Source organism: Salmo trutta, chromosome 21 (assembly GCF_901001165.1).
Source record: "Salmo trutta chromosome 21, fSalTru1.1, whole genome shotgun sequence".
Taxonomy (NCBI): domain Eukaryota; kingdom Metazoa; phylum Chordata; class Actinopteri; order Salmoniformes; family Salmonidae; genus Salmo; species Salmo trutta.
Genome location: NC_042977.1, coordinates 35,527,804 through 35,649,699, shown reverse-complemented (window position 1 = coordinate 35,649,699; position 121,896 = coordinate 35,527,804). Strand labels below are relative to the sequence as shown.

Here is a 121,896-nt window from a genome sequence, read left to right as displayed (position 1 = left end):
ACAAAAAGGATCCATCAAACGCATTTGCTGTGTCATCATAGTGGTTTCAGGTGGAACAAACTTAAAAGTGCACCTTTTTTTAACACTGAATTGAATGTCATTGAGAAAGCAAAGGTTGCATAATGTATTTTTTCCACAAAAATCCTTTCTGAATTTAAAAGTAATCCAAGAAGTAATCATATACTTTTTCAAAAGTATCTGTAATCTGATTAAAGTATTTTTGCTGGTAACGTAACAACTACAGTTACAGGTTTTTTTGTAAACAGATTACATTACTCCCCAACAATGCCTACATGTAGCCCAGCCCTGTCTGCAAATTGCATTGGGGCAGAACAATCTGCGATTTAACAATAAATAACATACAATTGTTAGTTTGCTTCTCAATGACCAAGCAACACTGCACTATTTGATGGACAGCACATCATTGAAATTCGCCAGAGTAGCCTACTGTTCCACCTCTGTGTAATATGTCAATCATGTTGTTTATTATCAACAGACAAAGGTCGTTTATAGTTAGAACAGACAAAGAAGTTTGTACAACATGTCAAAGTTTGAACAGCAGACAAAGAGATCATTGCCATGAGAGGTGAGGGGAACAGGAAAGATGGGGAAGCAGCAGTGGAGGGATCAGCAGCTACGTATAAAATTGTGTCCATATAGCAGCACATGCTCAGAAGGTACGGTTGTTTAGCTATCGTTATCATTTTTCAATGTAGTATGCTATCTAATGGTAGTTGATCTTTCTTTGCCCAGAGGAATTCCTATTGAATCAGAATTCTGTACCTGCCAGATTCATGTCTGAGTGGAAGGGTCAGATGTACGAGAAGGATGTTCAAATCAAATTGAAAGAAAAGGTGAGAATGTTTGTGTGAAAACCGTCTCGCCAGCAGATTCAAACTGATTTTTCGAATCATGCTTTGAGATGGCCATGAGCAGGCTGGAATTCAATCAGACATCCCATAGCAATGTTTATGCAGTGTCTAGGCTTACAAACTTTCACCCAAACACATAGCTACTTTTTATTCAGAAATCTGTAAGCATCTGCCTGTGAGGATGATCTACTTGGTAATAAAAGTAGTAGTGAGTCTGGAAAGTACTTTAAACAATTCCACAATCTGATTCGTCCATGGCTATAAGAATAAGAGTTACGGTGTGAATACCACAATGATGGGTTCTGTGAACTCTGACAGTCTCTGTTCCTTTTTCACAGAGGGAGAGCTGTATTAAGGATGCAGAGGAAGCTGAGGGCATTAAAAACTACAAGGAGGCTGTGACTAAGAACTTCCTGTGTACAGGAGGGACAGAAGACAAAGTTGAGGACGTTGCCTGCAAAGGTACGTTCAATCAATGTATCAAGGAAATGTATCACTATGGAAACTAAACACAGTATTACAGGAAAATTCTGCATACAGTCATTTTTATATTTTCTAGCACATCCCATTGCTGTGTAATATTTATGAATGGTAATTTACATATATGGTATCTCACCTGGCAGTGTGCACATACAGGTAGGCTATATGACATTGTATTACATGTACAGTATGTGTACATTTAAAGGTGAATCTGGTGGTGCCCTGTAACTGAAAAATCAAAAATGTTGGATTCAGGTGAGTGTATATAACTTATACTTCCACATTTAAATACTATGTTTCTTTTATCAGCATGGTGCTGGTTGTATCAAGATAAACAGGAAATCGCACCGGTGACATTCTCCTGAGATTTGCAGGATTAGAAGTTATTTTTAGTTCATTCTGTTTACTTGTAACGTGCATGTATTATGTCTTTATATAAGGTCAGGTACAACTGTTTTTTGTGTGTTTTTGTGTGTTAATCTTGGCAACTGAAAAGAAAAATGCAAAAATTATGTCTGTATTATTAAAGCAATCAACTTATTTTTGCTTTAGATGTGTGTGATAAACTGGGGTTTAAGGACCTGTGTACGAGTAGTATTCGGCAACCCCCTTCAAGTGCAGCATCTCGAGATTACCATATTAACCTTTTCCGAATACAAACGTTCTTCAAGGAGCATCCGGGAGAAAAAAAAGATGAAATCGAGTATGAGCCTTTAAAATTTGTTGACTGATAATTTTTGGTGTAACCTGCATACCTACTACAAACAATTGGTGCATATAACACTTCTGTCACGTCCTGACCATAGAAAGATGTTATTTTCTATGGTAGAGTAGGTCAGGGCGTGACAGGGTTTGTTTCTCTCTATGTTTTTTATTTCTATGTTCCGGTTCTAGTTTTGTATTTCTATGTTGGGGTTTTGTTTGGGATGATCTCCAATTAGAGGCAGCTGGTCCTCGTTGTCTCTAATTGGAGATCATACTTAAGTAGGGTTTTTTTCCACCTGGGTTTTGTGGGAGATAATCTTTGAGTCAGTGTATGTTTCACCTCTGCGTCACGGTTTGTTGTTTTTGTCATTCAGTTTATTTATGTATTGCATAGTTTCACAGTGTAAATAAAACGTGGAACGACACACGCTGCACTTTGGTCCGCTTCTTCCTTCGACAGCTAAATATTATTTAGCCCATGCAGAAGTTGTGAATTATTTTAAGTTTGTGATTTTGTATGTGTATTGTAGGAATATGAAGCAAATTTCTGCAACAGTTTCAGTTTTTACTACAAATCAACATTCGGATTTGGTTTGTTGACAGCTCAGTCAAATATCTCATTGAAATCTGGCGTCTTTGACCTGTTGGGTAGTTGATTATGTGTCAAAACACAAAGATTGCCTTTGGACTTTGCTTTGGTCAAGAACCAAAAGATAGTTTTACGGTAAGAGGAATTTCCTTGTAATCATTATCCCAAGTAAGTATTGCGAGAAATAATTCGGGATTTTGCCAGGGTGAATGACAGTTGTGACAATTATCTTTTATTTTACAAGCTTCTTATTATGTAGACTACTGTGGAAATTGGATAAATACTTCTGTGTCATAGTACATCATGACACTGTACTCAACTTAGTGAAACCCACATTACAACCAGTTGCAAATAGGCCTTATACTGTAAATATAATTATTTGTCAAAAACTGTTTACCGGCATACCAAACTACTTTTTCAGTGTGTGTGTGTGTTAGTGAGAGAGAGAGCTGCTGCATAATTTGGGATTATACTTTTTGACAATCAACAGTGATTTTTGCAGTACGTGGTAGATTGATGGATTCATTCTGACTTCATTTTTGGACACGTAAGATTTTTTGTTGTTGAAAATTGTGGGTGCATGTTTGTCTGTCTCAGTCTGGTCCAGGTCATTCTTCCCTTGTTATGGTAAACAGTCGTAGCTTAGGTCCTCACTCCAAGTTAAAAATTAACACTGACTGAGTACATTAGAGGGGACTAGGCACTTCATCTGGACAGTGGTTACATTGCTGACAACATGGGGTGTTCAAAGCTCCTTGCAGCTCTCCTTCTCATCCTCTCCCTCTGCCGTTCATCTCTGGGTCAAACGTAAGTCTCTTGACCTTGTTTTGTCTCTCGGGTAAGTGGTTACATGATGACTTAGTTATGATCTTATACATTTCTATAATATATAAAAAAAAAAAAAACAATGTTTTAAGTGAGAATAGGCATTGGTCTGAAGCCGAAAAAGAAATACAATTTACACGAGCACCACAATGCCTACCAGGGTTTTACAGCACACAGCTTTGACCTACTACAGTAGCTATGTTGGTATTGTACTTCAAGCTATGTGTAAGCATGTTGCTTAGGATTCAAACCTTCTCAAACAGCCTAATTCATACTCTAAAGATGGATAATGGACTTTACAGTGTCCTGCTATTAAAATTATGTGTGTATGTATGTATGTGTATGTATGTGTGTATATATATATATATATATATATATATATATTACTACATGACCAAAAGCGTGGACAGGCTCATCGAACATTTCATTCCAAAATCATGGGCATTAATGGTCCCACCTTTGATTTTGGAACATTGCTGTGGGGACTTGCTTCCATTAAGCCACAAGAGCATTAGTGAGGTCGGGCACTGATGTTGGACGATTAGGCCTGGTTCACAATTAGCATTCCAAATCATCCCAAAGGTGTTCGATGGGGTTGAGTTCTGGGATCTGTGCAGGCCAGTTAAGTTTTTCCACACCGATCTCAAAAAAACATTTCTGTATGGACGGGGACATTGCCATGCTGAAACCGGAAAGGGCCTTCCCCAACTGTTGCCACAAAGTTGAAAGCACTGAATCGTCTAGAATGTCATGCTGTAGCGTTAAGATTGACCTTCACTGGAACTAAGGGGCCTAGTCCAAACCATGAAAAACAGCCCCAGACCATTATAACTCCTCCACCAAACTTTACAGTTGGCACTATCCATTTGGGCAGGTAGCGTTCTCCTGGCGTTCGCCAAACCCAGATTCATCCATCGGACTGCCAGATGGTGAAGCGTGATTCATCACTGCAGAGAACGCGTGTCCACTGTTCCGAAGTCCAATAGCGGCGAGCTTTACACCCCACCAGCCGACGCTTGGCATTGCGCATGGTGATCTTATGCTTGTGTGCAGCTGCCCGGCCATGGAAATCTATTTCATGAAGCTCCCGACTAATAGTTATTGTGCTGACATTGCTTCCAGAGGAAGTTTGGAACTCTGTAGTGAGTGTTGCAACTGAGGACAGATGATTTTTACGCACTATGCGCTTCAGCACTCGCCAGTCCCGTTTTGTGAGCTTGTGTGGCCTACCACTTCGCGGCTGTTTCCACTTCACAAGTGGACTTCACATTTCCACTTCACAATAACAGCACTTACAGTTGACCAGGGCAGCTCTAGCAGGGCAGACATTTCACAAACTGAGTTGTTGGAAAGGTGGCATCCTATGACGGTGCCACATTGAAAGTCACTGAGCTCTTCAGTAAGGCAATTCTACTGCCAATGTTTGTCTTTGGAAATTGCATGGCTCTGTGCTCGATTTTATACACCTGTCAGCAAAGGGGGTGGCTGAAATAGCCGAATCAACTAATTTGAAGGGGTGTCCACATGCTTTTGTGTATGTGTATATATACACATTACCAGTCAAAAGTTTGGAGACACCTATTCATTCAAGGTTTTTTCTTTATTTTTACTATTTTCTACATTGTAGAATAATAGTGAAGACAAAAAACTATGACATAACACATATGGAATCATGTCGTAACCAAAAAAGTGTTAAACAAACAAATCAACATATTTTACATTTGAGATTCTTCAAAGTACAGTAGGCACCCTTTGCCTTGATGACAGCTTTGAACACTCTTGGCATTTTCTCAACCAGCTTCATGAGGTAGTCAACTGGAATGCATTTCAATTAACAGGTGTGCCTTGTTAAAAGTGAATTTGTGGAATTTCTTTCCTTAATGCATTTGAGCCAATCAGTTGTGTTGTGACAAGGTAGGGTTGGTATACAGAAGATAGCCCTATTTGGTAAAAGACCAAGTCCATATTGTGGCAAGAACAGCTCAAATAAGCAAAGAGAAACAACAGTCCATCATTACTTTAAGACATGAAGGTCAGTCAATACGGAAATTTTCAAAACTTTAAAAGTTTCTTCAAGTGCAGTCGCAAAAACCATCAAGCGCTATGATGAAACTGGCTCTCATGAGGACCGCCACAGGAAAGGAAGACCCAGAGTTACGTTCATTGGTGTTAACTGCACCTCAGATTGCAGCCCAAATAAATGCTTCACAGAGTTCAAGTAACAGACACATCTCAACTGTTCAGAGGAGACTGCGTGAATCAGGCCTTCATGGTCAAATTGCTGCAAAGAAACCACTACTAAAGTACACCAATAAGAAGAGACTTGCTTGGGTCAAGAAACACAAGCAATGGACATCAGACCGGTGGAAATCTGTCCCTTGGTCTGATGAGTCCAAATTTGAGATTGTTGGTTCCAACCGCCGTGTCTTTGTGAGACGGAGAGTAGCTGAATGGATGATCTCTGCATGTGTGGTTCCCACCGTGAAGGCGTTGAGGTGTGATGGTGTGGGGGTGCTTTGCTGATGACACTGTCAGTGATTTATTTAGAATTCAAGGCACTCTTAACCAGCATGGCTACCACAGCATTCTGCAGCGATATGCCATCCCATCTGGTTTGCGCTTAGTCCCACTATCATTTGTTTTTCAACAGGACAATGACCCAAAACACATCTCCAGGCTGTGTAAGGGCTATTTGACCAAGAAGGAGAGTGATGGAGTGCTGCATCAGATGACCTGGCCTCTGCAATCACCTGACCTCAACCCAACTGAGATGGTTTGGGATGAGTTGGACTGCAGAGTGAAGGAAAAGCAGCCAACAAGTGCTCAGCATATGTGGGAACTCCTCAGCATATGTTGGAAAAGCATTCCTCATGAAGCTGGTTGAGAGAATGCCAAGAGTGTGCAAAGCTGTCAAGGCAAAGGGTGGCTACTTTAATATAGTGTAATGACCCTGGGTTTATAAGCGCAGATATCGACTCTGCCACTCGAGCATGCTTTTGGGGCACTGTCCATAGCGCGCTGGACTTCAGGCTAGAAGGTCGAGGGTTCAAGGCCTGCTCCCTGCCTGTTTCATTACAATATATTTTGATTTAACACTTTTTTGGTTACTATATGATTCCATATGTGTTATTTCATAGTTTTGATGTCGACACTATTATTCTACAGTGCAGAAAATAGTAAAAATAAAGAAAAACCCTTGAATTAGTAGGTGTGGACTGGAAACTGGAAACACTTATCTCCCTCACTAGCTTTAAGCACCAGCTCACAGATCACTGCACCTGTACATAGCCCATCTATAATTTAGCCCAAACAACTACCACTTCCCCTACTGTATTTATTTATTTTATTTTGCTCCTTTGCACCCCATTCTCTATTTCTACTTTTCACATTATTCTACTACAAATCTACCGTTCCAGTGTTTTACTTGCTATATTGTATTTACTTTGTCACCATGGACTTTTTTTGCCTTTACCTCCCTTATCTCACCTCATTTGCTCACAATTTTTTGCACATAGACTTATTTTTCTACTGTATTATTGACTGTATATTTGTTTTACCCCATGTGTAACTCTGTGTTGTTTTATGTTGTCGAACTGCTTTGCTTTATCTTGGCCAGGTCGCAATTGTAAATGAGAACTTGTTCTCAACTTGCCTACCTGGTTAAATAAAGGTGAAATAAATAAAAAAATTAAAAGGTGTGTCCAAACATTTGACTGGTACTGTATATAGTGTATATGTGGTTCATAACTAGCTTACGGTTTCTTAACAAAGCAAATTGTTTTCTCCGTTATGGTTTGTGTTGTAGTCTTGGTTGGTCTTAGTCGAGGAAATGTAGCGTAGCTAACTGCAATATCTTCCCTGTCACAAATCTGGCTACCTCGTCTTACCGTGGCTTGGTCTGTGCAATACAATTGAATGGGAGCAGCATGGCAGTTCCCCCAAGTTCGGTGGGTTTAAACTTAACGTAGCTAATGTTAACTAGCTATGTTTTGTGTAAGAAAGTATGATATATTGTGGTGCATACACGTTAGCTAAAGTTAGTCTTACGTTGGCTAACGTTACCTAGGTAGTTAACATTAACTTGCTTTCATAGCAGCCAAGGACATTCGCTATCATATTTGTTTGTGCTCTAATTTCAGGGAAGTGTGTAGATCAGCAGTTTACACATGGTGACTTCAGCCTTTATATGAAAAACGTTACTTGGCAAAATATAGCTAGCTAGCTTTCCTTGTTTGTTGGTTAGCTACCTAGCAACGTTAGCTCTCATCTGACTGGTATAAGGTATAATGTTACGTTCGCTAGCCAGCTACCTAGCTAACTAATCAAAACAAAAGCACATTCATTGGCTTATTTGCCTGTTCGCTAGTAGTTAGCTTTCAGGTGACTGCTGTTTCCTAGCTACAGAGGCTAGCTGCTGGACTTTCTAACGTTAGCTACCTAGCTAATTAAAATATATGCTGCATTTATTAACTTAAGCTTGAATACCACCATATAGCTAACTATATACAGTAGCCTAGGTTTGTTCGCAAACAATTCTTAAGACTGGCGGCATGGCGCAAGCAGCTGTGTTGTTGCCAAGCAACCGACCCGGTGTTAGAACTCTGAGATTTGGCTGAAAATATGTTTCAGAAATGTATCAGAAATGCTACATAATGGTAGCACATTTTTGGTTCTTAACAGACAAAAATGAGAGAGAAATTATAAATGTAATCAAAATTACAAACGTATTCAGACCGAAAGCTGGCAAGTCTAATGGTCACTTTATGGATGCTGTAGTCTCGACCGAGGTAAAGACAGATTCAGGTTGGATATTCGCCTGTAGTTTTCCTTACGTTCTCCAACAGCAGTTAGGGACCGTCAACATAGTGACAAATCTAATTTTTCAAATTTCAATAGCTCTAGCTAACCCAATGGCATAGACACACACTGCACACACTTTTTTGTTGTTGATTTACACCTCGCACTATTTTAAATCATTTATTTACATTTTTGAATTTCAGTAGCTCTTTGGTCATTTGACCTACTGACTTCAAACAAGGTTCAGAATGTATCAGTGGGCCTACACTTTGCACACCCTTTAGTTTGTCCATTTTCTTCTCATGCAATTTTACATGAATTTTCTATGTTTTTCAATGTTTCTATTTTCAATAACTCTTTGGTCATGTGACCTACTGACCTCAAACAAGGTACAGAATGTCCACTGACTACCCTTCTGTATTGCACACCCTTTAGTTTGTCCATTTTCATCTCACACGATTTTACATGAATTTTTCAAAATGTCAAATTTCAATAGCTCCTTGGTAATGTGACCAACCTACCTCAAACAACTTTCAGAATGTCCACGGAGTGGCGGTCACGGGCTCATGAGGCATCCAGTGCGGTAACGTGACCGATCCCGGAGAAGCTGGCGGGAGCCCGGGGAGAGTTCTCTTTTCTTTGTGAAGGGCAGGGCGCCCTGGAATGGGTTCGCCCCGAGAGAGGGGCCCAAGCCCTGGAAAGCGTTGCGATTTCGGTGGCATCCGGTGAGTTCTCCCTGGCCCTTGAAAATCCGGGGGAGAGGGTTTAAATCTCACGCCGGGCCGTACCCATATCCGCAGCAGGTCTCCAAGGTGAACAGCCTCTGGCATGTTATAACAATGTAGGTAAGGGAAGATGGCAAAAAAAGATCCATAACTTCGGGATAAGGATTGACTAAGGGCTGGGTCGGTCGGGCTGGGGTGCGAAGCGGGGCTGGGCCCGTGCCGCGGTTAGGGGAGCAGTCGCTCCATCACCCTCCTCTCACCACCATTGGAAGTTCGTTGTGCGGCCCATCTCGCGGTCTCTCGTATGTGGTCCCGCAAGGGGCTGCGTGCGGGGGTTCATCGGGGTGGTGTCCGTCGGCGGGCCGAAGGCGGACCGGTGGGGTGTTGGGTCCGGCGGTTGGCGGTGGCAACTCTGGACGCACGCAAGGCCCTTATCGAAGAAAAAAAAAAGCCAAATGAAACTAGTTCAGACAGGACAAACCGTTCAGTAAGGGAGAGGAATGGTTAAAAAAAACTAATCTCACTTAAAGGGAATGTTTTCGATTATGGGGGAGGGAAGAGCTTAATCTCCCCAGCTACCGCGTTCGCCGGCCCCAAACAATGTAGGTGGGGAGGTCTCCTCTACGCTCACTAGACTTGAGGCGGAGACTAAACCCATTGGCCCCGCAGTGATAAGGCATTGCATGGATCTGGCTCATGCCCTACAAAGTGGGGAGAGGTATCTCCAGCTTGTCTGGGGAGGGAGGCCTACATCTGATGTGGGTAGTACCATCCACGCCCATTGATTTGCTGCGGAACCATAAAACGGACGGAAGAAGCTTAGGTTCCCACTGGGCACGGATCACTGAATGTCAACTTGATGAAATTCAAAGGAGCGTACCCACCTGTTGCGGTCACACTCAAATCATCCATGGGGTGACTGTGACCCCCCCCCCCCCCCCATGTCAAAGTGAAGAATATCGATGAAGCGCTGGTAAAGGTGGTTCCTATGGTTCTGTCCCAGAGGGCTAAATCATGCTCTTCAACCGATCGCTACCAGCACCTGCCCGCCCATCCAGCGTCACTACTCTGGACGGTTCTGACTTAGAATATGTGGACATCTACAAATACCTAGGTGTCTGGTTAGACTGTAAACTCTCCTTCCAGACTCACATTAAGCATCTCCAATCCAAAATGAAACCTAGAATCAGCTTCCTATTTCGCAACAAAGCATCCTTCACTCATGCTGCCAAACATACCCTCGTAAAACTGACTATCCTACCGATCCTTGACTTCGGCGATGTCATTTACAAAATTCCTCCTTTGGCCGCCTTTCCTTCCAGTTCTCTGCTGCCAATGACTGGAACAAATTGCAAAAATCACTGAAGCTGGAGACTCATATCTCCCTCACTAGCTTTAAGCACCAGCTGTCAGAGCAGCTCACAGATCACTGCACCTGTACATAGCCCATCTGTAAATAGCCCATCCAACTACCTCATCCCCATACTGTTATTTATTTTTTTGCTCCTTTGCACCCCAGTATCTCTACTTACACATTCATCTTCTGCACATCTATCACTCCAGTCTCTATTACTCCAGTGTTTAATTGCTAAATTGTAATTATTTCACCACTGTGGTCTATTTATTTCCTTACCTCCCTTATCTTACCTCATTTTCACACACTGTATATAGACTTTTCTCTCTTGTCTTTTTGACTGTATGTTTTGTTATTCCATGTGTAACTCTGTGTTGTTGTTTCTTTCGCACTGCTTTGCTTTATCTTGGCCAGGTCGCAGTTGTAAATGAGAACTTGTTCTCAACTTGCCTACCTGGTTAAATAAAGGTGAAATACCTTTTTTTTAAAGGGCTGACTGGGCAAGCAAATGATTGAAAGGGGATGATTATTTTCTGTTGCTTCTTCCGACACCCGGTTGATGGTGCTGCTAGATACTGCGAGGGGTATTTGGTTCTCAAGCTTATAAGTATTGCGCTGGCACTTGATGTCGATTGGATGTAAAAACCCAGTTAAAGTCTGCTGAAGGTTAGTAGCGGCAACTGATGTCCAGTTTGTAAGACAGAAAAGCCTCTGATGATACCACCGGGCGTTACTCGGGCTGGGGGCAGCACTCAGGCTGTGGAGGTTGGGTTGGGGACTTAGTCTCTGAGTGGATAAAAGCGGAAAGGTCACCAGGTGCACAGAGCTTGTTTCAGGTTACCAGGTGCACAAGGAGGCCTCCATCAAGGCAGGGGGCACTCCGAGTCCAAGCAAGGGCAGCCGGACTCGGGGGCTGGGGGCAGCACTCAGGCCATGTAGGTTGGAGTGGGACTTAGACTGTGAGCAGAAAAATGCGGCCGGGTCACCAGGAGCACAGAGCCTGTTTCGAACTCCTGACAGCGGGACTATAGACATTTTAGTAATTCCAGGGAGTAAGCTATACTCCAAGGCCAAGGGAGAGGGGTGTTGACCGGATAGGGAGAGTAGAGGTGGAGGTCTGTAGTTCCAGGGAGTAAGCTATACACTCTCAGGCCCAGGGAAAGGGCAGGCAGGCGGGCAGGGAGTGTAGGCCTAGAGGCCAGGAGTCAGAGGTCACCAGGTCAATGGGGGCCTGCCTGGAGGTCAGGAAGGCCCCAGGGAGAAGGCCCAAGTGAATAGGTGTGTGAGTGACACTGCCCTTCAGGGGGGCAAAGCAGGCAAATTAATGTAAAATCATGTGAGATGAAAATGGACAAACTAAAGGATGTGCAATTTGTAGGCCCACTGAGTGTACATTCTGAACCTTGATTGAAGTCAGTAGGTCACATGACCAAGGAGCTATTGAAATGTTAAAACCTCTTACATCTAGACGTTCCGCTAGCGGAACACCTGCTCCAATATCCAATGATGGGCGTGGCGCGAAATACAAATTCCTCGAAAATCCGAAAACTTCAATTTTTCAAACATATGACTATTTTACACCATTATAAAGACAAGACTCTCCTTTATCTAACCACACTGTCCGATTTCAAAAAGGCTTTACAGCAAAAGCAAAACATTAGATTATGTCAGCAGAGTACCTAGCCAGAAATAATCAGACACCCATTTTTCAAGCTAGCATATAATGTCACAAAAAACAAAACCACAGCTAAATGCAGCACTAACCTTTGATGATCTTCATCAGATGACACTCCTAGGACATTATGTTATACAATACATGCATGTTTTGTTCAATCAAGTTCATATTTATATCAAAAACCAGCTTTTTACATAAGCATGTGACGTTCAGAACTAGCATTCCCACTGAACACTTCCGGTGAATTTACTAAATTACTCACGATAAACGTTCACAAAAAACATAACAATTAAGAATTATAGATACAGACCTCCTTTATGCAATCGCGGTGTCCGATTTTAAAATAGCTTTTCGGTGAAAGCACATTTTGCAATATTCTGAGTAGATAGATCGCCATCACGGGCTAGCTATTTTGACACCCACCAAGTTTGGTACTCACCAAACTCAGATTTACTATAAGAAAAATTGGATTACCTTTGCTGTTCTTCGTCAGAATGCACTCCCAGGACTTCTACTTCAATAACAAATGTTGGTTTGGTTCCAAATAATCCATAGTTATATCCAAATAGCGGCGTTTTGTTGTGCGTTCAAGACACTATCCGAAGGGTGACGCTCCCGGCGCGTTTCGTGACAAAAAAAAATCGAAATATTCCATTACCGTACTTCGAAGCATGTCAAACGCTGTTTAAAATCAATTTTTATGCAATTTTTCTCGTAAAAAAGCGATAATTTTCCGACCGGGAGTCGTTTTCGTTCAAAGACTGAAAATGTAAACATGGAGTCGTCTCGTGCATGCGCGCACCAGTCTCATTGTTCTCAGATCGACCACTTACCAAATGCGCTACTGTTTTTCAGCCATGGCCTGCAAAGTCATCATTCAACGTTCTGGCGCCTTCTGAGAGCCTATGGGAGCGTTAGAAAATGTCACGTTACAGCAGAGATCCCCTGTTTTGGATAGAGATGACAAAGAAGGTCAAGAAATGGTCAGAGAGGGCGCTTCCTGTTTGGAATCTTCTCAGGTTTTGGCCTGCCAAATGAGTTCTGTTATACTCACAGACACCATTCAAACAGTTTTAGAAACGTTGGAGTGTTTTCTATCCAAAGCTAATAATTATATGCATATTCTAGTTTCTGGGCAGGAGTAATAATCAGATGAAATCGGGTACGTTTTTTATCCGGACGTGAAAATACTGCCCCCTATCCATAACAAGTTAAAGATTAAAAAATTCATGTAAAATCGCGTGAGATGAAAATGGACAAACTAACTTGTGTGCAATGTGTAGGCCCACTGGTTGTACATTCTGAACCTTGTTTGAGTCCAGTAGGTCACATGAGCAAGAAGCTATTGAAATTCTAAAGTTTGAAAAATGCATGTAAGAACGTGTGAGATGAAAATGGACAAACTAAAGGGTGTTTAATATAGAAGGGTAGTCAGTGTACATTCTGAACCTTGTTTGAAGTCAGTAGGTCACATAACCAAGGAGCTATTGAATTTTTTTATTTTGAAAAATGTATGTAAAATGGTGTGAGATGAAAATGGACAAACTAACTTGTGTGCAATGTGTAGGCCCACTGATTGTACATTCTGAACCTTGTTTGAAGTCAGTAGGTCACATGACCAAGGAGCTATTGAAATTCAAATGTAAAAAAAAGTTTGTACTTTGTTTACGCTCCCTAACTAATTAAACTAGGAATACAAAATGCTGCTCACATTTCCGCATGTTTATTAGCTTTGCAAAGCGAATGAAGGTCCAAATCGTGAAAATAAGACCTGTGCAATTTTTCCAACATCATGACACTAATTTGGAGTCTGTGGCTCAAGTGGTTTGAAAGCGCGAATATCCGTCTGGCTTTACCTCGGTGTAGTCTCATTCTTATCCAAGGCTAGATATTGAGCTCATTCTGGGCAAAACATTGTCTGACAACCCTAACACTAAGGACTCTGTTTAAAAATCCGGTATTTGGTTCTCGGTAATGGACAGAAGGTTCATGACGAGAGGCGAGGAGTGTGTTGTGTATCTCTAATCAAGTTGATTTGCGAATTGTCATCAAGATTGGTGTCATATTGGTTTAGATATGATGGTAGGAAGATTTGAACACTGAGCTTCAACCAATGCCTATATTGTTCACCATAAAGCAATGCTGAACTGATCAATGGTTTGCAATTATCATCATATTAAAAAAACGAATTGACAACATCTGTCAAAATGTCACAAATATTTTAGCTGTTTTCATATTTTATTTCAAGCCCACCTACATTATAAACTATGAGTACTATTTTGGTAATGTGTCCGTTTGTTGTTGCAGGTACATAATGGTGGCCCCAAACATCCTTCGGGTTGGCAGTGAGGAGAACATATACTTGGAGAGCTCAGTGGGTGGTGAGGTGGACCTTACTGTGATGGACTTTCCTTTGAAAAGATTTAATCTCTATGGAAAAAAACAGATCCTTGGAGATAACAACCAGGCTCTGCATCAGCTGAAGGTAAGATATTGGATTTGGATGAGTTTCACATGCTCACAACACAGACCTAAGCCAAATGTATACCTTACGCAAGTTAACATTTGTGCTGCTGCACACTTTGCATATTTTTGTGGCGCAAGTATGCAGGGAAGACGTTTTGCATGGCTGCGTTCTTGCTTTGCTTACTTACATGATGTATACATTATTATTTTAAATTCCATGCATTGTTTACAGTATATATTTCTTTTTTCTTTTTTTAACACATCACTTCTCTCAAGGTAAGAATACAATTTAGATTGGGGTAAAAATCTCAAACTATCCCTTTAATTGTCCCTGTAAGGCTTTACAGTAAGGCACCCTTTATAAAGGCTTCATACAAGATTTATAAGTAGTTTATAGATTGTTCACAATTATTTCATTTATAGTTTATAAATCAGTTATAAATCCTTATTACAGCATTTAGCAAACTCCTCAATGGGTGCTCATTTTGGGGTTTTGCCCAAGCACTACACAGCTGATTCAAATAATCAAATCTTGATGAGTTGATTATATGAATCAGCTGTGTAGTGCTAGGCCTTTGGGGTCCCCAGAACCGAGGTTGGAGAAACGCTGCCTTATTACATATTGTTTAGGTTATTAACAAATGTGTGCTTGTCATTTTGGTCCTTTGAAATAGTGAGATAAAACATAATAAAGGGTACCTTATGTGTAGTGCTACTGTTACCATTGTGCATTTGGGGAAAGTGTTTTGTTAGCTATTAATAATTATCATGCTTTCGAACAAGATTCACTAACATCCATTCTCTCTCCCTCGCTCTCTCTCTCGGAAGCTTGATCAAAAAGACTTCAAAAGCAATGTTAGAGGCAATCAGTATGTGTACCTGAAAGCAACATTCAGAGGCAGACAATTGGAGACAGTTGTTTTGGTGTCCTTCCAGTCAGGTTATGTCTTCCTCCAGACAGATAAACCTATCTATAACCCTGGAGAGGACGGTAAGTATGCAGCAAACCCATCCCGTGCCTCATTTAAAGTGCTCCATCATTTTGCATATACAATATTTGTTTTTTAGTGTATTCAGTCAACAATGGCAGAATGTCTTAACACATACATCACCATTTTATTAAGGTGTAATGTATACAAAAAATAATCATAGGCAGTTATGAAGCCTACAAAGGTAATTCATATCAAGAGAGCTTCACATTAGGTTTCATTTTAGACTTTACTTGAATAATCCTCCCATTTGTGCACAATAAAAATGTGGTTTCCCGTTTTCAGTTAAGTACAGGCTATTTGTCACAAACCTTGAAGCAAAGGCAGCAAACGGTATTGTTGGTGTTGGTTTAAAGGTAAGATAAAATTATGCAATAGCCTACTTTACAGGTATCAAATATTTGGAAAAGCACAGTGAAATATACACTGCTCAAAAAAATAAAGGGAACACTAAAATAACACATCCTAGATCTGAATGAATGAAATAATCTTATTAAATACTTTTTTCTTTACATAGTTGAATGTGCTGACAACAAAATCACACAAACATAATCAATGGAAATCCAATTTATCAACCCATGGAGGTCTGGATTTGGAGTCACACTCAAAATTAAAGTGGAAAACCACACTACAGGCTGATCCAACTTTGATGTAATGTCTTTAAAACAAGTCAAAATGAGGCTCAGTAGTGTGTGTGGCCTCCACGTGCCTGTATGACCTCCCTACAACGCCTGGGCATGCTCCTGATGAGGTGGCGGATGGTCTCCTGAGGGATCTCCTCCCAGACCTGAACTAAAGCATCCGCCAACTCCTGGACAGTCTGTGGTGCAACGTGGCGTTGGTGGATGGAGCGAGACATGATGTCCCAGATGTGCTCAATTGGATTCAGGTCTGGGGAACGGGCGGGACAGTCCATAGCATCAATGCCTTCCTCTTGCAGGAACTGCTGACACACTCCAGCCACATGAGGTCTAGCATTGTCTTGCATTAGGAGGAACCCAGGGCCAACCGCACCAGCATATGGTCTCACAAGGGGTCTGAGGATCTCATCTCGGTACCTAATGGCAGTCAGGCTACCTCTGGCGAGCACATGGAGGGCTGTGCGGCCCCCAAAAGAAATGCCACCCCACACCATGACTGACCCACCGCCAAACCAGTCATGTTGGAGGATGTTGCAGGCAGCAGAACGTTCTCCACGGCGTCTCCAGACTCTGTCACGTCTGTCACATGTGCTCAGTGTGAACCTGCTTTCATCTGTGAAGAGCACAGGGTGCCAGTGGCGAATTTGCCAATCTTGGTGTTCTCTGGCAAATGCCAAATGTCCTGCACGGTGTTGGGCTGTAAGCACAACCCCCACCTGTGGACGTCGGGCCCTCATACCACCCTCATGGAGTCTGTTTCTGACCGTTTGAGCAGACACATGCACATTTGTGGCCTGCTGGAGGTCATTTTGCAGGGCTCTGGCAGTGCTTCTTCTTGCACAAAGGCGGAGGTAGCGGTCCTGCTGCTGGGTTGTTGCCCTCCTACGGCCTCCTCCACGTCTCCTGATGTACTGGCCTGTCTCCTGGTAGCGCCTCCATGCTCTGGACACTACGCTGACAGACACAGCAAACCTTCTTGCCACAGCTCACATTGATGTGCCATCCTGGATGAGCTGCACTACCTGAGCCACTTGTGTGGGTTGTAGACTCCGTCTCATGCTACCACTAGAGTGAAAGCACCGCCCGCATTCAAAAGTGACCAAAACATCAGCCAGGAAGCGTAGAAACTGAGAAGTGGTCTGTGGTCCCCACCTGCAGAACCACTCCTTTATTGGGGGTGTCTTGCTAATTGCCTATAATTTCCACCTGTTGTCTATTCCATTTGCACAACAGCATGTGAAATTTATTGTCAATCAGTGTTGCTTCCTAAGTGGACAGTTTGATTTCACAGAAGTGTGATTGACTTGGAGTTACATTGTGTTGTTTAAGTGTTCCCTTTATTTTTTTGAGCAGTGTAGATCAACGCAGAACAATATTTGAAAATAATCTGATGAATGTAGGATTATTTTATGAGAGCGATTTTGTAAGTCATTGTTGTTACTTCTAAAATATGTTGAATCAGTTGTTTGGAATCAGAATAAAAATTGATTATCTACCTAGCAACTACTTAGCTCTATTCTGATTGGTCAGATGTTTGTTAATTGTTGCAAGAGAAAAGGAAGTAGGGCAGTTAATTCATGACTGAAACAGGGTATTGACTAGATGGTAGTGCTGAGCGATAAATGCTTTTTGAAGTCAGTATGGTTTAGGTTCGACTCAATAAAAAAATCTCGGTTTTCAATTTCGGTTTAGATTAGTATTTTTTAAAGTAAATGCACTATCATTATGTGTGTTGAATGAAATAATTAATAAAATCCCATGATGGTAGTGACTGCCCATTACTGCAAATCACTTATTAACCATCATTTATTCACATTACTTTACTGTACTTTAATCAAATATTTCAGTTGTGTATATTACATTTGTTTTTTTTTTATTACTTTATTTAATTCCAAGTCATCTTATCTCTGTTGAGCTGCTGCCTATGCTGTCTGAAAAATCACAATTTTAGAAGATCTTCAAAGTAAATAAGGCATACTTGACTGCTGAATGAATATAAATCACTTAGATCATGTATTTTCAGGTAGAGATACCTCGCGAAGCAACTGCTCTCTATCCCTCTTGATTTAAGCGTTCTTCTGTCTCTTCTCTATGTGTCTGCCCCACACAGACTGGACAAGAAGGCGCGCAATGGATTTTGGTCTTTGTAGTTAATTACCACATTTATTTGCACTGAACTATGGAGACTATTAGCCTGTTGGAAACTACAACTCCCTATTACATCGCACAGATCGGGCATAATCTTATTTACAGTGAGCTCTAAAAGTATTGGGACAGTGACACATTTTTGGTTGTTTTGGGTCTGTACTCCAGCACTTTGGATTTGAAATTATACATTGATTATGAGGTTAAAGTGCTGACTGTCAGCTTTAATGTGAGGGTATTTTCACTTATATCGGGTGAACTGTTTAGTCCCCCCATTTTAGGGGACCAAAAGTATTGGGACAAATTCACTTATTTGTATTATAGTAGTCAAAAGTTTTGTATTTGGGCCCATATTCATAGCATGCAATGATTGCATCAAGCTTGTGACTACAAACTTGTTTGATGCATTTGCTGTTTGCTTTGGTTGTTTCAGATAATTTTGTGCCCAATAGAAATTAATGGTAAATAATGTAATGTGTCAGTTTGGAGTAACTTTCATTGTAAATAAGAATAGAATGTTTCTCAACACTTCTACATTAATATGGATGCTACCATGATTACGGAAAGTCCTGAATGAATCGTGAAAAATGATAAGTGAGAAAGTTACAGACTCACAAATATCATACCCCCCAGATATGCTAACCTCTCACCATTACAAGCAAAACATTTTTTGGGGGGTATGATATTTATGCCAGAGTAACTTTCTCACTCATCACTATTCATGATTGATTCAGGATTATCCGTAATTATGGTAGCATCCACATTAATGTAGAAGTGTTCCGAAGCATTACATTTACATTTTAGTCATTTAGCAGACGCTCTTATCCAGAGCGACTTACAGTAGTGAATGCATACATTTCATTTCATGCATTTGTTTTTGTACTGGCCCCCCGTGGGAATCGAACCCACAACCCTAGCGTTGCACACACCATGGTGGTGTTGCAAACACCATGCTCTACCAACTGAGCCACAGTTGGTGGACATCCCTGCAGTCAGCATGCCAATTGCACAACATTTTTGAGAAATACGCTTTTTGTGCGTATGAAAAATGTGTCTGGGATATTTTATTCCAGTTCATGAAACATGGTACCAGCACCTTACATGTTGCGTTTATATTTTTGTTCAGTGTTACACGAATATCACTACACAATTGTTCTGATCTCTGAACAGTTCTGAGCTCATTGTAACTGTCGGCCTACATATATATTGTTTACCGGATCAGCTGGTGTAAGAATAATTTCAAGGTGCTCCTTAAATATTTTTGTAATGTTAATAATTTTATTTTCTGCTTTTCAACAGAGTGTTGATGGCACTTTAGTCTCGCAGACCAAAATGGGTCTGAGTGTCAATGGACTCCTTGCCAAACAATTTTTGCTCCCAGATATAGTCAAGTAAGATTAATCACCTTGTTTGTGTGTGTGTGTGTGTGTGTGTGTGTGTGTGTGTGTGTGTGTGTGTGTGTGTGTGTGTGTATAAAGTACTTATTAAGTAAATATACTTGAAAGTACTCCTTAAGTAGTTTTTTGGGGTATCTTTACTTTACTATTTATATTTTTGACAACTTTTACTTTTACTCCGCTACATTCCTAAAGAAGATAATGTATGTTTTACTCCCAAAATTTTCCCTGATGCCCAAAATTACTTGTTACTTTCGAATGCTTAGCAGGACAGGAAAATGGTCCAATTCACACCTTTTCAAGGGAACACACTTGGTCATCCCTACTGCCTCTGATCTGGCGGAATTATCAAATTATTTGTTTGTAAATTATGTCTCAGTGTTGGAGTGTGCCCATGGCTATCCGTAAATATATATATTGTTTTACAAATTCTGCCATCTGGTTTGCTTACTGTAAGGAACAGGAAATTATTCATATTTTTGCTTTTGATACTTAACTATATTAGAGCAATTACATTTAGACTTTTACTCAAGTAGTAAACTCAGCAACAACAAAAAACGTCCCTTTTTCAGGACCCTGTCTTTCAAAGATAATTCGTAAAATCCAAATAACTTCACAGATCTCCATTGTAAAGTGTTTGAACACTGTTTCCCATGCTTGTTCAATGAACCATGAACAATTAATGAACATGCACCTGTAGGTAGGCAATTAAGGTCACAGTTATGAAAACTTAGGACACTAAAGCGGCCTTCTACTGACTCTGAAAAACACGAAAAGAAAGATGCCCAGGGTCCCTGCTCATCTGCGTTAACATGCCTTAGGCATGCTGCAAGGAGGCATGAGGACTGCAGACGTGGCCAGGGCAAAACATTTCAATGTCCGTACTGTGAGACGCCGAAGACAGCGCTACATGGAGACCGTCCTCGCAGTGGCAGACAACGTGTAACAACACCTGCACAGGATCGGTACATCCGAACATCACACCTGCGGGACAGGTACAGGATGGCAACAACAACTGCCCGAGTTACACCAGGAACGCACAATCCCTCCATCAGTGCTCAGACTGTCCGCAATAGGCTGAGAGAGGCTGGACTGAGGGCTTGTAGGCTTGTTGTAAGGCAGGTCCTCACCAGATATTACCGGCAACAACGTCGCCTATGGGCACAAACCCACTGTCGCTGGACCAGACAGGACTGGCAAAAAGTGCTCTTCACTGACGAGTCGCGGTTTTGTCTCGCCAGGGGTGATAGTCGGATTTGCGTTTATCATCGAAGGAATGAGCGTTACACCTAGGCCTGTATTCTGGAGCGGGATCGATTTGGAGGTGGAGGGTCCGTCATGGTCTGGGGCGGTGTGTCACAGCATCATCGGACTGAGCTTGTTGTCATTGCAGGCAATCTCAACGCTGTGCGTTACAGGGAAGACATCCTCCTCCCTCATGTGGTACCCTTCCTGCAGGCTCATCCTGACATGACCCTCCAGCATGACAATGCCACCAACCATACTGCTCGTTCTATGCGTGATTTCCTGCAAGACAGGAATGTCAGTGTTCTGCCATGGTCAGCGAAGAGCCCGGCTCTCAATCCCATTGAGTACGTCTGGGACCTGTTGGATCGGAGGGTGAGGGCTAGGGCCAGGAACTTGCAGGTGCCTTGGTGGAAGAGTGAGGTAACATCTCACAGCAAGAACTGGCAAATCTGGTGCAGTCCATGAGGAGGAGATGCACTGCAGTACTTAATGCAGCTGGTGGCCACACCAGCTACTGACTGTTACTTTTGATTTTGACCCTCCTCCCCCTTTGTTCAGGGACACATTATTCAATTTCTGTTCGTCACATGTCTGTGGAACTTGTTCAGTTGATGTCTCAGTTGTTGAATCTTATGTTCATACAATGTTAAGTTTGCTGAAATGAAACGCAGTTGACAGTGAGAGGACGTTTATTTTTTTGCTGAGTTTATTTTGCTGGGTGACTTTCACTTTTACTTGAGTCATTTGCTATTAAGCTAACATGTGGAATTTTAAGATGGTCATACCAAAGATCATTTAGCTATTTGATTTTGAATTTTAAGACCCCTCAAGTTATAAAAGAAAATACATAAAAAAATGATTGGATGCAACATTGAATTTGGCATTACTGATATTAGCCAATAGAAACACATTGAATAACAGAGTCACCACATGGAAAAACAGATAGTTCCCCCCAAAAAATCTAAAGGAAGTATGTTCTAAAGTGTCTTTCCTATATCTGAGAGATATAAGATCAGGAAACAATTAAAAAATGTATTTTTCAAAATGTATTTATCCCCTTATTTTAGTGCCTAAAATATCTCCATATATACTTCCATTCATTTTTAAACTGGTACCTGGACCTTCAGATTAGGTTTGTGGGTGCAAAATGGAGAACACCATCGTGTTCGTGAGAGTCTCAGCTTTCAATAGAGTGGTCATAGTAGTCAAAACCGTTTGTACGCTACAGACATGTTCGCGAGAAAAAACGATTTTCGGGATGTCTTATGTTTTGACAAACACCGCTCTAGCTCTGCCACCTTTCACCCCAGATGTGGAAGGGCGATATTGGCAGATGAGATGGATTGAGACGCAGCCCATGCAAAGAAAAAACATATCTCTCGCTTAAACACAGATTTTTAGGAGATTTTTTTGTATTATGTTAATTCAATTTCCGCCAGGCGTGACCATTGTATGCCAATGGTTAAGGGTATCTTTACTTTTACTGAAGTATGACAATTGGGTAATTTTTCCATTAGTGTGTGTGTGTCTGTGCGCCCATGAATGTGGCAAAAAAGTGTTCCATTTATTTTGTTACTGCATTTGCGAATGTGAAATTAGAAGTGGAACATTATTTACAATGTGTAAATAATCTAATGTATTCTATTCCCTTCAGGGAGGAAGGAACGTGGACCCTGGAGGTGAAATTACAGAGTGAACCTGACAGGGTCTTTAACACCTCATTTGATGTGAAGAAACATGGTGAGACATCCATTCAAACACAACATTATAGATTATCGATCTAACAGCAGGATTTTTTTATAAAAATTTTTACTGTCCGCTGTCATTATGTCATTGTATTTTTTGTTGTTATTATAGTGTTGCCAACATTTGAGGTCACATTGAAAACCAGGAAGCAGTATTTACATGTTCAGGACCCAGACTTTAAAGTGGATTTAGAAGCTAGGTGAGTTTGAAAAACAATATCCAGCCTGGGGTGCTTGATCTGATGCCCTCTGGGAAATGCATTTTATTTGACATTTAATTTGACAGATAGTGAGCGAAGATAACAATGGGGAGAGATAGATAGAGGTTGTGTCAAAGGGCAGTAGGCGAGATTTGAACCTATGCTAACACTGTAGACATGTCAGGCTAATATACAGTGCATTTGGAAAGTGTTCAGACCCCTTGACTTTTTCCACATTTTGTTACTTTACAGCCTTATTCTAAAAATGTATTCAATTGTTTTTTTCCTCATCAATCTACATACAATAACCGATAATGACAAAGCAAAAACAGGTTTTTAGAAATGTTTGCAAATGTTTTTTTAATATAAACTGATATCACATTTACCTAAGTATTCAGACCCTTTACTCAGTACATTGTTGAAGCATCTTTGGCAGCAATTACAGCCTCAAGTCTTCTTGGGTTTGACGCTACAAGCTTGGCACACCTGTATTTGGGGAGTTTCTCCCATCCTTCTCTGCAGATCCTCTCAAGCTCTGTCAGGTTGGATGGGGAGCGTTGCTGCACAGCTCTTTTCACGTCTCTCCAGAGATGTTCGATCAGGCTCAAGTCTAGGCTCTGGCTGGGCCACTCAAGGACATTCAGAGACTTGTCCCTAAGCCACTCCTGCGTTGTCTTGGATGTGTGCCTAGGGTCATTGTCCTGTTGGAAGGTGAACCTTCGCCCCAGTCTGAGGTCCTGAGTGCTCTGGAGCAGGTTTTCATCAAGGATCTCTCTGTACTTTGCTCCGTTCATCTTTCCCTCGATCCTGACTAGTCTCCCAGTACCTGCCGCTGAAAAACATCTGCACATGTTGATGCTGCCACCAAATGCTTAACCGTAGGGATGTTGCCAGCTTTCCTCCAGTCGTGACGCTTGGCATTCAGACTAAATAGTTCAATCTTGGTTTCATCAGACCAGAGAATCTGGTTTCTCATGGTCTGGGAGTACATTAAGTGCCTTGGCAAACTCCAAGCGGGCTGTCGTGCCTTTTACTGAGGAGTGGCTTCAGTCTGGCCACTCAAATTAGCAACAATTTCAAAAAACTGTTTTCTCTTTGTCATCATGGAGTATTGTGTGTAGATTGATGAGGAAATGTTTATATTTAATCAATTTTAGAATAAGGCTTTAACGTAACTAAATGTGGAAAAGGTCAAGGGGTCTGAATACTTTACGAATGCACTGTACGTTTTATATTTAAATAATCTGGTCAACGGTCATTTCAATTCTTGTTAATTACCCATTGATTTAAAAAATAATAATAAACTTGCCATGAGCTTAGCACACATTTCTTTCTCCATCATAACCCAAAGTAAGTCTTTACAACAATATGCCATTGATAATACACTGCTCAAAAAAATAAAGGGAACACTTAAACAACACAATGTAACTCCAAGTCAATCACACTTCTGTGAAATCAAACTGTCCACTTAGGAAGCAACACTGATTGACAATAAATTTCACATGCTGTTGTGAAAATGGAATAGACAACAGGTGGAAATTATAGGCAATTAGCAAGACACCCCCAATAAAGGAGTGGTTCTGCAGGTGGGGACCACAGACCACTTCTCAGTTCCTATGCTTCCTGGCTGATGTTTTGGTCACTTTTGAATGCTGGCGGTGCGTTCACTCTAGTGGTAGCATGAGACGGAGTCTACAACCCACACAAGTGGCTCAGGTAGTGCAGCTCATCCAGGATGGCACATCAATGCGAGCTGTGGCAAGAAGGTTTGCTGTGTCTGTCAGCGTAGTGTCCAGAGCATGGAGGCGCTACCAGGAGACAGGCCAGTACATCAGGAGACGTGGAGGAGGCCGTAGGAGGGCAACAACCCAGCAGCAGGACCGCTACCTCCGCCTTTGTGCAAGGAGGAGCAGGAGAAGCACTGTCAGAGCCCTGCAAAATGACCTCCAGCAGGCCACAAATGTGCATGTGTCTGCTCAAACGGTCAGAAACAGACTCCATGAGGGTGGTATGAGGGCCCAACGTCCACAGGTGGGGGTTGTGCTTACAGCCCAACACCGTGCAGGACGTTTGGCATTTGCCAGAGAACACCAAGATTGGCAAATTCGCCACTGGCGCCCTGTGCTCTTCACAGATGAAGCAGATTCACACTGAGCACATGTGACAGACGTGACAGAGTCTGGAGACGCCGTGGAGAACGTTCTGCTGCCTGCAACATCCTCCAGCATGACCGGTTTGGCGGTGGGTCAGTCATGGTGTGGGGTGGCATTTCTTTGGGGGGCCGCATAGCCCTCCATGTGCTCACCAGAGGTAGCCTGACTGCCATTAGGTACCAAGATGAGATCCTCAGACCCCTTGTGAGACCATATGCTGGTGCGGTTGGCCCTGGGTTCCTCCTAATGCAAGACAATGCTAGACCTCATGTGGCTGGAGTGTGTCAGCAGTTCCTGCAAGAGGAAGGCATTGATGCTATGGACTGGCCCACCCGTTCCCCAGACCTGAATCCAATTGAGCACATCTGGGACATCATGTCTCGCTCCATCCACCAACGCCACGTTACACCACAGACTGTCCAGGAGTTGGCAGATGCTTTAGTCCAGGTCTGGGAGGAGATCCCTCAGGAGACCATCCGCCACCTCATCAGGAGCATGCCCAGGCGTTGTAGGGAGGTCATACAGGCACGTGGAGGCCACACACACTACTGAGCCTCATTTTGACTTGTTTTAAAGACATTACATCAAAGTTGGATCAGCCTGTAGTGTGGTTTTCCACTTTAATTTTGAGTGTGACTCCAAATCCAGACCTTCATGGGTTGATAAATTGGATTTCCATTGATTATTTTTGTGTGATTTTGTTGTCAGCACATTCAACTATGTAAAGAAAAATGTATTTAATAAGATTATTTCTTTCATTCAGATCTAGGATGTGTTGTTTAAGTGTTCCCTTTATTTTTTTGAGCAGTATATTTACACAGATACCGGAACTTGTGAGTTCAATTTAGACTTTATTACAAACGTAACAGAGCCGAGCCCTTCCATGGAAAAGACTAAATTCTCATATTACAGAGTCCTGCCTTTATAGTATTCTGGCTTTGCATAACGAATAGAGTCCCCTCCCTCTATATGAAAATAGCTTCCCTTGACCTTTCTCCACCATTATCTTTCCATCTCAGTTCTTGCTTGTTAACGCCCACATCTGACAGCTGTATAGGTTATAATGGTAGCAGGACCCTGGTCCTATATGTTCCATTCCTTATATAGCCATTCTGTCTCAGCTCTTCAAAGTGGGCAGCCTAGATGCTGCTAATAATGGAAATGGAATCATAGTCATGAGTTTTGCTCCCATATGCACCAGAAGTACTTGCTCCTGTGATTCCTGATTCCTGAAATGCAGAGTCTGTTGGAGTATTTTTGGAATCCAAAATTATACTTTTGTTACATTACTTGCTAAGTCAGCTGGTTATCTAGCTAGCTCCCAGTCTCATTGACCTCCAAACATTGCATACGCTAGCTAGCCACTTAATATAACTTGTTTTCTCAAAATGTATGTTAGCTAAGTTAGCAATGCTATGAATACAACTCCCATCTGCTGTCAACATCAGGATACAATTAGAGAGCACTAGTTAGCTCCTAAGTGGTTATAGCTTTGACTGCATGCATGCTGACGGTGAATTCCGAGCAATTCAGTGGCTAGCCACACTACAAACATCATTTGACAAGGTTCCCGTGAATATATTGTAATGACAGTCCACCACAACATAAGCAAAAGTTTCCTGATTAGCAAGGTGTAGTCTGTGTTTAATTTCATTGTGTATTAGAAACACAGCTTGAGATCATTGGGAGGGCATTCCGCCAATGGTTGAATGGGGAATTGGGTTTCCCGGGAAAATGTTGTCTGAGGTTGCAACAGTAACTAAGGCGGCGGGGCTTAGCGAAGATTCAATTCCATTTATAACACTGCCACACACTTGTTTCTCAGGTACTTCTCTGGAACGGAGGTTATAGGCTATGCATATGTCATGTTTGGATATGTGTGCAAAAATGGCACGAAAATCCAGTTATCCACCTTACTACAAAGGCACCAATTACAAGTAAGTTTTTCTTGAACTGTGCTTTACTGATGATGCCCTTACAGCAAAGTTATTATGATCACTGAAATGTTTCCACAAGGTATGTTATGTATTATTTGGCAGCATATTATTGATCAAGTAATTGTAAGATCTCTCAGCAATTCAAACTCGAATTCAAAGCAGTGACTTAGGGCAGGATTTACAATACCATGAAAAGTATTTGCCCTCTTTCTGATTTTCTGTGTTGTTGCATATTTTTGATACTGAATGTTTTCAGATCTTCAACCAAAACCTAATATTAGATAAAGGGAACATAAGTTTATTTATTTAATTAACAAAGTTATACAACACCCAATTCCCCTGTGTGAAAAGTAATTGCCCCTTACACTCAATAACAGGTTGTGCCAACTTTAGCTGCAATGACTGCAACCAAATGCTTCCTGTAGTTGTTGATCAGTCTCTCACATCGCTGTGGAGGAATTTTGGCCCACTCTTTCATGCAGAAATGCTTTAACTCAGCGACATTGGGGGTTTTCAAGCATGAACTGCTCGTTGGATGACATTTGGCGAAAACCAAACACTGCATTCCACAGTAAGAACCTCATACCAACGGTCAGCATGGTGGTGGTAGTGTGATGGTTTGGGGATGGTTTTCTGCCTCAGGACCTGTACGACTTGCCTTAATAGAAGGAACCATGAATTGTGCTCTGTATCAGAGAATTCTGTGGGAGAATGTCAGGCCATCCGTCTGTGAGCTGAAGCGCAGCTGGGTCATGCAGCAAGACAATGGTCCAAAACACACAATCAAGTCTACATGAAAATAGCTAAAAAGCAACAAATGTAAAGTTTTCGAATGGCCTAGTCAAAGTCCAGACCTAATCCCAATTTAGATGTTGTGGCAGGATTTGAAACGAGCAGTTCATGCTTGAAAACCCCCAATGTCGCTGAGTTAAAGCATTTCTGCATGAAAGAGTGGGCTATAATTCCTCCTCAGCGATTTGAGAGACTGATCAACAACTACAGGAAGCATTTGGTTGCAGTCATTGCAGATAAAGGTAGCGCAACCAGTTATTGAGTGTAAGGGGGCAATTACATTTTCACACAGGGGAATTGGGTGTTGCATACCTATGTTTATGAAATAAATTAAATAAGTATGTAATTGTTATGTTATTTGTTCACTCAGGTTCCTTTTATCTAATATTGTGTTTTGGTTAAAGATCTGATAACATTTAATATAAAAATATGCAAAAGTAGAGAATATTACAACGGGGGCAAATACTTCTTCACGGCACTGTACCCTTAGAATACTGATTTGTAGATATTCTACATTTAACCATCTTTTTGATTTTGTCTCTCAGACAGGGACAACCACAGCCATACTGACAGTTGCTCAAATCATTGCTGCCGCTAAAGACGTTAATAACATTTATGATATCCTTGAATGTTCTCTCTATGCAAGAGCTACTGTCTTCACTAGCTCAGGTGTGGTAATACCTATTGTGAATACTATATGGATTCATCCATTCATATCCATCAGACCAAGGTCAAATACTTTTGCAAAATACTTCAAAATGCTAGAAAGTATTTGAGGTGTGCTTGAATTAGCTTTGTGTGTGCATTTTTGGAGCTACTCTATTGGTTCCATGGAAAACTAAATCAAGCACAGCTCAAGTATTATATAATAATTGTCATGTGTTCATAATCCCTTTATTACTGTTGCATGTTCAGTTTAATACGTTTTTTAAAAACATGGAAACACTTATTAAGGCCGCTTTGATTGTCTTTGTTTTTGGACGATAGGTAATTTAAAGAGCATCTTCAATCCAGCCTGTGATGGGCTGTTCTACTAGTGACTTTTACTAGTGACACCCATCTTTTTTTCTGTAAATATACATAAGAGCATTTAGAATGTGTATTTGACCCTAATATCCACAGATTATATTTGTTACATCCCATATAACACCTTGTTTTCTCCTGGTCCCTCTCTTTCCTAGGCAGTGACATTGTAACAGCAGAACTCACAGGCATCAAAGTGGTTATATCTCCTTACTCAATTTATTTTACCAAATCCTCCAGATTCTTCAAGCCAGGCCTACCATTTAATCTTCATGTAAGTTGCATACGTCACAAGGGTAAACTTTTGTCTTTAGAAAGAAGCAGAATTATACCCTTACCAAGTCCTTAAATGTATATTGTATGTTAACTAAAAAAACAACTAAAAACAACACATTTACTTGTATTATATGTCTAGGAAACACTTTACTTGACACCCAGCGTCATAACACGTTATGACACTGTCATAACCATGTCATAATATGTCATAACAGCCTACATGTGTAATAACCTGTTATAATATGGTCATAACACTGTCATTACATATTTAGACCTGTTGTGACATATATTGCGTTATTATATGGCTGGTTATGACACCTACATAAGAGTGTCAAAACTCACAAAACCTACCACACAAGTCAAAGCATTCCGTTACACCATAGCCTACGTATCAACAGTATGTTTGTTATATATACTTTTTAAAATGTATTTACCATATTAAATTATAATTGTAATTGTGCAAACATTGATGTCAGACATGCACCTACCCCAATGCTCTGTTGCTGATGACTGAGATGAATGCAGGAGCAGATTTCAGGAGCAGGACAACAAACCCTCTTTCTGACTGATGACTGATATAGGGCATGTACGTGATAGGCCTATCTGGGTTATATGGTTATGATGGTCATAATGCTTCTTGATAGTGTATTTTCTTAGTCCAAGTAAAGTGACACAGGATGGTCATAATGCTTCATGACAGTGTCATGTAACTCAAACACATCAACACAAACGGTCATGCAACCTTTCTAACACTCATGCCCTCTCAACCCCTGTTAAACACACCATCTCTCTTTCTCTCTCCAGGTGTATCTGACTGACACTTCTGGCTCTCCTGTAAAGGACATTGAAATAGAGAGTGAGGGACAGAAACAACACACAGACAGCCACGGAATAGCTGTCATCACCATTAACACTGTTCGCACAGACAAAAAAAAACATGTCCAAGTGACAACAGCTGTCTCTGATTTACTTGATTCTAGTCACCAGGCACGAAAAGATATCACACTTTTAGCATACGAGACAAAGACAGTCAAAGAGTACATCCACCTTTCTCTGGACAAATCTGTTGTGAAGAAGGATGAGACCCTCTCCGTTGCCATTAACTTCCTTGGAGAAAATGGGGTCCAGGTTTTTCAATATGACTTCATTTCATACATGGTAAAACAACTGTAAATTAACTGTATGTTTTTCTTTATCGTTTTGCAATTCTATATTTTTGAATTTATTACAGTCCGGTTTAAATGTTATATTAGGTGGTCAGCAAAGGGCGGATCATTGAAATGGGGAAGTGGAATTCAAAGGACAAAGCTCTCCTCAAAGAAACCTTGAAAGTAACTCCAGACATGCTCCCTTCCTTCCGCCTGGTGGCTTTCTACATTGTGCCATCGCAAGGTTATGACGTGGTGGCTGACTCACTGTGGGTGGACGTCGAGGACCAATGCATGGGACAGGTAACTCTAAACTATAACTTTTTTAACAATATAGAGTGAGCTCCAAAAGTATTGGGACAGTGACACATTTTTGTTGTTTTGGAATTGGAATGATACAATGACTGAGGATAAAGTGCAGACTGTCAGCTTTAATTTAAGGGTATTTCCATCCATATCAGATTAACTGTTTAGAAATTACAGCCCTTTTTGTACATAGTCCCCTCCATTTTAGGGAACCAAAAGTGTGTGTGTGTACATACAGTTGAAGTCGGAAGTTTACATACACTTAGGTTGGAGTCATTAAAACGCGTTTTTCAACCACTCCTCAAATTTCTTGTTAGCAAACTATAGTTTTGGCAAGTCGGTTAGGACATCTACTTTGTGCATGACACTAGTAATTTTTCCAACAATTGTTTACAGACAGATTATTTCACTTATAACTCACTGTATCACAATTCCAGTGGGTCAAAAGTTTACATACACTAAGTTGACTGTGCCTTTAAACAGCTTGGAAAATTCCAGAAAATTATGTCATGGCTTTAGAAGCTTCTGATAGGCTAATTGACATAATTTCAGTGAATTGGAGGTGTACCTGTGGGTGTATTTCAAGGCCGACCTTCAAACTCAGTGCCTCTTTGCTTGACATCATGGGAAAATCAAAAGAAATCAGCCAAGACCTCAGAAAAAAAACTGTAGACCTCCACCAGTCTGGTTCATCCTTGGGAGCAATTTCCAAACGCCTGAAGGTACCACGTTCATCTGTACAAACAATAGTACGCAAGTATAAACCCCATGGGACCACGCAGCCGTCATACCGCTCAGGAAGGAGACACATTCTGTCTCCTAGAGATGAACGTACTTTGGTGCGAAAAGTGCAAATCAATCCCAGAACAACAGCAAAGGACCTTGTGAAGATGCTGGAGGAAACAGGTACAGAAGTGTCTATATCCATAGTAAAACGAGTCCTATATCGACATAACCTGAAAGGCCACTCAGCAAGGAAGAAGCCACTGCACATCGGGACAAGGATCGTACTTTTTGGAGAAATGTCCTCTGGTCTGATGAAACAAAAATAGAACCATTTGGCCATAATGACCATCGTTATGTTTGGAGGAAAAAGGGGGAGGCTTGCAAGCCGAAGAAAACCATCCCAACCGTGAAGCGCGGGGGTGGCAGCATCATGTTGTGGTGGTGCTTTGCTGCAGGAGGGACTTGTGCACTTCACAAAATAGATGGCATCATGAGGGAGGAAATGTATGTGGATATATTGAAGCAACATCTCAAGACATCAGTCAGGAAGTTAAAGCTTGATCGCAAATGGGTCTGGGATTGATTTGCACTTATTGCACCAAAGTACGTTCATCTCTAGGAGACAGAATGCATCTCCTTCCTGAACGGTATGACGGCTGCGTGATCCCATGGTGTTTATACTTGCGTACTATTGTTTGTACAGATGAACGTGGTACCTTCAGGAGTTTGGAAATTGCTCCCAAGGATGAACCAGACTTGTGGAGATCTACAATTTTTTTCTGAGGTCTTGGCTGATTTCTTTTGATTTTCCCATGATGTCAAGCAAAGAGGCACTGAGTTTGAAGGTAGGCCTTGAAATACATCCACAAGTACACCTCCAATTGACTCAAATGATGTCAATTAGCCTATCAGAATCTTCTAAAGCCATGACATAATTTTCTGGAATTTTCCAAGCTGTTTAAAGGCACAGTCAACTTAGTGTATGTAAACTTCTGACCCACTGGAATTGTGATACTGTGAATTATAAGTGAAATAATCTGTCTGTAAACAATTTTTTGAAAAAATACTTGTGTCATGCACAAAGTAGATGTCCTAACCAACTTGCCAAAACTTGTGGAGTGGTTGAAAAACGAGTTTTAATGACTCCAACCTAAGTGTATGTAAACTTCCGACTTCAACTGTATATTTATATATGTGTATGTATATACATGTGTATTAAAGTAGTAAAAAGTGAAGTATTTGGTCCCATATTCATAGCAAGCAATGACTACATCAAGACTGTGACTCTACAAATGTGTTGGATGCATTTCCTGTATGTTTTGGTTGTGTTTCAGATTATTTTGTTCCCTATAGAAATTAATGGTAAATAATGAATTGTTTCATTTGAGTCACTTTTATTGTAAATAAGAATAGAATATGTTTCTAAACACTTCTACATTAATGTGGATGCTACCATGATTACGGATAATCCTGTAGGAATCATGAATAATGATGAGTGAGAAAGAGGAATTAATATTGTACCCCCCAGAAAGCTAACCTCACCTGTTATTGTAATGGTGAGAGGTTAGCATGTCTTGGGGGTAGGATGTTTGTGCGTCTAGCTTTCTCACTCATCATTATTCACGAAACATTCAGGACTATCCGTAATCATGGTAGCATTCACATTGATGTAGAAGTGTTGTGAAATATTGAAATTATATTCTTATTTACATTATAAGTGACTCCAAAATGACACAATACATTGTTTACCATTCATTTCTATGGGGGGACTATGTACAAAAAGTGCTGTAACTTCTAAATAGTTTACCCGAAATTGATAAAAATACCCTCAAATTAAAGCCGACAATCTGCACTTTAACCTCATAGCCATTAACCATTTCAAATCCAACGTGCTGGAGTACAGAGCCAAAACAACAACAAAATTGTCACTGTCCCAATACTTTTGGAGTGTACTGTACATTCAATATGTCACATCACATTTTTTTGTTCTCATTAATGTTCTTTGCATCTGTCCATGTTCTGATTTTTAGCTAAAACTATCCATAAAGAAATCTAATAAACGTCCAGACTTCCGCCCAAGAGAAGAGTTCTCTCTGAACGTGGAGGGAGACCCAGGTGCCAAGGTTGGGCTGGTGGTGGTTGACAAGGCTGCTTACATGCTGAGTAAAAAGGGCAATCTCAAACAGGCCAAGGTGACTCACTGAAATCTTGTTACATTTTAATATTCTGCTGCTTGAACCATTTTGACACCCCCCTTCCACCTCACTTTATTTCAGATCTGGGATGAAGTAGAGAGGAGTGACAAAGGGTGCACAAGGGGAGGGGGCCGAAACAACATGGCAATTTTCTCAGATGCTGGCCTCCTGTTTGAATCCAATCAAGAAAAAACAGCACCTAGACAACGTAGGAGCAATCTACATAATATTATTTTATATACTATTACTACATGCCAGATAAGCATACACTTGTTGAGATGCACTGATTACTGCAGCATTTGAATACTAAGCTACTGGACAAATACTGTAGTTGATTTTCTCTTGGTTTCTTCAATTATGTTAGTTAAGATTTGACCCTTTTATCAGCTTCAGTTGCTTTTCAATTATCTCTTAGAACTCAGTTGTGACACAGAGGTACCTAAAAGGAGGCGACAGGCAGAGTCTTTACAGGAAGCCAAATATGAGCTAGGTGAGTAAGGGCTGATGTAACAGATAATAAATAGAATGAGGGTGAATTAACCAATATAGCTGCGTTATGTTATCTACTTCCCAAGCGAGACAGTATGAAGAGGATGCGAAGAGGTGCTGTCATGATGGCATGATGGACTTTCCCTTGGACTACTCATGTGAGAAGCGCTCACACTACATCACAGAAGGGCCGAAGTGTGTGGAGGCCTTTCTACGCTGCTGTCAAGGAATCCAGAAAGATAAGAAACGCTTCACCACCCCAGAACTGATCCTCGCTCGCAGTAAAAGCATTCTTTCTCTCTTTTTTCAGTCTGTCTTTGTCTGACATACATTTCATAGGCAAATCGATAGATTGTGTAAATCTAAATGTCTGTCGAGTTCTCTCACTCGCTTTCTCTTCTTCAATCTTGTTTCATTTTCCTGAAGCAAATGAAGATTTCTTTGATGAGGATGAGGAGGACATTATTATCCGCTCTAAATTTGATGTCAGCTGGATGTGGACCACCATACGGCTGAGTGGTAAAGAAACTGATGCTGGGTAAAGACAACATTAAACAGACAGTAAAACATGATTGTTCCTCATGTGTTACTGATTATGTAAAATTGATGGATTAATCAGGTATGGGTTTCAGAATTTGGGAACCAGGTAGGTATCTCACATACTCGAGATCTGACCAACCAAAGATAAGATATTCAAAGGGCTTTCAAATGTAAGCGAAGCCCCAGTTCAATGCAATTGCATGCAAATGTTCTGTTTTCTATTAGACCTACAGCATGATGCACCATCTTCTAATGATGTGGAGGAAGTAGTAGTTTAGATACTTTTAATAATATATATAATAATTTCCCACTGGTTCTGCTAAAGCAATCCCTCACATGTTAACTGCATCCAGCAGATAGAAATGTATATCATTCTCTCTCGCTCCCTTATTCAGTATTGTCACAAATGAAAAGACTAACATGGTTCTTCAAGACTCCATCACACAGTGGATGGTCCTCGGTATCAGTACCTCTGAAACCAAAGGTGAGTGGCTCCAAGTACCATCTCAATTTCCAGCATGATGGTACGGTAAACATTTCAGATGGAGACAATGTTTTTTCAATGCGAGTCATCCATTATTGATGAATGATAACCGAGATGATGTCCAACAAAAAATCCACAATATATCTGCCTTTAAAGGGTCAATCTGGTTATGCTACGTCCATTTTTGTATTTGGTAAAAAACATATATATGAAAATACACTTAATTTTTACATTCATTTTTACTTATCTTATTTATTGTTCATTAACCTAAAAATCAATGGTATGCCTCTTTCTAACAATAAAGTAAATTATCATCTCTCAAGGTGTCACGTCCTGACCATAGAAAGCTTTTATTTTCTATGGTAGAGTAGGTCAGGGCACGACAAGGGGTTTTGTCTAGTTTATTTATGTCTATGTTGGTTCTAGTTTCTTTTTTCTATGTTGGGGGTTTTGTCTAGTTTATGTATTTCTATATGGGGTTCTAGTTTCTTTATTTCTATGTTTTTTTGGGGGGATGATCTCCAATTAGAGGCAGTTGGTCATCGTTGTCTCTAACTGGGGATCATATTTAAGTTGTTGTTTTTCCCACTAGGTTTTGTGGGAGATTGTTTTGAGGTAGTGTATGTTTCACCTCTTCGTCACGGTTTGTTATTTTGTTTAGTAGTTTATTTGTATGTCTTGCATAGTTTCACAGTTACAATAAAATGTGGAACGATACACACGCTGCGCCTTGGTCTCCTTCGTACGACAACCGTGACACAAGGTTTTGATTTAAAAATGTTATTTAGTCACAGCATAAAATAAATGAAACATGAACCACCATGGCTACACAAATGTGGACTATATAATACAATTAAATAAACAAGTTATTAAGATCCCAGCAATTATTATTTTTGATTATTACTATTCTCCATGAGAATTAGAGTGAAAAGTGGTTGATCAATCCCCTTAGCCCTCATAGGTAAACATGCCTGTTACATGTTAAGTACACTCAGCGACTTTAAAACATCCAAGTAATAAAATAAACTACCATAAGAGACTATCATATCCGTCACTTTACCATCCTGCAACCTCTAATCATGGTCACAATGATGTAAAAACTAAACAAATAAAAGATGTCAATACCCTTGACCCTCTCTATTCACATATTAACCTTCAAGAGCTAACTTTCTGCTGATTCATAATCTCAATCAGTCTTGACACTGGTTTAAATAGTCTTCCTGCCCTTGACCTAATATGACCCCGAGTACCTTCAACTGCATAAGGAGTGACAGTGTTGTGGACTGTTGCAATAGTGGGTCTGTCAACACAGTCAGTACGCAACTGATCAGGTAAGGAATGGTCAGAGTTTGGTAGGTCAGTATGGATATTGTACGATTTATTGGTGGTGACAGTGTTTCCTATGCAGTGGGCAGCTGGGAGGAGGTGCTCTTATTCTCCATGGACTTTACAGTGTCCCAAAACCTTTTGGAATTAGTGCTACAGGAAGCAAATTTCTGGTTGAAAAAGCTAGCCTTAGCTTTCCTAACTGACTGAGTATATTGGTTCCTGACTTCCCTGAAAAGTTGCATATTGCTGGGGCTATTCGATGCTAATGCAGAACGCCACAGGATGTTCATATGATTTGGGATGTTCTTTTGTGTCCTTCCATTTATTTTATTTCACATTTCATATGATATTGCCCTAGAAACCCATCAACTTACTGTCTCAGTTATTTTTAGCCATATATGCTTGGGGACAATGGAAACTTGAGCCCCGGTATCAACTAGTAGATGAGTGTCCCACCCACCTAGTTTAGCATTGTGGTACACCAAGGAAGTGTTCTTGTCACATGGAGAGACCAGTCTACTGGGGGGAGAGGCTTGGCATTATTTTTCCTCGATGTGCAAGGATTTGACCTCTTCTCGAAGCCCTTGTACTTCCCCAAGCAAAACCTCCATTTGAGCATCACTAGTTGACTTGTGATCAGACACGCCCCAAACCCTGGCATCGGGGGTTATGTGACTAAGTTCTAAACTCCCGATGACTTCCATCTCAGAAGCAATACTTATTGCCTGCTCCAGCGTAGCGGCCCTAGCAGACTGGAGACTGATTCAAGAGTCTCCATTACATACATATTCAATAAAATGATCATGTGTAAACAGATCTACAGTAGTGGCATCTGCAGTTGGGTACACTTTCTCCATTAACCAACAGAGCATTGCCAAATTCCAGGTTGTTTCATTATGCAGCCTCAATGGTACCCATTGTGACTAACAAGGGTATAATAATTTCCCCATAGCACTTTTCAACTGTGTGTAGTCACTTCTATCCTCAATGGAGATGCCGCTATAAATGTCTCAGCCTGCCCCAATAGCAACAAAGACATGCACCTCGTTGTCTGTATTATACACCCACGGGGAGAAATTATGGTGTCTGTAACTGTATTTCGACATAGCCAATTTAAAACAAGTTGTTTCGCTTTTATTAGAATTTGATTAGAATTATACAGTCTTTTTTTGCTTTTTGACTACATTTGGCATGTCCATGTCAAGGCTGCAATTTACAGTAGGCCTAGCCCATATATCTGTGAATGCTATGGCTGTAACGTCCGTCGTTCAAGGTAGACCAAGGCGCAGCGTGAGTTGAGTTCATCATCTTTTATTTTAAAGGTGAACCAGCAAAAAAACAATAAACAACACAACGAACAAAAAGCTTCGTAGTGCAAAATACATGCAACCAAACAAAGACAAGATCCCACAACTGACTGTGGGGAAAAAAGGGCTGCCTAAGTATGATTCCCAATCAGAGACAACGATAGACAGCTGCCTCTGATTGGAAACCATACTAGGCCAATCAAAGGAAAAACCAACATAGAATTACAACACATAGAATGCCCACCCCATGTCACACCCTGACCTAACCAAACAGAGAAAAAACATCTCTCTCAGGTCAGGGCTTGACAATGGCCTATGTTTAACAATACAGTGCCTTCGGAAAGTACTCAGACCCCTTGACTTTTTCCACATTTTGTTAGGTTGTAGCCTTATTGTAAAATTGATAGAATTCCCCCCCCCCTCATCAATCTACAAACAATACCCCATAATGACAAAGCAAAAACAGTTTTTTAGAATTTTTTGCTAATTTATTATGAATAAAATACTGAAATTGTCAGTGTCAATATAGTGGAGATGAGGAATAGAGTCAAGCGCAGGACACTGAACTGAGTAAAAATAACGCATTTTACTCTAGAAAAGCTCATCAGTCAAAATCCACGCAGGGATAAAACAATATTGACAAAACACAACTAACACGACAAACAGGAAAATAATAACGCACAAAACATCATGATAACCAGAGGGTTTAAATAGGGAAATAATCATAACGAAATGGGAACCAGGTGTGAACAATCAAGACATAACAAATGGACAAAGAAACATGGATCAGTGGCAGCTAGAAAGCTGGTGACGATGACCGCCGAACGCCGCAAGAACAAGTAGAGGCACCAACTTTGGCGGAAATCGTGACAGAAATATAGAATTTACATAATTATTCAGACACTTTACTCAGTACTTTGTTGAAGCACCGTTGGCAGCAATTACAGCCTCGACTCTTCTTGGGTATGACGCTACAAGCTTGGTACACCTGTATTTGGGGAGTTTCTCCCATTCCTTTCTGCAGATCAAATCAAATGTTATTTGTCACATGCACCGACCTTACAGTGAAATGCTTACTTACAAGCTCTTAACCAACAATGCAGTTTTAAGAAAAATAATTGTTAAGTAAAAAATAGATAAGTCAAAAATTGAAATAAAAAGTAACAAACCGGGTTGGATCGGGTTCAAGTCCGGGCTCTGGCTGGGCCACTCAAGGACATTCAGAGACTTGACCCGAAGCCACTCCTGCATTGTCTTGGCTGTGTGCTCAGGGTCATTGTCCTGTTGGAAGGTGAACCTTCGCCTCAGTCTGAGGTCCTGAGCACTCTGGAGCAGGTGTGACGTCCTGACCAGTATAAGGGGTTATTTGTTATTGTAGTTTGGTCAGGGCGTGGCAGGGGTGTGTTTGTTTTGTGTTATCGGGATTTTTGGGTATGGTTCTATGTTGTGTATTTCTTTGTGTTGGCCTGGTATGGCTCTCAATCAGGAACAGCTGTACATCGTTGTTGCTGATTGGGAGTCATACTTAGGTAGCCCTTTTTTCACCTGTCTTTTGTGGGAAGTTGTTTTTGCACTGCTGTGTATAGCCTGCAAACTGTCAAGCTGTCATTCGTTTTCTTGGTTTTTTGTTAAGTGTTCAATAAAAGTTTAAGATGAGCACTCAACCCGCTGCACCTTGGTCTACTCCCTTTGACGGCCGTTACAGCAGGTTTTCATCAAGGATCTCTTTACTTTGCTCTGTTCGTCTTTCCCTTGATCCTGACTAGTCTCCCAGTCCCTGCCGCTGAAAAACATCCCCACAGCATGATGTCGCCACCACCATGCTTCACCGTACGGATGGTGCAAGGTTTCTTGCAGACGTGACGCTTGGCATTCAGGCCAAAGAGTTCAATCTTGGTTTCATCAGACCAGAGAAGCTTGTTTCTCGTGGTCTAAGAGTCTTTAGGTGTCTTTTGGCAAACTCCAAGCATGCTGTCATGTGGCGTTTACTGAGGAGTGGCTTCCGTCTGGTCACTCTACCATAAAGGCCTGATTTGTTGGAGTCCTGCAGATATGGTTGTCCTTCTGGAAGGTTCTCCCATCTCCACAGAGGAACTATGGGGCTCTGTCAGAGTGACCATCAGGTTTTTGGTCAACTAACTAACCAAGACCCTTCTCCCCCGATTGATCAGTTTGTCCAGGCGGCTACCTCTAGGAAGAGTCTTGGTGTTTCCAAACTTCTTCCATTTAAGAATGATGGAGGCCACTGTGTTCTTGGGGACCTTGAATTCTCAGAAATGTTTTGGTAGCCTTCCCCAGATTTGTGCCTCGACACAATCCTGTCTCGGAGCTCATGGCTTGGTTTTGCTCTGACTTGCAGTGTCAACTGTGGGACCTTGTATAGACAGGTGTGTGCCTTTCCAAATCATGTACAATCAATTGAATTTACCACAGGTGGACTCCAATCAAGTTGTATAAAAAAATCTAAATAATATATATATTTTTTTTTATACATTTGCCAGAAAAAATTCAAACCTGTTTTTGCTTGGTCATTATGGGGTGTATTTTGTGTAGATTGATGAGGATTTATTTTTATTTAATCCATTTTAGAATAAGGCTGTAACGTAACAAAATGTGTTAAAAGTTAAGTGGTCTGAATACTTTCCGAATGCACTGTATATTTCCTTATTGAAGCAATGCAATTAGAACAATACTGAATGCAAACATGTTCAACATATTTAGCAAATATGGGGCAGGCTATTTAACGAATTTGGCTATAGACCTAACGGACTAACATTGAAATTGGAGTTGATGACAATGCAATACATAAAAGACTGAAAATACACAACTTGAAGCAACCACAGTGGTGTAGTAGAGGGTATACGCATATGCCATATACCCACTTATTTTGCAGTAGGGATAGCATATACTCTCTTCTTAATCCCCACAATGCGTGTCAAAGTAGTGTAGTGGAGGTAAACACCGTATCAATTAATAGGCTAAGGCTGATGGAACAGATCAGAATGTTTAGCTTAAAATGTTGATAAACTATTATTTATTCACATTTTAGGAGCAGCAATGGAAATATCCGTTTGAAATTTAGAAAGAGAGGAAATCTAAAGATGCAACAACTATCATGGGTTACTAAAATGACTAGGATAATGCCTTTGTCTGCTAGACAATGAAAGAAGGTTGAAAGAAAACCAATAGAACAGGAGAACGCATATGAGGAAGTCTTTATAAATAATTTCCTCCATGTTTCTATGGTCAGATTTTGGCTATAGGCTACTTTGAAGCAAGGGAAGACATGCCTCTTAATATGAATTAAAATGTCCAGGTTTAAAACAACTAAGAAACAGGAAAAATATAACGATGCTAATAATAGGCCTAACCGTCTTCTGGTAGAGGAAAAGGCTTTCCCAAAAACCTTCTCAATTAAATGTTAACTAGCTACCAACGCCTTTTGCAAAGTCAATATTATGTGCAGGCACATGTACGGAAAACGTACTCAATTGTCAAAGATACCTTAATAGAAAATGAATCAAGTAAAAGTGAAAGGTACCCAGTAAAATACCACTTGAGTAAAATACAAAGTATTTGGTTTTAAATGTACTTAAGTATCAAAAGTAAATGGAACTGCTAAAATGTACTTAAGTATCAAAAGTAAAAGTATAAACCATTACAAATTCCATATATTAAGCAAACCAGATGGCACAAATTGCTTTTTAAAATTTTTGACAGATAGCCAGCGACACGCTCCAACACTCAGACATGATTTATAAACAAAGCATTTATGTTTAGTGAATCCGCCAGATCAGAGGCAGTAGGGATGACCAGGGATGTTCTCTTGATAAGTGTGTGAATTGGACCATTTTCCTGTCAAAATGTAACGAGTGCTATTGGGTGTCAGGGAAAATGTATGGAGTAAAAAGTACAATACCACAAAAAACTACTTAAGTAGTACTTAAAAGTATTTTTACTTAAGTACTTTACACCACTGGCAGAGCACATGTCCCTTTGCCATTCCAGTCTCCAAAATGCACTTTTCGGTGGTGGTATAATTTCCACTAAAATGTTAAATTGTTTGTCTACATTTTTTGTCATTGTTGTTCTGAATCCACTGCCCGCAAGTCGTAGTTAAATTCTCATCTATGCTTCAGAAGCAAAACATTGTGTGTCTTGATTGTATAACAAAGTCCAGTGATCAGCATTCGTGCGTAAAGGCAGGCTCACATTTTGCGTTATATGACCACGTATCCTCCCCGACCAACCTCCCTCCTTTTGATTCTGTCTTAAGTAAGTATACCAAACATAACATATCATAGGAATTGGAGGGACACAAAAAACATCTACTCAGAGCAACCAGGCTGAATATTTATGTATTACTCAGTTTACAAAACCGTAGTTAATAAACATAATGCACATTGTCGAAGAAAAGTTTCAAATTATGTCACACTGTTAGATTATAATGAGGTTAAAAGTATTTGTTGCACTTTGCACAATTATTTTGCACTATGACAATGTTTCACTTATTTTATTTTGAAACCATACAATGCTGGCTTAAAGGACAAGTTAGCTTCTTTTTTTAACCTAATCTCACATTTTCTTTATGTAAATGGCATGTTATATAAGTGTCCAGAACCTTTTTTTAGCAATTTCACTTGGTTTTGAGAAACTTAGCCCACCAGCGATAGACTTCCTCAGGCTTGTTCTGCGGTGCCGGGGCACAGATAAAACATGATCAAAGGCTCCAAAAACACAACATTTCATCCTTTTAGAAACTTCAATGCACTCAGTATAGTGATGCAGGTATGTAGGTGTTGTACACATGAAATTGTGATACTTTTCCTTGTGCGAGCATGAGAGTGCTTTCTCATACCCATTGTGTTTATAGATAGCACGTGCATGCTCGCTCACGGAAAGTATCGGCAGTATTACTCGCTGGTGGGGTGTCTGGGCACTTCTATAACATGCCATTTACATAAAAAATAGAGATTTGGTTAAAAAAAGCTAACTTGTCCCTTAAGGTTGCATTTGGACCTATTTTAATTATAGTTTATTCAGATGTTAAATGCACCACCAAAAGGTTTGAGTTTGAGTTATGATGAAGTAAGACAGTTGTACTGCATAAGCTCATGAGGGACTTATGTTATATTTTTCAAGAATCAAAGGATTCATTGAAATGACCATCGAGCAGCAGAAAATATCACAGGTTGTATCTCTTTGGCCATTATCAAACAACCTCAGTTGACAATTAACAACTTGTTATTAATCATGACATGATCAGTCTGAAACACAGTCGTTAAAACTATATTTTTCTGTTTGCAGGTGTATGTGTTGCAGAACCTGTAGAAATGACTGTTGTAAAGAACTTCTATGTGGACCTGCGCCTACCATACTCTGTTGTAAACAGAGAGCAAGTGCAGATCAAAGTAGTTATACACAACTATGATGAAGAGTCTCAAAAGGTAGATGTCTTGTTTGAAGTCACTTGATCAGTAAGGCAGTCACTTTAGGCCGATGACTATATATATATGAATGGACAAAGCCATCGATCACGTGACACCATTCATTCCTATGTGAAGACTCAATAGCGCATTGAAGCCAAATGAATTCGGTTAAGGTTAAGATGGCAACATAACATGCGCAGTTTGACCTACTCCAGGAAGTGATGTTGCAGGCCATCTCAGTGCTGCCTCCTCTCATTGAGTAACTCAAGTTGAAGGCCGACTGGGGTAATGCAGAATGCCATTATCAACTGAATGATCCTTATAACTTCTGTATGTGATTTAAAAACAATCAGTTCAAGGACATACATCTGGTGTATTAGAAGCCATTAATGGTACCATCATTGTCTTCAATTTGTATTTTTACACAGATTGTCATTTTTCCATTCACTATAATGGGGGATCCTATTTACTCCAAACAAGGCCTGCAGTACCGCGGTCGGCGTTGAACTTCCGTGGCTTCAATGAGAGGGGACATTCTCCCCTTCTTTAGGCACAACTAAAATAACTTCTCATCTCTATTTGTAGGTCACAGTTTTGTTAAAGGCCAGTGAGAATCTGTGCACAGCAACGAATTACAGAGGATCCTACAGGGAAATAATTAATGTGGAGAAAAATTCACAGAAAGTCCTGTATGTCACTGTCATTCCCATGAAACCAGGGAAACACCAAATCACTGTAACGGCCCGGAGCGAGTATTATAGAGATGGCATAGAGAAACAACTTCTTGTTGTGGTGAGGCTGCCTGCACCTGCTCGTGATGCTCACAGTTTAGTTGAGGACACATAAAGTGTTTCTTTAAAATGTTTCTCTCTCTCCCCGTTTCTTCTCATATCATAGCCAGAGGGAGTGGAGAAGACCATACTACAGAAATGGATATTGCAACCAAATTTTATGAATGGTTTGGACCAAAACAGCTGTTGTACCCTCCATTAGATCTTAAAAATAACATGGCTTAAAGGTGTGGTTCAGAATTTTACAACTTGATGTTAGATGGTTCCTCACCTTGAAAGTATTCTATGGGCGAGAGAAACTGTAATCCATGGTGCGGTTTACTTTAAACAGCCACTAGAAAATTCAGCTAACTTCAGCCACTACAAACTAACAATCAATGGAAGTATGGCCAATGTATGTTTTTACATTAAAATGGCCATATCACCTGTAAGTAAGATCAAACCAAATATGGAGTTGATTTAAGTTGATTTCAGGCGATTTGTTCTGAGAAAAAAAAACATGCTCAAATGCCTCCATCACATCCATTGATTGTTAGCTTGTGGTGGCTAAATTTAACTGAAGTTTGAAGTGGCCGTTTAAAGAAAACCGAACTATGGATTACAGTTTCTCCTGGCCCATAGAATACTTTCAGGTTCAGTCTCCATCTAACATCAAGTTGTAAAATCCTGAACCACTCCTTTCAAATGTATTAATGCTATTGTCGAGAATGTGCCAGAATGTCCTCCTGAGATTACATAGAGGCCTAAATCTATGATATCAACAACATTGGTTGATATTATGTAGGTGTGAACATATATAATTGGTTATTTTTGTGCTGTTCCCTCTCAGATGAAACAGGGAAGCAGAATGGAGAAGTTTACATTAACCTGAAGAACATGCTTCCAGACACAGTGTCAAGTACTTACATCACTATAGAAGGTATCCTCAACCTAACAGATTGCTTATTCTAATAATAATAAAAGTGTGTTGCGACTACTATATATTTAAAAGAAAACATTAATGAAACAATCCAATGCTTTTTGATGTTTTGCTGTCAGTGTGTAGCCTGGTGGAACCAGCCTCATCGCTGAGTTTACCATTCTGTTTCATTTCATGTACCAGTCTGGCCTTCCTCCATTAGATGGGTATTTGGAATAAGTTAGCAAATGACCGGTCAAATCACCATCCTCTCAGAAGCAATGGGTGGGTTTAGGACAAAATGCCACGTGGCTAAACACTGTGCTTTGAATTAGGCCGTCCTCTGATTGGTTGATGGTGATCCAATTGCAGACAAGTTCGTTTTGAATAATGCCCCTCATTACAGACGTTGGCTCAAAACAGAAGTAGGCCAGACTGATATGTGAAGAGAAATGGAGTGCTGAAATCCAATCAAATAAAAATGTTCACATGCGCCTGAATACAACAGGTATTACAACACCTTACAGTGAAATGCTTACTTACAAGCCCTTAACCAACAATGCAGTTTTAAGAAAATACCAACAACAAAAAAAGTAAGAGATAAGAATAACAAATAATTAAAGAGCAGCAGTAAATAACAATAGCAGGGCTATATACAGGGGGTACTGGTACAGAGTCATAGTCAATGTGCGAGGGCACAGGTCTCGAGGTAATTGAGATAATATGTACATGTTGGTAGAGTTATTAAACTGACTATGCATAGATAATAACAGAGAGTAGTTGGGGGGGGGGTAGCCATTTGATTAGCTGTTCAGGAGTCTTATGACTTGGGGGTAGAAGCTATTCCCTGTAGCTCAGTTGGTAGAGCATGGTGTTTGCAACGTCAGGGTTGTGGGTTCGATTCCCACGGGGGGCCAGCACAGAAAAAAAATGAATGAAATTGTATGAAATGTATGCATTCACTACTGTAAGTCGCTCTGGATAAGAGCGTCTGCTAAATGACAAAAAATTTAGGAGCCTGTTGGACCTAGACTTGGTGCTCCGGTACCGCTTGCCGTGCGGTAGCAGAGAGAACAGTCTGACTAAGGTGGCTAGAGTCTTTGACAATTTTTAGGGCTTTCCTCTGACACCGCCTGGAATGGAGGTCCTGGATCGCAGGAAGCTTGGCCCCGGTGATGTACTGCGCTGTGCGCACTACCCTCTGTAGTGCCTTGCGGTCGGAGGTCAAGCAGTTGCCATACCAGGCAGTGATGCAACCCGTCAGGATGCTCTCGATGGTGCAACTGTAAAACCTTTTGAGGATCTGAGGACCCATGCCAAATCTTTTCAGTCTTCTGAGGGGGAATAGGTTTTGTCGTGCCCTCTTCACGACTGTCTTGGTGTGCTTGGACCATGTTAGTTTGTTGATGTGGATGCCAAGGAACTTGAAGCTCTCAATCTGCTCCATTACAGCCCCATTGATGAGAATGGGGGCGTGCTCGGTCCTCCTTTTCCTGTAGGCCACAATCATCTCCTTTGTCTTGATCACATTGAGGGAGAGGTTGTTGTCCTTGCACCACACGGTCAGGTCTCTGACCTCCTCCCTATAGGCTGCCTCATCATTGTCGGTGATCAGGCCTACCACTGTTGTGTCATCAGCGAACTTAATGATGGTGTTGGAGTCGTGCCTGGCAGTGCAATCATGAGTGAACAGGGAGTACAGGAGGGGCTGAGCACGCACCCCTGAGGGGACCCCGTGTTGAGGATCAGCATGGCGGATGTGTTGTTACCTACCCTTACCACCTGGGGGCGGCCCGTCAGGAAGTCCAGGATCCAGTTGCAGAGGGAGGTGTTTAGTCCCAGGGTCCTTAGCTTAATGATGAGCTTTGAGGGCACTATGGTGTTGAACGCTGAGCTGTAGCCAATGAATAGCATTCTCACATAGGTGTTCCTTTTGTCCAAGTGTGAAAGGGCAGTGTGGAGTGCAATAGAGATTGCATCATCTGTGGATCTGTCGGTGCGGTATGCAAATTGGAGTGGGTCTAAGGTTTCTGGGATAATGGTGTTGATGTGAGCCATGACCAGCCTTTTAAAGCATTTCATGGCTACAGACATGAGTGCTACGAGTCGGCAGTCATTAAGGCAGGTTACCTTAGTGTTCTTGGGCACAGGGACTATGGTGGTCTGCTTGAAACATGTTGGTATTACAGACTCAGACAGGGAGAGGTTGAAAATGTCAATGAAGACACTTGCCAGTTGGTCAGCGCATGCTCGGAGTACACGTCCTTGTAATCCGTCTGGCCCTGCGGCCTTGTGAATGTTGACCTGTTTGAAAGTCTTACTCACATCGGCTGCGGAGAGCATGATCACACAGTCATCCGGAACAGCTGATGCTCTTATGCATGTTTCAGTGTTACTTGCCTCGAAGCGAGCATAGAAGTTATTTAGCTCGTCTGGTAGGCTCGTGTCACTGGGCAGCTCTCGGCTGTGCTTCCCTTTGTAGTCTGTAATAGTTTGCAAGCCCTGCCACATCCGACAAGAGTCGGAGCCGGTGTAGTACGGTTCGATCTTACTCCTGTATTGACACTTTGCCTGTTTAATGGTTCGCCGGAGGGCATAGCGGGATTTCTTATAAGCTTCTGGGTTAGAGTCCCTCTCCTTGAAAGCGGCAGCTCTACCCTTTAGCTCAGTATGAATGTTGCCTGTAATCCATGGCTTCTGGTTGGGGTATGTACGTACAGTCACTGGGGGGACAACGTCCTTAATGCACCTATTAATAAAGCCAGTGACTGATGTGGTGTACTCCTCAATGCCATAGGAAGAATCCTGGAACATATTCCAGTCTGTGCTAGCAAAACAGTCCTGTAGCTTAGCATCTGGTTCATCTGACCACGTCATTATTGACCGAGTCACTGGTGCTTCCTGCTTTAATTTTTGCTTGTAATTTTTGCTTGTACGCATTTTGCTTGTACGCTGTGTGTGGAGTAACGGTGGTCTAGAATTTTTTTCCCTCTGGTTGCACATTTAACATGCTGATAGAAATGAGGTCAAACTGATTTAAGTTTCCCTGCATTAAAGTCCCCGGCCACTAGGAGCGTTTTCCTGTTTGCTTATGGCACTATACAGCTCATTGAGCATGGTTTTAGTGCCAGCATCGGTCTGTGGTGGTATGTAGACAGCTACGAAAAATACAGATGAAAACTCTAGGTATATGATAAGCTGTAGACCACACTACCTCAGGCGAGCAAAACCTCGAGACTTCCTTAGATATCGTGCACCAGCTGTTGTTCACATATATGCATAGGCCTTGTCTTACCAGAGGCTGCTGTTCTGTCCTGCCGATGGAATATATAACCCGCCAGCTGTATGTTCTTAACGTCGCCGTTCAGCCACCACTCGGTGAAACATAAGATGTTACAGTTTTTAATGTCCTGTTGGGAGGATATACATGCTTTCAGCTCGTCCCATTTATTTCCCAGCAATTTAACATTAGCTAGCAGGATGGAAGGCAAGGGCAGATTAGCCCCTCGTCGCCTGATCCTCACAAGGCACCTGGATCTTTTTCCATGAAATCTCAGTTTCCTTCTCCAGCGAATCACAGGGATCTGGGCCTGGTCGGGTGTCTGTAGTAGTATATCCCTCCCATCTGACTTGTTGAAGAACTCTTTGTCCAGTTTGAGGTGAGCAATCGCAGTTCGAATGTCCAGAAGCTCTTTTTGGTCATAAGAGACGGTAGCAGCAACGTTATGTGCAAAACATGTTTAGAACAACAGGGAAATGTTTTTTTAAAATAGCATGGTTGGTTGAGAGCCGATAAGATGGCAGCCCTCCCCACCGGCGCCATTGTGAACGCAGCGATCAGTCTGGTTCTACCAGGTCCAGTGTATATATGACAAAATAATGTACATGTGGGCTAATAAGCAAAATCCAGTATAGGCTGCATATATCGGGGAAACCTGATCATTACAATTTTGTAGCTAGCATGAACGGTGTCAAATTGATTACAGTATTTGGAATTTGCCTTTCTAAAACAAAAAAACATACAAGTTTAAAATGTCTTGGATTAGGGGACTCCCTGGCAGATACAGTAATCAACTCCATTGGTGGCGCAGTACTGAGTAAACTCATTAAGATGCCGGGTGGCTGTGTAGAGCAGAACCTGGTTTCAATGACTGCCCCCATCATCGCCACACACTACCTGGACCACGCCAATGCCTGGGAGGAGGTGGGAGTGGAGAAGAGAGCTGAGGCGCTTCAATATGTAAATCTAGGTGAATATACTGTACCATAGAGGCATCACCTGCTTTCTTTGGTGGACATGTGTACATGTTATACCCCTGAAAGGAGGAAATAGATCACATGGAGATGTAGCTTCGGCTTCAAGTCGCTTGTAATGAGTGAGCTGGGAAGCCCTGTGCGCCCCTATAGGAATTCCTAGGTATAACCAATCGAACTCAGATCAGACATCAATTGAGTACACAGATCGCATTATCAACATTCAGATAAATGAATAGCTTATTACTTACTGGTACGCATTATGATTCTCTTATTATTTAGTTAGAATTAAAGGTGCCTTAATAATATCACATATAATCAAATGTCCTTTTCTCTTCCTCTCTTTCTCCAAATTTCGCCCCCACTCTCTCATGTTGTTGTTTTCCATAGGCTATCAAAGACACCTTGGTTACAAAAACTCTGATGACACGTATTCTCCATATGGAAAGGACAAAAAACCAAGTACATGGTAAGTGAATTTATCAGTTTCGTCTCACTGGGCCTCATTTGTCATTGGTGCATGCAGTTGCATGAATGGTTGTGTATCATTGTAGAATGTCTATATACTCATCAGGTCTCAGATGGCTTGACCTGCATTATGGTGGTTAGTTACAATTGTTAAACACATCAGCCTTCTCTTGTGAAACAGAGAGCCACAAATCAGCGTTCTGATTCCTAAACTTATGAAAATCAACCCTATGGATAATCACATTTTAAAATGACACGATTTAAGTTTTTCAGTTATTTTAAGAATGTTCATACAATACAATTTAGTTCTCAAATTTAAGCTCTTAGAAACTGAGCCACACAGGACTGCTTACATCAAACCTACTGTATGATATGACTCATCAGGCTCCAGAATAGACAATACTGTGTCTTGGTCCCCAGGGTGACAGCTTACACTGCCAAGGTGTTTGCAATGGTGCATATGTTTGGGGGAGTGGAGGATGAAAGAGTGTGCATACCTTTGAAGTTCCTTGTAAAAAAACAGAACTCTGCAGGAATCTTTCAAGAAGAAGCTCCAATCAATAGTTGGAGGCTCACAGTAAAGTTGTTTATCTCATTTATACTTTTTGTCCACTATTAGAAATATAAAACATAAAATCATGTCAAGCAAACATGTTTGTTAAATCCCTTTGAAATTTACTATTTGTCCCGTAGGCATTTGTATATTAAGCACAAGTTTTAGCACAAATATTGTACTATGTTCAAAGCTATAATTTCCTTGACTAAAATCTGTTCTTCCATCTCCACTCAGGGTGGGATATATGAGGAAGGAGATGTGGCAACAACTGCTTTTGTTCTGATAGCCATGCAAGAGACCCTCGGGATCTGTAAGGATACAAGCACGGTAAATTAGGATAAATAACTTTAAGGGGATGCATTGTTGATGGTTTAAGTAGCCTACGTTTTGACTTAATTAGCAAAAATCTGTATTGATCTCTACATTTGTAAGTCTGTGTGATGGTCTGACAAAAAATTAGATCAGTTTTTTTTGCAGTGGACAATTGGGGCTAAGCTGTAATAGTTGGGTATACGGTAGCGTCAGTGAAGACTAGTGTGCTGCTCAGTAATGTGGACCTCTATTCTGCGATGAGTATGGAATTGTGGTTATTGTTACAGTGTTAAGATTAAGAGGTCAAACTGTTAACAAATAATTAGTCTCATTACAGTGTCATTCTTCTCCTGTGTATGTGGGTTTCTCATAGGACCGAGATGGAGCCATGAAGAAAGCCTCAGATTACCTATTTAATGCACTTCCTGCTCAATCCAGTCCCTACTCTGTAGCCATATCTTCCTATGCCCTGGCACTGACTAAAAAATATGAATGGAAAGATAAACTCTTAAAAGAATTAGATCGAACAAGCACAGGTAATATTTTCAGTGCTAATGTTAGTGTTTCTTTCATCCACTGTTTCCTCCAGTTATCTCTTAAAGCCATTTTACTGTGTTCTCTCAAATACACTGAGTCTACAAAACATTAGGAATACATGTGTAGGCCATTATTGTAAATAAGAATTTGTTCTTAAGACTTGCCTAGTTAAATAAAGGTAAAAAATAAATAATAATAATAATTCCATGACATAGACTGACCAGGTGAATGCTATGATCCCTTATTGATGTCACTTGTTAAATCCATTTCAATCAGTGTAGATTAAGGTTAAAGAAGGATTTCTAAGCCTTGAGGCAATTGGTTTGAGTGTGTCTAGAACTGCAACGCTGCTGGATTTTTCAGGCTCAACAGTTTCCTGTGTATCAAGAACGGTCCACCACCCAAAGTACATTCAGCCAACTTGACACAACTGTGGGAAGCATTGGAGTCAACATGGGCCAGCATCACTGTGGAACGCTATCGACAACTTGTAGTCCACGCCACGTTGAATTGAAGCTATTCTGAGGGTCAAACAGGGTGCAGCTCAATATTAGGAATATTAGTTTTATTAGTCTTGTCTGTAATGTCTGTTAGTCTTATTAGTCTTGTCTGTAATGCCTTTTAATCTTATTAGTCTTGTCTGTAATGTCTGTTAGTCTTGTCTGTAATGTCTTTTAGTCTTGTCTGTAATGTCTTTTAGTCTTGTCTGTAATGTCTTTTTTGTTATGTGTCTGACCCTGGTAAGACTAGCTGTCGCCATTGGCGTCAGCTATTTATTTATTTTTTATTTTACCTTTATTTAACGAGGCAAGTCAGTTAAGAACAAATTCTTATTTACAATGACGGCCTACACCGGCCAAACCCGGACGACGCTGGGCCAATTGTGCGCCGCCCTATGGGACTCCCAATCACGGCCGGTTGTGATACAGCCTGGATTCTAACCAGGGTGTCTGTGGTAACGCCTCTAGCACTGAGATGCAGTGCCTTAGACAGCTTCGCCACTCAGGAGCCCAATAATGGGGATCCTTAAACATCAAATTTGTATTTCTTTGACATTAAATCTCTCTCTGTTAGTTCTTTTTCTGTATCTATCAGACTTTCACCCTGTACCTGTCTCTTTCCATCTTTCCTCAGAGGGCACTCATTGGGGTGGAAATGATGATAAAGGGGTGGAGGCAACAGGGTATGCACTTTCAGCCCTCGTGACACTGGGTGAGCTTAAGAGATCAGAGGCTGTGAGTGACTGGCTGGTGGCCAAGAGTCGAGCAAATGGCCAATTTGGGAACACACAGGTAACAACACAATATAGACAGAAAATGGTACTACTCATGAAAGTAAACACAGTCTGTCATTTCAATGGTTTACGCTCTTGTCTCCCTCCCCCTCATCCCCACCCCACTCCCTTCTATCCCCTCTACTTGCTTCATGTTTCTCTCTCCAGTGCACCATAGTGGTGTTCCAGGCCCTTTCTCTGTTCCAAAAACAGAAGCCTGCCCCACCAGGTAATAACATAAGTGTAAGCCTGTCTGTCAACAGCCCTGTCCTCACGGGCAAAAGCAGCTCTATCAAATGGAATTTAGACCAGAGATCCAGGTTTTTGTCACGATCTGAAAGGGTGAGTTACATTGGACTAGCAAACCAATTTGAACAACACAGGCAAATATGGTGTAGTGGCTTTTGCATTCTAGTGGCTTTATTTTATATGCACTTGATTACTGCAGATACCACAGCTGACGGATTTCACTTTCGAAGCAAAGGGGTCAGGGAAAGCAAAATTAAAGGTGTGTGTGGATTTTCCAGCTGTATTTGGATATTTGTGCACAATAAATATTTCAGTTAATGTAGTATACTCGATGTGTTTGAATATTCTTCCCATACTCATGATAAAATGATATCTATGACGTACTGTAATAATTCAGATACTGTCATCATTGTGCTCTTTCAGGTGCTGACAACGTACTACGCCATGCTTGTGAAAGAGAAGTCAGTTTGCAAAGGATTTAACATGAGCCATTCAATAGAAAAGATCAGTATGTTCCTGTTTTTCTGAAGAATAGCTTTACTCAACCCCTTTTGTCCAAGTGTCTTTATGTTATCGCTGTTATTTGACCATATTTTAATTACAACCCTTTTTTTGCCAGTACACTTTGGATGTAACTGCTCTGTTTGTTGCAGATGAAGCAAAGGCTCCAGAGGGTGTTGTCGGTGTCTATAAACTGACCATATGTGTTAGGTGAGAACTAAGGGGAGTTAGACTATACTGTAAGTGCATGTACATGTGAATGATATGATCCTGTTATGTTAGCAGACAGTAGAGAGCAGACAGTAGAGAGGAAAACTACATAATCACACATTTATCTGCAGCTACATACAACATATAGGAAACCTCTCATAGATTGAGAACACAGATATTTGAGGATCTCAGAATTTTCCTTGTTGTTCCCTTGTGCATATGCTTACAGTATGTATTGTGGTAGAAGTTTTGGAAGTGACTGATGGGTATCAAAGTACTATATGTAAATGTATTTACAGTAGTGTTGGTGGTGTGGAAGATCTGAATTAACATTAAATATGTATCTATCTCTCTAAATGTAGGCCTCTTGAAGGGACCCCCAACAAGATGGCCATTCTGGATGTATCTCTTCCTTCAGGTTTTGTGCCTGACTATACAAGTCTTAATGAGGTACAGTCATCAAAACAAAGTAGCAAAACAAAGTAGCAGTATGTAGAAAGTATCCTTTTCATGTTTAGTATCTACACTATACACAATAAAATGATATACTCCTTCACTAATTGATCATGGAACTCTGCGCTACAGAACATTCCATATTTTTCTGTGTTTGTAGTTGTTGTCTCGCAAGGACAAGTTGATTGACTTCTACCAGCTGGACAAGGAGCTTTCTGATAAAGGATCTCTCATTATTCACATATACGATGTAAGTAATTGGGAAATCTATTGAGAACACTGGCAAAGGTAGAGAGTAAGGGGCATTCTAAATTAGATTAAAAAAACTAAAGAAACTATTCCTTATTTTTAAACAACCTGCGTTAGAACTACAACAACTAAGAAAGCACCATAGAGCATTATGGATGTAAAAATGTGATGTATTGGCATGCAAATTGGAAGGTACAGGTTACTTGACCAGGAAAAACACTGGGCCCTAAGGTAAGACAAGTTTTTCCTGACCATGTGAACTGATCAGTCGAAAACTTTGTGTCATAACCATAGCCTATACACTGAGTGTACAAAACATTATGAACACCTGCTCTTTCCATGACAGCCTGACCAGGGTGAATCCAGGTGAAAGCTATGATCCCTTATTGGTCACTTGTTAAATCCACTTCAATCAGTGTAGATGAAGGGGAGGAAAAAGGTTAAAGAAGGATTTTTAAGCCTTGAGACAATATTAGGAAGGTGTTCTTAATGTTTTGTACAGTGAGTTTATGCCTTTTTTTCCCATTCTCTTCAGCTATCTCATAGTCCTAACTCTGATTACTGCGTACCAGTGACTCTGTATCAAGAATTTACTGTGCGCCTCCTACAGCCTTCTTCAATTAAGGTGTCATCCTATTACCAATCTGGTAAGATCCTTTCAATGTACGGGTTGTCCTTGGTTCGGCCACAATTGATTTGGGAGTTCAACACAACTGTTTCAAAAAATGCTCTCAATTTCTATTTGAAGTTCTTGTGTCCAACCACTTATGTATCTTTATATTCCCAGTTTTTTTATAAAAACACTAAGTTGATTGTGTGCCCCACCAGTCAAAAACCTGGCATGTGCGGCTACTTTCCACCGCACTGATAGGGGACTTTTGAATCCCCTGGAATTTATGTAAAAAATCTTTATTTACAACTTCGTGTCAACATTTGAGTCTGATGTAAAATTTTGACTGTACAATTATTAAAGGTGCACTGTGCAGAAATCGCTCTGCCATTTCCTGGTTGCTAAAATTCTAATAGTGGTGGTGTTGGAGGGCCAGTAGGAGGCACTCTTTCCTCTGGTCTAAAAAAAATATATCCCAATGCCCCAGGGCTGTGATTGGGGACACTGCCCTGTGTAGGGTGCTGTCTTTGGGATGGGACGTTAAACGGGTGTCCTGACTCTCTGAGGTCATTAAAGATCCCATTGCACTTATCGTAAGAGTAGGGGTGTTAACCCTGGTGTCCTGGCTAAATTCCCAATCTGTCCCTCATACCATCACGGCCACCTAATCATCCCCAGCTTACAATTGGCTCATTCATCCCTCCTCTCCCCTGAAACTATTCCCCAGGTCGTTGCTGTAAATGAGAATGTGTTCTCAGTCAACTTACCTGGTAAAATAACGGTAAAATAAATAAAATAAAAATTGTTTGCCTAATTTCTGTTTGACAAAATATGTAAGGATAGTGTAGAGAATCATTGTACCATATAAACCATCTAAACCTCTGTGAAATATATTTTCCATAACCAAAATTATTGTTTTTTCAACTGTTTAAAGCTGGTGTAAAAAAAAACGAATTTGGTTGGGTCGCCCAAAAAAGTCACATATTGTAACGCCAATAAAACGCTTCCACTTATAGTCATACAGCCCAGCAACAGATATGGAACTCAAACAATATTGACGGAATGATATTCCTCTGTGTTTCAGAAAAGAGCTGCACCAGATTCTACAGCCCCTTTAAGAATAGCACAGACGAGGACATTATCTGCAGCAAGAATGGATGTGCGTGCATTGACAGTAAGACACTTATTTCATACCACCACTGTATATTGGTGGATATTTCAGGGATCTACTGTAAGATAACTATTGGGTGGCCATTGTTTAGCTTTACAACTGTACAAAATTCAATTAGCAACATAATTTTTTACATGTATTTTATTTAACCTTTATTTAACTAGGCAAGTCAGTTAAGAACAAATTCTTATTTACAATGACGGCCTACCCCGGCCAAATCCTAACCCGGACGATGCTGGGCCAATTGTGTGCCACCCTATGGGACTCCCAATCATGGCCGGTTGTGATACAGCCTGGAATCGAACCAGGGTCTGTTATGACACCTCTAGCACTGAGATGCAGTGCCTTAGACCGCTGCGCCACTCGGGAGCCCAAATCATTCCTACTAACAATTCTTTGCAGCCATTCATTATTTTTATAGTTTCATAAATTTCACGATGGTGATTATTTTGCTTTTGTAGTATGCACATGTACTATGTTTTCACTTAATGTTTAGCATCTCTGCCTAAGCTTGACTTTTATGTTGCCTGCTTGCCAGTTCTCTTAAGCATCAGCCAACTATTGTTTTGTCGCCCCAAGATTGTTTCCAACCTTAATTTTATCTGACAGAAAATTGTCCATCCGTGAAGAAGGCTGAGTCCTTAACAGCTTCTGACCGTGAAGAGGAAGCCTGCGTTTGGACTAACCCTGGTAAAACAGCACTCACATTTCTCTGACTTTCAATAAACCCTTCTGACACATATTACAACCATGGTCACGGGAAGTAGAAGTGCTGAGGGTGCTGCAGCACTCCCTGATCAATCAGAATCATTTATAGGAAGAAAAAAAAAAATATATATATATATATATATATTATACAGAAGTAGTGTGCTAGGCCGTTACTAGTCCTGTATGAGCGGAACTAAATATCCGTCAGCAGCACAGGGAGAGAAAATATTCTCAGCAGCAGCACCACCCCCACCCCTAATCATCCTCCCGCGGCCATGACTATACCTACAATAGAATAGGGATAGCCACAGATGTATGTTACCAAAAAAGATTTGCTCAAACCCACTTATTTTCACCCTGTTTTGCGTCTGCAGTTTACAACATTCAAGTAAAACATATTCAAGAGGATGAGAACACCCTGATCAAATATAAAATGGAGATTCAAAAGGCCTATAAACTTGGTAAATACTACAGTTTTTCCCAAAATCATTATTTGTGTTGCCTCGAGAGAATAAAAAAGTAAAGAGAGAGTGATAGAGGAATCATGTAATGGATATTGCTTATGCTGTCTTACAGGGAATGATTTAAAAGTGGATGTTAAAACGGAGAGAGATTTCTATGCCCACCGCATGTGCCAGACGTCTCTTGGGTTGAAGAAGGATAAATTGTATTTATTCATAGGCAATCCAAAAGACATAATACTGGGTGATGATGGCAGGTTAGGATCACAATTAATCTGTTTGATTTGTTTCTTACATTACATGCCACAATTCATTTTTAATTAATGATTTGTTTGATTAAACCATTTCTGTTGTTTTTAAGTTATTCTTATGTCCTGTCGGGAAACACATGGCTGGAAGAATTTGAATCTGGGGGAGAACAGGCGACATTCCTGAATAAGCTTGAGACTTCTGGCTGCAGCACTTGAACACAGTGGTCCAGTTTGCTGGTTCATCCCACATTTGTGCATGTAGATGACCCACACAGTTTACTTAACTAACTTTGAAACATGATGTTTATCCTATATCGCAAAGTAAATGAAAATTAAACTGAAATATCACATTATTATCACAAACATATGTCCTTGTTTTACTTGATCACAATTTATGACATGGTCAGTAGGCTACAATTTATTTTGTTGATCACCTGAATTAGGAGAAGTCATGTGTCATACACCAGTCAATCCATTTGCACTGTGGGCGTCAATCAATATACTGTGTGCAGTTCACAACCTTTTTCAGGATTTTCAACTGCATGAATGGCGAAAGGGCGGGCCAGCAAGGCAAGTTATTCTGCGTTCACGTGCTAGTCAGAACTAGGAAACTGTAGTTATACACGTTCCGCGTTCAACCAGATAGCTTGTCGGAAATTTCAGAGTTTCCTGGTTCCGACTAGCAAGTGAACGCGTCATAACTCCAGGTAACTCTGGTCCTGGAGAATGGCATAGGTTGACCAGCAAACTGATTAAATGAATGGTTGACTCTATATTCAATTGTGAAGGTGTGTAGAAGCTGGCCTAGTAAAGCAGCTTTGTACCATTACACAACCAATGGGCATTTTTCACCTATCAGAAGCTGAAATCTTTGCTAACTACACCTCTACAGCCTACATTAAGCCTATACTATCTAATTTATTCATCACCTACACAGTTTACAGCGGGTGTAAAAGGTGCAGCAAAATGCTTATGTGCTAGCTCCCTCAATGCAGTACATTAATCAATAATAACAATGAAAAGAGTCAAGTCAAAAATAACAAGTGGTAACGTTAGAAGTAATAGAAGAGGTAATAATAGACTGTATATACACTGTATTTACAAATACAAAGTGGGTAGTGGAATCAACAGTATATGCTGAAACCAGAGATATGCCTATATAACGACGTGCTCATGTCTCCGCCTTAACAGTGTGAGTCATTGTCCCAAAGGCGGGAATGCAGGCAACAAGTTTCGGTCTGCATATTATGTCCATAGAAACGCATTGGACTTATTCAGGACAGATTTTGGAAAGAGTGAGCCCTCTCGCTTCACCTCTTCCTCTCTGCTGAAACTAACGAGTGAAACAGTGCTCCTCTGTCTTACTATATGTAGCCCATGTATCTGATGCTGTCTGGCCAGAAAAAGTATGACATGTCATACTCCTTTTGTCCAGACAGCGTCAGATACATGGTCTACACATACGGAGACAGAGGGGTGCTGTTTTGCTCGCTCGGATGCTTTATCTGAGATGGATCAAATTGTATTGGTCACATACACATATTTAGCAGATGTTACTGTGGGTGTAGTGAAATGCTTGTGTTCCTAGCTCCAACAGTGCAGTAGTATCTAACAATTCACAACAATACACACATCTAAAAGTAAAATAATAGAATTAAGAAATCAAATCAAATTTTATGTCACGTGACGAATACAACAGGTATACAACAGTGAAATGCTTACTTACAGGCCTTTAACCAACAACGTAGTTTTAAGAAAATACAAACCAAAAAAAGTTTGAGATAAGAATAATAAATAATTAAAGAGCAGCAGTAAATAACAATAGTGGGGCTAAATACAGGGGGTACCGGTACGGAGTCAATGTGCGGGGTCACCGGTGTCAAGGTAATATGTACATGTAGGTAGAGTTATTAAAGTGGCTATGCATAGATGATAACAGAGAGTAGTAGCAGCGTTCCAGGGGGGGGGGACAATGCAAATAGTCTGGGTAGCCATTTGATTAGCTGTTCAGGAGTCTTATGGCTTGGGGGTAGAAGCTATTTAGGAGTCTCTTGGACCTAGACTTGGTGCTCCGGTACCACTTGCTGTGCGATAGAAAAGAGAACAGTCTAAGACTAGAGTGGCTGGAGTCTTTGACAATTTTTAGGGTCTTCCTCTGACACCGCCTGGTGTAGAGGTCCTGGATGCCTGGATGCCAGGACCCATGCCAAATCTTTTCAGTCTCCTGAGGGGGAATAGGTTTTGTCGTGCCCTCTTCACGACTGTCTTGGTGTGCTTGGACCATGTTAGTCTGTTGGTGATGTGGATGCCAAGGAACTTGAAGCTCTCAACCTGCTCCACTACAGCCCCGTCGATGAGAATGGGGGCGTGCTCGGTCCTCCTTTTCTGGTAGTCCACAATTATCTCCTTTGTCTTGATCACGTTGAGGGAGAGGTTGTTGTCCTTGCACCACACGGTCAGGTCTCTGACCTCCTCCCTATAGGCTGTCTCATCGTTGTCGGTGATCAGACGTACCACTGTTGTGTCATCAGCGAATTTAATGATGGTGCTGGAGTCGTGCCTGGCTGTGAAATCATGAGTGAACAGGGAGTACAGGAGGGGGCTGAGCACGCACCCCTGAGGGGACCCCGTGTTGAGGATCAGCGTGGCGGATGTGTTGTTACCTACCCTTACCACCTGGGGGCGGCCCATCAGGAAGTCCAGGATCCAGTTGCAGAGGGAGATGTTTAGTCCCAGGGTCCTTAGCTTAGTGATGAGCATTTGAGGGCACTATGGTGTTGAACGCTGAGCTGTAGTCAATGAATAGCATTCTCACATAGGTGTTCCTTTTGTCCAAGTGGGAAAGGGTAGTGTGGAGTGCAATAGAGATTGCATCATCTGTGGATCTGTTGGGGCGGTATGCAAATTGGAGTTGGTCTAGGGTTTCTGGGATAATGGTGTTGATGTGAGCCATGACCAGCCTTTCAAAGCATTTCATGGCTACAGACGTGAGTGCTACGGGTCGGTAGTCATTTAGGCAGGTTACCTTAGTGTTCTTGGGCACAGGGACTATGGTGGTCTGCTTGAAATATGTTGGTATTACAGACTCAAACAGGGAGAGGTTGAAAATGTCAATGAAGACACTTGCCAGTTGGTCAGCGCATGCTCGGAGTACACGTCCTGGTAATCCGTCTGGCCCTGCAGCCCAGTGAATGTTGACCTGTTTGAAAGTCTTACTCACATCGGCTGCGGAGAGCGTGATCACACAGTCATCCGGAACAGCTGATGCTCTCATGCATGTTTCAGCATTACTTAGTTATTTAGCTCGTCTGGTAGGCTTGTGTCACTGGGCAGTTCTCGGCTGTCCATCCCTTTGTAGTCTGTAATAGTTTGCAAGCCCTGCCACATCCGACGAGCATCGGAGCCGGTGTAGTACGATTCGATCTTAGTCCTGTATGCTTTGCCTGTTTGATGGTTCGTCGGACGGCATAGCGGGATTTTTTATAAGCTTCCAGGTTAGAGTGCCACTCCTTGAAAGCGGCAGCTCTACCCTTTAGCTCAGTGCGAATGTTGCCAGTAATCCATGGCTTCTGGTTGGGGTATGTAAACTCAGCGAAAAAAGAAACGTCCCTTTTTCAGGACCCTGTCTTTCAAAGATAATTCGTAAAATTCCAAATAACTTTACAGATCTTCATTGTAAATGGTTTAAACACTGTTTCCTATGCGTATTCAATGAACCATGAACAATTAATGAACATGCACCTGTGGAACGGTCGTTAAGACAATATCAGCTTACAGACGGTAGGAAATTAGGACACTAAAGAGACCTTTCTACTGACTCTGGAAAAACACCAAAAGAAAGATGCCCAGGTTCCTGCTCATCTGCGTGAACGTGCCTTAGGCATGCTGTAAGGAGGCATGAGGACTGCAGATGTGGCCAGTGAAATAAATTGCAATGTCCGTACTGTGATACGCCTAAGACAGCGCTACAGGGAGACAGGACGGACAACTGATCGTCCTCGCAGTGGCAGACCACATGTAACAACACCTGCACAGGATTGGTACATCCAAACATCACACCTGCGGTACAGGTACAGGATGGCAACAACTGCCTGAGTTACACCAGGAATGCACAATCCCTCCATCAGTGCTCAGACTGTCCGCAATAGGCTGAGAGAGGCTGGACTGAGGGCTTGTAGGCCTTGTGTAATGTAGGTCCTCACCAGAGATCACTGGCAACAACGTCGCCTATGGGCACAAACCCACCGTCGCTGGACCAGACAGGACTGGCAAAAGTACTCTTCACTGACGAGACGCGGTTTTGTCTCACCAGGGGTGATGGTCGGATTCGCGTTTATCGTCGAAGGAATGAGCGTTACACCGAGGCCTGTATTTTGGAGCGGGATCGATTTGGAGGTGGAGGGTCCGTCATGGTCTGGGGCGGTGTGTCATAGTATCATCGGACTGAGCTTGTTGTCATTGCAGGCAATCTCAACACTGTGCATTACAGGGAAGACATCCTCCTACCTCATGTGGTACCCTTCCTGCAGGCTCATCCTGACATGACCCTCCAGCATGACAATGCCACCAGCCATACTGCTCATTCTGTGCATGATTTCCTGCAAGACAGGAATGTCAGTGTTCTGCCATGGCCAGCGAAGAGCCCAGATCTCAATCCCATTGAGCACATCTGGGACCTGTTGGATCGGAGGGTGAGGGCCAGGGCCATTCCCCCCATAATTGTCCGGGAATTTGCAGGTGCCTTGGTGGAAGAGTGGGGTAACATCTCACAGCAAGAACTGGCAAATCTGGTGAAGTCCATGAGGAGGAGATGCACTGCAGTACTTAATGCAGCTGGTGGCCACACCAGATACTGACTGTTACTTTTGATTTTGACCCTGCCTTTGTTCAGGGACACATTATTCAATTTCTGTTCGCCACATGTCTGTGGAACTTGTTCAGTTTATGTCTCAGTTGTTGAATCTTATGTTCATACAAATATTTACACATGTTATGTTTGCTGAAAATAAATGCAGTTTACAGTGAGAGGACATAACTTGTTTTGCTGAGTTTACGTACAGTCACTGTGGTGATGACGTCCGCGATGCACTTATTGATAAAGCCCAGTGACTGATGTAGTGTACTCCTCAATGTCATCGGAAAATCCCAGAACATATTCCAGTCTGTGCTTGTAAAACAGTCCTGTAGTTCATCATCTGCTTCATCTGACCCCTTTTTTATAGACCGAGTCACTGGTGCTTCCTGCTTAATTTTTAGCTTGTAAGCAGGAATCAGGAGGATAGAATTATGGTCAGATTTGCCAGATGAAGGGCGAAGGAGAGCTTTGTACGTGTCTCTGTGTGTGGAGTAAAGGTGGTCCAGAATTTTTTCCCTCTGGTTGCACATTTAACATACTGATTGAAATTAGGTAAAACTGATTTGTTTCCCTGCGTTAAAGTCCCCGGCCACTAGGAGCGCTGCCTCTGGATGAGTGTTTCCTGTTTGCTTATGGCAGTATACAGCTCATTGAGCGCGGCTTTAGTGCCAGCATCGGTCTGTGGTGGTATGTAGACAGCTATGAAAAATACAGATGAAAACTCTCTAGGGAGATAGAGTATCTCATGATAAGCTGTAGACCACACTACCTCAGGCGAGCAAAACCTTGAGACTTCCTTAGATATCGTGCACCAGCTGTTGTTCATATATATGCATAGGCCCCCGCTCCGTGTCTCACCAGAGGCTGCTGTTCTTTCCTGCCGATGGAGTGTATAACCCGCAAGCTGTATGTTCTTAACTTCGTCGTTCAGCCACGACTCGGTGAAACATAAGATATTACAGTTTTTAATGTCCCGTTTGGAGGATATACGTGCTTTCAGCTCTTCCCATTTATTTTCCAGCGATTAAACATTAGCTAGCAGGATGGAAGGCAAGGGCAGATTAGCCACTCGTCGCCTGATCCTCACAAGGCACCCGGATCTTTTTCCTCAAAATCTCTGTTTCCTTCTCCAACGAATCAAGGGGATCTGGCCCTGGTCGGGTGTCTGTATTATATCTCTTCCGTCTGACTCATTGAAGATTAACTCTTTGTCCAGTTTGAGGTGAGCAATCGCAGATCTGATGTCCAGATGCTCTTTTCAGTCATAAGAGACAGTAGCAGCAACATTATGTACAAAACAAGTTACGAACAACGCAAGAAAACAAACAAAATATCATGGTTGGTTAAGAGCCGATAAGACTGCAGCCTTCCCCTCCGGTGCCATCACTACCAAGCCCAAACTGAGGGAGGACCCAGTTGACTATTGGATCAGGCTCAACAAAGTAGCAAATTTAGCTGATGACGGTTTATGCAGACAGGGTGGGAGGATGGAAAACTTAGGTCAGCAAGTGGCCCACGTTTGTGAAACATTCCCCTGATCCTGAGCTCTCCTGCAGGTTCAGCTACAAAGCACTTCATAAGTGGAGCTCCAGAGATGTTCAGGTGAGGATAGACGTGTACCAGAGGGAACAGAGAGCCTTAATGAAACAAAGCGGTGTTACACAACTGAAGAGTCATGCCACTGCTCTGCAGGACAATGTCCCAGTGTCACACAACCAAATAAACAATGAAAAATGTAATGCCTCACACTCCTCTTTTGCTCCTGTTTACTACTCAAAGTCAACAGTATCATGTTCCACATACTTCCGTAACTCCTGCCTTGGTTCAACATGCACAGCAGCATTCAGACAAAACAGTGGTTCCCGTGAACACAACCCCCCTGCACACAACCCAAGGTCTCAACATCATCCCAGAGACCAGGCCTGCAGGGTCTGTGATGATACTAGGCACTCAACACAGTCTCATTGCATGGGAGAGCATCTGTGCTTCCTCCGTTTCACTCCTGGTCACACGAGACATGCATGCCCCAGGCTTTTGTCACAGTCCAGCCTGGCTGAGGGAATCTAGCCGACCTTTATTCTGAGGGAGGCAGTACAGGTCAAGATGAAGATACTCCCAATGCCGAAGCTATATACATGTCAACCAAAGACTCTAGTGACATGATTGGAGATGTTTTGTACCAGTGCACACTTGTGATAGGAAGAAGCGACATCCTTTTCTACACGCATGTGATTGTTGGTAACAAAGTGACTAGGCGCTATGCTTGACAGTGGCTCAATGGCGTGCACAATGAGTAAGATGGCAGAGCTGAAGTTGATAGATGCTGGGGTAGTTGATGTGAAAAAACTGTTAAACTCAGATGTCATGTTTGTTGGCTGTGGAGGACGCCTTGTGAGGCCTAAGTCTGCATTCAACATAAACATGGAAGTCTATGGATGCAACTTTGATTAATACTGGAAACCAACGTGATCAAGCACATCCTTCGTGAATCAAAACAATGTGACAATTATTGGAAAGCAGTCTCGGCCCCCTGCATCACAGATGACATGGAATCTGAACAGTTTCTGACCATGTTCGCTGGAATGAACCGCTGGAGAGGTGACGGCATCCCTGACAAGATAGGAACACTGAGATGTAACTCAGCATTTGCCTTGACCCTGGTCACGAGTATCTGGTTTGGGGTAAGCTACCGAAAACCACTGTTGTGTCTCTTGGCAGTGCGGTGATGACAGAACCTACTACGTCTCACTCAGCACCACAGGGATCATGGTTACAAGGATTGTTATGCCTCTGTGGGGAGACAGATGTGTCCCACTAAACCTGATCACCACGTCTGGCCGTCCTGTGTGTCTGAAGCGCAATGTGAAGCTTGCAGACATCTTCCCATGTGTAGCAATGGAGGATATACAAGACGCCGAACGAGAACCGAGTGTAGTCCACCTGGTCAACTGTCCTCAAGCCACGTCTGAGGCCGATGTGACGGGCCACATGAGAGAGACATGTTCCATGGAAGAGAAGCTGAGACTGCAGGAGTTGAGTGCTTTGGACCTCAGCTCCTGGGATGTGTCGGAGAAGTGCAAGAGTCAGCTGGCTGACCTAGTAGTACGCTATGAGGATATCTTCTCACGTCACCATCTTGATGGTGGATAAGCTAAAGGAAATAGTTCACAGATCACAATTTAATTTTACATTTACATTTTAGTCATTTAGCAGACGCTCTTATCCAGAGCGACTTACAGTAGTGAATGCATACATTTCATGCATTTTCCCTCCATTTCGAAGAGTGCCTCCAAGTCAATACCAAAAGTTGTGCCAGGTCTTGAGCGAGATGGAGGAAAAAGATCTCATCTGGAAATTGACAAGTGAGTGCGCATCTCCCCTGGTGCTAGTCTGGAAGAAAAATGTAGACCTTTGAACAAGAGGACCCTGAAGGATGCACATCCTCTCCATACACCAGGTGGACTGCTTGGCTACGCTCAGCGGCAATGCTCTATTCAGCACAATGGATCTCACCTCTGGGTTCTATAACATGCCACTGCACGAAGATGACAGGAAGTATTCCGCCTTCACAACACCAAGGGGGCTCTTTGAATACAACCGTCTATCTCAGGGTCTCTGTAACAGCCCTTGAAGCTTCATGCGCATGATGACCAATATCTTCAGATCAGAACTTCATGAGTTTTCTGTGTTACTTGGATGATCTGTTGGTCTTTGGTGAGAAGATGAGAAGGAAGCCTTTGAACGCTTGGAGAAGGTCTTCAGCAGACTTCGTGGTCACAACATGAAGTTGGCCCCAGAGAAGTTCTTCTTTCTCAGGAAGTCTGTCAAGTTCCTTGTTCACATAATTGATGAAAATGGTGTTGCAGCGTCGAAAGTTGAGCATTGCAGACTGGACACCCGAACATGAGCAGGCCTTCGAAAAGTTGAAGACATCTCTAGTAGACACGTGGTGTTGGCACATCCTGACTTCTCCCGTCCGTTCATGTTGTCGACAGATGCGTCCCTGGATGACATAGGTGCTGTCCTATCACAGTTGCAAGACAGAGAAACTTGTGCCAGACCCATTGCATTTGCTAGCAAGTCTCAAGTCTCAGAAGAACTACCCAGCTCATCGGTTAGAGTTCCTGGCAATGAAGTTGTCGATCTGCGACAAGTTCAGTCACTGGTTGAAAGGTTGTGTCTTTACTGTTTGGAGTGACAACAATCCACTTACTCGCATTATGACCAAGCTGAGGCTGGACTGTTGCGAGCAGCGCTGATTGGCCAAGTTAGCTAGTTATGATTTTGACATCAAGTATGTTCCGGGTCCTCAGAATATGGTTGCTGAAGCTGAGGCGAGTGCCCTTTGTCAAAGGTGTTGGCAACAGACTGCTTCGTGAGCCCCACGAAAAACTCCTTAGTGACGTTCAGGCAGTGTCAAACTCTTCAGTCCAGGATGCCTTCAGGTGGTCAAGTGATCTAAAAGGCATCCCCAAATGTGTAAGCTAACAGAGAACTTCCACTTCTGTTTACATGTGTTCTCAGTCCTTGGCAGTGGATGAGGTGTCAGCCATACTCCAGTCACAAGACAACTGGGAAACAGGAGCTATAGCATGTGTTGTGGAAATGGTGCATCATTTACCTCAACTGATACCTCCTGGTCAAGACACCTTACCTGCCTACTCTGAGAAGGAGCTCCGTGATGAGCAACTCAACGACGGGACCCATTCTCATGTGCTATTCTATGTGGAGAGAAAACGCAGGCCTTCTAGAAGGGAAAGAGCAAGAGAAACAGTTAGTCATCAGATACTTGAAGAGCTTGGAGAAGCTTGTTGTCAGTAATGACATACTGTACAGAGTCTCACGAGATCAGATATCAAAGACATAGCAGTTCCAGTACGTAGTTCCTGAGTCTCTCAAAGCAGAAGTCCTGAAGGGTGTTCATGATCACGGGTCATCAGGGTCAGTTCAGAAGCCTCAGTTTAGCTGGACAGAGATTCTTCAGGCTGCACCTTGACAGAGATGTTAGGGATTACCAACATTGCATCGTCAGCAAGACAGTTGAGCCTGAGGGCAGGGCTCCACTGGAAAGTAATACCTTGACTAGGCCGCTACAACTGGTTTGTATCGATTTCTGGTCTGCTGAAGATTCAAGCAACAAGTCCATTGACTTGTTAACTAGTGTTAACAGATCACTTTAAAAGAATGGCTCAAGCGTTTCCCTGCAGAGATCAATCAGCTGAGCAGGGCGCAAGAATCCTGTGGGACCGATACTTCTGTGTGTATGGATTTCCTGAGAGAATTCACAGTGACCAAGGAGCAAGTTTCGAGAGTCAGTTGATCAGCAAGTTACTCAGAGTTTCTATTGTGAGGAAGTTGCACACGACACCGTATCACCCAATGGGAAATGGCAGCGTGGAACGTTTCAATCGGACGCTTGGCAACATGATCCGAGGTCTAGCACCTAACACTAAGTAAGACTGGCCGAGACACCTGCAGACATTGACGTTCATATATAATTGAACCACTCATGAGACAACAGTGTTCGTCCCCTTCTACCTGATGTATGGAAGGATCCCTCGTCTGCCAGTAGACGTGCTTTCAGAAACACTCTGAATGATCCAGCTTTTACCGGTTATGACAAGTATGTGTGTCACTCTCCAAGGATCTGAAGGATGCTATGGTGATAACACAGAAACAAAAGAACATAACCGACAAACTGAGATTTACAACAGGAAGGTCAAGGGGCCCACCATAGAAGTCGGCAATCGAGTACTGTTGGCAAACAAGAAAGAAAGCGGTAAGAGGAAAGTGGCAGACCGATGGGAATCGACAATATACACTGTGGCGGACAAGAATCTAGGCACTCACACATACATAATATGTAATGAAGCCACTGGACAGGAAAGATTTGTCCATCGGAACCTGATCATGTTTGTCAACTTCCTCCCAGTGGACAATGAAAGTGCTGTTTCTGGCCCAACCTCATCCATGTCCGTTTACCTGATTCCAAGTTCTGGTGCTCACAATGTGATGATGGATTCAGTATCAGATATGAGACACGGTCAAGATTCGTTATCTGGAATGGAGCAGGATGTGTCTGTACAAGGTGTCACGCAGGGAGAACCAGATCATGGAGAGGAAAGAGGAGAGTACATGCCTGAGGGGGAGAGAGAATACCTACCTGCTGAAGAGAGAGTGGATTCCATTTCTGAAAGAGAGAGAGAGGACTCCTTACCTGATCCGGAGCTTGTGGACTGAAGGAAGAACTCGAGATTGGATAACACAGCTACGAAGTAGAAGAGATGAGCCTTAGGAATCTCCAGGTGTGACCTCAGAACCCCTGGTCTCTCAAGACTCAGAGATTCAGAAGAGATCCAGTGAGAAAACACGCTCTTCTGTCGCCATTGGACAGTCTGAACAGCCTAGTGACTCACAGTTCACTGACACACCAGCGACTTACACTCACACTGAGAATCATAGTGCAGTTATGCAAATCAGGACCCATGTTGGTCGAATGATCAGACCTGTCAACAGATTGATCTACTCTATGTCTAGACAAGATATTCTAAGTGACACTAAGCTTAATATTCAAGTAGTTTGCAAGACAGTGATCCAAGCCTTCAGAGATTAAGCAAAACTAGTTGTAATTTACACATAATCATTCAATGAAGATCCCAGTTTCTATTATTTTACATGGCCATTGTATTTTATTGGTTGGGTCCAGTAGTACACAGTAGGTTGTGTGGGGTGTAGAAAGGCATCATACAGCCAGTAGTTGGTTTGAGTTTGGCCAATTCTCATTCCACTTTGTCCTTTTGGGATACTTCAAATCTTGTAAATGGACCTTATATGTTGTGTAATTTGATGTATATGTGTGCTTAAGTTCTGCCAAAATTCAGTGGGGGTGGGTGTAACTGGGTTGAAATGGACATCCTTAGCGACCTGATGATCATTAGCGAGTTGGGTATTACTAACACATGTCCAGAGTGCATAAGAGGAGATTACCGCGACTCAACGATCACGTAGAATTTTACTGCGGTCATCACTACTAGTGTGGTGGTAATATCTCAGGGCAAACGTTGGAAGACTCTACCACACTTGTCACAGCAGGTAGGCCAACTACATACCGGACTGGCTGAACTTCAGAGCGCTCTTCACTGCCGACTGACTCCATTTATAGATCATCAAGTTCTCAAGAGAGCATGAAGACCTACTACTACTACTACTCTTGCACGCAAATTTCACACCGTTGACGAGTGTCTCTCCGTGTGACTTTGGCTTAAGGAATAATTGTTCACTTCTCTCATTGAAACTCCAAACACCAGCATGGTCTGCTTTGTCTGTTTCGCAAGTGTTCCCAGAAGTCTTGCGATGTTGCCCCTCTGGGTTTAGAAACTCTGTGCATACGCATTGTTTTAGTGACATTGTCAACTAACCCATCTATCCAGGTGCCCATGAGTTGAGTAGGGTCTATCTGCAGACAGCGTACTACATGCCGCGCCCACTACATGCTGCGCCCACTACACGTCACTTACAAAAAAAGATTGCCGTTTTGAAACTGCAGTAAAAGTGCAGTAACCGCAGTCGACTGTGGTATTTTGGATGCAGTAATTGCAGAATAACTGCAGTTATACTACACTCTTAACTGCAGTTACATTGCAAAATTACAGCAGTAAAAAAAAGTGTTCTTTTGGACGCAGTATTTGCTGCATACTGCAGTCTGCCTGCAATCGTTTTTCGTAAGGGTCCCACAGCCTGAGGCTGCTAGCTAGCTAGGACACCGACACAGACTGTCCTAAGTCCCGCCAGCCGAGCACTGCTTTCTCGCAGTTATTTTAACGGTATGGTGAGGGTAATCACTACCCGGTAGTGCCACGTGAGAGTTGGGTTGACTATACTAGCTTCCCTAAACATATTATTAATAGAACTGCGGAAGAGAAGTGCTCGGCAGGCGGTGTGGTCGAAGGACAATGTTTACCGGTATCCCCTAGCCTAGCTAGCTAGCAGCCTCCTCCTTCGGTGGGGATTTTCGGCTAGGTGAACCAAACAAGTGTGCTTGCCTTTTCCCTTAAAAGACCTTAGCTTGGAAAACAGCGGCAATATTACGGTTTGTCCATTTTGAGACACCGTAGCCTCAAAATAGTCCAAATTATTCTAAGATTACGCCAGAAATCTGTCATTAATTTTGACGTTTTTGCAGAGGAGATCTTAGTCGCTCAATTATACATCTAACTAAGATGTTTGGTGCAGTATTTCTCAATTAAAAAATGTGCATGAAAGTGAGTTGTCTCTCGTTGAAAAACAACAAACTTGATTGAAGAATCCCTACTGTTGACCAATCACTGACGAAGGGGCGTAGACTTCAGCTACCTACTTCGGCTTGCCTCACAAAAAAATGTGTGCCGAACAGCCAAAATAAAACTTACCTATCTCTAAAATGAAGTTCTTAACGAAATTATTTCATAACATATGCAAGAACTTCGAACCGTTTCCACTGGAAATCATGCGGATGCCTTAAGGCGGAGTTAATACAAGTCTTGGCTATCGGGTGGAGTAGTGACGAGAAAATGGCCGAGTGAGTGGCTTGCGCGTTGCTAGGTATGTTATTGATCTAGGGTCGGGAAGCATGGAGAGGCCAGAGATAGCCAGACTTGTAAATTGGGCTAGGGAACGGAAGTTGGGTTTTGGGGGAAAAAAAGCCATCACTGCGTGCTCTGCAAGCAATACAGCGGATGAAGGCACGGCAAGAGTGTGGTGAACGGATAGATGTGGTTATGGACAGCAAGGAAGAAGGAGAAGAGTCGACTGCAGAGGGAAGATGTGTGTTGAGGAAGAATGGCGCGAAGTACAAACCACATTCTGCTGTCTCTGATGGCTCAGAAAGTGAACCTGACAATAGTGAGGAAGAATTACCTGTGGTGGCAGGTGTGGTCGAAGACATCAGAATCCGAGCCTTGCCCTGATGGTCGTGCAAAGGATGATTCAGGCCTAGTGGGAGTGACATTTTTGGAGAAAGTGGATCACTGCCTTTTGGCTGATCCATATGTGGTCTCAGGCTGGATAAAAACGAAGTTGGGTACTGTTTAAATAGGTGAAGGTAGCTTGAAGAGGACTTCTTCCATCCAGAGGGAATAGGTGCTTTGTGTCACATGATTAGGGACAAGACCTGTGACTTGCTCTCCGGAGCAGGGTGCCTTTGAAAGTAGTGATTGAGTGTGAAGGTGGAGCAACTGAAATTGAAAATTCTCTTGTCTTTGATGCCCGCTATTTAGTGAGATGCAGACCTGGTGGCGAGCGTTGTGAAACTGAGAAGACATTGTCTGTCTGTTAAAACGGCCAGCTCATCACCTTTCCAAGACCCCAATTTTTTTTTGGTTTTTCAATTGGAATAAGGTCACGCCAATCATCATAATTTTATTAGCCAATAAGCAGCCTTCTTTCCCAGGACTTAGGGTAATACCCGACCAGGCAGGGCCTCAGGCAGTGTATAGTTTCCATTAAGATGATCAACCTGTTTTTCTCCTGCTTATTTTACCTCCTTAGAAGAAATTGCCTAGTTTATGATCATGTTGCAGAAGTGTGTAGGAGGGAGATTCCGAGATGTGAGAAGTGTGCACAAGGGCATGGGACAAAGGAATGTGTAGTATCGGTGGAAAAACTGTGTGTGTCAATTGTGGAGGTGTCCTGTGCGAGAGGTTGAGATTGCCAGGGTCTGAGGCAGTGACGAGAGTGGAGGATGATGGGTCAAGGGTGAGATGTAGGCCTAGGCCAATACAGAATGTTACAAATTTGTGCTTAAGTAAGATTCTTACTTTTGCGTTCATTGCAATGGTTATCATCTGTACTGCAGAAATGTAACGTAAATCATAGAAAATAGATGTTGTGGTGGCAGCTGCAGAGAAGTACTTGGGCGTATCGGAAGTTTTACTGCAGAAGAGTTACAATGTATGTTGAACGAAAGACTCCCCTCCTCCCAGGCTGTCAGCCTGGTGTTGAATCAGTTAAGGGGAAAGTGGTGGAATGGGGTAGTGATTTTTTTATTTATTCATTAAATAGTAACATATATGTGTATGGTTAGTTGGTGGTGCAAGTTTTCCCTTTTCCTTTTTGCGTAACAAAATGTAAGGTGATTCAATGCACACTACCGCACAGTAGGTGGCAGCATGCATTAACAAAATGTGCGAACGCCATTATACCAAAGAAGAAGTAGAAGAAGAAGAAGTATTCTTGGCTACCTCCCCTTTGTTGGGTGCTGCGCCATTTCGTGCAGGTTTGAAACAGCTTATTTTAGCCGCAAGAAGACGACCGTAGTACTAGCACTAGTGACTCATTTAGCTGAAATATTAGCCATTTAAATCTTTAAGCTCCCGGTGAGTATTTTTTATTCAAGGCTGTTTTAAATTTTTTCCTCTGACTTTTCAGTATCTTTGGAGTTTTCTTTTTTAACGCTATGTATTTTTCTATTTGAGCGAGCGGCTAGCTAACTCATTATGGTTCCATTTCTTAAAGCTAGGTAGATGGCAAGTTGGCCCAACAACATCCTAGCTAGCAGGATACCATCGTTTTTTTTATACAGTTTCTGCCAGCTTTTGTTGTCTTGCAAACTGAGTTGTATAAGCCGAGCTTTTTAAGACAGTATCTGCGAAGACGGCTTTCTTTGTTGACGATAACTTCAAAACGGCTGCAGTTCAATGTGTTAACTTTGCTGGTTGGCTAGCATGTAAGCTAACTAGCTAACCTTGTGGATTTTATCTCTAGCGTGCTAACCTTGTTGAATTTATTTCGATTTCGACCGTTTTTTTGTTCGATATCCATATTCCGTTTTGCACATACATTTTGGCTTGTGCTGTTTTTATTTTATTTTTGTGATTAGCTGGTTTTGGAGTCCGACCGGTACAGGAACGCTATTTTTGCGGGAATGTATTTTTTCTGCAAGAAATACTGGTTGTCCATTGTTTTTCTCAACGTTACGTTAGCGAATAGATTAACGTTATTTTAGGTTCATAACCGTAGAATTAATGTGACCGACGACACAAGGACAATTGCTATTTTTGTTACACTAATTAAAAGTTACTTTATGAATGATGCAGTTATGTACTTTTTCCTTGCTCAGTCTCTTTGCTAGACCCAAAAGCAATAAAACGTGCTAGGTTCATTTAATATAGTATAGTCTTTGACTACTAGTTAGCTAGATGGTGCAGATTGAGGTTATTTAGGCTGCCTTGGCAGGGTGTTGACTGGTAAAATTGTGTAGTCTTTAATGAACCTGATTTAATTAAGGTGCATCTTACAATAAACAACAGTGTTAAAGATATCAGTGAGTGCCATTCAAAAGCGATTCTAGCTACTAGCATTTACTTTGGAAGTCAGGTGGTGAATCATGAATGTTCAGAGTTGTGGTGCCGTGCCCCTCCCTGCCAGAGACCCCAGCACTGATTGATTAGCTTGTTAGATGTCACTCATCATTAGGCTGCTAATAATCACGTTTTAGTTTGGTCTGGTCTCATCTGTGGAGCATGCTTAGTACACTCTCTTATTTTCACTTGAATCATATCTGCACACTTGAGTTCTATAAAATAAGGGAGTCGGGACATTGAACTCTGCAGTGCACAGCTCTCGCCTCCCAAACACCACCCCATGCGGTGCTGCTGTAGGCCCATAAGCAGCTTGAGTGTTCTGGTGGCCCCTGTGCAGAACATACACTGCTTGTGAAGTCCTCAAAGTAGGCGTAGTACTACCTTTTAGCAACTCTATATGTTCATGCAAAACAACATCCCAATGTTGTTTCCCTGTGTGCATCACAAATGACTATTATAGTAAATCTGAAGACTTGTCAGCGATTACCACATTACCTACTACAACTTATCCCTGTAGACCTGTAATGGATGCCTGAACGGTAATAACACAATCTATCAACATAGATACATTTGCATAATGCGCAACTACAAGTACTTGAAGCATATTGCAACTCTGATTGGCTAGGCTGCTCCTAGTCTTATACATTTGTCCTCTATAGGATGCCAATAACCTTGTTTTTCCTCTGTATTTGACACATAACTGAATTATGTACAAAACCCAACCAGGTAAGACTAATAACCCTGTACATTGTCACTGAGATGTGTTCTCTGTCGCCCGCCTCAGTATAAGTCGTGGGGTGAAGTTCTGCATTCTGAGGGTGCTGCTGGAGTTGTAGTTTTTCCTGAAAGCATCCAAGACACCTGCCCGCACACACTGGCCTTGCCCTCAGTGTCAAAGAACTGACAGACGACCGCCGTGCACACAGACGCTATGGAGTGAGTGATGGTTATTTAACCCCCATCGGTTGTTATTTAAACATTTTTGACACTCTGGTTGTATGCGGTGCCATTGAGATTCTCACTCCCCAAAGTCCAATTGTGCCCAACCTCCTGTGCTTAGCCTTCCTCAAATTACCACATGTGCCACTAATATTATGAGCACTAAATTCCTCATTTGTACACACGTGCCTTTCCCTGCCCGTAGGCTTGGAGCGCTAAATAGTAGCCTGGTCCTGTTGCGTGACATCTATTTCCTACTCTTAGATGCTTGTTAACTTTGACCCCTGCCCAGATTTGCAATTCAGGCAATATAAAACAAACGCTGCTACAAAACCTGCCACAGGTGGATTGCAACATGCATATTGCCCTCTCCACACCATTCTAATATCCTGTTGTCTGAACAGTTAGTGGACACTCGTGTGCATCCATTTATTCGTAAAAAATATAAATTGTATTGAGTTTTGGTTTGTCTATCAATTGAAATGTGATGTGCAGCTTCTGTACAGCCACAAGTACGACGTTATAGTGTTTTTATATATTGTGATGGGTGTCGTCTTTGATTATTGCTGCTAATTCAGGGTCTTTATTACAGTAGGACCTTCTGGATTTGCACCAGACTAGATATATATATATATATATATGCTACCAACACATAGACATCTGAAGACTTTTTAAGATGCTACACAATCACAAAACAAATAATTTGTGGAGGTGACAGGGCTGGAGCATGAGATGCTTCAAAATGATTTTCGATATCTTGGTGATGCTGTTGATATAGGATCTGAATAAGGTCAACAACAGTGTTCATTAGCAACATTCCCTGCCACTCGGTTATTTATATAAAAAGATGGTTGAGTAGTGTTATCTTGCAGTGACACAGTTGATAATTGTGGTTTAATCTGTCTCTCCACCAGTCGGTCCCCCACCACCAGCGCCCTGATGGCCAGCAACGTGACCAACAAGACGGACCCTCGCTCGCTCAACTCCCGGGTCTTCATCGGAAACCTCAACACGCTACTGGTCACCAAGACTGACGTGGAGGCCATCTTCAGCAAGTATGGCAAGATCGTGGGCTGTTCTGTGCACAAGGGCTTTGCCTTCGTCCAGTTCGTCAACGAGAGATGCGCCCGGGCCGCCGTAGGGGGTGAGGACGGACGCATGATCGTGGGACAGGTGCTGGGTAAGAACTAAAGCCAGCTTCTGGGGCTGGTAAGCAATGCCTCAAATTGGCCTCAGGGTTCTTTGGGTAATGATCAAAACTGACATTTTAGGGTACAGTATCTTGCCTGCTTGGAGGATAACTGTTTTTAAAGGTAGTTCTGTGACTACTGAATATGGATAAAGATTGTATTTCCAAGACCGACTCTATCCTCTCTTCCTCAGACATTAACTTGGCCGGAGAACCCAAACCCCACAGGTCAAAGACCACAAAGCGCTCTGCGGGAGACATGTACAGGTCTGATTCAATGTAAAGAACCACGTTTTTAAATACCTAATATTAAAATGTGAACATGGTCTTTCCTCCTCTCCCAATCTTACTCTTCTCCACTGCATACATGTATCTTTTTTTGACAACTAATTTTCTTCTCCCCACAGCAGTCCCACATTTGATCTGGACTACGACTTCCAGAGAGATTACTATGACCGGTGAGTCCAATGCTTTGTCTGTTCCCACATCCTGTTTTTGTAGCTTTAGTTAAATAAACTTAATATGCAAGAGGAATTAGAGTAAATGAAATAAAGTTGGTTCATTCATTACTCTATTCTCAGAGTGTACTCGTACCCGTCCCGCGTGCCCCCTCCTCCTCCACCCCTGTCCCGAGCAGTGATCCCATCCAAGCGCCCGCGTGTCAGCATGACTGGAGGGGGCAGCCGCCGCACCAAGGCCAGTTTCTCCTCCAAGAGCAGCCAGAGGGCATCCTCAAGAACAAGTTAGTACCCAGCCCTCTGCTCTAACCACTCAACTGACATACTACTCGTAATACACTTGCACACTAGCAGAGTTATAGCACCCTGGTGCAGTACATGCTGTCAATGCTTAAGATGAATCACGTGGCTAATGACACTTGTCAAAAAGCTCTCTAAAACCTTTATCTCCTCCCGCTTCCTCTCAGTGAAAACAGATGACCTGCAGACCATCAAGAAGGAGCTGACGCTGATTAAACACAAAGTAGACTACCTACTGGAGAGCCTAGGCCGCATGGAGAAGGACCACGGCAAGAAGTCAGGTAGGGTTCAGGAGGGTCACCTGAACCATGTGGCGTTCAAAGTTGAACAAACACATTCATGAGCTGGTTTGTACTGTTTATGTATACCCGCAATCTCCGTATTCAGCAGACTTGTATATACAGGTGATGGATTATCTTTCTTTGACACCTTTTTATCTGTCTGGTTTGACCTGTTTCTCTGGGCAGAGGGGAAAGGTACCAAGCCTGAACCTGGAGCGGTGTCCTCACTGCAGCACTCCAGCAAAAAGGAGGAGAGCATCAAGAGGGAGAGGGAGAATCAGGAGCTCAATGACTCTGAGGAGGAGGGGGACCTGCTAGAAGAGGAGGTAAGATGGAGGGGGATGAGGAGAAATGTCATGATGCTGCAAAAGATGAATGGCGGTGTATTTATGCTTATTGGATTGTTTGTACTCGCCACCTAATCGTTGGTCTCTCAGGTAAAGAGTCAAGAAAGGGATGATGATGATGATGATGAAGAGGAGGAAGGAGAGCATGTGGATGGAGACGATGGTGACAGTGTCAACGGAGATGAGGACTCGTAGACAGACGGATGCACACTTGTACAGACAAACACAACTTCCAGTGGGACTTCCGACTCCTATTTTAATTCCCACACTATGAAATGTCAGTCACCTGCCCCCACTACCACCCTTCCATTGTCCCACAGGTATTTTTTTTCTTGACGCAATTTAGTTTGTCCCCATTTCAGCCCCCTCCTATCATTGTTATACATCTAGCATTGTCCTGCAGCCAATTACATTTCAACTAGCTGTAGGTAGCGAGCAGTAATATGTGATTTGCTGTGCTGCTGTTCCTTTTTTTGACCAGCAGAGAGCAGAAATGGCTGTTTATTCTCTGACCTGAGCCACAAGTCAAATCACCACATTGGCATTACTAGGATTGGTAATTGAGAGAGAACCAGATCTTTAAACTTGGGTCAAGGTTTGAAGAAACTTAATTTTTAGAAATGGGCCCACCTGAGTATGTATGTTCCTTATATTCATGTCATTATTTTTATACTAAGTTGTACTGTAATAATAAATTGCAATTAAATACTCTGATTAATGCTTTATTGAATTGAGGCAGGTTTTCAGATGCAAGCCTTCTCAGGATTGGGTGATGAAAGCATTACGTGTACTGTGGATCTCTGGATGTCAGATGACGGGCCCTTGTGTGCTTTATCATGGTTACACTTGGACCCAACCAGCCATGCAAACAGATAGGTAGTAGGAACACAATTGTCATGGAAACAACGGCTTATCAAACCATGGTCCTCTCCTTGAAATCCAATAATGAGCTTCATGTTTAGTACACATTGAATGCATCTATTGGAGACAAACTGCTTATTTCTGGGCTTTGAGCACTTCGTGTAGGTAACTGGTGGTGAGAAATGTCATGTTGAAAAAATGCAATCATTCAAGTAAATGCAGTGTGATGGCATGTTTTTGGCTACAAAATGCCTTTTTGCTTACTAAAGTTATGTCGGTGAGTATTGTATGAAATAACTATTTATTAAAGGATCCAAAACTACAAAATTGTCATAGTATTTAGTGTTATGCTGGAAGTTTACGTACACTTAGGTTGGAGTCATTAAAATTAGTTTCTCCAACCACTCCACATTGCTTGTTAACAAACTATAGGTTTGGCAAGGACATCTACTTTGTGCATAAGTAATTGTTCACAGCCTTTAAACAGCTTGGAAAATTCCAGGAAATTGTCATGGCTTTTGAAGCTTCTGATAGGCTAATTGACATCATTTGAGTCAAGGATTTATTTCAAGGCCTACCTTCACTCAGTGCCTCTGCTTGACATGGGAAAATCAGCCAAGACCTCAGAAATAAAAATTGTAGACCACAAGTCTGATTCATCCTTGGGAGCAATTTCCAAACGCCTGAAGGTACCACGTTAATCTATACAAACGATGGTATGCAAGTATAAACATCATGGGACCGCTCAGGTAGGAGATGCGTTCTGTCTCCTAGAGATGGAATGTACTTTGAGAAAAGTGCAAATCAATCCCAGAACAACAGCAAAGACCTTGTGAAGATGCTGGAGGAAACAGGTACAAAGGTTTCCACAGTAAAACGAGTCCTATACCGACATAACTTGAAAGGCCGCTCGCCAAGAAAGAAGCCACTCCTCCAAAAAAGACACTACGGTTTGCAACTGCACATGGGGACAAAGATTGTACTTTTTGGAGAAATGTCCTCTGGTCTGAGACAAAAATAGAACTGTGTGGAGGAAAAATGGGGAGGCTTGCAAGCCGAAAGATCACCATCCCAAACGTGAAGCACGGGGGTAGCAGCATCATGTGGGGGTGCTTTGCTGCAGGAGGGACTGGTGCACTTCACAAAATAGATGGCATCATGAGGATGGAAAATTATGTGGATATATTGAAGCAACATCTCAAGACATCAGTCAGGAAGTTAAACCTTGGTCGCAAATGGGTTTTCCAAATGGACAATGACCCCAACCATACTTCCAAAGTTGTGGCAAAATGGCTTAAGGACAAAGTCAAGGTATTGGAGTGGCCATCACAAAGCCCTGACCTCAATCCTATAGAAGATTTGTGGATAGAACTGAAAAAGAGTGTGCGAGCAAGGAGGCCTACAAACCTGATTCAGTAACACCAGCTCTGTCAGGAGGAATGGGACAAAATTCACCCAACTTATTGTGGGAAGCTTGTGGAAGGCTACCTGAAACGTTTGACCCAAGTTAAACAATTTAAAGGCAATGCAACCAAATACTAATTGAGTGTATGTAAACTTCTGACCCACTGGGAATGTGATGAAAGAAATAAAAGCTGAAATGGGAATTTTTACTAGGATTAAATGTCAGGAATTGGGAAAAACTGAGTTTAAATGTATTTGGCTAAGGTGTATGTAGACTTCCGACTTCAACTGTACATTATGAACCAATTAATTCCTTTTACTGTAGCATACGTACTTTCTAATTGTTCCCTTTCACACACATTTAAATTACCAAGATCCCACATTAGCAGTTGTACTAACAGTAGCATTTCATTGCACGTAACAGTAATTCATCTGAGATACTGAGTCAATTTTCCTTCAAATATTTAGGGTAAAAGGGTTATCTTTCCATTGGTGTTGAAGCTGGCTAACCTTCAGGTTCTCTTCAGGAAAGACGATACATCAGCACACTGAGCAGGACAATCACAGCTGAAAGGGAAGGGTGGATTGACTGGATGTTATGGACCCGACAGAACACTGGGAAGCACTAGATTTAGACATGACCCCAGCAGATCTATGGTTGATTAAGGGCAACTTCTAGCTCAAGCCTGGCTTGCTTACCTTGGGATGTGAGTGCGCTGCTGCCTGCTGTTGCAACGTTGCTGGTAGGGTCAGCCAGGTTCAATGGCTTATTGGTCAAGCGTATGTTGATGTCACCAATACCCATACATGAATAAGTAGGGATGAAGCAGAAGGCAGATGTTTAGAAGATACAATGATTACAGAGAGAGAGAGAGGGTGTGTCTGTGCCTGGTTCCAATATCAGGTCAACACATTTACCGTTTGTGACATTTCCCACAGCGAGGAAGGTGGTGACGTGACTGGTCCTGGTTGTTGCATTAACCGCTGGCACTCTGAAATTACACTGGATGACAGTCCCATTGACTAAGCCAGTGATGTTTTTCACAATCTGGGAAAAATTTTACATTTGCCTACAGTCAATAACCAACCTCAATAGTGTCAATTGATTTAATGAAAGCCTCTTCACCCTTTGTGTCAGAGAAATTGTGTTGTTGAGGTTGTTGCGCTGGGCAGAGCGGAAGAAGAAACTGCCATTTCTGTTCTGGGCACAGATAAAAACCATAGATGTTCCCTATTCATAGAGGAGAGAGAGAGCATGGGTTACAGACAATCATTATTACCTCTACTACAACAGCAATTGAATGTCCAACGAAAGGTCCCTTAATGTCTTGTCTTTGGGATGAAGTCCAAAAAGTGATAATTATGTGGTTATGGGTTCACCTTGTTTTTCTGGTTGTGTGTGTGTGCATGTGTTACCTCTGTCTCGTTGGCAGTCAGTCCTAGAGCAATGTATCCACTGGAGTCCCCAACTAGCTCAACTAACAGGTCTACTCCATTAGGAGAAGAGGGGGCAGTGGTGACTATGGAAGTGAAGAGGCCGCTTGTTTTTCCTGTAGGATCGCATTGTTCTGGGTCTCTACACACAGTTTAATTAATCCACAGCCTGTCCGTGTGATATGCACCTGTCAAACCACACACAGCAAATCTAGTTCAAGTTATGCACACACACACACACACACACACACACATAAGTTAATTTCAAAATCTACATTTGTGGGCTGTTGACTCATTGACATCATACCACTTTGACTTCTAAAATCATCTGACAAATTTTGATTTGGGAGTGAACTATGACTTTAAGCTAGGATCTGGGAACGGATTCACAAAATTTTCTTAAGAAATATATTCTTAACTGCCATTTTTTCCTTAACTATAGACTTAGAAGAAAGTTAAGCAAAGTTGCTATTCCTCAATAAAGTAATTGGAAATGTTCTTAAGGTTTTTCCTAAATTTCTTCCTAAGAAAAAAAGTTAAGAAGAAATGGGATTCTTGAAAATAAGGATTTCTTATTTGAAATGAACTGAACTTTAGGACAGCTAAACCCTTGTCTTGAGACGACTAGATACTTTTGTAAACAGCTGGCAACCGGGTATTTAAATACAGCAAGAAAACAAATTAAACGTGCATTATCTAGCTAGCTGGTAATTAACAATATATTACAATATTCTATAAGTGTTAAATAGCTAGCGTTATCTCGTCAATTTGCAAAGAACTTAGCTAACGTTAACGTCGTTAGATATGTTGTTGGCTATAATGCCGGGACGCTTTGGCTAGCGAAGGTAGCTACCTAACTTACCGGTTGCGCAGTCCCTCTATCACCTCCTCCAGCTGGTCCACATTAATGGTCTCTCAGCTCCCTTCTAAGCAGCCGACTTGATGTCGGACCACTTCTTTTTTACGGCGTCACTGTCCTTTGCCATACCCCCGACAGCATAGAGTCTATGCCATAGACGGACTCGGCCACTAGCCCATCCTCTCTTTTTTGTCTGCAGTGACCCCGCAGTTATCAAGTCTCCCCAACAGCAACCTTTTCCTGGCTGCTATTTCCTCCACCATCACTTCAAGCTCTTGTTTGCTGAAGTTTTTATTACGCTTTCCTTGGTTATCCATTTTTTTATGTTGATGTACAATAGCTAACGCTAGTCTTGCTATAATGTGTGAAAAATAAAGTTTTTTGTATGCGCGTATAAAGGGTTCGCGATCCAACTAAAACATTTTTATTCTCGAGACATAAAGCAACAAAAATAAATGTAATAAAATGTAAACATCAACACTATTATAGTGGGCCAAATCCGATCATTCCTGTCACATAGGCTTATTTATTAGTTTCAAGCACGTCACTAATGTCAATGACACATAAGACGATATTTACGAAGTTTAAGAAAACGACGAATTCCCAAGACCATTTTGAGGAATTGCATTTACGAACTATCTTATGAACTTCAGATTTTTTGTCTTAAGCAGCTTCTTAAATTTTTTCGTAAGTAATGTTTTGTGAATCCGTCCCCTGGTCCATAAAGGTGTTGCTGGAAAGAGTAGATTGAGAACCTTACCTCCGTATTATTGGCAAACGAGAGATGTCCGTTTCCACTAACACCTGGAGCCAGACAGCCCATCACCATAGAGACCACAAAGAGAAGTCCTCTGTCCATTCCTACATGGGAACATGGTACATGGTGGAGAAAATAGAACAATTATCAGAAATAAAAAATGTTTTACATAACTTTAAAAACACTTATTGTTATCATGTATCTTTTCTGATAGTAGAGAAATACATTTGTCATATTTTAAGAAGCCATCAACCAAATGTTTTAAATCTAAATGCAGAGTATTCTTAAATACAAATACAAGACTTACTTGGTCCTGTACTTAGTAAGTCTATCCTTTAGCCAATACACTGTCTCAGCAGGATTAATACTTTCTAAATTCTGTAATATGTTTTTTACTCCTTCTTATCTACATGTTCATGTGGAAGGAGGCAGGGCGTGGATTACCGGTAGAGGTGAGTTACCACGCAATGGAATAATACTATATGTACGTATGAATGCAGAAATTCAGTTCCTTGTTTGCCCTGTCACATTGTGTATTTACAAGAAGGAAACTATTAGTCTAGACCAGTGGCTCTCAATCCTGGTCCTATGGACCCAAAAAGATGCACATTATGCTTTTTTCCTTAGCGCTACACAACTTATTCAAATCATCAACTCATCATCAAGCTTTGATGATTTGAATCAGCTGTGTAGTGCTAAGGCAAAGGTCAAGGTTTGAGAACCACTGGTCTAGACCAATTGTTGACAAAAGATCTGGTCTGATTGGTCAAAAGACCAATTATTGGCAAAAGATTTTGATGCAATTGGTCAAAAGACCAATTATTGGTGTAAATGGTGTAAGCAGACATAGAGAACTAGTGGGCTGATGTCAATTCATAGAGAACTATAAGTACTGATGTCAATTCAATTCTTCAACTGACCAACCCTATATTGATAGATACAGACCTACATACATCCTCTCCATTAGGCCTGGGTGGTATAACAATGACTTATTGTGAAATCACACACAGAAGGAAATAATGTGCGATAAAAAAAAAAACGGTCTGATAATCAAGTCAAATCAAATGTTGTTTGTCACATGCGCTAAATACAACAGGTGTTAGACATTACAGTGAAATTCTTACTTACAAGCCCTTAACTAACAATGCAGTTTTAAGAAAAATAAGAGTTAAGATAATATTTACTAAACAAACTAAAGTAAAAAGAAAGTAACACAAAATAACAATAACGAGGCTATATACAGAGGGTACTGGTACCGAGTCAATATGCGGGGCAGTGGAGGCTCCTCAGAGGAGGAAGGGGAGGACCATCCTCCTCAGTGAAATTTCATAAAAATAGTGAAACATTAAAAAAGTTATTATTTTTAAATATATTCATATGTCACCAAATAATTGATTAAAATACACTGTTTTGCAATGACGGTCTACAGTAACGTAAACAGCACTGTCTGGGGTAGCACCATGGTGTAGCCAGAGGACAGATAGCTTCTGTCCTCCTCTGGCTACATTGACTTCAATACAAAACCTAGGAGGCTCGTAGGCCTCCCCCTTCCATAGACATACATGGTAATTATGACCACTTCCGGAGGATGTCCTCCGACCAATAAAAACTTTTGCATTGCTGGATAGAGATTAAGAGTGAAAAGTGATAGTTGAGCATTTTTTAAATATTTTTCAAATCAAATTAGTTTTTTCAATTTACAGGAGTCGATTGAAGTATATTATAAATTGTTTTCTTGGTTTTAGAACTTTATTTTTGTGCCCAGTTAGTGCAACGTATTTAAATGTGCCTTGCCTACTTCAGTAGCTAACTAGCTACCAGTGTGAGTGTGCAGTTTTCTCCGCCAGAATGGTAGAATGGCCAACGCTGCCGAAAATGGTGTGGACTTTTTGTTGAAGAATGCTTTTCATTTTCTGGGGTACACGGTGCGAATTAAAAGTGAGGGTCATAATGAAGGATGAAAAGGTTCAATACCAACTGGTATCAAAAGTATAGGAGCCTTTCATCAAGCCGCCTGTATTGCTTGTCTTGCCTGCTTTTTGAAAGTCTAAGCCTTGGTCGAAAGGTGGGTACAGTGACCCAAAGAACATCGATCGTTCAGCAGGCAGCATATAAATGCCCACATCAGATTCAAGCTTCTGGGAAAAAGATGCATCGATCATGACGAAGGTCTGCGTATTCAAACTACGCGACAGAACGAGAAGAAACAGGGATGTTCTCAAGCGGCTTATCAACACCACTGCATTTTTGGACATTTTATTTTATTTAACTTTTATTTAACTAGGCAAGTCAGTTAAAAACAAATTCTTATTTACAATGACGGTCTACCAAAAGGCCTCCTGCAGGGACGGGGACCTGGGATTTAAAAAATAAATACAATATAAATATAGGACAAAACACACATCACAACAAGAGACAACACTACATAAAGAGAGTAGAGGTCGACCGATTAATCGGAATGGCCGATTAATTAGGGCCGATTTCAAGTTTTCATAACAATCGGTAATCGGTATTTTTGGCCACCGATTTGCAGATTAATTTTATTTTTTTATTTTTTTCACCTTTATTTAACTAGGCAAGTCAGATTAAGAACACATTCTTATTTTCAATGACAGCCTAGGAACGGGGGTTAACTGCCTTGTTCAGGGGGATTCGGGGATTCGTTTTTGCAACCTTCCGGTTACTAGTCCAACGCTCTAACCACCTGTCTTACATTGCACTCCACGAGGAGCCTGCATGGCAGGCTAACTACCTGTTACGCGAGGGCAGCAAGAAGCCAAGGTAAGTTGCTAGCTAGCATTAAACTTATCTTATAAAAAACTATCAATCTTAACATAATCACTAGTTAACTACACATGGTTGATGATATTACTAGTTTATCTAACGTGTCCTGCGTTGCATATAATCGATGCGGTGCCTGTTAATTTCTCATTGAATCACAGCCTACTTCGACAAACTGGTGGTGATTTAACAAGCGCATTTGCGAAAAAAGCACTGTTGCACCAATGTACCTAACCATAAGCATCAATGCCTTTCTTTAAAGGCCGTAATTAATTTGCCAGAATTGTACATAATTATGACATAACATTGAAGGTTGTGCAATGTAACAGGAATATTTAGACTTAGGGATGCCACCCGTTAGATAAAATACGGAACGGTTCTATATTTCACAGAAATAATAAACGTTTCATTTTCGAAATGATAGTTTCCGGATTCGACCATATTAATGACCAAAGGCTCGTATTTCTGTGTGTTATTATGTTATAATTAAGTCTATGATTTGATATTTGATAGAGCAGTCTGACTGAGCGATGGTAGGCAGCAGCAGGCTCGTAAGCATTCATTCAAACAGCACCTTCATGTGTTTTGCCAGCAGCTCTTCGCAATTCTTCAAGCATTGCGCTGTTTATGACTTTAAGCCTATCAACCCCCGAGATTAGGCTGTTGTAACCCATGTGAAATGGCTAGCTAGTTAGCGGGTGCGCGCTAATAGCGTTTCAAACGTCACTCGCTCTGAGACTTGGAGTAGTTGTTCCCCTTGCTCTACATGGGTAATGCTGCTTCGAGGGTGGCTGTTGTCAATGTGTTCCTGGTTCGAGCCCAGGTAGGAGCGAGGAGAGGGACGGAAGCTATACTGTTACACTGGCAATACTAAAGTGCCTATAAGAACATCCAATAGTCAAAGGTATATGAAATACAAATGGTATAGAGGGAAATAGTCCTATAATTCCTATAATAACTACAACCTAAAACTTCTTACCTGGGAATATTGAAGACTCATGTTCAAAGGAACCACCAGCTTTCATATGTTCTCATGTTCTGAGCAAGGAACTTAAACGTTAGCTTTTTTACATGGCACATATTGCACTTTTACTTTCTTCTCCAACACTTTGTTTTTGCATTATTTAAACCAAATTGAACATGTTTCATTTATTTATTTGAGGCTAAATTGATTTTATTGCTGTATTATATTAAGTTAAAATAAGTGTTCATTCAGTATTGTTGTAATTGTCATTATTACAAATAAATAAAATAAAATAAAAATCGGCCGATGAATCTTTTTGGTCCTCCAATAATCGGTATCAGCGTTGAAAAATCATAATCTGTCGACCTCTAAAAGAGAGACCTAAGACAACAACATAACAAGACAGCAACACAGCATGACAAAAACATGGTTCAATCATTATTGGGCAAAGTCACCAGCACAAAGGTAGAGACATCAATACATCATACAAAGCAGCCATAACTGACATGCAAGAATTTGCTTTGAGAGGACACTACAAGCTGGTAAATTCCGGCGAACAAGGGAAACTATAACGAGCTTGCCAAGGTTATTGCACGTAACAATGCTTTACTTGCTGAACATATCAAACTTTCGACTGTCTTTTCTGGGATGTCGAAATCAATTCAGAGTGATTTGATAGCTTCCATCGCATCAGCCATTAAAATATTAAAAAGAGGTTGACGCTTTCCACTTTCCTCCGGTATTCATTTAGCAAAGATGAAAACACATAATCACTCCTTACAGACACAAGCAAACACTCATGCTATAAATGTTGCAGCAGCCTAGGCTACACCTAAACATTAGAGATCTGACATGTTATATGGGATGAAAACGAGACAATTTTTCAGTCTGATCAATTGTAGGCTACTAAAATGAGCAGATGCATACAGCCTATGTTCGCTGTCCATTTGGTCAGGGTAAACTAATTAGTAACGTTATGTATTTATAGTCCATTTGTGTGTCAGGAGAAAATGTGAATGTGATCTAATGTTGTTTATATTCCAAATCGGGCTGGCTAGGCTGCCAATACGTTTTCAATGGTGTTGAACGCTGAGCTGTAGTCAATGAATAGCATTCTCACATTGGTGTTCCATTTGTCAGGGTGGGAAGGGGCTTTGTGGAGTGCAGTAGAGATAGCATCATCTGTGGATCTGTTTGGGTGGTATGCAATTGGTGGGTCTGGGGTTTCTGGGATAATCGTATTGATGTGAGCCATTACCAGCCTTTCAAAGCACTAGATGGCTACGGATGTGACTGCTACGGGTCTGTAGTCATTTAGGCAGGTTGCTTTCGTGTTCTTGGGCACAGGGACTATGGTGGTCTGCTTGAAACATGTTGGTATTACAGACTCAATCAAGGACATGTTGAAAATGTCAGTGAAGACACCTGCCAGTTGGTCAGCACACGTCCTGATCTGGACGATCAGTCAGCGTTTTCTTTTCAGAAGACTGTCTGGTTCACTTCCTTTACCTGATTTTCATATGAAATGCACACATTTAATTATTAACCTGCATATCGCGAAGCTCATTCTATTAAAAGTATAGTATTTTACCCAGGTCTTGGCCAGTGTGAACTATAGCAAACATAGACAACACAAACAATCAAGCAGAATAATAGCTAAAAGCACTAAATGCTTCATTCTTCAAACATGGTTTTACTGGTTGTGTTCCACATTTTCTGAGTTTGATGTCAACAGTAATACCCATAGTCATGCCCATGGAAAGAGAGGGAGAGAGAAAGAAGGGACTTTTTGTCTGCATTCTTGAATCAAGTCCACTTGGATTCGTTCCACCTGAGAGCAGGTGATCATAACAGGGATCATGGGACAGAAAAACAAAACACAATCAGCTCCAGTTACTGACGCAGGTTCAATTGACACACCTTCCTGGCTGTAGTTCATTTGTTACGTGGTATCCTTTAAATTATTTATAGGTTGCATTGTGTTTCTGGTGAAACCTACAGGATACTTCCTCCTGTTGTGAAACAGCTTCCCCTTCAACTTTTATTGGGTTCATTACCAGCAGGTTAGACTCAGGTAAAAATAACTACACATACTCAAGTTATGCTAGACAACTTTTCTGCTCAGATGCTGATTGTAAACCAGATACAAAAGGGGATCAACAATCAAACTTTATTGATTGATTGTAGCCTCTGCGGCTAATGCCTGGAGTTATCGCTATTATTACTAAGGGCTATAGCACGATAAAAGTTTAAAGACAATGTTCAGCGTTTGCGGAGACTGCATTCTTTGTAGGCCTAAACGCTGCATATGTCAACTCGATACATTTTCCTTACATTTCAATTGCGATATAGTGTGGAAGATCACCCACTGGGGAGCCAGGCCCACCCAATCAGGTTGAGCAAAACACATTTTTTGGGGGTGTTTTTACCTAAACATGCAAACACCGTTAGATATAATTAATACCAAGCAGTACACTGGAATGACATACAGATTAACTGGAATAACATTCCCTCTCATGGGATGGATGGCCAAAAAATAACTAACTGAAAGCCACACCCCCAATAAACCACAAATATGATCGCATTGAGGCATACAGTCAACTCCAAAAGTAATGGTATAATGACACATTGGTTAATTTGGCTCTTTATTCCAGCGCTTTGGATTTGAAATGACACAGTGCAGATTATCTGCTTTATTTGAGGGTATTTTCATCCATATGGGCTGGTGGCCCTAAGCGACCGCTGATGTTGCAAATGCCTGGAAACGGCCCTGCAAACAAGACAGCTCATAATCCAGTGCCTGTATCACAGTCAACAAACATATAGTGCCTTCAGAAAGTATTCACACCCCTTGACTTTTTACTAATTTTGTTATGTTCCAAAATGGGATTAAAATTGTCATTTTTTTGTCAACGATCCACACACAATAGTCTGTAATGTCAAAGTGGAAGAAGTATTCTGTTTGAATTTTTTTAGTAATGAAAAATAAAACAAATATATCTTGATTAGATAAGTATTCAACCCCGTGAGTGAATACATGTTAGAATCACCTTTGGCAACAATTACAGCTGTGAGGGTTTTTGTGTAAATCTCTAAGAGCTTTTCATACCTGGATTGTACAATATTTACCCACTATTCTGTTAAAAATTCTTCCAAGTTCTTTCAAGTCGATTGAAGTCAAAACTGTAACTAGGCACTCAAGAACATTCAATGTCGTCTTGGTAAGCAACTCCAGTGTATACTCCTGGGGGCTGGTCCAACTCAAGGTTTCACAAAAAAAATAATTCCTCCCCATGTACTGTAAGATAAATTGAACACCCTCCCCCTCAAAGAATTAACTCAAAATAATATTTACGATCACAAATAACGATAACTGTATCGACCTTGTGTTTATAAACGTAGACATCTATGCATTTTGTGGCACAGGGCACGATTTTACTGAAGAAGAATGTTTTTTTTTATGATTTGATTTTGTTTTGTTTTTGTGTACTGTTGTGTATATTAAGTATATTCATGTGTATATGGATGTGACGTTTTAATGCGTTTATTGTATTTTGATTTCTGTTGTGTTATACAGGGTTCATCTGAAAAAGAGACCTCTAGTACTACAACTCTGTCGCCCTCAAGTGGTAAGAACATGGCTGTATCTGCTTTAGTTTTAAGCCGTATACTAAAATACAGCGAGCATTTTTAGATCATTTCAGTGTGGCAAAACAGATTATGTTAGAAGTTAGCTCTATTTTTTTTACAGAAACCAACACCTCAAAAAACATAAACCTATGTTTATGGAATTTACATTTTAGTAATTTAGCAGACACTCTTATCCAGAATGACTTACCCAAGTAGGGTTAAGTGCTTTGTTCAAGGGCACATCAACAGATTTTTCACCTAGTCAGCTCAGGGATTCGAATCAGAGACCTTTTGATTGCCGGGCCAATACTCTTAACCTCTAGGCTACCTGCTGCCCACATGTGAATGTGACCCACACCAAAAGTAGTTTGAGGCCAGCATTCAAATTGTGCAAAAAACAGCTGAGTTAGAGACACACTGATCTCTGACATTGGAAAAGTGGTCATGGCAAACATTTAAACAGAGAAAGAAAACCCTGAGGGTATTCACATGAGCAGCAAGCATTGTTCTTTTAAGTGATTTGAGTCAGTGTGAATCCGCTACCAGCTTTCGGACAGAGATATATATTTTAATACAACAATCTCTACAATGACCTTGTTTAAAAAATCACTTTTAAAAAAGTTTAATGACAAATGTGTATAAAAGCACCATTTGAAGTTCCATTGCTCTAGTTTCAAAGAAGGAGCAAATATTAGCAACTGGCTTTTGATTTGTCCCCAAATAAATTATCTAAAAACCAAACACCATGTCAATCCATTTTAGAATACTTAATCACATTTTCAGTAGTTAATAATGCATAAATTGTAATATTGGACTTTAAATATATAGTCTATCCAGTTAGATGGCTTTGGAGCGTGGGCGAGAGCCTTGGCGGAGAGGCTTTTGCTCAGCATCGCCCTCTCTCCTGTCCCTCTCATCATCACCCAGTCTCTTGTCCTTCTCCCTCTGACGAACCTCTCCATCTTAATTTCTGATGCTCCCCTCCCCACCACTTTCAAATGTTCTCCTCATGTTCTCAATCTTACTCCCTTGCTTTTCCTCATCTCTTTCCCTCTTACTCCCCAAGTCCATGTCCATTTCTTCTCTTCTGGACACTCACTCCTTCCTCTTTCAAGGCCCCTTTAGCTGTCCCTCTCTCAATCCCACTCTTTCTTTTCACCTCAGTCTCCCTTTAAGTCAATACTGTACTTAACTTTTGTATTTGTATTTATTATGGATCCCATCAACAGCTACTCTTCCTGGGGTCCGGCACAATTAAGGCAGTTATACAATTTTAAAAACATTACAATACATTCATTTCAGAATTCACAACACACTGTGTGCCCTCAGGCCCATACTCCACTACCACATATCTACAACACAAAATCCATGTGTACGTGTGTGTATAGTGCGTATGTTTGTGTTACTTCACAGTCCCCGCTGTTCAATAAGGTGTATTTTTACCTGCTTTTTAAATCGGATTCTATTGCTTGCATCAGTTACATGTGGAATAAAGTTCCATGTAGTCATGGCACGCCTCCCATAGTCTGTTCTGGACTTGGGGACTGTGAAGAGACCTCTGGTGGCATGTCTTGTGTGTATGCATGGGTGCTCGGTACCTTCAGCTTGTCAACACCTCTTACAAAAACAAGTAATGATGATGTCAATCTCTCTTCCACTTTGAGCCATGAGAGATTGACATGCATGTCATTAATGTTAGCTCTCCATGTACTTTTAAGGGCCAGCCGTGCTGCCCTGTGCTGAGCCAACTGAAATTTTCCCAAGTCCCTCTTTGTGGCACCTGACCACACTACTGAACAGTAGTCCAGGTGCGACAAAACCAGGGCCTGTAGGACCTGCCTTGTTGATAGTGTTGTGAAGAATGCAGAGCAGTGCTTTGTTATGGACAGACTTCTCCCCATCTTAGCTACTGTTGTATCACAATGTTTTGACCATGACAGTTTACAATCCATGGTAACTCCAAGTAGTTTAGTCACCTGAACTTGCTCAATTTCCACATTATTCATTGTGAGATGTAGTTGAGGTTTAGGGTTTAGTGAATGATTTGTCCCAAATATAATGTTTTTCGTTTTGGAAATATTTAGGACTAACTTATTCCTTGCTACCCATTCTGAAACTAACTGCAGCTCTTTGTTAAGTGTTGCAGTCATTTCAGTCGCTGTAGCAGCTGACGTGTATAGTGTTGAGTCATCCACATACATAGACACACTGGCCTTACTCAAAGCCAGTAGCATGTCGTTTAGTAAAGAATGAAAAAAGCAAGGGGCCTAAACAGCTACCCTGGGGAATTCCTGCTTATACCTGGATTATGTTTGAGAGGCTTCCATTAAAAAAAGTAACTCTTTATCCACATTATAGCAGGGGGTGTAAAGCCATAACACATCAGTTTTTCCAGCAGCAGACTATGATCAATAATGTCAAAAGCTGCACTAAAGTTTAACAAGACAGCCCTCAATAATTTTAGCATCATTTTCTCTTAGCCAATCATCAGTCATTTGTGTAAATCAAATCTGATTTTATTTGTCACATGCACCAAATACAGGTGTAGACCTTTGTTAAAGGAATTTTATATCTTTGATGATAATAATCAAGAATCAATTCGCCTTGACTAATGCCCAAGGTTTGTAAGACAATGGGTTAAAATAATTAGGCAAGGACTCAGCTTTCTGCAAAAGGTATCTGTAGCTTTTATTCAGAGAACGTTCTCCCGTCCGGATAACAAAACAGTCATTATATAGTTCTTGCTTTCTTACGCACATGCATTTACACACACTGTTGGTGACCTGTCTCCCCCACAAACTTCTCACACTCTTTATCACTCCCCTGATCTCGCCTGTTTCTTTCCCTCAAGATAAGAAATGCTTTGAAGCTTTCACTCCCAGGAACATGTGTCTCCTGGTGTCCCTCTAATTGCATATACACATTCCTTTCCCTATCACATGGTTCCTGAACTTTCCAGAACTAATCAAACTTATCTATCCATACATTGATCATTACATTGATTATTCATTAACCATTCTGTATGACTAATAATTCATCATGTTCTATTGATTCATTTACCTTTAATAGATAATTCTCTTATCAATTCCACCCTTAAATGTTTCAATAATTCTCCATGATTTGATCAGATGCTATATGAGAACCATACTAATCACACGCTATATGTAAATGCAATAATCACTCGTTACATGGAAATACATCACACACTATATGGAAATACAATACATCACACTACAATGATTTAAACAAGTCCAATACATGAATATTCCTCATATTCATCCATTAATGTCCTAGGCCTATTTACAATTATGACACTTCTATTTAGGATTTTCATCATAATTTTCATTTAAGGAACAGTGTATCTAAATGTTGAAAATTGTTTCATCAAACATTGGCTCCTCGTTGTCGAAAGAGACGGAATCATCTCCCTGGCCTGGAGGCCCGTAATCGCCATCCCACTGATCGGAGCTCGGAATCGGTCCATATCTCACCATCTGCTGCGTCATCGATCTCTCTAGAGTCCTGGTGATTAAACCTCTCACACATGGGATGAGACAACATCCACACAACACAAACACACTCATACAGGTGAAAGCAGCCCATAATACAGTTCTTACAACACTTTTCCATTTCCCAAACATGGGATGTATTATCAGGAATGTACGTGTAGCGCTGAACCTAATCATTCTACCTACACTGCCCTCTTCTGCCAATAACGTATCGAGAGTCAGTCTATTTTACCAGGTCATGAGGGGGGTGGCGGATAATTGATCAGAGAACCTCTTTACTGCATCCCCATTTTCATTCATGAATCTCTGTTGATTATAAAATATGTCATTAATCCCATCCACATTTTTATTTATTGTCAACCACCAAAATAATATAGTGTTAAAGCCTTCACATATTTGATTCATAGCTTTGTATTCATCTGGAACTTCCCTGAGGATGCCAATAGCATCCATCTAGACAAAGCTACTCCCATCCTGGTCAAAACTCCTCCTGTGCCTACTTTAGCCTCCTATAACTGGCCTCTGATGACTAACTTGACTTGGTTGGACCTATAACCCCAGGGCGCAAGTTCCTAACCACCCTTTGTGGTAATTTCCGTCGTATGCGTCCTTTGCTGGTACTAGCCCACCCTTCATCAGTTATAGGTGCTGTGAGGTTAAGAATGTTCTATTCATCTCTCAAACCTAAGTCAGTCACATTACCAATTACCTTTCAGTCATTAAAATCATCTAAGTTCTCGGTGCCATTCTTGTATCTATAACACTGGTATTCATCCGGAATTTAGGTGAACCGAGGTGGGTTGGCTGAGTACTTCAATCTGGCCAACCACAATTCCTGTACAGTCGTCTGCTTCCCCAGGAAATTGTTTAATGTTTACCTTAAATTCTACATCTTGATCTTCTTTGATTCCTTATTCTGTAAGTCACTCATCAGTGTATTATATAGTTTATCTTCTACTTCTTCTCAATGACAACGGTATCGTATGATTAGTTCCAGAAGGTGGTGGATCAATGTATCAGTCAGATTAGACTATGATGCAACTCAGAGTCTCTACTCTTCCCAAAAACCGCCAACCCTCTCCTGCCCTCAGTCTCTCTGCTAGGTACCACCCCATACTCACACCTCTAGGAGCACACACAGTGATGAACGGTCGGGATAGGAAATCTTCGTTAAGGAGGTAACCCCCGGACCCTATTGGTATCGGTTCTTCTCCTAACTCTGTGTGTGATCAACAGTGTTCATATGTGTACATACCTCCTTGCAGTGGGTAACGTGGACCCAAGTGACTCTCTCAGCTTTTCTAATGGCAAAAGCAGTGGTTTAACAGAACCTGGTATGGGCCTTCCCAACGGTGTTGCTTCCAGTTTTTTTTCTCCTCAGGGACTGGATCTACACCCAGTCTCCTGGCCGGACCGAGTGAATCACCTTCTCCTGTAATTCACCTGTTGGACACAAAATCTTGGACATACGGGTTTGGTTAACAAACAGTCTTCTCATGTGCTCTGCTAGTATTTCTTCAACTTCTATGTCTACCTGTTCTGGTATCTCTAACTCTGTCATTCTATAGGCTCTACCTGATTAGCTAAACTGTCATCCATCATTTAAAGAGATGGCTCCTAGTAAACCAACTCTAGGGATAATATCTTGACTTAATATTTTAGCTACCATAATCATGTCCACCAAGTAAGTTGGGAACGCTTCTACCCATTTGCTATACTTATCTATTCTTGTTAAACACCCTTCTTCCCCTCCTTTCGGAATATTTCAATAAGTCCAATTCCAAATGTTGGAATGGAGCTTCTTACAAACATTTTTTGTTTAAGTAATTATCCTCTAGGCCATCACTCTTTCCTAACTACTCTACTATACTCCCTTCCCCTTGATACATTGCTTAGCCTATGTATCAATATTGCTGCGTATCCATACAATTTCTTTGGTAGGATAAGTAAATTATCCTTATGTCAGATCTTCTCTTGTAGGATGCCCCCTTTCATTTTCCACATGTCCAATTCTCCCTGGGGCCTTCATCCTCGGCTATTCTGTAAAAATTCTCTGTCTAGTTTCTTATCGTCTTTAAGATTTATCTATGCTGCTTTGTATGGTTTTAAATGTCTATGTGCTTGTCTGTGTAAATAGTAACTTTTCTCTCCTTTCTTATTTCACCGGTTCTAGTCAATGCTACTATTTCGGCCTACTGTGCAGAATAGTGTCTGGGCAATGGTTCAGTGTCTAACACCTGAAACCAACTAAGCTTTCATATCTCCTCCTAGCGAATTTACCAAACATAAACTAAAATCAAAACTAAAATACATGCCTGCCAATGGAGCCGATAGTCTCTCCATGAATTAATATCCTAAAGCTAAGTGAACCAAATTCTCTTCCTATCTACTCCTGCTGGCCCCCCTTCTTTCTTCGTGCTACTCCCCAACCCTCAAGGTTTCAGCAGTGCAGGGGAGGATCTCTCTGTCTGCCCTTCTATCTGTCTCCAGCTCTTTCTCATAACAGAAAGTATCAAATCTGGGTTGTTTCCAAATATTGACTAAATGTCTCATTGACTCCTTGGTTGCACTCCTGAACTTTAGAAAAATCTACCTGTCTAGATATTGCATATCTACTTAAATTTATCTCGATACCCTCAATAATCCTGGATCACGTACAGATGTCATGTATCCCTGTCCTGTTGACCTAAGTCTACCATTATTAAACGTCTTCACAACAAAATATAGTAATACTAGTATATCAATTCCACAGCCTTGTTGTGTTAAATCTCTTACACTGAATTCAACAACAGCTGACTTCCTAAAGGAAAATAAATGTATCTACATCATGTAAAAAAATACCCCTGCTACTGGTCAAAATATTTTCAAATCACATAATCAGATCAAAATGACTAATCTGATTTCCTTCACACAGGAAAAATATTTTACCCTTATTGTTCTAGGAAAATAGACTTAAGGAAGCCTACCCTTAGTCTAAGGCTTTGCCCTTTTAGTCCTATCATTGGTTCAAATTATCAATTGTGTCTAAGAGATTTAAACATCCATCAAAATCATAGTTCTTCCTCCATCTTTGCCCAAAATGAATGTTTCTTTTATCTTTTCCCAGCATGAAACGTTCATCTCCCGTCAAGACCGGGATTCCCTTAGAGGATTTACTACCCATGTTGCTTAAATCGTTTAAAGTACACCCGTATTTATTCTGTTTCTTCTCCCAATCTAGAGTTTTAGAAATATTATTCGTAAGAACCTTAAACTATGTGCTTTAATTTATACAACTCCAAACCAAATACGATCAGTGTCTCCTCGTTGTTAATCTTTAGGTGTATGCTATTTTACCGTTATTAACCTAGAATTTGGGGAATAATCGTTCTATATTACAAATTGCTTCTATCTCATCGCTCAAAAAGGACAAACGGCTTTTTTCTTGCGACTGTTGATTCTAACAATATGTTCTCGTTATTAACTATTCAATTTGGGGAATAATTATTCTATATTACAAATTGCTTCTATCTCATCGCTCAAAAAGGACAAACGGCTTTTTTCTTGCGACTGTTGATTCTAACAATATGTTCTCGTTATTAACTATTCAATTTGGGGAATAATTATTCTATATTACAAATTGCTTCTATCTCATCGCTCAAAAAGGACAAACGGCTTTTTTCTTGCGACTGTTGATTCTAACAATATGTTCTCGTTATTAACTATTCAATTTGGGGAATAATTATTCTATATTACAAATTGCTTCTATCTCATCGCTCAAAAAGGACAAACGGCTTTTTTCTTGCGACTGTTGATTCTAGCAAAATGTTTTCGTTATTAACCTTCTTTTCAATTATAGAGTAGTTCTGCTAGAATGATTTATACATATCTATCCTAACCCGGTCTTTATCTCGCTCATAGGCAAACACTGCAACCCGTTTTATATTTAGGTTTTACTGTCTGTCTTTTCCTCGCGATTTATCGACAGAATTCTCCTCACACGCAATCCCTCATAACAGCATAATCACTCTATCTCTCTCGAAACTTTATCTACAGCGGGGATTTTCGATCAGACATTAGATCGCATACGTATGCAACTATAAACTACTTTCCAGGGGTCGTAAAGCCCTAGTTAACAGCCTATTTATCTGTTGCTTCATGTAACTCTTGACACCAATACCTGTATCTCACTCCACCATATTAGGTCTCACCTTTCCCATAGATATCAGACCCAAAGCCGTATTTAGGTACCGACTATCCCCCTATGGACTATTAACCCTTTTACGTTATCAGGTTCTCACCATAAGCCCTAGTTTAGTTTTATGCAGTGGCCACAGTTGCCGAGGGTCTATTTCGGACCCTCCGTCGTTTTCGAATTCGTCCTTTTGGATTTACAACTAATTTCTGCCTTCCATTCGCGCAGAATACTTGATTCCCTTTAAAACCGATTTTTCTCCACGCGAACTTCCGAAGCCAGATCACCAGCTATAACCTCCCCGACTTTCAGCGTCTAACACCCAGAGTACATTAAAATCCTCTACATCAATGAGATTTTGAATTTAAGACTGATTCCTTTCTTCTATTCGCGCAGACTACTTGATTTCCTTTAAAACCGATTTTTCTCCGCACGAACTTCTGAGCCCAGGTCACCAGCTATAACATTCTTAACCTCAGCGTACCCAGAGTACCTTTCACTCATACCAATCGCTTTTGCCTTGCACTCTCAACAATCGCTTTGCCTTGCACTCTCAACAATCGCTTTGCCTTGCACTCTCAACAATCGTTTTTGTCTTGCACTCTCAACAATCGTTTTTGTCTTTCACTCATTTCTCATCAAATGCCAACACCCAATTGTGTCCCTTATTCCCTCATGCAATGCATACACACAGGTGTATCACTCATTTCACTCATTTCACCATGCAATGCAAACCTATAGGTATATCACTCATTTCACTATGCAATGCAAACCTATAGGTATATCACTCACCCCTTATTTAATGTAATCATACAGGTGCTATTCCCCAAAAGTATGAATAAAGTCTACTAACCTTATCATTTGCAGCTGAGTTTTTTAATGTTCGTTGAATCTCGTCACCACCTCTGTCGCGTACCAATTTGCCACCGGCCTGTAAAGAACCCACCGAAAAGGGCCAGGTCTTTGATTTACGGATATTTCATCCGCCCGTGCACGGTTTCGGTGTCTCCTTGGAACGACAGCGGCAGTTTGAGATCCGTCTCGAAGGACCAATTGTTAAAGGAATTTTATATCTTTGATGATAATAATCAAGAATCAATTCGCCTTGACTAATGCCCAAGGTTTGTAAGACAATGGGTTAAAATAATTAGGCAAGGACTCAGCTTTCTGCAAAAGGTATCTGTAGCTTTTATTCAGAGAACGTTCTCCCGTCCGGATAACAAAACAGTCATTATATAGTTCTTGCTTTCTTACGCACATGCATTTACACACACTGTTGGTGACCTGTCTCCCCCACAAACTTCTCACACTCTTTATCACTCCCCTGATCTCGCCTGTTTCTTTCCCTCAAGATAAGAAATGCTTTGAAGCTTTCACTCCCAGGAACATGTGTCTCCTGGTGTCCCTCTAATTGCATATACACATTCCTTTCCCTATCACATGGTTCCTGAACTTTCCAGAACTAATCAAACTTATCTATCCATACATTGATCATTACATTGATTATTCATTAACCATTCTGTATGACTAATAATTCATCATGTTCTATTGATTCATTTACCTTTAATAGATAATTCTCTTATCAACCTTACAGTGAAATGCTTACTTACGAGCCCCTAACCAACAATGCAGTTAAGAAAAATATGGATAGGGATAAGAAATAAAAGTAACAAGTAATTATAGAGCAGCAGTAAAATAACAATAGTGAGACTATATACATGGGGGTACTGGTACAGAGTCAATGTGCGGGGGCCGGTTAGTTGAGGTAATATGTACATGTAGGTAGAATTATTAAAGTGACTATGAATAGATGATAATAACAGAGAGTAGCAATGGTGTAAAAGGGGGGGGGGGGCAATGCAAATTGTCTGGCTAGCCATTGGATTAGGTGTTCAGGAGTCTTATGGCTTGGGGGTAGAAGCTGTTTAGAAGCCTCTTGGACATAGACTTGGCGCTCTGGCACCGCTTGCCGTGCGGTAGCAGAGAGAACAGTCTATGACTAGGGTGGCTGGAGTCTTTGACAATTTTTTTAGGGCCTTCCTCTGACTGGTATAGAGGTCCTGGAAGTGCTGTGCTTGTTAAGTGTCCTTCCATATATGCGTGCTGAAAGTCTGTTGTCAATTTGTTTACTGTGAAATAGTATTGTATCTGGTCAAACACAATTTTTCCAGAAGTTTAGTAAGTGTTGGTAACAGGCTGATTGGTCGGCTATTTGAGCCAGTAAAGGGGGCTTTACTATTCTTGGATAGTGGAATGACTTTAGCTTCCCTCCAGGCCTGAGGGTGTTACGCCCCTGAAAAAGGGGAGAAATAATCACGAGAGTGATACGGTATTGTTTCCTCAATGAGAACTTTTACTGTAATGAGGAAAAGACCACGATTTCCCCGCGAACTTGGGTGGAGACCAGAACAATCGATCTCAGGCTCATGGATTAAAGAGCATTTAGTAGATCACAGATTAACACTTTTCCCCTTCAATTAGGCACCACAAAATAAAGTAATCAATATAATGTTAACACATTCCTTTTACAATTCTTACCCTTTGTACACTTGATGGATTTTAACTTAACACAATTATATGAATGTTATCCATCTCTATCAACTAATTCAGAATGCATGATCTTTTTAACCTTAGATGTTTTAAGATCCTCACATACTATGAACTTACTAATACTTTTTAATGTATAACAGGCTATGAGTATTTCCTTTAACCTGTCACACTCTCCCCGACAAAATAAATGTTGTCCCAACATTACCAACATTGTCTTCTTCAACAGTCTGTATGCACTGGACCTAGGAAATCCTCTTCTGTAAGGTAGTACTTGAGCAGAGGTCAAGGGTCACAGTTCAAATTTAACTAACAAGTTATTTTCACAGTCCATATCTGTTGACCAGCTGTATAAACAGTCCATAAGCAGTCTTTTCTCATACTATTGATCAACAGTCCATCACTTTTAATGATCTATATGCATAGTCTGCAAATTGTCTCTTGTGACAGTCTGAAATCAGTCAGTAGTCCATGGTCAAACATGTCAACTCTGTAGCCTCATGTTTGCTGAAGCCCATACATGTAAGGTGGCTGAAAGTAACATTGCTGTAGTGATGGCAGCCATGGAACCATTCCTGGTGCAGAGTAGACAGGGAACAACTGTGGCTGTGGCTGGATACTGTAGCAGGAAGGGATACCAAGCTGATCATAGGTGATACGTCTTGGAGGGTGTCTCTCTCTTTGTGGCAGCTGGTAGGCTGGTTCCCCAGGTTCAGCAGCAGCAGTTAACCTGTCTGGGCTAGGGGGCAGTATTGAGAATTTTGGAAAAATATGTTCCCATTTTTAACTGCCTCCTACACCAACTCAGAAGCTAGAATATGCATATTATTGTTCAGGTTTGGATAGAAAACACTCTGAATTTTCTAAAACTGTTTGAATGGTGTCTGTGAGTATAACAGAACTCCTATGGCAGGCAAAAACCTGACAAGGTTTCAAGCAGGAAGTACCCTGTCTGACAAGGAGTCGTGCGTCTTGCATCTTTTTATTGAAAAGTAAGGATCTTAGCTGTAACGTGACAATTCCCAGGGCTCCAATAGGCTCTCAGAGCCCGCGAAATAACTGAAGGTTTACGAGGGAGCCTCAGGTTGAAACAGATTATCGCCTTTTGTAAGTGGATGCTCAGAGGACCTTTGAATGATGCGCGTGCATGAGTCGCTTCTGAGGAGAAATTTTATTCGGCTGTTTAGGCTCAATGCATACTCCCGGTCGGAATATTATCACTTCTCTACGACATAAATGGCATAAAAATTGGTTTTAAACAGCGGTTGACATGCTTCGAAGTACGGTAATGGAATATTTAGACATTTTTGACACGCCAATGCGCCATGCGCGAGACCGGGAAGAAGCATTCTAGAACTCACGAACAAAACGTCGCTGTTTGGATATAACGATGGATTATTTGGGACCAAACCTACATTTGTTATTGAAGTAGAAGTCCTGGCAGTGTATTCTGATGAAGAACAAGCAAGGTAAGAACATTTTTCTTATAGGAAATGTGATTTTGGTGGAGGCTGACCTGGGTGGGTATCTAAATAGCTAGCCCTGTAATGCCGGGCTATGTACTTAGATTATTGCAAAATGTGCTTCATCCGAAAAGCTATTTTAAAATCGGACATATCGAGTGCATAGAGGAGTAATGTATTCTTAAAATAATTGTTATGCTTTTTGTGAACGTTTATCGTGAGTAATTTAGCAAACTGTTAGTAAATTCAACGGAAGTTTGCCGGGGGTTATGCGTTTTCTGAACGTCACATGCTAATGCAAAAAGCTGTTTTTTGATATAAATATGAACTTGATTGAACAGACATGCATGTATTGTATAACACAATGTCCTAGGTGTGTCATCTGATGAAGATCATCAAAGGTTAGTGCTGCATTTAGGTGTGGTTTGGGTTTATGTGACATGATATGCTAGCTTGAAAAATGGCTGTCTGATTTTTTCTGGCTGGGCACTCTGCTGACATAATCTAATGTTTTGCTTTCGTTGTAAAGCCTTTTTGAAATCGGACAGTGGGGTTAGATTAACGAGATTCTTGTCTTTAAATAGCTGTAAAATAGTCATATGTTTGAGAAATTGAAGTAATAGTATTTCTAACGATTCAAAAATCGCGCCACTGGAATTTCAGTAGCTGTTACGTAGGTGGGACGAAATCGTCCCACATACCCCAGACAGGTTAAAGAAGGAAAGGCACTTGGTGGACGATCATCAGGCAAATTTTCAGCAGGCAAGTTCATCTCCTCAGCAAGCCGGTCTTTAACTGTTGTCTCCTCCAGCCGCTTTTCAACCAGAGGCTGTGCTGGTTGCGTATCAGGGACTGGCACGGCAACTGTCTGTTTCACTGGTGGGGGCCTGTGTTCCCACTCTCTCGCTGGTTCAGCATTCCTCCCCTCAGGTACTGTAGATGTGGGAACCTGTAGCGGCTCATGATGAATGTCATATTCATCCACGCTGTCTTCATCAGAATCTAGAGGCTCTGATTCAGGCTGATGTCTCCTTTTTTTCTGACTTTTGTCATCTTTGGTCATTTCTGGTTGTGTCTCAAAAGGTAAGTGGTCACAGGACATGAGCAGGTTTCTGTGCAGGACCCTGGAGCGTCCCCTACCCTTTTCTGGTCTCAATTCATAAATCGGCAGGTCTGAACCCATTTGTCTCACTACTGTGTGAATTGTATCTTCCCAATAGTTACGGAGTTTTCCTGGTCCTCCTCTTGGTGTCAGGTTTTTAATCAGAACTCGCTCGCCAGGCTGTAGCACTGAACTCCTAACTTTAGTGTCATAGTACTTCTTACTTCTTTCAGCGGCTTTCTGAGCATTTTCATTTGCAATGGCGTATGCTTCTTCCATCCCTCGTTTCCAGTTCTCCACGTAGTCTCGCTGGTTACTGGAACCTGCCTCTGTGCACAATCCAAAGAGCATATCAACTGGAAGCCTGGGTGATCTCCCAAACAGAAGATAAAATGGTGAATAGCCAGTCACAATTTGACTTTTGTGTCTCAGTTAGTGTCTTTAACATTTGCAACACTGTTCTGTTCATGCGTTCCACTTGACCGTTCCCCATCGGGTGATAAGGTGTTGTTCTGCACCCCGCCATGCCACTGAGTTTCTTTAACTGATGGAACAACTGATTTTCAAATTCTCCCCCTTGGTCATGGTGGATGCGGGACGGGAACCCGAACTTCAGGGCAAAGTCATTGAAGATGAGATTTGCAGCAGTTTTACCTGACTTTGATGTGGTGGCGTAGGCTTGAGTGAAACGTGTAAAATGATCAACAATCACAAGGATGTACTCATATCCCCCTTTGCATCTGTCGAGATGAAGGAAGTCTATACATACCAGTTCAAATGGCTGTGTTGTCACAATGTTCGTCAGAGGAGCTCTTGTTTCATGGGCTGGCTTTTTCTGCTTGACACAGCAACAAGTTTTAGTCACATAGTGCTCGATGTCAGATTGCATATATGGCCAGAAGAAGCGGTCACGTACTAGTGATACAGTGCGGTCAGTACATTGGTGTCCCATGTTATTGTGCAACTCTTCCATCACCTTACCTTTGTACTGCTCTGGTAGAACTAACTGCTTGCGGGCTGTAGTAATTCTGTACAGAATGCCATCACTGTCTATTGTCAATTTGTCCCATTCCCTGAATAGGCATTTTGTCTTTGGACTGCATTCCTTTTGCTCTTTAACTGGCGGTTTGGAACCAGACAGTTTGAAATTGAGCACAGGACGGATGACCGGATCAGATTCTTGTGCTTCTCTTATCCCATCTTTTGGGATCGAGCTGATTGTTGCAGTGGTTGTCTCACCTTCAGCTGATACTGACATAGATGCAGCTGAAAGTGACCAAGGTACAACAGCCTCTTTCTGTACCTCAACTGCTTGTATCGTGGCGGCAATGGTGTCTGGTGGAAGCTCCTCAGAACATTCTTCCATCAGTGACTCTACATCCAGTGGCATCCTTGACAAAGCATCTGCATCACCGTTCTCTTTGCCTGGCCTGTACTTTATTGTAAAGTAGAAATCAGCCAATTCTGCAACCCACCTGGAAGTGGTTGCGTTCAGTTTTGCAGTAGACAGAATGTAGCTGAGCGGGTTGTTATCGCTGTATACAGTGAAGGTTGGAGCATAGTACAAATAATCACGGAACTTATCAGTGATTGCCCATTTCAGAGCTAGAAATTCTAGCTTGCCCGAGTGGTAGTGATAGTTCTTCTCAGCTGCTGTTAAGGTTCGAGAGCCATAAGCAATGACCCTAAGCTTCCCATCTTGCTTTTGATACAGAACTGCTCCCAAGCCTTGGTGTGACGCATCAGTGTGTACAACAAATGGCTGAGTGAAATCAGGGAAACCTAAGACTGGTGGGTGAAGCAAACACTCAATCAGCTGTTCAAGTGCCTGTTGATGCTGGTCAGTCCACAGGATTGGCTTGTTTGAGGGCACCACATGACTTGCTTTCTTTGTTTTTGTTTTCCGTGGGTGGTGAGGTAATTTCTCTGAATCTGCTTTCAGGAGGTCATACAGGCAGCTGGCCCTCCTAGAAAAGTCTTTGATGTACTGTCTGTAGTAAGTGAGTAAACCAAGCATTTTTCTGAGCTGGCCCACAGTCTCCGGTCTGATTTCTTTCAATGCTCTTACTGCTTCAAAATCGGCTGGGTCAACTCGGCTGCCCTCTGCAGACACTATTCTTCCCAAATAACGGACCTGGGGTTTAAAGAGATCACACTTACTTGGTTTGAGTTTAATGCCATACTCTCTGAGACGCTGCAAAACTTTTCGCACATCATTCACATGGCTGTCGAAGGTTTTACTGAAAACTAGCGTGTCGTCCAGATAAGGAATGCAGATGTTATCCCGGAGCCCTTCCAAACACTCCTCCATACACCGCTGAAAAGCTGCAGGAGCGTTCATGAGGCCGAATGGCATACGTATCCACTCATAGAGTCCCCATGGGGTCACAAATGCTGTCAGTGGTCTGCTTTCTTCAGAGATGAACCCCTGGTGATACACTTTTCCCTGGTCTAAGAGGGAGAACCAGGAATTACCACCTAAACTGTCCATGATGTCTTGGACCCGAGGGATAGGCTGGCGGTCGGGATGTGTCTTTCTGTTCAGGTCTCTGTAATCTATACACAACCGGAGGGTCCCGTCCTTCTTCCGAACGCACACGACAGGTGAAGATTATGAAGAGTTTGACTTCCTAACCCAGCCCTGGGCTATGAGGTCATAAAGGTAACCCTTCATCTCCTGATACAGTGGCCTGGGCACTGACATGTATGTGCGCTTGACTGGTTCAGAGTCCTTTAGAGAAATAGTCATTTTCAATTGTTCAATACAGCCAATGTCATTGTCTGATCTGGAGAAGGAGTGACACTCTTCTCTAAGTATTTGCCTAACAACCTCTCTCTGCTCTTCGGTGAGGTGATTTAAACCTACTGGTGGATCCCACTGTTCAGTAGCAGTACATGGGGTTCGAACGCTGGTGTGATTCACTGTGGCTGGGGTGACAGTTTTTTCAAAGACCTGGGCAGGTAACACAGTCATAATGGTTTGTACTGTACCAATTATTGTGCGTCCTAGCAGGGCAATGTCGTGGTCAGTGGGGTTAGAGACATCAAGCATGATAACTGGAAAAACACCTTTCCTGACTCTGACTAGTGTGTCAAAGAACTCAAGGTCGTCTGGCCACTGCGGGTTCAGGTCTGGCTGGAAAAGCATTGTCATGTCCTCTTTGAAAGGCTGGGAAGCTACACGGCACTCAATCTGAATGCTACTGTGTTTTGGTACAGAAACCTTCACTTTCTTGGTTTTCACTGCATATTCATCTGTCTGTTCTGCGCTAACAGCCTGTATAAAAGCTCTCACCTTGTTTCTTTTGAGGCTTGGGAAAGCTGTTTTTACTGTACTGTATTGTTTAGTCTTGTCGGTCATTGTCAGGATGTGCTCGATAACATTGAAACCTATGATGGGATGCGATAGGTGACAGCCTTTCATTACCAGCACTGGGATGATCAGTTCCTTTGTTTGGTCAGTTTCAGAGGCTAGCCGAAAAGTTGTTTCAATCCATCCCAGGTACGGCATTTCAGTCCCATTTGCTGCAGTCAACCTTAGATCATCAGGTGAGTCCAGGATTTCTGAAACATCTCTCAGCCTTGCGTTTGGGAGAGATTCCTCTTTCCATCGTTCATCAATGACCGATACCTGAGAGCCTGTGTCCCATAGAGCTTGGAGGTGGTGGCGATTCAGGTGACACTCAATAAGACACTGTCTGCCGACTAGCGAGGTGACCTTACGGGGGTGGCAACCTTGAGCTAGGGATGGTAAAGAGTCGGCATTTTCCTCTGTGCAGGAAAACCTTTCCCTGGTAGAGTCAATTTTCAGGTGAGTGCATTTTTCCTTATGTTTAGTCCAATGTTGGTTTTGACATACTTTGGAACAGTACAGTGTCTCTTTACATGATGAACATTGTTTCAGGTTCTCAAATGAATCTTCTCTGGCACAATTTGCACATTTCTGGGACTTTTTGGTAGCTACGGTTAACACTCGTCCCTCAGCGGTAACCCTTCCCCGTTTAAAGGGGCCTCTCTTGATGGTCTGACTCCCCGGATTTTACATCCAGCTTGAAAATGTTCTCCACTCCCACATCGGAAGCAGTGTGTGCAGCGTGCATCTGTTCTGGCCCGCTGGCAGACAAAACACCTCCTTGGAGCTTGAGCAGAGCGGTTGGTATACAGGTTAGGTGCATATTGCTGCTGCGCAGGGTCAGGTGCTTGGGGCAAACTGTAGTTGCTGTAATACTGCTGCTGGGAAACAGGTGGCTGGGGGTCCCTATCTGGCCTCCTAACTGGAGGTGGCGCATAGGCACAAGGCAGTGACTGAAACATAGGCTGCTGTAATGTCTCCTTAATCTGAGCAATCTCTGCCCTGAGACCTTTTAGAGAAGCTACACCTGTCTTAAGTTCAGCTAACTCTGTTAACAGTTCTGCGGGTATCTTAGCTTTGGCTTCCTTCACAGGACACTTTGCAGATGGCGTATCTTCTAACTGGACTACACTTACCGTTGTAGCAGGCTGTGGGGAATTAAACCGCCTTTTGTATCGTCTTTCTATCTCATTAGCACAAGCAATGTTAAGCTTCTCTAGCAAAACCTCATCTGATGTTTCGCTATCTAGCAGGAGAGGCTGCATGTCTATCCTGATACTGTCACTCTGGAGACCTGTAAGGACTGTGTGTATACACATGCGCTGGACTAGAGTAGGGTCATACTTAAGCCCTGATTCTGACTCCTGGGATGCCTACAGTACTTTCTGCCTCAAATCTAAGACGCGCATCAGGAAGCTTTGAGGGGTCTCCTTGCTATGCTGTGCTTCTGAAGCTAGCTGTTTGTAAAGCTCTGTTGCACTCTTCTCTTGGAATTGGGAACGCAGGATACATCTAAGTGTGGGAAGAGTTAGCTGGGGTTTACCTTCCAAGTAGCTGCGTAGCTGTGAGCCTGGAGAAATAGCCCTGACTACTGCGTCTACTATTTCTACCTCAGGATAGTCCATTCTCAATCTGATGGGCAAGGCTGGAAAAAATCTGTTTATCTTTCTGGCCCGGTTCACCTATCTAACCAGAAATTTTAAACTCTTTGCGCCAGTATGAGCTGGGCTGTGCACTGGGTGAGAGCGGCACGCTCACCTGAAGATTAGCATGGGGTTGGGGCTGACGCAGAGAATCACTGGCTTTGGCTGCAGTAATCTGCTGAGTTCCCACCCCTTGTTTTGGGGTTGCAGTTCTCAGTTCCTCTATTCTGGGATGTGTTCCGGCTGTTTCAATATCATGGTCAGTTTGCCCTGTTTTGTTATCTATGCCACTGATCATCTCTGTCATTTTGTCTTTAAGTAGCAACAATTCCGACATGCCGCCATCTTCTAACTCTGCATCTTCCTCTCTTTCAAGGAACCTCATAATGTGAGTCATCAATGATATGCGGGATTTGTCTTCAACATCTCTTCTCTGTTCGCCTGAGATGTCAAGGAAATCACATATCTCTAGTAACTTATCTTTAGTCAGGGTGTGCAATTCTCCTACTACCTCTTCCTGTAGTTCTTCCAAGGCGGTCGTCATGTTGACAGAACAGGAGGAACTTTTACTGTGCAGGAGTTGACTCTGAATTAGATGGTCCTTACTGTCTCTGATGGTCGATCAATGGCCTCAGCTGACACGTACTTAACCCCCAACTTCCAGCTCTCCTCGAACAGCAACACTTTCCTCACTGCAGCCTGCCTGAGTTATGTGAGGATTTAGCTGGCTCGGAATTCAGCGACCAGGATGTGGAAACTGGACATCTGAGCAGCAATCTCAGCGGAGCCTCCAAAAATGTTACGCCCCTGAAAAAGGGGAGAAATAATCACGAGAGTGATACGGTATTGTTTCCTCAATGAGAACTTTTACTGTAATGAGGAAAAGACCGCGATTTCCCCCCGAACTTGGGTGGAGACCAGAACAATCGATCTCAGGCTCATGGATTAAAGAGCATTTAGTAGATCACAGATTAACACTTTTCCCCTTCAATTAGGCACCACAAAATAAAGTAATCAATATAATGTTTACACATTCCTTTTACAATTCTTACCCTTTGTACACTTGATGGATTTTAACTTAACACAATTATATGAATGTTATCCATCTCTATCAACTAATACAGAATGCATGATCTTTTTAACCTTAGATGTTTTAAGATCCTCACATACTATGAACTTACTAATACTTTTTAATGTATAACAGGCTATGAGTATTTCCTTTAACCTGTCACAAGGGCACACACTTATCTAGTAGGCTTAAATTAAAGATTGGGCAATATCATCCGCTAATATCCTCAGTAATTTTCCATCCAGATTGTCAGACCCCAGTGGTTTGTCATTGTTGATAGACAACAATAATTGTTTCACCTCTTCCACACTGACTTTACGGAATTCAAAAGTACAATTCTTGTCTTTTCATAATTTGGTCAGATATACTTCCCCTATCTGTCTCTGCTCTCCAGTTCTTAACCCCTCTCTCTATCTCCCCCTTTTCAGTCTTTCTCCTTCTCACCTGTTTTTTTTTTTTGCTCCCTCGCTTCAGGTCTTTACTGTGTCTTATCCCCGGAGCAATCTCTGGTATTTCATCTCTACTACTGCCTCTATCCCTCTCACTCCTCTGGTTTTGCTCTTTGTCACTTTTGCTGCCATGTCTGCTTGCTTTCCCTGTCTCAATCTTTTTTCAGAAGTATTCCTCATTACCACCTCTTGTTTCTTAGGGCCTGATTCAGTCAGATCCGCTTTAACCAAAATCTGTATAGCTGATGTTTTGATGGTGTCTGCGGTGGAACTGCGTTAGAGCTGTCAAATCCACAAGCAGCTCCCGGCTTTATACGTAAAGCAGACATTGCCATTGGCAGCACAGAGTCGCATTAAGAGAAATCACATGCAGCCTTGTTTATAAGTTTAAACACTGGAATGTGAGATGTAATCTACACTTCAATTAGGCTGAAAGAAATCCTCATTATTTTGAGCATCATTATTTCTATATAGCCTACACTTTCTTCTTACTGTGCATCTTTCTTTGCTGTTTCTACTCTTCGTTCCTTTCTCAGACAGACCCTTCTCTTTAATCCTCGCTACCATTATTGTCACCTTTTACATTAGTCTCCACTCTCACATCCCCTCTTTCTCCAACAGTCTCACACAACTTCTTCAACTCTATTGTTTCACTTTTAGTCACCGTCTTCTCAAATCAAATTGTATTTATCACATGCTTCTTAAACAACAGGTGCTGACTAACAGTGAAATGCTTACTTATGGACCCTTCCCAACAATGCAGAGAGAAAGAAAATAGGGAAATAATAAAAAGTAATAACCCTTCTTTCTTACTATCGTTCTCCTTTTTACTTTCCTTTTCTTCCTAACTCTTATCTACCCCCTTATTGGTCTTATTCCCTTTTTATCTTCCCCCTGGACCTTCTTGTCCAACTTTTGGTCAAGCTGAGCTAGTCTAACTGGGTCTGACTCCCGGCCATCATCCATCTTCACATCCTCCTCCAGCTTGATTCCATCCCTGGTCTTCTGCAGCTAGGTTTTCACGTTGTTCAGCTCCTATAACCCATCCTGCAGGTCCTTGCACAGCTCATGACGAGGGTGGACATGACGAGGGTGGACATGATGAGCGCAGTGACGCTGACGGCCTGGGCAGCTTTGGCGGCCCCTCTGGCCACACTCAGAGCCTGCACGGTGCTGATGAACTTGTCTGAGTTGATCATTAGGGCCTTCCCAGCCTGCCCCCACCCCTCCTTCATCACATGCTTAATGTTGTGGTTCAGAGCCTTCTTGGCTGTACTCTGTGTACTTTTCAAAGTTCCTCTCTCACATAGCTTCCTATCCCAGTCTGCTGTCCCCACATGCTTCAATATGGCCACCATTGTTCCTGTACCCAAGAAGGCAAAGATAACGGAATTAAATTACCTCCGCCCCATAGCACTCACTTCTGTCATCATGAAGTGCTTTGAGAGTAGTCAAGGATCATATCACCTCCACCTTACCTGTCACCCTATCACCCTTTTTGAGGATTCCACTGAATATACCCTTTTTTCCTTTGAGGAGAATACAGTGTAATTTGAATAACCATTTTAATGATTATAAACATGTATACTTATGTCATGTTCATAATGTTGACAATCTTTTCTGACCCAGGTGGTTTTGTCGAAGTCTAATTGCAGTAACTCTGCCACCCCAGGGTTGTTGTTGTCAGACAGACTGTGATTGCTGGCTGAGAGTTCATTATGTACAGAGAGGTTTTTCCTGGAACACAAAACAGTAGAGCAGTTAGAAAATGAACAGACTCTTACTGTAAGTAACTAAAGCAAACAAACACGTTTGTTTAACAGATGATCTTAGACTCACCTTTTACTGAGGATTCCACTAAACATCCCTCCTTTCTCCTGATAGAAGAAAACTGTCGTTTCAATTGATTGTAAATCACATGTATACTCATGTTCATAATTATTAGAGTCTTTCTATGCAGAAGACCCAAGTGTTTTTTTCAAAGTCTGATGAAGTTACTCTGCCTCACCTTAGGGTTGTTGTTGCCAGATTGACTGCTGTTGCTGGCTGACATCTCACTGTGTAATGACTGCTTTTCCTGAACAACAGTTACCTTAGCGTGCTTCAAGAGTGTCTCCTTCTAGTAGTTGCTGGCTGATAGTTCATTGTGTAATGTTTGGTTGTCCTGAGAAACAGATCGAGATACCTATTTGACCAGTGAGAATGCATAATAACATTTGCTATGGGGTACATGCTATTCAAGTCAGCATATTTATAGGTAGGTTGGTAACAAAATGGTGCTCGAAGAAATGGCAGCAGTTTTACGGGCGCCCAACCAATTGTGCTATTATGTGGGGTACATAATGTTTCTGCGACCGTATCATATGGCAAAAAAAGAGCTTCTGGATATCAGGACAGCGATCACTCATCTCGGATTAGACAAAGATTTTTTCTTCAACAAGCAGGACGCACAGGACATTCTCCGAACACCCGATAAGACCAACATCCCAGTTATTTGCAAGAGGAAGAGACGCAGGTACAGAGGACACAGAGCGGGATGCCTCGTACGGATCCGCAGAAGGTGAGTGGAAAGCTGCCGTTACCGTCAATATTACTCGCTAACATGCAATCATTGGACAATAAATTAGACGAGGTACGATCACGAATATCCTACCAACGGGACATCAAAAACTGTAATATCCTATGTTTCACGGAATCGTGGCTGAATGATGACATGGATATTCAGCTAGCGGGATATACGCTGCACCGGCACGATAGAACAGCACACTCAGGTAAGACGGGGGGGGGGGGGGGGGGGGGGGGGGGGGGGGCGGTCTGTGCATATTTGTAAACAACAGCTGGTGCACGAAATCTAAGGAAGTCACTAGATTTTGCTAGCCTGAAGTAGAGTATCTTGTGATAAATTGCAGACCACACTACTTGCCTAGAGAGTTTTCAGCTATACTTTTCATGGCTGTTCATTTACCACCACAGACGGATGCTGGCACTAAGACCGCACTCAGTCAGTTGTATAAGGAAATAAGCAAACAGGAAACCACTCACCCAGAGGCGGCGCTCCTAGTGGCCGGAAACTTTAATGCAGGCAACCTAAATCAGTTCTACCTAATTTCTATCAACATGTTAAATGTGCAAACAGAGGGGAAAAAATTTGAGATCACCTGTACTCCACACACACACAGAGATGCGTACAAAGCTATCCCTCGCCCTCTATTTGGTAAATCCGACCACAACTCTATCCGCCTGATTCCTGCTTACAAGCAAATATTAAAGCAGGAAGCACCAGTGACTCGGTCTATAAAAAAGTGGTCAGATGAAGCAGATGCTAAACTACAGGACTGTTTTGCTATCACAGTCTGGAACATGTTCCAGGCATCTTCCGATGGCATTGAAGAGTACACCACATCAGTCACTGGCTTTATCAATAAGTGCATCGAGGACATCATCCCCACAGTGACTGTACGTACATATCCCAACCAGAAGCCATGGATTACAGGCAACATTTGCACTGAGCTAAAGGGTAGACCTGCCGCTTTCAAGGTGCAGGACTCTAACACGGAAGCTTATAAGAAATCCTGCTATGCCCTGCAACGAACCATCAAACAGGCAAAGCGTCAATACAGGGCTAAGATTGAAACGTACTATACCGGCTCCGATGCTCGTTTTATGTGGCAGGGCTTGCAAACTATTACAGATTACAGATTACAAAGGGAAGCACAGCCGCAAGCTGCCCAGTGACACGAGCCTACCAGACGAGCTAAATCACTTCATGCTCGCTTCGAGGCAAGCAACACTGAGGCATGCATGAGAGCATCAGCTGTTCCGGAGGACTGTGTGATCACGCTCTCCGTAGCCGACGTGAGTAAGACCTTTAAACAGGTCAACATTCACAAGGCTGCAGGGCCAGACGGATTACCAGGACGTGTGCTCCGGGCATGTGCTGACCAACTGGCAGGTGTCTTCACTGACATTTTCAACATGTCCCTGATTGAGTCTGTAATACCAACATGTTTCAAGCAGACCACCATAGTCCCTGTGCCCAAGAACATGAAGGCAACCTGCCTAAATGACTACAGACCCGTAGCACTCACGTCCGTAGCCATGAAGTGCTTTGAAAGGCTGGTAATGTCTCACATCAACCTCATTATACCAGAAACCCTAGACCCACTCCAATTTGCATACCACCCAAACGGATGATGCAATCTCTATTGCACACCACACTGCACTTTCCCACCTGGACAAAAAGAACACCCAAGTGAGAATGCTATTCATTGACTACAGCTCAGCGTTCAACACCATAGTGCCCTCAAAGCTCATCACTAAACTAAGGACCCTGGGACTAAACACCTCCCTCTGCAACTGGATCCTGGACTTCCTGATGGGCCGCCCCCAGGTGGTGAGGGTAGGTAGCAACACATCTGCCACGCTGATCCTCAACACGGAGCCCCCCAGGGGTGCGTGCTCAGTCCCCTCCTGTGCTCCCTGTTCACCCACGACTGCATGGCCAGACACGACTCCAACACCATCATTAATTTTGCAGACGACACAACAGTGGTAGGCCTGATCAACGACAAGACAGCCAATAGGGAGGAGGTCAGAGACCTGGCGCTGCCAGAATAACAACCTATCCCTCAATGTAACCAAGACTAAGGAGCACTCCCAAATTCTCATCGATGGGGCTGTAGTGTAGCAGGTTGAGAGCTTCAAGTTCCTTGGTGTCCACATCACCAACAAACTAGAATGGTCCAAACACACCAAAACAGTCGTGAAGAGGGCACGACAAAGCCTATTCCCCCTCAGGAAACTTAAAAGATTTGGCATGGGTCCTCAGATCCTTAAAAGGTTCTACAGTTGCAACATCGAGAGCATCCTGACTGGTTGCATCACTGCCTGGTACGGCAATTGCTCGGCCTCCGAACGCGAGGCACTACAGAGGGTAGTGCGTACGGCCCAGTACATCACTGGGGCTAAGCTGCCTGCCATCCAGGACCTCTACACCAGGCAGTGTCAGAGGAAGGTCCTAAAAATGGTCAAAGACCCCAGCCACCCCAGTCATAGACTGTTCTCTCTACTACCGCACGGCAAGCGATACCGGCATGCCAAGTCTAGGACAAAAAGGTTTCTCAACAGTTTTTACCCCCAAGCCATAAGACTCTTGAACAGGTAATCAAATGGCTACCCGGACTATTTGCATTGTGTGACCCTCCCCTCCCCCCCAACCCCTCTTTTACGCTGATGCTACTCTCTGTTTATCATATATGCATAGTCACTTTAACTATACATTCATGTACATACTACCTCAATTGGCCCAACCAACCAGTGCCCCCGCACATTGGCTAACCGGGCTATCTACATTGTGTCCCACCACCCGCCAACCCTTCTTTTACGCAACTGCTACTCTCTGTTCATCATATATGCATAGTCACTTTAACCATATCTACATGTACAGTCGTGGCCAAAAGTTTTGAGAATGACACAAATATTAATTTTCACAATGTATGCCGTCTCAGTTTGTATGATGGCAATTTGCATATACTCCAGAATGTTATGAAGAGTGATCAGATGAATTGCAACTACTGTTATAGTCCCTCTTTGCCATGCAAATGAACTGAATCCCTCCAAAACATTTCCACTGCATTTCAGCCCTGCCACAAAAGGACCAACTGACATCATGTCAGTTGTCGTGTCTTTAGCTATGCCAGATAAAGTGATATTTCATGCTAACCTATAAAATTATTTCTCTGTAATTAATATTACCTGATTAAGCTAATCATGTAAATGTAATTAACTAGAAAGTCGGGGCACCACGGAAGAACGTTTATAGAGCCGTTATCTTCCGAATAAACTCTTAAAATACTTAGTAATATTTTACATCGATAGCCGTCATCTTAATCATCTTATTTTCAGTCTCATAATGAAAGTTGTAAATTCTTGGTTATCTTCACGAACCCAGGCTAACAAGTTGAATCAGCAATACAAAATTGGGTTTAATCATTTATTTACTAAATACCTAACTAATCACACCGAATTACAAATACACCAAATACAAATGATGTCATACAGAAACGTCCCGGTGGACGGAACAGATATGACGGCTGGTTACACAAAGGAAAGGGGGTTGGGCTTGAATGAAAGAGCGGGAAGACATAGGAACAAACAAACAGCAGCTATGCTATCGTAAATACAGTATCTTATGCATTCTAAATTACCGCCCATTTGGAAAAGGAAAATGCAATAAATATTTACTCTGAGCTGCGCTTCGGTAGATTGGTCGTAGATGCTGGCCGGGTTGGCCAACAGATCTTCCTGTCCTCGGAAGAATGTCTCTGGTGGTAAATTGGATACGTGGTGGTATCTTCGTCTGTTTGTTAGACTGGATCCGTCGTCCGTCCTTTCCTAGCCCACGTCTACAGCGGCCGCTGCTAACTCAACGGCTAGGAAGTATCACTTCTGTAGTGAATAAGCTCAAAGTTCATACCATTCGCCACCAAAGCTCACGCCGAGGTTGGCTTAGTTCTGTACTTGACATGTGTGGCCTTCTAATGTAGAGGCTGCAGACCTCACGTACTGGAACAACTGGTTATCTTTTCATCAAAGGCTTATATAGTGGAGAGGGGGAAGGAGGTGTTTCATCGTTTATAACCTCTGTCTCTTCACAGGGTTGGGCCACTGATCAAGCAGGGCACTTTCCTTATGAAAACCCAATTCTCTCATTTGGAAGCTAAAATTACATTTAATCTCCTAACAAACAATTTCAATATCAAACATTTCAATTGCATAACAATTCCATGTGACTCTGATAACTACAGGGTGTATACTTTCCCAGGTACAGTTTATGTCGTCCTGTCATCAGTCATAATGTCTCAGATGACAACCGAACTGACATGCATACTCATTACGTTCCAAAGCATATTTCCAACTGGTTTTATTACCAAAATATGGTTCCTTTCCCCATTTGTTTGATGTTCCCAGACTCTCTATATTTAACAGGACAGCAGTCCTTCAGGACAGCAGTCCTTCAGTAGGGTCAGAGAGGGGAAGGGAGAAAGGTATTTATGGGCGGGGGGGGGTCATAAACCTTACCCACAGGCCAACGTCATGACACAGTGATTCTCCCGTTAACACAGGTGTGAGTGTTGACGAGGACAAGGCTGGAGACCACTCTGTCATGCTGATTGAGTTTGAATAACAGACTGGAAGCTTCAAAAGGAGGGTGGTGCTTGGAATCATTGTTCTTCCTCTGTCAAGCATGGTGTCGTGTCGTTGGGCACCATTAAACTGAAGACATGTTTATCAAATAACTCCCTGTAATTATTATTACGCGATTAAACTGATTAATCGTTTAACTGTAATTAACTAGGAGATCGGGGCACCAAGGAAAATATTCAGATTACAAAGTTATAATTTTCCTAATATAACTTTCCTATATTATAACATTATATATTATATTATAGTATCTGACCGGTTATCTTCTGGTTTAAATGGTGTATTCTTTACCTCGTCCAGTCTCATTCCAAATGTCGTAAATTGTTGTTATCTGCACGAACCCAGTCTTCACTAAGTCATCCATACATCAATTGTCTTAAAATCATTGATTTACTAAACTAAGTAATTCACAGAAAGCATACGAACAGTAGTTACTGTTACAAGGAAATGGTAGAGTAATGGTCCCTAGTGGGCTAAACCGGCATGGCGGCTTGTTAAACAAAGGGTGATACAGGGCAGCTGAGGAGGCACAACAAAGTTGATAAATATTAACAATTGATATGCTAATCCTTTGCACATGAACGCTCACTCATTCGGGAACAATTGCAATCAATATATATTTACGCTCAGTGTGTCGTCGGGATCCTTGTTGGAGAGTTTTTGTCCTGTTGGAGAGCTTTTGTCTGCGTTCTCTCTCTCTCGGTTAGAGTGGATCTTTCAAAGCGACATTCGTTCATGTCGTTATAGAATCGATGTTTCGTCGGTCTTCGCATTCAATGATACCAAATTTCTAGCTGCAGACTATTAATTAATATCAAAGACTTGTTATTATTCTGTATGTATCGATAGTCTCAAAGTTTAATCACGTGGTATGGTTAAACTTCACTAAAGGGATGCATTGTCAAACCTTGGCTCTCTCTTCTGAGGTAAGCTGGTCTGAAGAAAGAAATTCTGGGTGGGGGTTTTATACTGAACATAGAAAAGCTTGTCACATGATGCCTTGTCCTGTCTGTGTCCCTGGGGGCGTGCCGATGACTGAGTTAAGCTTTGTACAGAAATACAATTCTCTCACATAAACATCAGTACATAGCATCTCCACATATTCCAAATAGCTTTAATCTTATTAAATCATTTTATACAACCATTAGATGTAAGTCTCATCGCTGAGGCTAGTATATAAACCTTAGTATGGTAATATGGCCATATTGTCTCTAATGAGCCTCACAAATTGTACCAAGCGGACCAGTTCGTAGCTGGATTCTTCACCGATCTTTTATACCTTCTCCAGAACATAAATGTCGTTCGGTTCTCCAATTCTGTGAGGTGGAAGAATCCTTTGTTCTCTCCATGAAAATACTCTGTCTCTTTATACTGTGGCCTGTGAGGCAGGACATTCCCCTTTGGAATTTTATGACCCCTCTCACAGGGCCTGGGTAGGGGGAGGTAGGTAGGGGGATGGTGCATAGAAAACCCAGAGGGCAATGTCATGACAATGGTTACCTGCAAGGAAACACGTGCCGTCATCATTGCTTTGCACAAGAAGGGCTTCACAGGCAAGGATATTGCTGCCAGTAAGATTGCACCTAAATCAACCATTTATCGGATCATCAAGAACTTCAAGGAGAGCGTTTCAATTGTTATGAAGAAGGCTTCAGGGCTCCCAAGAAAGTCCAGCAAGCGCCAGGACCATCTCCTAAAGTTGATTCAGCTGCGGGATCGGGGCACCACCAGTACAGAGCTTGCTCAGGAATGGCAGCAGGCAGGTTTGAGTGCACCTGCACGCTCAGTGAGGCGAAGACTTTTGGAGGATGGCCTGGTGTCAAGAAGGGCAGCAAAGAAGCCACTTCTCTCCAGGAAAACATCAGGAACAGACTGATATTCTGCAAAAGGTACATGATTGGACTGCTGAGGACTGGGGTAAAGTAATTTTCTCTGATGAATCCCCTTTCCGATTGTTTGGGGGCATCTGGAAAAAAGCTTGTCCGGAGAAGACAAGGTGAGCGCTACCATCAGTCCTGTGTCATGCCAACAGTAAAGCATCCTGAGACCATTCATGTGTGGGGTTGCTTCTCAGCCAAGGGAGTGGGCTCACTCACAATTTTGCCTAAGAACACAGCCATGAATAAAGAATGGTACCAACACATCCTCCGAGAGCAACTTCTCCCAACCATCCAGGAACAGTTTGGTGACGAACAATGCCTTTTCCAGCATGATGGAGCACCCTGCCATAAGGCAAAAGTCATAACTAAGTGGCTCGGGGAACAAAACATCGATATTTCTTGTCCATGGCCAGGAAACTCCCCAGACCTTAATCCCATTGAGAACTTGTGGTCAATCCTCAAGAGGCGGGTGGACAAACAAAAACTCACAAATTCTGACAAACTCCAAGCATTGATTATGCAAGAATGGGCTGCCATCAGTCAGGATGTGGCCCAGAAGGTAAATTGACAGCATGCCAGGGCGGATTGCAGAGGTCTTGAAAAAGAAGGGTCAACACTGCAAATATTGACTCTTTGCATCAACTTCATGTAATTGTCAATAAAAGCCTTTGATACTTATGAAATGCTTGTAATTATACTTCAGTATTCCATAGTACCATCTGACAAAAATATCTAAAGACACTGAAGCAGCAAACTTTGTGAAAATTAATATTTGTGTCATTCTCAAAACTTTTGGCCACGACTGTACATACTACCTCAATCAGCCCGACTAACCGGTGCCTGTATGTAGCCTCGCTACTGTTATAGCCTCGCTACTGTTATTTTTCACTGTCTTTTTACTGTTGTTTTTATTTCTTTACTTACCTATTGTTCACCTAATACCTTTTTTGCACTGTTGGTTAGAGCCTGTAAGTAAGCATTTCACTGTAATACACCTGTTGTATTCGGCGCATGTGACAAACTTTGATTTGATCTTATGAGTCACTAGTCATTCTCCAGAAGAGGTGTGCCCACTCGAGGAGGTTTGGGGGATTGTTTTAGGATTTCACTGAAACGTCTTCCTTAATGACATCAGAATGGTTCAGGTTGTCAACTATTTATATGGTAATATCCATAATACTGGAGTCAAGCTTCAATGCCATACAACACTCTTTCCGTGGCCTCCAACTGCTCTTAAACGCTAGTAAAACCAAATGCATGCTTTTCAACCATTCGCTGCCTGCACCCGCCTGCCCGACTAGCATCACTACTCTGGACGGTTCTGACCTAGAATATGTGGACAACTATAAATACCTAGGTGTCTGGCTAGACTGTAAACTCTCCTTCCAGACTCATATTAAACATCTCCAATCCAAAATCAAATCTAGAATCGGCTTTATATTTCGCAACAAAGCCTCCTTCACTCACGCCGCCAAACTTACCCTAGTAAAATTGACTATCCTACCGATCCTCGGCTTCGGCAATGTCATCTACAAAATAGCTTCCAATACTCTACTTAGCAAACTGGATGCAGTCTATAACAGTGCCATCCGTTTTGTTACCAAATCACCTTATACCACCCACCACTGTGCCCTGTATGCTCTAGTCGGCTGGCCCTCGCTACATATTCGTCACCAGACCCACTGGCTCCAGGTCATCTATAAGTCTATGCTAGGTAAAGCTCCGCCTTATCTCAGCTCACTGGTCACGATAACAACACTCACCCATAGCACACGTTCCAGCAGGTATATCTCACTGATCATCCCCAAAGCCAACACCTCATTTGGCCACCTTTCCTTCCAGTTCTCTGCTGCCAGGGACTGGAACGAATTGCAAAAATCGCTGAAGCTGGAGACATATTTCCCTCACCAACTTTAAACATCAGCTATCTGAGCAGCTAACCGATCGCTGCAGCTGTACATAGTCCATCTGTAAATAGCCCAGATGGACTATTTTTATTTACTTTTTGCTCTTTTGCACACCAGTATCTCTACTTGCACATTATCATCTGCTCATTTATCACTCCAGTGTTAATCTGCTAAATTGTAATTCTTCGCTACTATGGCCTCTTTATTGCCTACCTCATCATGCCTTTTGCACACACTGTATATAGACTTTTTTACTGTGTCATTGACTTGTTTATTGTGTTATTGGCTTGTTTATTGTTTATTCCATGTGTAACTCTGTGTTGTTGTCTGTGTCACACTGCTTTGCTTAATCTTGGCCAGGTTGCAGTTGTAAATGAGAACTTGTTCTCAACTAGCCAACCTGGTTAAATAAAGGTGAAATAAATTAAAAAGTCAATATTTTTACTGAACAGGTGAATAGTTCTCAACTCTGTATCACCTTAATGTTGTTGTTTTCAGAGAGACTGGCTGAGAGTTCACTGTGTAATGACTGCTGGTCCTGTATGACATGAGAAGCTAGTTTGGTACAAATTACAGGCAACACAACGATCAAATGATGTTACCTGCACAGTGACAATTTAATTATGAATCGGTTCGCTTTACAGTTCATTGATATAAAATCAAGTTTAATGGACTCATGAAAGCACCTTTTCCTTTGTTCCGACATTTAGTTCACACGTTTAGAAATCATTCCACTGAAGATGCCTTTTTCCTCCTGAAACATACAGAGGGCCGTTTACACAGAACATCAACATGAAGTTATCAGAGAATCAAATAAGTAGAGTTTAAAGCTAGAATCCTTAGTTGCTACATCCATTATCAGACTTATAAATTAATGATATATTATTCAAGGATCAATGGGTATATAACTTGGCAACCATGTCATGTGTATGTTTGGTAGGACGTTGATGGAATATTCTGCTAACCCTAAAAAAACTGGACGCATGAATGTTCTTGGAACTCCCATGAAATGTATCTAAAACATTCAAATCTTATATTCAGAGAACATGGTAACCAAGTTCTGTGTATGTTTGGTGGGACGTTGATGGAATATTCTCATAACCCTCAGAAAACTGGACACATGAATGTTCTTGCATGCAAATTCGATCGTGGACGGTTCTTACTGGAGAGGGTCACTGCAGACCCCATGGATCGTGTGTCTGTGACAGACCATCGAAGTTTCAACGCACATATTGAGAGGTGTGCTGGAGACGTTCTTCAGAACCTCCAATATCAACTGGCGGTGGCAGCCTCGACTAGTTGGATCAGGATCGCAAATGACAGACGAGTAGGTTGTTTTGCTGTCGGTAGCTAACTAGCAATATAAGCTCTATTTTTACACGAAGCAGTGTTGTTCAGTATAGTGATCGATTTTGTGATCAATTTGGCCATAACGGGGCTAGCTAGCTAACGTTAAATCAAATAAATGTTATTGGTCGCATACACGTTTAGCAGACGTTAATGCTTGTGTTCCTAACTCCAACAGTGCAGTAATGTCTAACAATACATATACATATAAAAGTAAAATAATGGAATTAAGAAATATAGAAATATTAGGATGAGCACTGTCGGAGTATATATATATATATATATATATACACTGCTCAAAAAAATAAAGGGAACACTTAAACAACACAATGTAACTCCAAGTCAATCACACTTCTGTGAAATCAAACTGTCCACTTAGGAAGCAACCCTGATTGACAATAAATGTCACATGCTGTTGTGCAAATGGAATAGACAACAGGTGGAAATTATAGGCAATTAGCAAGACACCCCCAATAAAGGAGTGGTTCTGCAGGTGCACTTCTCAGTTCCTATGCTTCCTGGCTGATGTTTTGGTCACTTTTGAATGCTGGCGGTGCTTTCACTCTAGTGGTAGCATGAGACGGAGTCTACAACCCACACAAGTGGCTCAGGTAGTGCAGCTCATCCAGGATGGCACATCAATGCGAGCTGTGGCAAGAAGGTTTGCTGTGTCTGTCAGCGTAGTGTCCAGAGCATGGAGGCGCTACCAGGAGACAGGCCAGTACATCAGGAGATGTGGAGGAGGCCGTAGGAGGGCAACAACCCAGCAGCAGGACCGCTAACTCCGCCTTTGTGCAAGGAGGAGCAGGAGAAGCACTGCCAGAGCCCTGCAAAATGACCTCCAGCAGGCCACAAATGTGCATGTGTCTGCTCAAACGGTCAGAAACAGACTCCATGAGGGTGGTATGAGGGCC

At 41.9% G+C, this 121,896-nt stretch overlaps 3 protein-coding genes and 2 long non-coding RNA genes across 13 annotated transcripts; 3 read left to right on the top strand and 2 right to left on the bottom strand.

The window, feature by feature from the left end:
* The first annotated feature begins 200 nt into the window (after positions 1–200).
* On the top strand, positions 201–2,224 carry LOC115157305 (complement factor B-like). Of its 2 annotated transcripts, XM_029705442.1 has the most exons (5): positions 212–677; positions 754–854; positions 1,211–1,334; positions 1,558–1,607; positions 1,905–2,220. In XM_029705442.1, exons 1-4 carry the CDS (start codon positions 605–607, stop codon positions 1,578–1,580), a joined length of 321 nt encoding a protein of 106 aa, XP_029561302.1. In that variant the 5' UTR covers positions 212–604; the 3' UTR covers positions 1,581–1,607; positions 1,905–2,220. The 2 variants fall into 2 exon arrangements, with proteins under 2 accessions (XP_029561301.1, XP_029561302.1); XM_029705441.1 differs by lacking the exon at positions 1,558–1,607 and having other exon boundaries at positions 201–677; positions 1,662–2,224.
* Positions 2,225–3,338: 1,114 nt separating this feature from the next.
* Positions 3,339–57,302, top strand: LOC115157304 (complement C3). Of its 6 annotated transcripts, XM_029705435.1 has the most exons (40): positions 3,339–3,453; positions 14,330–14,507; positions 15,317–15,479; positions 15,763–15,833; positions 19,563–19,654; positions 22,563–22,648; positions 22,766–22,853; positions 26,832–26,943; positions 28,281–28,404; positions 28,917–29,032; positions 29,839–30,192; positions 30,288–30,485; positions 33,245–33,406; positions 33,491–33,617; positions 33,825–33,899; positions 33,985–34,179; positions 34,325–34,436; positions 34,834–34,922; positions 42,866–43,005; positions 43,573–43,779; positions 43,885–43,945; positions 44,608–44,697; positions 48,723–48,926; positions 49,321–49,399; positions 49,819–49,975; positions 50,189–50,281; positions 50,640–50,802; positions 51,938–52,095; positions 52,245–52,418; positions 52,525–52,584; positions 52,749–52,833; positions 52,979–53,036; positions 53,399–53,486; positions 53,650–53,739; positions 54,274–54,385; positions 55,433–55,522; positions 56,129–56,209; positions 56,602–56,688; positions 56,804–56,945; positions 57,050–57,302. In XM_029705435.1, exons 1-40 carry the CDS (start codon positions 3,383–3,385, stop codon positions 57,153–57,155), a joined length of 4,938 nt encoding a protein of 1,645 aa, XP_029561295.1. In that variant the 5' UTR covers positions 3,339–3,382; the 3' UTR covers positions 57,156–57,302. The 6 variants fall into 6 exon arrangements, 5 of the variants coding, with proteins under 5 accessions (XP_029561295.1, XP_029561296.1, XP_029561297.1 ...); XM_029705436.1 differs by lacking the exon at positions 43,573–43,779; XM_029705437.1 differs by lacking the exons at positions 15,317–15,479; positions 15,763–15,833.
* Positions 57,303–71,994: 14,692 nt separating this feature from the next.
* Positions 71,995–77,830, top strand: LOC115157302 (heterogeneous nuclear ribonucleoprotein C). 2 transcript variants are annotated; one of them, XM_029705434.1, is made up of 9 exons: positions 71,995–72,146; positions 73,918–74,069; positions 74,987–75,252; positions 75,456–75,528; positions 75,669–75,719; positions 75,843–76,003; positions 76,187–76,300; positions 76,487–76,626; positions 76,738–77,830. In XM_029705434.1, the coding sequence occupies exons 2-9, from the start codon at positions 74,065–74,067 to the stop codon at positions 76,840–76,842; spliced, it is 915 nt and encodes a 304-aa protein (XP_029561294.1). In that variant the 5' UTR covers positions 71,995–72,146; positions 73,918–74,064; the 3' UTR covers positions 76,843–77,830. The 2 variants fall into 2 exon arrangements, with proteins under 2 accessions (XP_029561294.1, XP_029561293.1); XM_029705433.1 differs by having other exon boundaries at positions 75,456–75,540.
* A 1,371-nt stretch (positions 77,831–79,201) lies between these two features.
* Positions 79,202–79,765, bottom strand: LOC115157301 (uncharacterized). The gene is made up of 2 exons (XR_003868414.1): positions 79,612–79,765; positions 79,202–79,479 (listed from the first exon to the last, which is right to left on the bottom strand). It is a non-coding gene; the product is annotated as an uncharacterized LOC115157301 (long non-coding RNA).
* Positions 79,766–79,839: 74 nt separating this feature from the next.
* On the bottom strand, positions 79,840–82,438 carry LOC115157300 (uncharacterized). Of its 2 annotated transcripts, none has more exons than XR_003868412.1 (3): positions 82,270–82,438; positions 80,329–82,066; positions 79,840–80,143 (listed from the first exon to the last, which is right to left on the bottom strand). It is a non-coding gene; the product is annotated as an uncharacterized LOC115157300 (long non-coding RNA). The 2 variants fall into 2 exon arrangements; XR_003868413.1 differs by having other exon boundaries at positions 79,842–79,915; positions 80,001–82,066.
* Positions 82,439–121,896: the final 39,458 nt, after the last annotated feature.

What these genes read in the sequence shown, in the direction of transcription:
- LOC115157305 (XM_029705441.1), top strand. Translation starts at nt 605, where the DNA reads ATGGGGAAGCAGCAGTGGAGGGATCAGCAGCTACGTATAAAATTGTGT. An exon ending in TAGCAGCACATGCTCAGAAG is followed by an intron (nt 678 to 753) that starts GTACGGTTGTTT and finishes TTCTTTGCCCAG; the next exon opens with AGGAATTCCTATTGAATCAG. An exon ending in TGAGGACGTTGCCTGCAAAG is followed by an intron (nt 1,335 to 1,661) that starts GTACGTTCAATC and finishes TTCTTTTATCAG; the next exon opens with CATGGTGCTGGTTGTATCAA.
- LOC115157304 (XM_029705435.1), top strand. Translation starts at nt 3,383, where the DNA reads ATGGGGTGTTCAAAGCTCCTTGCAGCTCTCCTTCTCATCCTCTCCCTC. An exon ending in CTATAACCCTGGAGAGGACG is followed by an intron (nt 15,480 to 15,762) that starts GTAAGTATGCAG and finishes TCCCGTTTTCAG; the next exon opens with TTAAGTACAGGCTATTTGTC. An exon ending in AAACTGACCATATGTGTTAG is followed by an intron (nt 53,037 to 53,398) that starts GTGAGAACTAAG and finishes CTCTAAATGTAG; the next exon opens with GCCTCTTGAAGGGACCCCCA.
- LOC115157302 (XM_029705433.1), top strand. An exon ending in ATGTACAGGTCTGATTCAAT is followed by an intron (nt 75,541 to 75,668) that starts GTAAAGAACCAC and finishes TTCTCCCCACAG; the next exon opens with CAGTCCCACATTTGATCTGG. An exon ending in CAGAGAGATTACTATGACCG is followed by an intron (nt 75,720 to 75,842) that starts GTGAGTCCAATG and finishes CTCTATTCTCAG; the next exon opens with AGTGTACTCGTACCCGTCCC.